This window comes from Mercenaria mercenaria, chromosome 17 (genome assembly GCF_021730395.1).
Source record: "Mercenaria mercenaria strain notata chromosome 17, MADL_Memer_1, whole genome shotgun sequence".
Lineage (NCBI taxonomy): Eukaryota > Metazoa > Mollusca > Bivalvia > Venerida > Veneridae > Mercenaria > Mercenaria mercenaria.
The window spans coordinates 10,617,637-10,743,243 of record NC_069377.1 but is presented as its reverse complement, the minus strand read 5'-3'; the positions used below and the strand labels follow the sequence as shown (position 1 = coordinate 10,743,243).

General features: G+C 35.1%; 4 protein-coding genes across 5 annotated transcripts; 2 read left to right on the top strand and 2 right to left on the bottom strand.

The window, feature by feature from the left end:
- Window positions 1-9,430: 9,430 nt before the first annotated feature.
- On the bottom strand, window positions 9,431-21,703 carry LOC128550276 (guanine nucleotide-binding protein G(I)/G(S)/G(O) subunit gamma-7-like). The gene is made up of 3 exons (XM_053529009.1): window positions 21,511-21,703; window positions 13,946-14,066; window positions 9,431-12,753 (listed from the first exon to the last, which is right to left on the bottom strand). Exons 1-2 carry the CDS (start codon window positions 21,603-21,605, stop codon window positions 13,961-13,963), a joined length of 201 nt encoding a protein of 66 aa, XP_053384984.1. The 5' UTR covers window positions 21,606-21,703; the 3' UTR covers window positions 9,431-12,753; window positions 13,946-13,960.
- Window positions 21,704-32,618: 10,915 nt separating this feature from the next.
- Window positions 32,619-55,657, top strand: LOC123537333 (ADP-ribosylation factor 6). Of its 2 annotated transcripts, none has more exons than XM_053529008.1 (5): window positions 32,619-32,817; window positions 41,610-41,720; window positions 45,191-45,294; window positions 46,685-46,883; window positions 47,570-55,657. In XM_053529008.1, exons 2-5 carry the CDS (start codon window positions 41,639-41,641, stop codon window positions 47,710-47,712), a joined length of 528 nt encoding a protein of 175 aa, XP_053384983.1. In that variant the 5' UTR covers window positions 32,619-32,817; window positions 41,610-41,638; the 3' UTR covers window positions 47,713-55,657. The 2 variants fall into 2 exon arrangements, with proteins under 2 accessions (XP_053384983.1, XP_045176951.1); XM_045321016.2 differs by having other exon boundaries at window positions 32,619-32,821.
- An 833-nt stretch (window positions 55,658-56,490) lies between these two features.
- Window positions 56,491-98,820, bottom strand: LOC123537331 (leucine-rich repeat protein SHOC-2-like). Its single transcript, XM_045321012.2, has 17 exons — window positions 98,789-98,820; window positions 97,666-98,620; window positions 93,510-93,650; window positions 89,741-89,809; window positions 85,967-86,182; window positions 82,649-82,744; window positions 77,575-77,695; window positions 74,424-74,532; window positions 73,164-73,257; window positions 72,510-72,614; window positions 69,734-69,848; window positions 68,544-68,668; window positions 67,348-67,435; window positions 66,484-66,553; window positions 65,707-65,774; window positions 65,072-65,241; window positions 56,491-64,865 (listed from the first exon to the last, which is right to left on the bottom strand). The coding sequence occupies exons 2-17, from the start codon at window positions 97,888-97,890 to the stop codon at window positions 64,830-64,832; spliced, it is 1,848 nt and encodes a 615-aa protein (XP_045176947.2). The 5' UTR covers window positions 97,891-98,620; window positions 98,789-98,820; the 3' UTR covers window positions 56,491-64,829.
- A 20,089-nt stretch (window positions 98,821-118,909) lies between these two features.
- LOC123536819 (60S ribosomal protein L32-like) lies at window positions 118,910-121,855 on the top strand. The gene is made up of 3 exons (XM_045320280.2): window positions 118,910-119,069; window positions 119,579-119,731; window positions 121,649-121,855. Exons 1-3 carry the CDS (start codon window positions 118,977-118,979, stop codon window positions 121,805-121,807), a joined length of 405 nt encoding a protein of 134 aa, XP_045176215.1. The 5' UTR covers window positions 118,910-118,976; the 3' UTR covers window positions 121,808-121,855.
- Window positions 121,856-125,607: the final 3,752 nt, after the last annotated feature.

Genomic DNA, 125,607 nt, shown 5'->3' with positions numbered 1-125,607 from the left:
CGAGGAGTGCCAAACATGTTTACACAGTAAATCAAAGTGTCACCGACTATTGTGTATTATACATGTTTGACACACATGTAGCTGGAGGAAAGAGTTGTTTTTCACAGGTGAATTAGTAATTGTTTGTTTTGATAAGGGATTAGATAAGCAGGGCCTTTTCCACCTGTCTCACAGGGACGAATATCGGTCCATTCTCAATGCCAGTTTGGCTCCATTTTTTTACCAATTTGAAGCAAAAAACTCCCAGTCATAAAAAATAATTCCCAACTGTATTCAAAGAAAAGTTTCGTTTGATAATAGAATGACATAAATAATTGTTGGAAAAACCAACCCACTGCTATTTTTAGATCAGGAGTGTTATTTCCCCTTATGCAGTTACGCCATTTTCTTCCAATTGATAAGGTCGGCGTGACGTCACATGCGGAGCAATCGATTATGCAAATTACCTTGGAGGTGAAAGCAGGACCTCGCAATTCGTAGCGAATTAACTAGCGGTGTGGGTTGTGATGTTTTAATTCTCAAATAAAACAGATCAAGAGTCATCTTTTTTATCATCTGCAGTCCTTACGCTATGGTACAATCTATATATTTTTCAAAAAAAAATAGGGTTTTTGTGATAATTGATTTTGTGGCATTTTAAAACGGTCTGGAAAAAGTGACAGATTATGTATTGTCTGCTCTTCGGCGCTACGGATCAGATATAATTAAAACAAGTTCCCAAGCTTATTCAACATTTTCTCAGTTTGCTATATATATATTAATCTAAACTAAATATCTGAGAACAAAACATTTTTTTTATTCAACTTCTTTGCTTGAAATCGTAGCAGTTGTTTCTTTCATCTCTTTCAAGTGTCTTGATTTTTTTTTTCTTTTTAAGAAAGAACAGATCAAACAAATAGTAAATTAATTTTCTGATATTTTTATGTCTTTTTTAAATAAGCTGATTTTCTAAATGTTTTAATGCTCTGAAATAATTATATTGTTGCCATTTTCTGAAATGTACTTTGTGCGATATATTTTATTTAGTTAATGTAAAATGCTATAATGTCGAAGTACATTAAGTATGAAAGTCATTTAAATAAAGTTGAAAACTTATACTTTATTCTATATGTCTTCTTATTGCAGACATTTTTTTTTTTTGAAGAAATGTCCTTCCAGCCAAAAAATAGTTTGGTGAATTAATTATAAAGTTTCAAATGAACTAAATGTTCGGGCATGTGTATTGGTTAAAGTTTTTTTATGTAGTAGCTCTATTAATCCCTTTGTCAACTGACACGCAAATAACAATAATGTGCATCTTCCAAAATATCATCAGACCCTGAATGCATACATCAAACGGATAAGACAGGAAATTACCATAAGGCCCCGAAGGGGTACATCAGAGGGATAAAACAAACAGGAAATCAATCTATTAATAAGCGATAGTCATTAGGAACTGGTCAAAACTGATTTTCATCAATATACCACATACTGATTGGTTTCCATAGTGATTTATGACTGGAATGAATGCTTTAATTTTGTGGTATGTGGAAGCAGTCAATTGTGACAGTCTAACAATTAACAAAAAAAAAAAAAAAAAATGGATATTGAAAACTACAAGATATGACTAACATTATTCTAGACAAAGCGTGCAAATTATCGTTCTCAGTTTTAAATAATTGACAAAACAGAGATCAGTATTTTTTTTTTAGTATTTTCGTAATTGGAAGTCATCAATTTATTGATACGTCCTGGCTTTTCGTAAAAAAGAAACTAGCATGCAGTTATTATATATATCATTTTATCTCCGCGTGTAACACAGTAGCTCTAGATGTCATATTACATTTAAAACAATTGTAACATATAAAAAACCGCTTTGTGTTATAAATGCTATTGTGATCCTGATACCCTTCGAGGGAGAAAAAAAAATCCCTTCTCCAATATTTACGCATAATGTGCTATTAAGCTTTAAATTATGACACCTCTCATTAAATTTCATACGAATGAGAATTTAGGTAAGAGGTGTTGATTTGATTAAATTTGGAGTGACTGAATCACTTTTGACACCACAGTATTTTAATGGCAGGCTACTAAATAGAACGAGAAAAGTGAAACGAATGGAGAAACCTAATTAGATGAAATAGATTTTCTGTTTTATTTACTTTAAAAAGACCTCCGATTTTTTAAATTATAATTTTCATCCAGTCCGTCACAAATATGAGACCTTGCAACTTACACGGAACAATGATGAATATCACGTCTGAAACCTAAAAAAGAAAGGTTTCTTTCTCGGGAGTGATTTCTGGAACATCATGCTACATTATAAATTCACTAACTTATTAATATTGCCCAAAATTTTACTTTAAGCAAAGAAAAACAACCAGCACTAGTGAAACATGAAACGCTTTTCAGTTACAATTTAGCGTTTGCTGTCACCTCCGCTTGTTGCTATGCAACGCGATACGCTGAAGTGCCCGGATATCCTACCTGATCAATATTTACCACATTAATTTGCTACGAAAATTGGACTTATTGCATTGAAACTGGATGAAAACACACACTCATTTATTTGATAACATCAATCTACATTATTTTGGTAAGGGTAAATACATTTTGATGCATATCTGTTTTCTGTTTTTCATGTCAAAATCATCATTTAAACGAAAGTGGGTAGGGTAAGGAATTTACATAATTTATGATTTTTTTTCAGTCCTCGAGTAGGATAATGTTAATGCATGTTCACCACTATTTCAGACCTAAACTGAGACTGAAGAATCTGTTAAGAAAATTTAAAGTTAGAACAAGAGGGAGCTTATGTAAGACAGCATGCTCGACTTTTCTCTGTGATTGACTTTGAATTAAAGCTTTGCCAGTAAAAGGTGCAATTAAAGCTTGGCCAATGAGAAAAGCTTACTAATTTATTTGATAACATCAATCTACATATTTTGGTAAGGGTAAATACTTATTGATGCATGTCACTTATCTGTTTTCTGTTTTTCCTGTCCAAATGATCAGCATTTGCATACGAAAGTTGGTGGGGTAAGGAATTTACATTATGAGTTGTTTTCAGAACCGTTTCGATTTTCAAATTTTTGCAATCATTTAGTTGACTAATGTTAATGCTAATGCACGTTAATCTTCATTTCAGACTTTAATTGAGACTTTGTTTCACCAAATTTAATATGTTATGAAAGTTTAAAGTTAGAAAAAGAGCTGTACAATAAGACATCATGCTCGACTTTTCTGAATTTGAGCTTTGCCAGTAAAAGGGGCATGATAGTCAGAAGCTTTGAAAGTACAGAGCTATTGGTCATTGTATAAAACTTAATATGTGATGTATCAAAAACTTTGTAAAGTCAGCTAAGAATGCTACATTTTCATAGCAGTAAATATTCAAGTCACATATGTATGTGATAAGTATGGTGTAAGGTTACGCATTGTTGTTTATTACATATTTTCTAACAGCATCTTCCAAAGCATGCATTATTTGATTACAGTGTACTGTATGACACTGTTAATACATTTTTTTCACCAGTTCACTTTGTTGTGCATCTGCAGGTCAGATTTTCTCAATCCCTGGGGACTTACTTTTTAATTTAAAAGGGCTATGCATTCTATTTTAAGGTTTTTATTAGTCAGCCGAGAGCCAAATGAAGATAAATATATTTCTTCGCTCTTCGCTCGCTCCTGATTTTCTCAAAAACCTAAACAAATATTTAAATTATTTTTTCGCTCGCCGCCTCAATTTTTTCAGAAAAAAATCCGATGAACAACTTATCAATTTGGTGTGGCCTTACCTAGATATCATCAAGGTGAACATTCTCACTAATTTTCATGAAAATCTCATGAAAAATATGGCCTCTAGAGAGGTCACAAGGTTTTTCTATTTTTATACCTACTGGCCTAGCTTTTGACCGCACGTGACCCTGTTTTGAACTTTACCTAGATATCATCAAGGTGAACATTCTCACTAATTTTCATGAAGATCTCTTGAAAAATATGGCCTCTAGAGAGGTCACAAGGTTTTTCTATTTTTATACCTACTGGCCTAGCTTTTGACCGCACGTGACCCAGTTTCGAAACTGACCTAGATATCATCAAGGTGAACATTCAGATCAATTTTCATGAAGATCCATTGAAAAATATGGCCTCTAGAGAGGTCAAAAGATTTTAATAATTTTAGACCTACTGACCTAGTTTTTGACCGCAGTTGACCCAGTTTCAAACTTGACCTAGATATCATCAAGGTGAACATTCTGACCAATTTTTATGGAGATCCATTCAAAAGTATGGCCTCTAGAGAGGTCACAAGGTTTTTCTATTTTTAGACCTACTGACCTAGTTTTTGACCGCACATGACCCTGTTTCAAACTTGACCTAGATATCATCAAGATGAACATTCAGACCAACTTTCATACAGATCCCATGAAAAATATGGCCTTTAGAGAGGTCACAAGGTTTTTCTATTATTTGACCTACTGACCTAGTTTTTGATGGCACGTGACCCACTTTCGAACTTGACCTAGATATCATCAAGATGAACATTCAGACCAACTTTCATACAGATCCCATGAAAAATATGGCCTCTAGAGAGGTCACAAGGTTTTTCTGTTATTTGACCTACTGACCTAGTTTTTCAAGACATGTGACCCACTTTCGAACCTGACCTAGATATCATCAAGGTGAACATTCTGACCAATTTTCATGAAGATCTCATGAAATATATGGCCTCTAGAGAGGTCACAAGGTTTTTCTATTTTTAGACCTACTGACCTAGTTTTTGACTGCACGTGACCCAGTTTCGAACTTGACCTAGATATCATCAAGATGAACATTCAGACCAACTTTCATACAGATCCCATGAAAAATATGGCCTTTAGAGAGGTCACAAGGTTTTTCTATTATTTGACCTACTGACCTAGTTTTTGACGGCACGTGACCCAGTTTCGAACATGACCTAGATATCATCAAGGTGAACGTTCTGACCAATTTTCATGAAGATTTTGTGAAATATATGGCCTCTAGAGAGGTCACAAGGTTTTTCTATTTTTAGACCTACTGACCTAGTTTTTGAAGGCACGTGATCCAGTTTTGAACTTGACCTAGATATCATCAAGGTGAACATTCTGACCAATTTTCATGAAGATCTTGTGAAATATATGGCCTCTAGAGAGGTCACAAGGTTTTTCTATTTTTAGACCTACTGACCTAGTTTTTTAAAGGCACGTGACCCAGTTTCGAACCTGACCTAGATATCATCAAGATGAACATTCTGACCAATTTTCATGAAGATCTTGTGAAATATATGGCCTCTAGAGAGGTCACAAGGTTTTTCTATTTTTAGACCTACTGACCTAGTTTTTGAAGGCACGTGACCCAGTTTCGAACTTGACCTAGATATCATCAAGGTGAACATTCTGACCAATTTCCATGAAGATCTTGTGAAATATATGGCCTCTAGAGAGGTCACAAGGTTTTTCTATTTTTAGACCTACTGACCTAGTTTTTGATGGCACGTGACCCAGTTTCGAACTTGACCTAGATATCATCAAGATGAACATTCTGACCAACTTTCATAAAGATCCCATAAAAAATGTGACCTCTAGAGTGGTCACAAGCAAAAGTTTACGGACGCACGGACGCACGGACGGACGACGGACGACGGACACCGCGCGATCACAAAAGCTCACCTTGTCACTTTGTGACAGGTGAGCTAAAAAGGCGACTTGACCGTTCCAAGGCGGTGCCCCACTGTGTTTCTGTTTTTGTTTGTTTTGTCCTTGCATGTTTGTTTTGTTGTTGTTGTTGTGTGTGGTGGGGTGTGTTGATCGTGTGTGCCTTTTGGCGATCCAGACCCGGAAATTATTCAAACATAAATGATTATTTGGTAAGTTCAGCTATATTGCATGTCCAGGCATTTTAAGAAGATTCATGTAGGTATGTACATAGTTACAGTGTGATATAGTAATTTCCGATTAAGGTTTTGTTGTCTCCAATTAATTGAATAACAACGACTTATAAATCCAGGCTCAACCATTATTGTACATGCAAGCAATAAACGATAAATAGTTATGAATTCCTGAAATATTTCATGTAAATATATTAAAAATTTCTCGTTCCGTTTCGTTTCGCAAAGTACCAATACCTGTGTGGGTATTGGTATTTTGCGAAACGGAACGAAACGAGATCGGAAAAGCTAATTTGGTTTTATATGTATTATGTAATTTAAGATGCGGACAAGTAAGAATTAAAAAAATAAATAGAAGGAGAAGCAAATTTCATTACAAGCAGTAACATGCAAGGAAATGTGCAAAAGGTATTCCCTTCACGAACAAACAAATTCTGTAATTTTCACAAGTAAAAGGATAATTTGCAGATCAAGGCTCGACAGTTAAACATACATACACACATAAATGATTATCCGAAAGTTCTGAAATATTCGTTTCGTTCCGTTTCGCAAAGTACCAATACCTGTGTGGGTATTGGTACTTTGCGAAACGGAACGAAACGAGAGAGGAAAGGCTAAGTTTGTTATAGACATGTATAATTTATGTAACGAAAGATGCTTACAACTACTGTAAAAACTGAAAAGATAAAAGGAGAAACAAATTTTATTACACGCAGTTACATGCAAGACAATATGCAAAAAGTATTTCCTTCACAAACATACAAATTCTCGTATATCAAATCTAAAAACAAATTCTCGTATATCAAATCTAAAAACATAAAAAGGCGACTTGCAGATCCAGGCTCGGCAATTATACATACATACAAATATGAATAATTATTCGGTATGTCCGGCTATATTGCAAGTCCATGTATTTTATGAAGGTATATGTGTAGGTATGTACATAGTTACAGTGTGTTGCATGAACCAGTAATTTCAGATTATAGCTTTGTTAAGTCGTCGCCAATTATTTGAAAAACAACGACCTACAAATCCAGGCTCAACCATTATTGTACATGCAAGCAATAAACGATAAATAGATATGAATTCCTGAAATATTCCATGTAAATATATCAAAAATTTCTCGTTCCGTTTCGTTTCGCAAAGTACCAATACCTGTGTGGGTATTGGTATTTTGCGAAACGGAACGAAACGAGATCGGAAAAGCTAATTTGGTTATATATGCATTATGTAATTCAAGATGCTGACAATTAAGAATTAAAAAATAAATAGAAGGAGAACCAAATTTCATTAAAAGCAGTTACATGCAAGGAAATGTGCAAAAGGTATTCCATTCACGAACAAATTCTGTAATTTTCACAAGTACAAGGATAATTTGCAGATAAAGGCTTGAAAGTTAAACATACATACACACATAAATGATTATCTGATATTTCTAGTCAGTTTCACTGATCTGTCTTATCGAATAGCAGTCGTTAATATGTAGTATCTAACGCGTGGAAGAGTCTACCGATATTTCTGAAATACTTCATGTAAATGAATTAAAACTTTCTCGTTTCGTTCCGTTTCGCAAAGTACCAATACCTGTGTGGGAATTGGTACTTTGCGAAACGGAACGAAACGAGAGAGGAAAGGCTAAGTTTGTTATAGACATGTATAATCTATGTAATTAAAGATGCTGACAACTACTTTAACAAATAAAAAGATAAAAAGAAAATCCAATTTTATTACACGCAGTTACATGCAAGACAATATGCAAAAAATATTTCCTTCACAAACATAAAAATTCTCGTATAATCTCAAAACATAAAAAGGCGACTTGCAGATCCAGACTCGGCAATTATACATACATACAAATATGAATAATTATTCGGTATGTCCGGCTATATTGCATGTCCATGTATTTTATGAAGGTATATGTGTAGGTATGTACATAGTTACAGTGTGTTGCATGAAACCAGTAATTTCAGATTATAGCTTTGTTAAGTCGTCGCCAATTATTTGAAAAACAATGACCTACAAATCCAGGCTCAACCATTATTGTACATGCAAGCAATAAACGATAAATAGATATGAATTCCTGAAATATTCCATGTAAATATATCAAAAATTTCTCGTTCCGTTTCGTTTCGCAAAGTACCAATACCTGTGTGGGTATTGGTATTTTGCGAAACGGAACGAAACGAGATCGGAAAAGTTAATTTGGTTATATATGCATTATGTAATTCAAGATGCTGAAAAGTAAGAATTGAAAAAATAAATAGGAGAACCAAATTTCATTACAAGCAGTTACATGCATGGATCGAATATGCAAAAGGTATTCCCTTCACAAACAAACAAATCCTGTAATTTTTCACAAGTAAAAGGCTAATTTGCAAATCAAGGCTGGACAGTTCAACATACATTCACACATAAATGATTATCTTTGGAAGAGTCTACCGATATTTCTGAAATACTTTATGTGAATGAATTAATTTTTTCTCGTTTCGTTTCGTTTCGCAAAGTACCAATACCTGTGTGGGTATTGGTACTTTGCGAAACGGAACGAAACGAGAGAGGAAAGGCTAAGTTTGTTATAGACATGTATAATTTATGTAATTAAAGATGCTAACAACTACTGTAACAAATATAAAGATAAAGTTTGTTATAACTTGTATAATTTATTTTATAAAGATGTTGACAACTACAACTAAAAGATAAAAGGAGAATCAAACACGCAGTTACATGCAAGACAATATGCAAAAAGTATTTCCTTCACAAACATACAAATACTCGTACAATCTCAATACATAAAAAGGCGACTTGCAGATCCAGACTCGGCAATTATATAAACATACAAACATAAATGATTATTCGGTATGTCCAGCTATATTGCATGCCTATGTACTTCACGAAAGTTCATATATATGTGTGTGTGCAGGTATGTACATAGTTACAGTGTGATGCAGTAATTTCCGATTATTGCTTTGTTAAGTTGTCGCTAATGGGAACCAAATTTCATTACAAGCAGTTACTTGCAAGACAATATGCAAAAAATATTCCCTTCTCGAACATACAAATTCTCCTGTAATCTTCATACATAAAAGGATAACTTGCAGATCCAGGATCGACATTTATACATACATACACAAATAAACGATTATTAGATATGAATTCCTGAAATATTTCATGCAAGTAGATTAAAATTTTCTCGTTTCGTTCCGTTTCGCAAAGTACCAATACCTGTGTGGGTAATGGTATTTTGCGTAACGGAACGAAACAAGACAAAACCTGTTTAATACTTTATGTTTTTTTGCGTATCAGGAGTTTCATTTGATATTATACATCATTCCAAAACTGATGTTTATACAAGGTTCATGTAATTAAATATTATATATTGATTTTTATTATTTAAATTTGATTTTTTAATTCCCCCCATATAGTGCCCCTCGTTCCGTTTCGTTTCGTTCCGTTTCGTTTCGCAAAGTACCAATAGCCTCTTTGGCATAATGCCAAGTAAATAGCAAAAACGGATTACAATTACAGAAGTTAAAAGAACACAAATTGAAAGGCAAGTTTTATTAAAACTGAATACTACACAATTTGTTACTAATAATACATAAAAATTAATCTGAAAATGGAATCACTATATAAACTGTACAGGCACATCGCTAAGATATGACGAAACTATAAATAATTATACCAGCATTCCATCCCATACATACAGTAACATTCATATAGTAATATACTTGCATCTATAGTAAAATAAGTTGTAGACTCCAAAACGACAATCAGCAATTTTCACGCTGTCATCTATTCCTGTAAACTATTTTGACTTTTTTTCACGACGGCTCATACGAGCCCATTTCTTTAGTCAGAAATCGCATACAGAAAGTACATTAGTACTTAACTGAACAGAAATTGCAGATTGTTGTTACAGGTTCATTACCTAAAATTGAAAAAAAAACTGATCTAAATAATGTAAAAGAAAACAAAAATTCATAAGATTTGAAAATTTGTTGTTTCGTTTGGTTTAACGTCGCACTGACACAATTATAGGTCATACGGCGACTTTACAGCTTTGACAGTTGAGGAACACCCCAGGTTCCCCTCCGTGCATTATTTCATCAAAAGCAGGCACCTGGGTAGAACCACCTACTTCCCGTAAGGCAGATGAATGGCTTCCTCACATGAAGAATTCAAAGCCCCGAGTGAGGCTCGAACCCACATTGGTGAGAGGCAAGTGTTTTAAAGTCAGCAACTTTAACCACTCGGCTACAAGGGTTTGAAAAGGAAAAGATTAGGTTATTATATAATGTTCAATTTAATGCAGAGTGAGTACGTCTACTAAAACATTGTGATGAATTTACTGCCGTTAAGCACTATTACAGTTAAGCTTTGATGGCACAATGATATTAACTACTCGTATCTCAAAGACTATACAGGGCTGATGAAAATATAAGAAAATTTAAATACATTGAAATATGATGATTGCGTCAAACAGCAGTACATCTACAAAGCATATAAAGGGTATTAAATTCCTGGCATAAAGTATGTGAAAAAAACAAACTGACAAGGAATCCTTTGCTTAAAGTATGCTTACTAGACACTAAACTGCTACAAGAAATCCATACTTTTAAAGCAAAAATTTCAATCACTGTCGTACATGTAAAGCTTCAAACAGGTTAATATAGTGCAATACTGATACGAAAAGTGAGATAACTTCAAAGGCAACAGCGAGAGTGGTAGATTTATATCTGCTGTGAAACCTTTTCCAAAAATAAAATTTATGGGACACAGCTAGCTAGTGTCTATTTAAATATCATTCAACTACTTTAGTAGTCTATCAACTTGGGAAATGGCACATCAACAGTGAGTATTTCAGCATATAAACATCATAACCTAACGGCTTTGCAGCCTTTGTCAAAATAATGGCATACGTAAGGCGAGCGTTTTTGTGCTGAAAACTTGATTCAAAAACTTCACAATTCCGAAGTGTGTCAGTACAAATCAATATACAAAATAAACTACAAAAAGTAAAGTATTGACAATGATAAATAAAAAATTCCTTAAAAATATTTCCCAATATTTCCTTTAACAAATCATTTGAAACTGAACAAAATATATGTACCACTAAAGGGAAAAACTGATGCAAAATAGTTTCGGCTGGATTACTTGGTAAAATCTATCAACTTCAAATGTACCCCTATACAGATTTCATGTTATGTGATATTATTGCAGTTATATTGCACAAATAAAAACAATCTCGGACAAAAATGAAAGCAAGGCGTTGGCAATATCCAGAGATAGATACATAGATAAGATATATGAGCCGTGCCATGGGAAAACCAACATAGTGGGTGTGCGACCAGCATGGATCCAGACCAGCCTGCGCATCCGCGCAGTCTGGTCAGGATCCATGCTGTTCGCTAACAGTTTCTCCAATTCCAATAGGCTTTAAAAGCGAACAGCATGGAGCCTGACCAGACTGCGCGGATGCGCAGGCTGGTCTGGATCCATGCTGGTCGCAAAGCCACTATGTTGGTTTTCCCATGGTGCGGCTCATATCAATTTTATGTGATATGACTGTATATGCAATTCTTTGGTCAAAAAGTATTGTTTGTGTAAAAGTAGAGATTGTCTTAAAAGCAGCATAAAAGATACAGCTTTCACAGCAGCTAATTTTATAAAACAGACATAAACAAAATATACTAGTAGCTAGCAATGTGCATGTAATATGTATGATAAATGATTATGTATTTTATGAATCTGTGTTATCAAAGAAACAAATTCTGTTTTAAATACCATAAATCTTATTTCTTTTTAAAAACTTAGAAGCCTCATTTGCTTTAAATATTCTCAAAAGTGAAATGACTTTGTTCAAATACGAAAACCCTTTTAATCTCTGTGCATCTTTCAGGTAAGCTAGACAGTACTAAAGATTTCACAAACAGTGAGCCTGTCAGTTAAAACAAAAATCTGTTTTAACAAGTCTTTGTTTGCTTATAATATTTTTGTTTAAACATTGCACTTAGACAATAAAGTAGCAGTATTGTATGAACACAAGCAAACCTTTTTTTCATATTTTTCAAAATTCGATTTTGATTCAAACTATATATATATATCTTCTGTATTGCACATGAAAAAATTTAGGATATAAATGCAAAAACATAAATAACATACTGAAAATTCCTTCAACTGTAGAAAACAAAATGCTGAACATCCGACAATCTGATATGAAAGTAAAGAGAGGTAAATCATTCACCCTGCAGTATTGTTAAACATTTGACTCCGCGTGTTGCAACAGATTAAAAGATAATTACTTGCTGTCAAACAACTTTTTATCCCCGTTATCTTTTGACTACTACAAAATTGTAACAGAAAGTAACTTTTTTTTCGTTTAAAATTCCATAAACATTTCCCCCAAGGGCCCTGGACCCTTACCCCCACCCCCCTCTCCTCAACCTGTACCCCCTCTAGCGAAAACTAGTCCAGATCTTTCATAATTTTCATAATTTGGTAAGCAAAGAATGTTCACTGTGAATTTGTAATTAAAATATAGGATTAAAAATATTTCTCTCTTTTTGTGAATATGAAAAAAAATCTGAAATTCTTAGTATGACATGATGCCAAAGGTACAGTAATATCAAGAGAAAGTACTACTAACATATTTTTATAGTCATTCATTACCAAACAAAATGGCGTCAATTACAAATGTACACTGGCACTAAATTTCACAATAACAAGCTTGCAGAAATTTTTCTTGAAATTATCTCTTATCCATCATATTGCGTAGATAACATTCTGAGATTCAATACACACAGGCTGACATATATCCACTGGTCCTGGATCCACAATAAATTTTCTACTGCTAAGACATAATTTACCTGAAAATTATAAAGAAAGAATATTAAGTACCTGAGCTAATCAATGGTGGTACTAGTTCTAATTCCCAGGTCAATAGTCGTAAGTTGAAGGACGAGGACAGTCTGTATTAGACAGGGGCTACTGTGCGTGGTTAGGGTTGCAAACTTTAACACACAGGCTTCTCACTGTTTAGGGTAAAAGCCTCTCTATTAGGTTCTAAAGATTTTATCTTGGGAAGTCATCAAGCCAGTCTGCAGTAAACCTAAATAAATGAAATATCATCAGAACTCCACTACAGCTATCACTAATATGAATAATACCCATCCCCCTCCAAAACTCCTTAAATACCGCCTTATAGGAGGACAAATGTGTCCAGTTGGTAATATATTGACATTTTTTTCAAAAATTGACAATAAAGTCTAAACAGTTTGGGTGAATAATAATTACCACTGTGATATCTTTATTGTGATGATATTTATGAAGTTTTGAACATTGGAATCTGTTAAAGTTTAGGAAATTGTTTGCTCCAAGTATATGAGGGAAGAATTGGGTTACATTGTCTACCACAGAAAAATATATTTCAAGCACATCTACACCTCATGGTGATCAAGCAAGCATTTGTATGAAGTTTTATTGGAGTCACCTCAGAACTTTCAAAAGCTTGTGGTAGATGATGTGAACAACTATAAGTTCTCCCTTCTATAACAACAGACAAAGAGAAAAGTGAAAATGCATCAAAATTTAATTTAAAACCTAAAGTTCTAAGTGAAAAAGGAGCATAATTCATTGGTGCAAGCTAGATGTGTCATATCATATGAGATGTGGGTGAGGGTGTGAAGCAACTGTTTAAAGTCTGAATCAAAGCCATTTAGCAATAACAGAGATCCATTTAGTAAACTAATAACAAGATTGAGTGAAAGCAAGACAAAGCTTTAACCTGAAATTCTAAGTAAAAGGTAGGGATAATTCATAAAATATTGGTGTGAGAGTTATGACCTTCATGTCATACGATGTGGGAAATGAGGAATAATTAGTTTAAGTTTGAATCAAATTCGTTAAGTACATGTTAACAGTTATATAACAGGGATTAAGTGAAAGTGCATCAAAACTTTAACCAAAGTGTGACACAAACCCCAACGAAAGTAGGATGGCTTTAGTTTATACTTCATAATTATAGTCATGGTAAAAATCAAATATAACATAAGTACTTACATTTACAACATATAATCAGAGTATAAGGCATCCCTTAGGATCTTTAAATGGGTTTTCTGACTGTGGGACTCCAACAACCAAAGCATCATCATGTGCGTGTTGAGTAGTGTACTTCAAAATCCTGAAAAGGCAACATGAACATAAGCTGTTTGTAAAACACTTATGCATCCCATAATTGGTTGTCCCATTTTCAGTCCCATGATCACTATGACCTTGATTGTTGACTTACTAACCCCCAAAAACATTAGGCGTCATCAACTTCATAACCCAATCATGCTTTCAAGTTTGAAGATACTGGGTCAAGTGGTTCTCAAGTCATAGAGCAGAAACTGTTTTCAAGGTTCGGGCCCCTGTGACCTTGACCTCTGACTCATACTGACCCCAAAAACAATAGGGGCCTTTAACTTCATTAAGCCCCATCATACTATCAAGTTTGAAGGTTCTTGATCAAGTGATTCTCAAGTTACTGAGAGAAAACTGTTTTCAAGGTTCAAGCCCCAATGACCTTGACCTTTGACCCAAAAAACAATACAGGTCATCTACTTCATAAGCCCAATCAAGCTACTAAGTTTGATGGTTCTGGGTCAGGTGGTTCTCAATTTATTGGGCAGAAACCCTTTGCTCTCCTGACAGAACTAGGACAGACTGACATACCGACCCACAGGTGCAAAGCAATATAGTGCCGCGTCTTTGGAGGCGGAATAATAATAATTAATGTAGTATAAACCAATCTGACATCTTAAAAAACAATTTACTTAATAAAAGGCAATTTAAAAAATAAAGAGACTAATTTTAGATATGCACTACTTTCTTTTCTTTTATCTATCTCTATATGTTCCATTAATATCTACCCATAAAGCTATGGAAAGGTATGTTAAATACTGCTAACAGCTACATTAAGCTGCCCACAGGTTGAGAGTAAAGGGATATGAGGATGGCAGGCTTCACAAACTGCTGGACAGACTGCGTGACCTTTGGTCAGAGAAACAATTATTGTCTGACCAATAAAATATTTGTCAGACCGACATTTTCAGGTTTCATGAAAAAGCTTTTCCAAATGAAGTATTATACAAACTAGCTTCAGACTGGATGCTAAACAGCAACTCACAACTGTCAAAACAGTTTTTACATATTCTGGTCAAAGAAAACCATTCACCAATTTTGGAATGTATGGTAATTTGTGTTAGTGTCTGACACCCATTCCGGGACCTTGTAAAGCTGTAAATTTGCCAGACATGTCCAATGGTCTGGAACTTTCTTATTTAAAATCCTGGGAAGATGACTATTCGATGTACAAATTATCACCTCAATTCAACACGTTCTAATTTACATTTATACAAAAATGAAGTTGCACATATCATTACAAATGTTTTGTAGTGATCTACATTATGATGATAAGACATAGAACATTCTGACTTTGATATTTAATTGTTTGAGATTAATCTGTAGTACATTGGTTGATAATCGTGGGATTCTTTCCGTCTACTGACTGATACTAAGTTGCTTTTAAGATTCAATGAGAATTACAATCACTTAATTTGTAATTTTGTAGATAAATGACAACCTGGAGCTAATATGCAGGAGAGCAAGCCTTTAGAATCTACTTCAGGCCTCAGAGCCTTTCAAGGATACTAGAACTGATCTGCGGCCAAAGTCAGCACGTAAGAAATTAGTGCAGCAGACCAAACCTCTAATCAAAGGCCTGAATGGCCTGAGTCGGCTAATGATTTATGTACTGACAGTATAGTCTACCAGTTTCAGTTTGTTTTTAGTTTTTTTCTTAAAATTTCATAACACAGCTCGATATTTACCCAAAATATTATATCCGGATACGATTACACTTTTCTCCAGTTTCAACAATATATTTTACAAATTGTGATGATACGAAGACATTTAGCAGCAATTGGCAGTATCTGACATTGAAGTTTACAGTTAAATTACCTCTTATTTAAATCTTTTCATAAAAAAGTTGTTTCGTTTCGTGAAAGCAGCCAAACATAGACGATCTACTTTCGATTTCAATAACTACAAGAAAATACAATTTAATGTTTCGTCTATTTGTTTATTTCTCGAAAAATAAGAATTAAAATCATTTTTAATATCAGTAGTAACTAAACAAACCAGTAAGAGCTTCTTCTTCCGATAATTTATCAGTTTACTGACTGCAAAATTCAACCCACGCAAAGTTTATAGAAATCATACGATGCGTGTTTACGTTCAATGTGGGAGAATTAAGGCTGATCGGCTATGTTACCTAACGCATCCAGACGATTCAGATTTTGTTTTTAAACAAGAGGACCATGATGGTCCTGAATCGCTCACCTGCCCCCACATGAACTGAGTATGACATCGTTTTTTTTCTCTATTATTTGACATAGTGACCTAGTTTTTGAGCTCATGTGACCTACTTCTGAACTTGACCTAGATATCATCAAGATAAAAATTCTGACCAATTTTCATGAAGATCCATTGAAAAATATGGCCTCTAGAGAGGTCAAAAGGTCTTTCTATGTTGAAACCTAGTGACCTAGTTTTTGACTGCAGCTGACCCGGTTTCAAACTTGACCTAGATATCATCAAGATGAACATTCTGACCAACTTTCATGCAGATCCCATGAAAACTATGGCCTCTAGAGTGGTCACAAGGTTTTTCTATTATCTGACCTACTGACCTAGTTTTTGACCGCATGCGACCCAGTTTACAACTTGGCCTAGATATTATCAAGATGAACATTCTGGCCAATTTTCATGCAGATCCCATGAAAAATATGGCCTCTACAGAGGTCACAAGGTTTTTCTATTATTTGACTTACTGACCTAGTTTTTGACCGCACGTGACCCAGTTTCAAACTTGACCTACATATCATCAAGATGAACATTCTGACCAATTTTCATACAGATCCCTTGAAAAATATGACCTCCAGGGAGGTCACAAGAATTTTCTATTTTTAGATCTACTGACCTAGTTTTGGAATGCAGTTGACCCAGTTTCCAACTTGACCTAGATATCATCAAGATGAACAATCAGACCAACTTTTATGCAGATCCCATGAAAACTATGGCCTCTAGAGTGGTCACAAGGTTTTTCTATTATTTGACCTACTGACCTAGTTTTGGATCGGACGTCACCCAGTTTCGAACTCGACCTAAATATCATCAAGATGAACATTCTGACCAATTTTCATGCAGATCCCATAAAAAATATGACCTCTAGAGAGGTCACAAGGATTTTCTATTATTTGACCTACTGACCTAGTTTTTGACCACAGTTTACACGGTTTCAAACTTGACCTAGATATCATCAAGATGAACATTCTGATCAATTTTCATGCAGATCCAATGAAAAATACGGCCTCTACAGAGGTCACAAGGTTGTTCTATTATTTGACCTACTGACCTAGTTTTGGACCGGACGTGACCCAGTTTCGAACTTGACCTAGATATCATCAAGATGAACATTCTGACCAATTATCATGCAGATCCCATCAAAAATATGACCTCCAGAGAGGTCACAAGGATTTTTTTTATTTGACCTACTGACCTAGTTTTTGACGGCATGTGACCCAGTTTCGAACTTGACCTAGATATCACCAAAGTGAACATTCAGACCAACTTTCATGAAGATCTTATGAAAAATGTGGCCTCTAGAGAGGTCACAAGGTTTTTCTATTTTTAGACCTACTGACCCAGTTTTTGACCGCACGTGACCCAGTTTCGAACTTTACTTAGATATCATCAAGATGAACAATCAGACCAACTCTTATGCAGATCCCATGAAAACTATGGCCTCTAGAGTGGTCACAAGGTTTTTCTATTACTTGACCTACTGACCTAGTTTTGGATCGGACATCACCCAGTTTCCTAAATATCATCAAGATGAACATTCTGACCAATTTTCATGCAGATCCCATAAAAAATATGACCTCTAGAGAGGTCACAAGGATTTTCTATTATTTAACCTACTGACCTAGTTTTTGACCACAGTTTACACGGTTTCAAACTTGACCTAGATATCATCAAGATGAACATTCTGATCAATTTTCATGCAGATCCAATGAAAAATACGGCCTCTACAGAGGTCACAAGGTTTTTCTATTATTTGACCTACTGACCTAGTTTTGGACCGGACATGACCCAGTTTCGAACTTGACCTAGATATCATCAAGATGAACATTCTGACAAATTATCATGCAGATCCCATCAAAAATATGACCTCCAGAGAGGTCACAAGGATTTTTTTTATTTGACCTACTGACCTAGTTTTTGACGGCATGTGACCCAGTTTCGAACTTGACCTAGATATCACCAAAGTGAACATTCAGACCAACTTTCATGAAGATCTTATGAAAAATGTGGCCTCTAGAGAGGTCACAAGGTTTTTCTATTTTTAGACCTACTGACCTAGTTTTTGACCGCATGTGACCCAGTTTCGAACTTGACCTAGATATCATCAAGGTGAACATTCTGACCAATTTTCATAAAGATCCCATGAAAAATGTGTCCTCTAGAGTGGTCACAAGCAAAAGTTTACAGACAGCGGACGGACGGACGCACAGACGGACGCTGCGCGTTCACAAAAGCTCACCTTGTCACTTTGTGACAGGTGTGCTAAAAAGCATTGTGTGCGTTTCTGTAATTTTATATATGTTTTTATACTCTTAGAAATTATTAGACATGCATTATTTCTATATGTAATTTACGCTAATACGCATCTTATCTGGAGCCCTGTGGAACTATTTTTTGTCTTTCGCTGGATATTACCCAAGCTTTGTAAGCCTGCGCAATTCTTAAAATGCACATTTATGCTTAATAAGTTACATTCGAGTATTGCACAATTACAAGTCATAAATATGACAGATTACATTGTATCAGGGTTTCAGAAATCCCATGTCCGGAGCCCGGGGCTACCAGAAAATTCTGTCGGGCTACTAAATTTTTTCAGAGCGTGCCTGCCGGACTACCTTGAAACTCCGTATCGGGTACCCCGGGAAATCAATAATTTAGTCTTCAAATATAATTTTGATATTTGTCTATAATTCCCTTGTTTATCAAGAGATACACGCCCGAGGCTTTAATTATCTTACCTGTCACAATCGGCAAACAATTAACCGTTTAATCGTACCCGCAGGCAAATGTTTACAAAAACATGTGCACGAGTGATTTTAGACTGATCCAATAACATCAAAATCGCTGATCGGTATTGTTTAAAACAATATGCAAACCAGTCTTAAAATTACATCATTTTAGCGCCACCTGCCAAAGTGTACTTTCGGTTTCGCTGACCTCAATATTTATCGAGCGATCAGAAAGAATAGATGTTTGATTTTGAGGCAGTTAAGTGCCTACACTGACTGTTTATGCTTTTCAATTTAAAAACTTGCCTAACATGCAAAAAAATCGACCATGATTTATCAAAATATCAGAAAGTATACAGAATTTTGGACAAACATAATTTCGGATAAGTGAATAACTGAGAGACTTTATATACGCGGTTCTAGTCCGTTTATTAAACCAGACAGATGCTTAGAATCAGACAGAATTATTATATCAACTTTAAATAATTTTGAGATAAATCACAATTCATACAGCTCTAAAAAAATGCAAGTTCATAAAAACTGATTTGCGTTCCTTTTACATTGCCATGTTGCAATAATTTAACTATCAGGAGTACTCCTTGTAATATTTCTCAGTTTAAATACATCTAGTTTTATCTTTTAAAATGATAAAAAGGAGTAATGATAATTGCTATTTAAGAGAACAAAATTTATAACAATGTGCGTATAGCTAAAATTATGAAATTTAATCATTCCATCCACTGAAGTATAGAAGCACATAGTAAATTAACCGAAATGACCATTGCCAAATAAACTTAAATGTTCGGGCTACCAGATTAAAATTTTGGTAGCCCAATTGGCTACCAATAAATTTGCAGATTTCTGAAACCCTGCGTATATTGGTCATAGCAAAGGGAATTGACACAACATTACTTCATTCATGCAGTGAACTGTTTGAAGTTTGAGAAATCTAATGAAACTACATCCCTTCACTGTGTTATTTGGTCCATTTAGAGAATCGTTGGATAGCAAGGACTCGTCAAAAGGCTTTCAGCCTTTAGCCGACTAAAAAATAATACCGGTCTGAAATTCTCATTAGTACAGAGTGAAGTCTCCCAAACCAGTGAAACCACATGACAAGCAAATGAGTTCTTGTATATCAATGAAGGTAATTCCTTTACACTTTAATTTGGTAGGGATTGTCTAGGAGTACAGACTTCCTTTTATCCATATATATTGTGGATATCTTAAATTTTCAATTTTGTTGCAAGAGAATGCCGGTTCTGTAAACCATTTAGATTCAAGTTTTAGGTGAATATTGCATCTTATTTGATATTTCATTCACAGTAAATAACCCTTATTCAGTTATTATCTAGAAAAAGGAGTTGTGTAACTGGGTGTGGGAGTATCGATTCGTACCTCTAAAATCTTATTCTATTCTAAAGGTATGGTCATTCGACCCGTACCTCTAGACACTTCCTATAAGAGCTGTATAAATGCAGATCATAATTAATCATAATAATAAATGTTAGGTTCACTCAGAGTTTGACAATAAACATAAATGAGCCAAAAATTTGAGAAGCACCGACTTGTAAGAAAATCGGCCGAGTCTATCCCACAGTCATGCCGGTAATTTTCCTTATCCACACGACCATAATGCCAATTATTTTCCTTATTTGCAGGACGGTTGTGCAGATTATTTTCATTATTCGTACGATGATCATGCCTGGAAAGTCATGTCAGTTATTTTTGTTTTTGATACAACTAAAAATACTGTATAATACAGATATAATTTATTTTTAAATCTTTTCTGAAGTTTTCCCTGCTTATCAGCTCTCCAAAAAATACTGATTATTTGACAATTTTAGCATGCACATACCCGCATTATGTTAAATCATTTACCCACGATTTATTGAATTAAAAAACATACTACGAAAAGTAATATCACAGCAAAAAGTTATGATAACGTAACTATTATCAATGTATGCAAGAATATGTTTACTGCGCATTATTTTGATTTATTTGCAATTGATGATTTATTCAATTAATTTTACTATAAATCGTATGTAATGGTTTTTGTTGCAGTGTTGTTTTAATATCTAATTAAAGTCTTTTTTCCCCAGTCCATGTCGACAGAGGCGCTGGAGGGTACATCGTTGAAGTTTAATATCTTAAAACAATGAACATGATGCTATAATAGCTAGTTTTACCATACGCCAAAAATAAAAATGCTACCTAAACACCCATCATGTGGATAAGAATACTAAACGGCACGACCACCGCACGAATAAGAAAAATAATCGACACGATAGACACTTCCAAGAAAATCTGTCCTTGAACTAAAGATAAAGCTGAAGCTCAAATTACCAGCACTAAACAGGCACCTATTCTAATGGCAAAATTAAAATCCCCTGGTTAGTAACTAACTATATATTTTCAACTACAAAACAAAAGATTAACAAAGTTGTGGCCAAATGTCGGGTGGGGTCGGGAACATAAAAATTCATTTACTCTTCAATAGCTTGTGAGACTGGAATCCTTTGCACATTTGCCTCCTGTCGAAGCTGCAAAAGCTGTTTTTGTAAATTCTGGATTTGTGAAGACATCTTTTAAGAGTAAAGGGTGTGAAATAGAACGTTTAGGAGGCGGATTCCTAATTTATGCTATTTGTTGTTGTTGTTGTTTGGAAAACAGACTGGTTCTCAATTACACTTTTCAGTCTGGTTTTTGAAACGTCTAAATGCCGTTCGCAAAAGGTTACCGTGACTCAAATCAAATCAAAATTTATTTATTGTCGGAGAGATTTCAAGAAGTTAACATAAGGTATGTATAACTTTTTACCGACATAATGAACACACATAACACTGTGTACATTTTGTGAAAAAAAATGGTAAAAGAAAAATATATTTATAAAATGTACAGTTACCTGAATCAGTGTATTTTGTTTAAGCATGTGCCTTGTTTGAACAGGGAGTCGTATGACATGGTAAGTTTTTGCACAGGTTGTGTAAACTTATTTTCTGGGCGGTTCGGCATACATACTCGAGCTAACCCGAGTCACTCTGGGTATTACTCGAGTATAACTCGTGTACCCGGGCGATAGTAGTTGTGTCACCCGAATTCTACCCACCTCCTGAAGCTGGGAAAGGCGGGTGATCGTATCCGAATACATTAACACTTTAAACATGCCGTCGTTGGTACACTAGTAAAATTTTGGGTGCAATTACTATCAAGGTTTTATCTCAATACCCACAGATGATATTGAAATGAAACTTCAAACAAGTCTTTCCACTCATCAGACCTACCAAAATAATCTAGTTAGATAGCTCTTGAACGAATCTTATGTAAATTATGGGTCTCATTTATAGACATTTGCTTTGAAACCAATTTTTACTTTTTAAGGTCATTAACTAACCGCAGATGATCAAGTCACATTACTCTAATATGTATTTTGACAAAATTATGCCCCTTTTGGACTTAGATAATGCAGTTTTAAGTTTTACATGAAAGTTAGTACATCTAAACTAATGCAGATGTTTGGTTAAAACTTCACACATTTCTACAGGTCTGTAAAATAAGGTCATATCAACATATCACAAGTCTCATAACTCTTACTTGAGTCAGACCCCTTTTAGGGGTTAAAGTTTTGCATGCAAGTTTTTTTTTAAAACTAATGCTGATACTGGGTTGAATCTTCACACATGTCTTCCATGTTGTATAGGACATGGCATCAACTTGCATAACTCTTACTTGAACTTCGGCCAAGTTATGCCCCACTGTTAAAACTTAGAAAAAGCTGGTTAAAGTTTTGCATGCAAGTTACTATCTCAGACACTAATGCAGATATTGAATTGAAACTTCCATACATGTCTCCAGTGATGTAAAGGAAGGTCAAAGAATCAATTCCCATAACTTTAATTTTGGACAAGTTATGCCCTTTTTCTTGTGCATAGATATTGTTGTGTTTGCATGCAAATTACTATCTCCAAAACTAATGGGGGCATTGGGTTAACATTTCTCGCCTGTCTTCAGGCTTGTAAAGCAGGGTTCCATCAATTTACTTTATTTTTGGCAAAGTTATGTCCCTTTTTAGTAAGAAAATGACGGTTAAAATTTAATTTAATTTTAAAAAATAAGGGCGTTCTTTTAAAACCTTTTACTTTCTTATAAATACAGAGTAACTTTGAAATGCTCTTTTGGCATTCATGCCCCCATCTAAATACTGCTGAATAGGACATATGTTGTGAAATCAGCTTCTTACAGCAACATCCATGTCAAGCATATTTCGAGGGTTCTCGATCTGATTCTTAAAGCTTGTAAGTTTTCTTTCTATGTTCACAAGGGAAAACATTGAGAAAAAAACATCTAGGCTTAAGAACACATAATGAGTGATAAGGACAAATAATCCACAACAGAAGCCAAACATTGATGTTGAAGTTATAAGTAAATAATTCAACCTCCCTACTTGCCGACAAACCATCTTTCCACAGACACATAATTATGGTACTGTTGTTTAGTTAGCTCAGTAGTTGATGTACTGTCCTGTCGGTCCAAAGGTCACGGGTTTAATCCGGTTAGCGATGAAATTCCTCCCATGGCCATTTGCAACCTACCTCAGTTCATATGAATGTAGAGTTGTCAGTTGCTTATGAAAGTGGACTGGTAAGCCACTTAGATTGCTAAGCTTGCCAGGGAGAGTGAACATTTGTTACCATTTGTGACTGGCAGTCATATATGGCAATAAGATTGTTGGAAATGGTGTTGAACCCAATTGACCAACACCAAGAACTGGTATTTGGTCTTTTAAAAGTCAAACTAGCATTTAGCACATTTCATGGCTGTACTACGTAAAAAGTTTGAAAAAAGCATACTGTTTGTTATGTACTATTTGTGAGCATGGTGAATTCAGTTATGTCATTTTAAACAAAAACATCTTTAAAAAAAAGGAAATTCATTAGCATGGGGGAATAGAGACAGTCAGCAGAGTTGAGCTTATTCATTTTCGTAATATATTTCTTCTTATAATTGGGTCTTGGCAAACTGTGCAGACTGAACACAGTAAAACAGATCGTGTGATCAAGGTCTCCACTGTTTCCTTAAATGAATTTCAGTCACAACAATAAAAAAAAAAAAGAAATAATTATACCAAACACCCTTTAATTTGAAATGACCCGGGTTAGTAGAGTCATATGTAGATATATAAGAGGACTAATATAAGTTGTAGCTCTTACTTCAGAAATAATTTAAAGTATAAATTAACATAAAGTAGAAATTTCTAGTCTATTAAACATTATGGGCTGAACATTTTTCAAAGTGTTACTTGATCCCAGAATCTGAAAAGTCGATTGATAATAACCCAGTCTGATTTTTCACTCTGACAGAAGTCGTACCAGTTCATCTCTAACAACGATACCAGACAGTCTGTCCTCATTATAGTTATCAAACATATCTTTATTAGGTTAGGTCCGGTTCTTCACAAAAATCATTTATTTCATTGTCATTAAAAATGTAAACATTATGTAAGATACACGCAACTAACAGCACTATATCGCATACATAAACATATAGTCCACTAACTCAACATAATTTCTGATACGAGGGATTCTGTCTCGTCTGATCAGCTGTTTATTTTGGAAAATGTTCAAAGTCATTTATGTGTCAAAAGTAGTAACCATTATTTGAACCCTTTGAACTTTTAGCAATACTGATATAGGTAACGTTCTCCATCATTTTAAGTTACTCGATAAAGCGTTCGAACTACAATTGTTACTCGTGTCACTCAGGGAAACTCGGGTGATCTAGTCAGAGTTACACGGGTTTGTATGCCGAATGCGCCCCTATATCACAGCTGTCAAATTTTGCAAAACGTGTCTTAAATAAAAAGTAATAATGATTTAAAATACCCATGTGTAAATTTTCATGAGTTTCTTATTACTTTTTAACACTTTTACAAAATCTCCTCCACTTTCCACACTTTTTAACCAATTGAAACAATGATTTGTAGGATGTAGTTTCAACATCCGCCGAAATTATAAATATATAGTAAAATAATATCCATTACCCTGAATTAGCATACAGGGTATTCCCAAAATTTCATCTTTTTATATATTTTCCTTGTAAAAATTACTGTTTTACATCCATTTGTTTTATCTGTGGATGTAAATAAATCTTGTTTTTCGGCCAGAAATATAAAGATTTCAGTTGAATAGTTGCATCTTATTTGTATTCACTCAACTAGGGCAATGTTACCACAAAGGATGTCACCATCATCCACCCCTTATACTGCTGCATGCAAATGGCGGTTAGACTGCATGATAGTTTTCATTGCCAGTGGTATGGTTAACCTTACTTGATACAAATATTACAAATACCAGTAAATATATTCATTTTCATGATAAAAACATATTGCTTTTATGATAACTTTAATGTTTTGGACATACTTCTCCATTTTGATATCACTTAACCATATGGACTGTGAGTACACTGATTCGGGTGACGGCATTTAGACAAAATGTTTGTCGGGGTCATGTTATTAAAATGGCTCTGATTTGAAAATGAAAGCTGGTTTTAAATAATTTTGATCTCTTTAGGATGCACAAATAAATGATGTATTAAATAAGTTCATTTTAATATATTTATCCCAAGTTTAGATAAATGCATAAGAGATTTATCCTTATCCCCACCAATACTGGTAACTAGAGGCTATATAGAGCTCTAATTAAGAAGATATATATATATATTTTTTAAGATATACTTATTTATAAGATATGCTGTTTTAGAACAAAAGCCATACTATTAGCATCATAGAATGTACACTTTTCAGTTGTAATTTTTAAGACAATCATTACTAATTGTTTTAGGGTGCTTCATACCTCAAGATGACCCACCGTTACTCTTATGACAGGTAATAAATCTGGTGTTGTTCAAAGAATAAAATGTCACATACCCGGTGTAATATAAGTGCACTGTATTGCATACATAACTGCTCTGAATGAAGAAAGCCGGGGATAGTTTTGTGTACCTTTTTAAGTTTTCAGAAAGTGTAAATGATTTACAGGGGCCTCCGTGGCAGACTGGTTAAGGTCGCTGACTTCAAATCACTTGCCCCTCATCGATGTGGGTTCGAGCCTCACTCAGGGCTTTGAATTCTTCATGTGAGGAAGCCATCCAGCTGGCTTACAGAATGTCAGTGGTTCTACCCAGGTGCCCGCTCGTGATGGAATTATGCACGTAGGGGCACATTGGGACTTCCTCCACCATCAAAGCTGTAAAGACGCCGTATGACCTATGTGTCATTGCGACGTTAAACCCAACAAAACATGATTTACAGGTACAATTACTTTGATTACTCAGTACTTCCTCCACCATCAAACCTGGAAAGTCGCCATATAACTTATGGCGAATTTGTGTCGGTGCGACATTAAACCTAACAAAATAATAAATATTTATATAAGACAATGTTTTGCCGATAGTACTACTACGTATATTAATTTGAAAGACTATATAAAATTAAGCTTTAAAACATTTGTTGATTTCTAACATGATAAGAAATGCACGGATAAGTTCGAAGTTCGCATCTATTATTTTGCAAGAAAAAACATCTAAAAAATATGTAACTTATAATCTTAAAAAAATTCTGAGTTGCTTACTGGGGAGGAAACTTGGGTTTATAAGTTTGAGTCCAAGCGACGCATGAATCACAATCAATAGCTGATAAAAAGAAAAGATCCTTTAAAAACATAGAAAGCAACCAAGCAACATAATAGCAGACTCGATTTGATTGAGTCTGTTCATGAAAGATAATTAAAAATGCATCACACCTCGTCCCCTCCCTTCCTTTAAAGCTGTCAAAAATTCTATCAAAATGAACCTCAAATAAAGGTTTTAAAGGCATGCAACTAAATGACAATGCGTCCGTCCACAAAAGTCAAACTGTATTGTATTTCTTAGAACAAGATATGGCTATTCAGGTTGAGCATCAACATTATTTTCCTGAATTAAGCCCCATGTGTTTTTTCGGCGACGCCGTCTAAATTCGTTTTCGTTACCTATGCCACGTGACTTCAGTTTGCAAATCAAACGACTTGATAACGCATTATAGATAATTTATCAAAATGGAAGATTTATGCAACACTCTGCCTGATTGGATGAGAGTGTCAATTTCTTTCACTCTGTTGATTGTGCTACGCTGAGTTAAATGTAGACAAAGCGTTTATCCTAAACGACGCTGTTCACAGTTTTAAAGCTAACTTTGGCTCAGTATATTTAGCAAGAATATTGATATATCTCAAAATGATAAGTAAGTTTAATAAATATGATAAAAACCTGTTCAAATACCAAAGTATATCAAATTAAAGAAAGAGCTGAATACGGTCTGCGTATCACATGAATAAGGGTGTGATAAGAGTCTTTTATGTAGAGAAGTGCTTTTTAAAAGATTTTCCTTGTTACAATTGTCGTCTGTGTATGAAAAAGTTTCTTGCTTTTGTGACTTATTCAGATTGCATATTAAAATGAGTACTTGTTTGCTTTGATATATTTGTTATAAATTATTTAACTGATTTATTATATATGAATATTGAACTCAGTTGAAATCTGTTTTATTATATATATGCTATATAATGACTGAATCTCATTACACGGAAATGAAGGTACGCTGCATACAGTTTATCTATGTGATATGACTACGGTCAAACTTTGCTTATGAAACAGAAATATTGAAATAATTACAATTGAATGTTTTGCTTGACCATCACTTTTTTACAGGTGTGACATCATTGTCCAAAGATTCATGAATAGCGAATATGCATTTGTTAAAGCGGGATCAGTTGGCCTATTTAAGAAATAAATAAAAATGATAAATAAAAAAATCCTTTAATTGATTTTTTCTCATGTCTTCTAATCAAACTTGATTTGTAGCATCTTTATTAAGCCCGCAGCCAACTCTTTATTAAGCCCGCAGCCAACTTTGTTCAGCTGGGACATTTAACCCCTTTTAGGGGCTGCTAAAGCTAAAACTAGAAATGCCTTTATACAGCGTCTCATGAACAGCTTGGTGGATCTTTGTCATATTTGGTCTGAAGCATCATTATAAGGTCCTCTTCCAAATTTATTTATATAGGAACTTGGGCCCTATTAGGGACCACTATAGCTAAAAGTAGATATGCCTTTCTTCGCATTAACCACTAAAATGTAATGGATTTTTATCAAACTCGGTGTGTAACAATATCGTAAGGTTTCCTGCTATTTTGTCACAAATGGGGATAGGAACCAATTTAGCTAAAAATATAAACACGTTTAATGACTTCTTCTCATGAACCGCTTCGTGAATCTTCATCAAACTACTGCTGTAATTATTCGTCTAAGGATAAACGAAACAAAATTGCAACCCTACGAAACCTTTGCGAAAAATTAAAAGAGAACCATTTAAATTGTTAAAGTGCGGTGTTTAGTTTTGCAATTTGAAAAATGTTAGATGAAAGATGAATGTTAGATGAAAAATTCATAAACTTCTTTCCTTATTACAATTCGCCGACCATCATTTTTAAAGATATTTCTTGTTTCCCCTATTTCCCTTGCTAAAGAAAATACTCACAGGTAAATGCTGTGCCGCTAGAAGTGCCCTTGGTTCTGCTATTTTAATGTATACCAAGGGGAGGCTGCTTTACAACATTTAGGTCACGGATACCAAGACTTTAAAAGTGTGTTTTGTGAAAGCAGAATACATTGAACGGATGACATGAAGATTCATAATTTAGGCACAAGACGACAAATGATAGACGGACGGCGATTTAGCAAACAAAAATAGTCGCGTAGGTTATATAAAAAGATGACTAATGTATGTTTCGGTTATGTAAAAGAGTGACTTCTGTACGTCCAGTCGGTCAACCTTCTTGTTGTACAAAATATGCGATGACTATGAAGACAAAATGTTGATCATTTAATGAATATTATATATTTATGTTTGCTATGCTTTCAGACTTGATTCTTTGACAGCCATGGTGGAAAGTGATTGAAAGTGTACCTACTATACGTAAGTAAGAGCTATGGTTGAATTAGTGCAGGAAATGAATGTAATAGAATGTCAATTGAGTAGAAACTCTATTAGCTTTGCTGTAGTTCTAATTAACCAAGTTATGCCTAGTTTGTTGGATGAACTCGCTCACAAGTGTTAACGTCAAGGTAAAACAAAATCTAAAAGAATGAAGGGCATGTGAGCACTTTAAGAGGTGGAGAGAAAACAAATGTTGTTAAATGATGTCTTTTTTAAAAAAATCACTGTTTCCTGTTCATATACTGGATAGCTGCCACAACCACATTGAAAGCATCAATATAGTGTCTATATGGCTAGGTTAGCATTCATAAGATAAGATGAGAAAGAATTAATTTTGAGTCAGCTATACATATACAAATAATATAAGTTCTAAAGATTTAAAAAATAAAATATCTAATTTTCATAGGAAAATTCCTATGTAAATAAATGGCCAGTAAAAAGTTTAGAAAAAATGTTTGCGTGTTTTCTGTGCCTACTTAAATGTTGAGTTCTGTTCAACCCGGGGTTAGAGGGCTGGGACGATAGCTTGCATTTCCACTACCGCCCATGACAGGCTCGATCAAACCGAGCCTGCAACATTTTCGTTCATGTCGTATTGGGCGACCTGTGGTTTTCCTTTATTTTATTTTGACTAAGATGTTCTGAGACAAAAATTCAAACGGAATAGCGGCACGATCCAAGAAAGCAGTCCCATTAAAGACAATCATGTAGTGTTATTTGTACAGCTGTGTTCATGAAGAGTATGTACACAAAACTACAAAGACATAGTAAAATAATGATTTGTTTAGAAAGTTCTTTATTTCAATAATTTCTAAAAGTACAATTGTCTTTTATCACGTAGTTCAAAAGATTCACCTCCATACTTGTATGAATGAATATTTCAATTTTTTTCTGTTTCTGTCTGACAGATACATCGTTATTTCATTTCAAATCAATATAAAGGTCTATTTTTAACCGTAGTCATTGAACAACATATATAACAACACCTTCCTAAGTTGCATGCAGTTCGTTGAAAATGCAGTCGATATCTAGTAATAATAATTTACGATGTGTTTTAATAAACATGTATTGAATTCTTCTAAGCTGAAGTAAAAAACGTTCACAATACTTTTTTTTTAATTTAAATTAAGATTACCTGATTAAATAAAACTTAAGATTCTACTATCTGGATGCATATCATTTGTGCAATGAGTCTTTAAAAATCGAGTCATGGGAATGATTTTATTATTTTGTTGATTAATTTTCTTTCCATTTATTAGCCTATGTTTTTGTCACACCTGCTTGTACTTGTAAATGTATTCATTTGAACAGAGATATAGAGACATGCTCTTCTGGTGGTGTTTTCATTCGCTAACGTATTTAACTACCACCTGCTTATAGGTATTATCCCATGTAAGCATGTTTCTTGCGCCTTTACTGCTTCTTGTGTTTGTTTTAAATGTTTATTGCCTTTTTTATCCATGAATGCTTTGTAACTTGTACCTCTGTGTGGGAGTTGCTGATCAGTTCTCCCCAAATCTGATTTGGGATGATTTAGGTCTTTTAAAACCATTTTCTAGCTATACACGATTGTGTCGTATTTCGTTTCAGTTTTTTTTTATACAAATCCTTTTATAGCAGTTTCTAGACCATTAATTGGGTCAAGATTAGTCCCAATCCGTGTCTCTAGTTACCTCCCCTGACGGTCCGTCCACAGAGTCACAAGCAACGACTATTTAAAATCGGCGTAATCTAGGTACTTCATGCAGACTTTCAGACATGATCGCAAGCATAATGATGATTTAATGGCGAAAATAAAAATATTTCTGAATAGCAAATTTATTCTTGTGCTTGTCTTGTGAAATACACTGTATGTCGTGTCATGAGCACTTCGTAGTACCTGAAGAAATCACCCACTTACCTACATTATCGATTTGTTTTACGCCATGGGTGAGGTCTCAGCTTTAATACGTCACTATTGGCGCATTTCATTCATAGTCAGGTACCGGATGAGCACAACGTCTCGGGCTAATTCTAAATGTATTAGCGCAGTATTATTTTTAAATTTACTACTATCTAAGGTTAAATTACAAAATTTGAAAAGAAAACAGATATTGGGAAATATATATTCATATATATTCTCATGTGCTTGTTCCTTCACGAACACTCGGAATAAACTTTGGTGAACAAATCGAGTACGACTTCACACTTTGCTAAATGTTGTACGTTTATTCATATATTTGATAGCTATTTTTCTATATAGTTTTTTATGCAGAACATTATGGCATGTCAAACGTTGCTAAATTATTGTTGTTGTATATTCATTATTGTTTTTGTAAGCTTGATATTGTATGTGCGATTTCCCGCGATATAAATAGCACAGCGACGCTATCCAAATACAATCACATAACATAGAATAAGAATGACACGTTTTGTAAATAGAATCGTCAGAACAACAATGATGACTTTTACCATAAGAATATCGAACATACAATAAGAATAACGACATATACAATAACAATGGTAATACTTAGAATATGAATGACACGGCATTGAATAGCAATATCAAAGATACAATAAGAATAACGAAATATAGAATAACAATAATGACTTTTACCATAAGAATATCGAACATACAATAAGAATAACGACATATACAATAACAATGGTAAGACTTAGAATATGAATGGCACGACATTGAATAACAATATCAAAGATACAATAACAATAACGAAATATAGATAATAATAACATACATATATAATTTAGCAACGTTTGACATGCCATAATGTTCTGCATAAAAAAAAACTATATAGAAAAATAGCTATCAAATATATGAATAAACGTACAGCACTGAAAGGGCGAGTTAAACTGTAAGGTGTAAGTGTGTGAGTAATAGCAGAATAACCTACGGCATACGCTTCGATTGGACGACAGCATAAGATAAGATAAATGCCGCATTCCCCGTATCAGTATACAATAATAATGGTAATACTTAGAATATGAATGACAAGACATTGAATAACAATATCAAAGATACAATAAGAATAACGAAATATAGAATAACAATAATGACGTTTACCGTAAGAATATCGAACATACAATAAGAATAACGACATATAGAAAAACAATGGTAAGACTTAATTAGAATATGAATGACACGACATTGAATAACAATATCAAAGATACAATAAGAATAACGAAATATAGAATAACAATAATGACTTTTAGAATATGAATGACAAAACATTGAATAACAAAAACAAACATACAATAATAATAACATACATATATAATTTAGCAACGTTTGACATGCCATAGTGCTACAGTGTATGTTTGAAAAATAAATTGGTGTCTGGAAATTTTGGCCTGCTCTGTACAATAACTGGACTACTTCCGTAAAATATATCAATCCGCACATGATATATGTATGTTAATATTTGAAATGCTTTTGACATTATATACTTTCTAAGTAATAGAATAATAATTTGAAATGATTTGTTTGTCTTTTGTGTCTGTTGGTCTGGGTATGTTACAAATATTTCGTATCTATTGGAACTAGTTTTATCCGCCATTTTTGCGGAACAATAGGCGAGGTCACGAACCGCCATAACATGGTCGAATATAAACTTACAGCGTGTAATTTATTAAAATGTCTGGTGTAGTTTGTCTTTTATGGCCATATTCTTTTATTTATTCAACTGATATTTAAACAAAGTGTGAAAACAAGTGTATTTGAATTGTACAGATCCAGAGACTGCCTGAGTAAGGCAATAATTATTTGGGAAGGTAGGTGGGGTGATTTTTCAGTTTTTAAAAGTTGGACGAGGGGTGTATTCAGTCTGCCCACATTTGTTTGGTTTGAACAGTGGGGGTTGTCAAGATTAGTTTAATTACTCTTGTCTTGTTGGATTTTAAACCAAAGTCTGCCTCCTTAACTACACCACAGACTAATGCCTGAGATTTTTCATTTTTAGTTTTTATAAAGGGAGGTAACACAGAGTCTGTGCCAGCTGTCAGTGAGTCTTCAGCTGATGTGTACATTCTTTAATTATTGTTCCACAGTACTTTGAACTCCAATTAAATTTGGTACTGCCATCACAGTTACTTAAATTGCATTCATACAGTGCTTTAGGGTATAGCGAATTTTAGGGTATAGAGGATATATTGACAAATTTTATATTGGAAGTGGCTATTCTTACGGTCCCGTAGGAATAGCCTCGGAGGCTATTCTTACGGCTCTCCTGTAAGAATAGTGAAAAGTCCGCTGATCGGATGGGCAGAAGCCATTTAACGTACATGTTTTTAGTAAACAGTGATGTTTTTCTAATGTCCTTAACTTTCTTAAAACACAAATTAGATCAATATTTTTTGATGAATGGAAAGGTTATAAAACAAGCAATTTATTAATTGTTTTTAATTATTATTTCGAAATAAGATGGATTAGTTATGAACGCTTAACTTAACTTTCTAAGAAGTTTTGAACATCACTATGCCGCTGTTAAAATTATATGTCATTTAAAACGGTTATTCATTTAAAAAAGATATTTTAATACAAAAAAACACAAAACTGCCGTAGGAATAACCACTTGGGGCTTTTCAGTAATCGTACAGGAGAGCCGTAGGAATAGACACCTGTGGACTTTTCACTATTCTTACGGGAGAGCCGTAAGAATAGCCTGCGAGGCTATTCCTACGGGACCGTAAGAATAGCCACTTCCTTTTATATTTAGACTTGAATTATTATATAAATTTTCATATCATTCTTTTACTGGCATGCAAACAGATATTCTGACATACATTTTAAATATTTGCTTGTTGTGTTATTTTTTATAAGTCATCAAATGTAAAATAAAGCTATCCCCTATAGACTAAATTGGTGTATATGTGAAAATCGTCAGTGAATGAAAGGAAACAGGCTGATTCGGACCGTGGCTGATTCGGACCACATACTTTGAATAAAAGTAGATAATGACCGTATATTTTGGCTGATTCAGATCACAAACTTTTATTTAACAGTCAATAACGACATAAATTTGGATGATTCAGCAATTTTCAGAAATAATGTTGATTATAGCTTATATAGAGGTTTAACTTGAAGTAAAGAATAAAATATACACCATACAAACAGGTATGAAGTTTGACAAACTAAAATGCATCATTTATGGCATTTAAATAAGGACTTTAATTTTTCTTTGCATCAACATTAAACTTAATACTCAAATATATATTTACTCATGACATTAGTTTCAGGAAAACTTAAACAATTTGGGCCGAATAAGCCAAGTAAATTTGGTCCGAATCAGCCATGGTCCGAGTCAGCCTGTATTCGAATGAAAGTATTTGATAGAAATTTAAAAAGCTGAATGTTTTTGAAAAGAGAATACATTATTATTCTGAATTATATTAAAGAAATCTTGGAAAGTTTGTTAAGATGTGGATTTTAAACTAATAATGTAAAAAATGACCAAAGCTATCCTGTACACCCTGAATCATCACATATGTAAACAATGGCGTGGAGAGAAAAAACATATGAATTTCTATGAAAAGCTGACTGTTTTAAGAAGAATAAATGTTTTCTGTCTGATGTACTGAATAAAAACTACAAAAGTTCATTTCTTTGAATTGGAATGCAGGAAAAATTAGTTAGCTATCCGCTATACCCTAAAGCACTGTATTGCTGATGTGTTGTATCTAAAAAATTCATCTTGAGTGGTTAGAATGTGCACCTACGAATCATGAGATTCGGGGTTCGAGCCCTAGTAGTAGGGACCTTGGTATTTTCTCTCCCAGGGTTTACTTTAATGACCTCCCTTTTATATCGAATCTATGATTTTTGTGAATGTGCTAATGCTTTTAACTAGAATCATATGCTTATGATTATTGCTTTCTTATGATCCTAGACAGTCCGGACCAGTACGCGGACACTATCAGTACGCGGACACTTTTTATCTTAGGCTGTGCTTATACTCTGAAAAATTATTGTATGGCCTCCGCTCTTCTACACATTATTCTAGCAATAGTTTCTCATCTTTGAGAATAATAAACATAAACCAACTATTCTCAGCTTTCAAGTGTCAAGTAGACAAAACAGTAAAAACATGGTAATTACAGCCCTTATCAAAATCTACCATTTGAACCTTTTTGCTGATATTTATTCCTTTTAGTTATTCTCAATGAATAAAATGATCATCAACCAAACTTATCTTAGACTTTTTCATAATTTCTTTAATCCATCAGAAAATTACAGATGTCCACGTACTGGTCAAAACGGCCACTTTCATATACCCCTAAAGGTGCCCCAATTTAAGTACGGTAACCAGATAAGTGATCTGTTGTTTTCAGTAACAAATGTGTTTAAACTTAAGAAAAGATGTTTATTATAAATAAAATGGAAAAAAAATCTGCAGGGCAATAAATTCTCTAGAAAATAATTCAGTAAAACAAGTGTCTGCCTACTGGTCCGGTCTGTCTATATAGATTGTTTGTATGTTAGCTGAGTTGAGGTCATAGTTAAAGTTTAGTCTTGTTTTGTCAGAAAATAGCTTATATTAGCTAGTGTAAAACCGACGTTAAATAAAGATGATCCGATCTTAATGACGACGAGGATGTTTGACGAACTCGTGCTGTGATCATAGAGGGTCAATCTGGAGAGCTAGTTAGCAGTGTGCGACATTAACGGTAACCCGTTGGGTTATGAAAAATTCTGAGGAATAAATTTACCAAAAAAATCATTGCAAATGTGGTCTCGCGACGGAGCAAAATAGTCCATCAGCACTCGCTAATCTTTTGACAATTTGCACCATGTCATAATGTGTGTTCAATACACACACACACACACGCTGATAGCATAATTTAAGCTCTGCCTATTTCAGGTATTTGTGAGATTTTCGTGAGAAGTGTGAAAGCGAATCAGATTATCCGTTTCACCAGAGGCATTTGTAATCGGCCAATCAGCGTCTCGGTTACGTCTTTGACACTTTTAATTGTCAGTGTGTGCTAGTCGTTTCCTAAAGAAATTGTTGATTAACCATGCGATTAATTGGAATTATAGACACAATTATTTAGTATCCATGGTAAAAGAACAACATGTAAAGTAATAATTTCGTAAAACAGACATTGATGGATGAATTGATTTGAATATGTATTTCGATGTTAATGACACGGTTTACTTTCAGTTTTATTCGAATGAGAGACTGCATGTACACAAAAGTTGTGACTCTGTATTAATAATAAACCCCTTTCATCCTGCATTTATATTTTACGCGGTATGACACCAAAAAATCGGCGGGTTAGATACAGCACCGTCTTGAACTGAAAACAACTTTTTTCAGAATTTTGTAATGAAACAATAGTCACTGTATGGAAAATGATGTAACTAAGAAAATGAATGGTCATCGAATCACTTCACAGTGTTGAGGTAGAAATATAAAAAATCGATGGAGTCTTCCCAGTTCTCTCTGAAGTCTACCCACTTCTCCCTAAATCATCTTGAGGGAGAAGTGACTTCTCCCAAAAAATTGAGCGTAGCAAGACCCAAGTCAGTCTACTGTATAAAAAAAATCAAATCCATTATATATTTTGCCAAGCTATTTCTAGTCTACAAAGCTGTTTTGATCTCATTTCATGACTCTGTGTCTTTCACTTTCTGCACAATTTTGTGAACACTGTTTCAGATTTCGAAAAACAGTTCTGAAAAACTCGTACAATATTCCAAATAATATGAAATATATCAATATAGACCAACCAACAGTATATTAAAAGAAATTTAATAAAACATTATTGGAATGAAAGTCTTATTCATTATTGTGCGAAAATTTTTTGGGGCTATGAAAAATTCTGTCGGGCTACAGAAAATTGGAAGTCCGTAGCCCCATTGGCTACGATGCTAAAAAGTTAATGTCTCACATTGAGTTAGCTCTGAAAAGTAAAAGAAGTGTAGCGATAGTAGGTTTATAGGCCACTTCCAACAGCCTTGTTGTTGGGTTAACCCTTTAGCAACATGGTTAGAGGTCTGGGGTTTGAGCCCCAGTAAGGACCTTGGTATTTTCTGTCCCAGGGTATATTTTAATGGTGACAAGGATGTTTGACGGACTCATGCGGTGAGCATGGATGGTCATTATGGAGAGCTAGTGAGCTCCGAAAAGTAAAGGGGAGAAGTGTAGTGATAGTTGGTTTATACTTCCAACATTCTTGCTGTTGGGTTAACCCTTTAGCGATGTGGTTAGAGTGTTTGCTACCGATCACGAGGTCTGGGGTTCGAGCCCCAGTATGGACCTTGGTATTTTCTCTCCCAGGGTTTATTTTTAGACCAGAAAATTGCAGGAATAGTGAACTTAGTTGCATGATAAGTAACAAAATGTAAGTCACTAGTCCTGTATGGCCCTGAAAAAAATTTGTCCACTGAAAGGGTTAGGTATTTTTACAGGGTGTAAACTTGGATAGTAACATCAAAACACATTTCTTAAGTTCTACCGATGCATTGAAGAATTTTGCAAGATTTTTTAGCTTGACTGTTCACAGAATAGGTAGAGCTACACTGGACTCTCCCTTGTGTCAGATTCTGCGCCGGTGTCCCAGATTGGTTAAGTTCTTGTATGTAAGCACTAAGCAGGTATCTCAGTAACCACTTGTGGGAATGGATTGAAACTTTACACACTTGTTCACTGTGATAAACTGACTTCAATTGCACATGTTCCATAACTTTATTATTATTTTTTTTTTTACAAAATTATGATGATTTTTTGAATTTTTGGTTTAGTTTTCGTATGTAAGTTGATATCTCAGTACCCTCTAATGGGAATGGATTGAAACATGACAGTTTTCACACACTTGTTCACTATGATGATCTGACGTGCTGTGCACAGGTTCCATAACTCTAGTTTGCATTTTTACAAAATTATGCCCCCTTTTCAACTTAGCAGGTTTTGGTTAACAGGGTTCGCACAGATCTGGAAAAGTCATGGAAAACGAGTATTGTCTGGAAAAATCATGGAATCTTTATTATTTGGATTTCAACATGGAAAAATCATAGAATATTAAAAAATTGTCATGGAAAGTTGGAAGTATTCTGGAATTAGTCTGTAAGTGCTTAAAAATGATTAAATCTATTGGAATTTAATCTTAAAATCCAAATTTAAATGCCTAATAGTGAAATTACATCGCTACGAACAATTCTGTTAGAGAACTGTTCTATTCAATATCGAGTGCGAATCTGTTTGGGTACGAAACGAACATTAAAAGTTTACTACTGCACCGATTCTGTTTTTTTATGTGCCTTTCGATGTGTAAAAAGATAAAAAAAAATTAGAAAAGTGGGACACAAATGAACAATACATCTACAATTTTACAAACACTTGTTGAAGCCATTAAGTCCAATAACCAAAAGCTGTTGTGCACTGTGTGTGACAGACTTACTGATCTGTCAAATATTGGTGAAGGTGCTATTAAATTGCACATGAAGGATGGAAAACATGTCTACAGGAAGCATTGCACTACATAAACAAGGCAGTCTGAAAGACAGCTAAATCCCCCGCCACTGCTATGGATAGTGAAAGGGTAAACCTTTTATTTTAGCTGTGACCTTGACCTTGAACTGATATGGCTGACTCATGAATTCTGAACAACGTCTTGATGAGGTGATCATTTAACCAAAGTTTCATGAAAATCCTTCAAGGGGTTTAGGAGATACAGAGCTGAAACCTTTGACCTTCAGTTGTGACCTTGACCTTGAGTTGACATGGCTGACTCATGAGTTCTTGATGAGGTGATCATTTGACCCAAGTTTGATGAAAATCCTTCAAGGGGTTAAGGAGATACAGAGTGGACACCAGACGGAAGGCTCAAACCTTCGACCCTTAGTTGTGACCTTGAGCTGGCATGTTTGACTCATAATTTCTGCACATTGTTCTGATGAGGTAATCTTTATAAAATTCCTTCAAGGGGTTTAGGAGATATAGAGCGGACACGAAATGGAAGGCTCAAACCTTTGACCTTCAGTTGTGACCTTGACCTTGAGCCGACATGGCTGACTCATAAGTTCTGCACATCGCCTTGATGAGGTGATCGTTTGACCCAAGTTTGATGAAAATCCTTCAAGAGGTTTAGGAGATAAAGAGCGGACACAAAATGGAAGGCTCAAACCTTTGACCCTAAGTTGTGACCTTGACCTTGAGCCGGCATGACTGACTCATGGGTTCTGCACATCGTCTTGATGAGGTGATCATTTGACCCAAGTTTTATAAAATTCCTTCAAGGGGTTTAAGAGATATAGAGCGGACACAAAATGGAAGGCTCTAACCTTTGACCTTGAGTTGTGACCTTGACCTTGAGCCGGCATGGCTGACTCATGGGTTCTGCACATCGTCTTGATGAGGTGATCATTTGACCCAAGTTTTATAAAATTCCTTCAAGGGGTTTAGGAGATATAGTGCGGACACAAAATGGCAGGCTCAAACCTTTGACCTTGAGTTGTGACCTTGACCTTGAACCAACAAGGCTGACTCATGGGTTCTGCTCATCGTCTTGATGAGGTGATCATTTGACCCAAGTTTCATGAAAATCCTTCAAGGGGTTTAGGAGATATGGACTGGACACGATTTTGTTATGGACAGAAGGACGGACGCAGACCATTCCTATAATCCCTCCTCCACGGCGGGGGATTAAAAAGCAACATAAACATGTTACCTGTTAAAATCTTTTTTCAAACCAGTGGAAACAAATAGTGAGGAAACTGTCCAGTCGGATATGTGTATTCCCCCGCCCACTCAAGAACAATGTGCCAAACCAAATGGAAAACTGAGCAATATCGTGGAAAATTCATGGAATTCTGGTATCCAAGATCTGTATAAACCCAGGTTAAGTTTTTGTATGTAAGCTGGTATCTCAGTACCCACTAATGGGAATGGATTGAAACTTCACACACTTGTCCATTGTCATGAGCTGATATGTATTGTACATGTTCATAGAGTGAGATCTAGGTCACATGTGAAATGAGTCAGGGACAGTTTACCATGTACCAGCAAGCTAATAAAAACATGGAGAAATCAGCCTGATAGTTCAACACCGTTTTTAATGCAGACAAAAAAAATATTTTTTTAGAAAATAAAAAAGTGTCTAGGTCAGCATTCATGATAATGGAAGTTGGAAACATAGAACTTCGAAATGCTAAAAATACCTTTTGCCCTATATTCATAAATCTTGTACAGATTTTGATGAAACATGGCATAAATATGGCATATGATACAACAAGAAGCTAAGTCTTAGCTGTGTAAAGGTCAGCAATGTAGATTTGTTACAAGGGAAGTTATGGCGATTTGTATTTTTAGAGATTTCAAATTTCAGACTAAATTTCAGACTTAGAACATTGATGAATACGGGCACAAGGCAGCATAAAAAATAGGGGATGATGATCAAACAATTAATTTATTTTGCCATTCTAGAGTCAAACATATGAGCCGTGCCATGAGAAAACCAACATAGTGGCTTTGCGACCAGCATGGATCCAGACCAGCCTGCGCATCTGCGCAGTCTGGTCAGGATCCATGCTGTTCGCTAGTTAACAGTTTCTGTTATTCCAGTAGGCTTTCAGAGTGAACAGCATGGTCTGGATCCATGCTGGTCGCAAAGCCACTATGTTGGTTTTCTCATGGCATGGCTCATATTAAGTAAAGCCAAATTTGACTTGCATTTTAGTAATCCAGTCTTGTCTCATGTGGCAGTGAAGAATTAGGTTTTGTTGCAAGAGACAGACTACAAAGTGAAGATAGGAAGCAAAAAAAATTTTTTTACTTGCATAATTTTGTTTCTGTCAGATGACATTTTGTTGTCATCGAAGAATTTTACTTTTTCATGTCATTTTTAAGAACCCCCTTTTTTCAAAGTCCTGAAACACATATTTCCTGGATGAACTTAAGGAATAATTCATGGCTTAAATATCATTTACTCAATTGTCAACATCATGAGCAATTTACTCCTTTAACCAGTGATGTAGAACATTCTTATTTTCATGGACATTTAAGCCTGTGTACCGACTCGTTCAATTTAGGGGTATAATCTAAGCAAATATGGTAGATGAGTTATAGATAAACTTAATTTTGTCAAATACTGTTATCCGTTTAAAATCTGAAGAATAACATTCAGTTAATTGAAATCTCTAATAGAATATAGATGTTTTTCACATGGCACAGATTACCTCCCCTGGCTGCTGTTTTGATTGTCATTTCGAACATAAAATCTGCTGTAGATTAGACAAGAATTTCTCACATTGCTGTAAAATTACGTTTACGGTACAGATAAAAATCTTTCCTTGCATTGTTCCTAAATTATGTAATCTTTACATGTGTGGAGGATTATAACTAGCATCCTTCTTTTATACCATTGCTAGTATTTTTATTTTGTATTAGATATTTAGATTTTTGACATGCATAATGGCTACCAGTTTTATCAAGAGATAGATATTGCTAAAATCCGAAACTATTCTGTAGCGGAACTATACTTTTTATGTGCCCATCTAGGCATTGTTTATCACTGCCAGGTTCTTTTATTTCTTAAAACCCCCATTTTTTTTCTCTTACAGAATAAACTGCTGTAGTTTGAACTGTGAGGATGGGGAAGCTGCTGTCAAAGATATTTGGGAACAAGGAGATGAGAATTCTCATGCTGGGACTCGATGCCGCAGGAAAAACCAGTATCCTTTTTATCTGCTGTATACACAGTATTACACTGTCTGAAGATTCTTGTCCTGTGTGCATTCAAAATCAATGCTGATAATTAGATGAAATGATTCAGACAGTGGTAAAGGGAATATTTTGCGACATGTAATTGTTGCATAGCATGAACATAGGCTTTTCATAGTTATTCCCAGTGTTAAAGTACTGTATTGTGTAATATTTCATGCTGTGGAAAATCAAAGGTTGTAAAGACAAGTTGGTGGTAGAAAGTTCTTGCACAGAGAAAAGTTGACAATGGGGTTGTGGGTTGAAGCTGGATTTTTAGCAACTTGTTTCAGAAAGATAATAGCGTACCAGTATTTAATACTTGTCTGTAAGTGGGTGGATATCTTCATCTCTGACATATAACAAAAAAAAATTGTAGAACGAATGACGAGTAGAGTTGTTGTCAAATTAACTTTCAGAACAGGACACTCTGAAGGGATTCTACTCTGAAGACCCTTGGTTGCCTGTTGACTGCAGGTGCTATGCCAGTATCGGGGGGGTCTCCTGTCAGTCGCCAATGTAGCCAAATGCTACAAATTCAAAAAACTGGCTACAGATTTTTTAAAATGGCTACAAGAATTTTATTAAAATGTGGCCAAATTTCAGCAATTCAGCTTGATATTGGCAGTTTCTCTCAAAATGTGGCTACAACTTTCTGAAGGCCCAGTGGAGGCCCAGAGTATGATTGACACAAGTTTTGTCAGCATTGGCCCTGCAATAGACATTCTGGTGGCCCAGTGGAGGCCCTGAGTATGATTGAGACAAGTTTTGTCAGCATTATCAGACCTTACGATAGACATTCTAGGCTAAAATTTCTAGCTATTTAGTATGCTAAAGTTACCATTGAGAATGATTTTAAGCACTACCATAGCTCTGGGCTAATTGACAATCAGTTTGATTACACTATCTGATGAGATAACGGGGTCACTGTTTTCTCTGTTTAAAATGTGCATTATTTATTCATAGTCATGCTGGAATGTATTGTATGTATTGGTCCATTATAAATATTGATACCCAGTGATTATTTGCTTCATGGTGTTATCTCACAGTGTAACCTGAAACGATTCAGGAAAATATATAGAAGGGATGAAATAACTTATTGTGTCCGAAAGTATGTATTTGCAATATAACATAAATGTTATTTTCTTTCCTGCTAAAAGCATCCCACTACAGGCTTTTATACTTTCTTGAACAGAGGTAGAAATTAGGTGATTTCTGTCTTGAAATTGAAACAGAAGGTACTATGCTCTGTTTAGTAATTGCTGAACCTTTTTATGGTGAAATGTAACATTTTCATCAAAGAGAACTTTTTTTGCCAAAACTCCCAATTGGAAATGATGCATAATAAAATTGCTAAAAACTTAAACTGGGGCCACTTTCCAGTTTTGAAAGGCCATGCACATGCCTGATTCTGAGGGGGGAGTGGGGGGTGGGGGTGCACTTGTCAGTCCCTTACAAAGACGTTTATACAAAAAAGTTTGAAACTTCATAAGTTATGAATATTCATTGTAATATTCAAAGCTGTTTAAATGTTAATTATGCTTTTGTAATTTTTTAAACCAGAAACTTTAATACTATTAAATTTCCACATTAAAACTCTATGCAGTATTAGATTATTGGAGATCTGTTTCATACTGTAATGAGAATCATAAAGGTATTTAATTCTAAAATTTGTTTTTGTGGTTTAAAAAAGTTGTAAAAAACAGGAAAGAAAGTTTTGATCTTGGCATGACTAATACATGTATGACTGACTCATACATCTTTTTTTTTCTGAGAAACAGTCTGATGTTTAGTTAAAAAATGTTGTGTTTCTCCAATTTTATCCTTTTATTGGTACAGTGTATTTCTAAATCTTCTTCAGGGGGGTAAAAAAACAATTTGGGTGGAGTAAGAATGTAATTGTTGGTCATTGATTCAATATGTCGACAAGTGTCAAACATGTCATGTTGTAACAAGACAGTAATTAGTATGCATCTATTTCCCAGGGTTAAGATTCGAAGGTGTCCTGAATATCACTATATTTGACGTATATAGTCAATAATCTTGACAAATGTCCGGTATATATATGGAGAAATCGCCAATTAGTAACAGGAATTAGGTGATACACAGATGTCATAGCGACCACAGTTTAAAGTTACAATGATTTACTGTTACAGTTACGGATGAATTTGGGTGCTTTCCTAACCATCAAACAAGTACAAATGACGTAGGGTAATGTGTCTGTTGAGAAGATTAATTAAAACTTGGTTATTATTTGATATAGAAGAACACGGTGTTTGTTTTGACACTGATTGTAGATAAAATGCTTATATTTTCTTTATAAGAAATTAGGCAATTTTAGTCTTTTTATTGCCAGAATATCCCCATATAAGTCTGTTGGAATAAAGATATACAGTCAAATTGTATTAACCCTTACCCTGCTCAATTTCTAAAATGAAATTGTACCTGTTAAAAGGGGTGCTTACCAAAAAGATACTGACTGAATGGCGAACAGTGCAGATCATGATCAGACTGCATGGATGTGCAGGCTGATCATGATCTACACCGGTCGCAAAGGCAGAGTCAGTCGTGTCCAACATGATAAGGAAGCAACACAATCTGGCTGCTTTAGACAGGCAACTACTTAAAAGTTGAAATTAAAACATATTCAGTTTGGGAAGTTAGCTTACTGACTGCTTAAGGCAAGTGACTTCTTAACAGAGGTGGTCACTGAGGCAGGTTCATCTGTATCAGGCTTTGAAAAGTAGATTTAAGGCTTTTGGTTTAAAGTACACATTTTTACATTGGTCTGCAAAACTGACACGTTATGATTTTCGTAAATAATCTGTAGCTATAAATGATATTTCCCAAACTCTTACATGAGATTAAATTTATAAATGCTGGTCTACTCACTAATTGAGAATTCAGTGATGTAATTTAGGTTGGTAATGGATTAGATCTTTTTGAGGTCATTACTACCAAATCAGTTATATGCAAAAATGTATATCAATTAACTTGAAAATTTATGTTTTGGGGCATGTTTAATATTGATAATGATAATTACATCAGTGAATGTAACATTACCAAATAAGGTGTAAAAAGGTTTGTCACATATTACATAATTGAAGAAATGTGACATAAACAAATGGCAAAGAGGGATATAAATATTATAAACCATTTACATAAGAAATTGATAAAAAAATATCCTCATGTTTGTTTAACAATCTATCTGTCCATTCTTTGTCCATCCAACCATCTGTCCAGCTAACATTGAAAAAAGTTAGAAAAAGTAGTGTCTTTCATGAGTTAAAGCAGTTTCTATTGAGCCTTCTTAAAGTTCATTATATATGACCATTTGTACAGCGTGTTTCACAGTGTAATGACCAATATACTTTAAATTTGTGTTATAAATTTTGCACTCTGATATTTACTAAGACTAAAATGCACCTTAACATACATTCAGCTATATTGTACAAATTGAAGCTCGGCCAGTCTGTAACCACTATACCTACTGTAGGATTCAACGTAGAAACTGTCAGCTATAAAAATGTAAAATTCAGTGTATGGGTAAGTTAAAAACACTGTTTATATATCATTTGCTTGCTGTGTTTACAAATTGTACATATTGATACATCAAAGAACTTCAGTTTTGGCAGTGGCAGTTAGTGGCTGAGTGGTTGAGTTCACTGAATTCGATGCTCCCTCATTGCTGGTTTTAAAATCCTTCAAGGTATGGTAGAATTATTTTATTGAGGCAGTTAGCTAATGAGATTATTCATGAGTTGTTCAAACAAGTAGCCCTCATGCACACAGGGCACTGGAGTCTTCCTCCACCAGTAAAGCTAAATTGTGTCTATGTGGCTTGAAGCAAATATGTTATCGACTGGTTATATCTTCACATGAACTTTGATGCTATGTCACTGTGTTCAACCATTGTAAATTGCGGGGACATTGCCTGAAAGTTTTGCAAAAACTGGGTGGTTCTATCCAGGTGCCTCTACATAAAATTGTTCTTGGAGCTATTAGCATTTTTTTTTTTTTAATTGTAAAAGCAGAGAAAGAAGCATGTTCACATGTACATTTTCTAAATGATACATATCTTTGATACAATTATTTCTTTACACTTCACTTGGGGTAATTGAGAGGCCGGAAATGAAAGTAGTCAAACGAGATATGTGTTATATGTAAGTACTTCCTGTTTGGTAAGAGTAATGACGCAGGCATGTTTTTATCACTAAGGTTTAAAATCTGATTACTAGTATAAAATGAAAGAAAATTTTCAAGGAAAACTGATAATTATCGTTTATAAGTTATGTGGAATGCAACACTTGTCATTTTTGGATGGTACATGTATCTGTGTTTAAAGTTGACTAAACATGGTGTGTTTGAACCATGCCATTGTTTGGATCCTATCTCTTTATTAGGCTGCTTCAGACCTTGGATCTGAGTTTACACAAATTAGTTTGTAGACCAGTCTGTGAACTGCAGCTTCTGATTGGCTGGTCCTAGCTCATTCTTGAAATTGACCAATGGCAAGACAGCATTCTGAGACTGGTCTCAAAACTCAGTCTTATAACCATAGCCCTGTTCTAAATTTAACTGCCAGCAGTAAAACAAACCTATTAAGCATGTATTGTAAAATTTTCTACTCGCATTATATTTGATGTTTGTGATCAGCGTAGTTTCTTGCATATGATGTTAGTTAACTGAATTGGAATGAGAAGACATTGCTTGCAGTATCTGTTTTGTAACTACCGATACTCATTTCTAAAGGCATTACATGTGCATTGATATAAAATTGTATATACCTTATACTCCTTATTCCAAGTTTGTTCAGTGTAAATATATGTCAATAAGTAAACATTTGTGCATGCCTGAGCATTCAAATACCATGTATTTGTTGAACTCTTTAAACAAAAACGAATCTTTATTTAATGTAAATCTTTTCTAACTATAGGATGTTGGAGGGCAAGACAAGATTAGGCCATTGTGGCGTCACTACTATACCGGAACACAGGGACTTATATTTGTTGTAGATTGTGCAGATCGGGACAGAATCGATGAAGCGCGACAAGAATTACATAGAATAATCAATGATAGAGAAATGAGAGAATCATTAGTACTTGTGTTCGCTAATAAACAAGATTTACCAGATGGTAAGTTTGAACTGAAGTCTCTGTCCGTCTTATGCTTATTTACATGTACTGAATTTAATTCTGATTATCTGGATTTCTGCTAGAACCTGCTTGGCAGGTAATGTTCAAGTCTTTGAACTGATGGGTTGCAAGTTAGATTGTTTGGTGCAGCTTATGTTCTCCAAGTCAGCATTAATTTGGTACTAATGTTAAAGAACAGCTGAAATTCCCATATATTTAATCCTTTGAACAAAATACTGTAGCTGTTTTGGTTGTTAGCGTATAATTTAAAGCCAGTTCACATTATTTTATTTATTAAGTTATAACACATTGAAGTAGTAAACTTCCACAATTAGAACTGCCTAACAGAAAACTATAAATTTGGAGATACTGGTACACATACAAACATTTTGATGTGTCTTTTAAAATTACCTGTCAAGGAGAACTTACTGATGCAAAAAGAAAAAAACGTAATTTTGTTTTGCAATTGATCAAGAAGAAAATCTCGAGGAAAAGGGTGGGAGGGGAGAACAACACGTACGAACACCAGAAAAGTTTGACTGTTACTCAATATAACTACCTGTTTCGGTATTTAGAATACCTTCATCAGAAGAAAATCTTGAGGGATTTGGAATAGAGACATTGTGAAGCATGAAAATGGCTTCAACAGATTGTTGTATTCAGTGAAAATTTGCTTCTATTTACAGCCATGAAACCCCACGAAATTCAGGAGAAACTAGGATTAACACGTATACGAGATAGAAATTGGTACGTTCAGCCAGCGTGTGCGACTACAGGAGACGGACTTTACGAAGGATTAACCTGGTTAACGTCAAACTGTAAATCTTGATCATACACGATGTGTAAATAGGATATAGTGTATATATACAGTAAACTTTTATACATTCTAGACAGCGAGAAAGGAACAAGGATGTTTGAATGTTTTTTTTTACAGAGCTTCAAAGAATAGAATACTTACAGTAGAATGCAACATATCTAATCAATTTTGAAGGGGCATTTTACGTGTGATACTTGGAGATAAAGTCTGTGACCGTGTCGCAGTCTGAGCTTTTTCTGCCATGGTGATGTATGCATTTATCACATAAATTCAGAAGGCGCTTTCTAGATAGATATGGCTACATTACATTATATTCATGAAGGCTTTGTGAAGGAGCTAACTTTTACAGAAGTATCTGGTGAGCTGTACCGTTTCAAGATTTGAAGTGGAGGATTCAGAGCACAGTTTTGGTCACAGACTCTTTGGGAAAAAAAGTAAAATGTTTGATAAAGTGTTTTAATGTCACAAACACTGAAAATAGAAATATGAGCCATGCCATGAGAAAACCAACATAGTGGCTATGTGACCAGCATGGATCCAGACTGGTCAGGATCCATGCTGTTCGCTTTTAAAGCCTATTGCAATTAGAGAAACAGCTAGCGAACAGCATGGATCCTGATCGCACAGGCTGGTCTGGATCTATGCTGGTCGCAAAGCCATTATGTTGGTTTTCTCATGGCGCGGCTCAATATACAAGCATTCCAAGTTAGGTATGTTTGAGTGTAAGTTTTAAATATTTGGACAGATGCAGATTTGCTGTATCTGCTAAGAAATTATAAGCTAAATACAATAGTTTAGCATAATTTCTAGAATAGGTTCTTTTCACAGCCTTTCTGTGATATTATTCTGTACTTGAAGACGATCACAATGTTTGATATTTTGCCTTCTGCGTTTTTTTCGGGTGTAAGATCTTGCTTGTAAGTAAATTTGTATGTATTTCATTAGAGCAGCTTGATAAAAAAACATTCTATTTGAATTGAATTTATTAGTATTCAAATTTCATGTACAATTTCATGGTTAAAAAATAAAGACGTATATGCAGCAATATGCTTCAAATTTTTGCCCTTTTTTTATGGCATTCGCGTTGACTTTTTACATGGGAAATATAAGTGCTTGGCCTTTAATATAGATATTCGTTTCTTGCCCTTAAGTATTGGCAGCGATATATCTAAACCAACTCGTGAAACATAATTATGTCTTTAAAATGAAGATTTAAGAGCTCTCTTCGGTTATCATATCTCTCTGTCCGTATGTAACAGAATGCTTTTTATAGAGAGTTACATTTCTGGACGTAAATTTTCTTCCTTTGGATATATGTTGTCCATACATCATCTAAGACCTGTATGAAGATTTTATCACTTTTTATAAAGTCTAGGTGGAATTCAGGGGTTAGGATTGTACATTCAGTTTAAAAAAGAAATTGTTCAGTTGTAAATAATGTTTTTCTTGACAAATAAATTTGGTCAGTACGATATGGTAGATGTAAGTGTGGGATGAGGATTAATTTATTATTTTAAATGCAACAAAAAAATAAAGCTAATTACAGTAATGTTTTATTATTAAGCAGGCACCCTGCTTTTATTAAATTGGGCAAGCTTGCTTTAGTGCTTTAGACATATTCTTTCTTTCTTTCTTAGATATCGAACTCAAAAACAGTAGTAATTTGTAAGAAATATTGTCAGACTGGTTTTGAAATTTGATTTTATTACATATATAAGGTTGCATTAGTTGGATTTGGGAACAGTATACATGATATATATTCATGCATGTTAATGCTTTTAGATAAAAGATCTAAATTTAGTAAGTTAAGTCTTAATAAAAATGGCAAAAAGCTAAATGGGTCTATATGCTTGTTGAGTGAGAAAATGGGGGAGATGAGTGTGAATTGTTTCTCTTCTGAAGTGCTCTCCAAATGTTACATCATGCCTTTGATTTGTAAGGTTAAGAGAGAAAGAGACGTGGTTGCTTGCATTATTATACACTACATATATTTAAGACATTTGTCTGTAAAAGTTCTAACTTTTTATTGCAAGTACAGAAAAGTTTCTAAAGTGTACTTTAGTCTGTCTGAAATGGTTTTTTTAAGCATTATACATACATCAAGTTGTAATCACACTTTGTGTTTTATATGGCTTATAAATGGATCACAAATATTATTAACTTGAAAGAAATTTTTGATGTTCTGCACTCAGTATGGATTTACATTAATAAATCAAGCAATTGGATTAGGCAGTTTTAGAGCAGTGTTTAGAATTGTCTAGAGTTGATTGCAAAACTCAAAATATACTGATAATTTTCATTTGAGCCATGCCATGAGAAAACCAACATAGTGGCTTTGCGACCAGCATGGATCCAGTCCAACCTGCACATCCGGGCAGTCTGGTCAGGATCCATGCTGTTTGCCTTCAAAGCTTAATGCATTTGAGAGGCCGTTAGCGAGCAGCATGGATCCTGACCAGACTGCGCGGATGCGCAGGCTGGACTGGATCCATGCTGGTCACAAAGCCACTATGTTGGTTTTCTCATGGCACGTTTCATTTCTTTTTGAAGTTCTTTTGTAGTAAATGTCTTTAATATTGATAGTTGAAAAATATTTGAATGTTGGATTTTGAATGTATATATATATATGTTGGTATAATTGTTATATGTGTATATTAAAAGAATCATTTTATTTAATTTTTATGTATTTACTGTAAACCAATGATGCATTTATTGTATGCATGTGTTCGTTAATGTCTGTTTTTGTTGAAGAACCTGTTAAATACTTCAAAATGCTTGTTTTTCTCTCGGTTTTTTTTTTACCAGTTTAATTTAGTTTGCAGTGAAATAACAAAACATTCAAACCATTTTCATTCAACGATTAAATATACTGCTCATGTCACATAAACTATCATTTATTATCGTAAGTTTTTAATCGGTCATGTTATTCACAAGTTTTCAAATTGTAATTGAATTTGAACATTGTATTGGTGTAACCCCATTATAACTACTGAAATATAAGGTTTTTGTTAAACAATGTGAAATACATTTAAGACTAGAGTGGACTTCCCCTTAAATCAGCTTGTATTTCATAGATGGGCCTCTTTGGCCGAGTGGTGTAGGTCAGACTTAAATTCACTCGCACTTTAACTCTATTGGTTTGAAATAATGTAAGAGGTATCACCTCAGGTCATCCTCCACAGTTAAAGCTAGAAAGTCACCATTTTTTAGTTCCAAATTAAAAATAATAACATTTTAGAGGACTTTTAGCTACCAGTATAAATTGTAAAATCTGGTTACACTTACCAGTCATATTTGAAATAGTGCTGCTGTTTCATTAAAGTTAACGGGTGACATTCAAGGGAAATAGTAACTATGAATTATTGTGATATGTGAAATATGTTTGGTCTATGACTTATTTCTTGTTGTCGTTTGCGCTATGACTTATTTCATCGACCGTGTAAATCTATTTAAGAGGAAACAATTGCACGAGCAGTTAATTTTTGCAATGAAAACCAGTTATCATTTTGTAGTTTACTATTTATAGATATGATAGAGAATTGATTTAGAAACAGTGTACTCAAGAAACTTGCATTAAGTAATTTAAACGCAACAAAGATGTTATAAGTGTTAAACCTTTTGTAATGTTAAAATTAATTAGAAAATCTATAATTATATATATGATTTCAGTTCAATTAGGTATGTAAGATAGGAACTCAAATAAGGTAGCACTTTGTGGTCCTTACAAATACCTTGACATCAGCCAAAGGGTGTGTTATTAAAAAATAATATGACTTTTTTGTTGAGAATATTGTAGAAAGTATAAAGATGAAATTTTAATTGTAAATTGATCATTTTCTCCAGAGGTGAGAAGAAATATTCTTATGAATTCTTTATTTTAGTAAGAATCCACTAATGGTCAGTCGAATCAATACACTTCATGTCTGTGTTATTCTTATTTATATTGCTTGTGTGAATGGCTTTTCATTTCACTGCTTGCTTATGTATTATTATGCTCCTAAAGGGGATAAAGAAACAGTACCATAGTCATACACATACTTAACTATGTACCTGTTAAGGGATATAAAAATGGCACATCTAGTATATGCAATAGATAGGCACTTGCTTGCTTCAGATACTTACTTGCTTCATTCAGTAGTATATGGGGCATGATTGTAGTAGTATATTTATTTTATTTTGAAAAAAAGGAACTGTTAACAAAAACAACTATGTGTTAACAAAAACAACTATGTATTAACAAAAATAATTTTATGATTTGTCATGCATTGTTCAGTGCATTTCTAAATTACTCACTACATAAGCATCAGTATGACTAGGATATATTTTTTCTAAGACTGATCATGTTCATATTTTTTTTAAACAGGCAAGAAGTATCTGAAAACTTCATCAGGATGTTCATTGTTTTCTTATTTTCAGAGATAAGTTAACTTTCTTTAACATGCTTTATTCATGTGTGGTGGAAGTGCCATTGAGGTGATTAAACACCTTTCTAAAATGAAGCAACAATGAGTTATTTAGGTCAGTAAGGTGTCACAAAGAAAACTTGAGAATTGTAGTCCAATTGTATTCATGTTAACCATCAAAGTGTTTGTTTTAGGTCCTAAACTTTTAGTTTTTATGTAAAAGGGAAGGGACATTGATATTTTCAGTCCTGAAAATGGTATTTCAAGACTATCTGTAAATTCGCAGGATATTTCTTTTATTATGTGTTTAAATAATTGTTGCCTTGGTGTAAATTTCTTTCTTATTGATATTTTTCGTAAATACTAGTATTTAGCATAGATTTAAAAATTCTGCTTGAATATAAGTGCAAATTTTTGGTGTATTTTTACGTTTTGTTGAACTTGAAAAGTGTTTGTATATTTTCTGAACTTTTTAAGGGTATTTAATGAATTGTAGTCCTTTTTGTAGCTGTTATTGTTGTATTACATAAGTTTTGATATATGAGCCGCGCCATGAGAAAACCAACATAGTGGGTTTGCGACCAGCATGGATCCAGACCAGCCTGCGCATCCGCGCAGTCTGGTCAGGATCCATGCTGTTCGCTTTCAAAGTCTATTGCAATTAGAGAAACTGTTAGCGAACAGCATGGATCCTGACCAGACTGCGCGGATGCGCAGGCTGGTCTGGATCCATGCTGGTCCCAAACCTACTATGTTGGTTTTCTCATGGCACGGCTCATATGGAGGCATCGGACATCAAAGAAATCTCATACACTGTTTAATAATATAAATAATAGGCATATTTGTCAGTTCTCTGTGTTGCACCTACTCTTTGTTGATCCAATTAGAGGACTTATTGCTGTTCCAAATAATTGGTGAAAATTTAATACACATTTCAGATAAAAGATGTTTTTGGTAATCACTGTATTTTGTCGAAAATATAGAAACTGCAGTAAATAAAGAAGGAAAGTAAGGACTTTATGTGTGTAAATTTCATGATATATAAGATATTTCTGTTTTTTTTATCTGTGTTGTTTCAGAGTGTTAACACTGACGTTCATGTACCATTTTGTAAATTATACCCAGAAGTTCAAGTTTAAATTATTACACATTAATCATTTTACATTGTGTGAAATGAACAAACGTTTGCTTTGGGTTGTATGATAACTTTGAGGAATTGTGCTCACTTTGTCGTATTCTTCACAAGTTTTTACCTTACAGGGATACCTCATAAATTTGATGTATGCTAGAGGTTTTTTTTAACCCTTACCCTGTTAAATTTCTATAATAAACTTTTCCGTCTTTCAGTTTGGATGGTACCATTAACTGTTAAAAGGGGTGTATACCAAAAAAGATACCGACTGAATGGCGAACAGTGCAGATCATGATCAGACTGCATGCATGTACAGGCTGATCATGATCTACACTTGTCGCAAAGGCAGTATTAATCGTGTCCAGCATGATAAGGGTTAAACCCCCAGATACAAAAGTATATTGGGACTAGATTGGAGTAAAGCAAGTCAATTGGTCAGTCCAATTGTAATTCTTTTCCTTCTTTTATGGATTTTCAAATAATTCCACATTAAAGTAAACTTACCATAAAGCAACAATGTACAAACATGACCCTGATTATCACTAGGTCCAAATTCACACTTGGAAGTAAAAAGTGGAAAAGTTATCCTTTGTGTCCAATCCATATCTTTTAAACTGCAATAAGGGTTTTCCCAAAAAAACAACAACAACAAAACTAGCAGCAATTGTTTCCATCACCAGTATGCAGAACGCACAACCCAGGTTACTAGGTCCAGGTCAGTGTGACACTTGAGGTAAAAGTCAGTGGGTCCATCAGTCAGTCCTTCCTTTCATCAGAGCGTTGTCAGGGGGTATTAATCACCTTTAGTGATAGCTCTAGTATGTTTAAAAATTGAAGAACTGATAGTTCAGGCTTGATTAATACATATTTTGCAGTTCTTGATTTTCAAAACACAATAGATTTATGTTGCTCTTTGAGCAAAGTATTTGTGTCACAGTATATTATTGAATTCAAATTCTTTTCTTTCCCAAGTAAGTTACTCATTGTAAAGCAGACTAAACCATTCTTTCATGCACAATGAACTGATCAGATAATGAATTCATGTTGCAAATTATTTTTAATAATCTGTGAAATCACTAATCATAATCATAATCTGTGAAATTAACATGGAAACATATCAGTGGCACAGTAGTTAACAGGTAAACTACAACACTGATGATATTTGTTTGACTTTCGGTCATAGCTGATATCGTAGCTAGCGTTCAGTACTGGATAGTTTGCTTAAATTGATACCATTTTCCAGTAGTATCGGCCTAGACGGGATGCTTGGGAGATAATCACGACACCTGACTGGAAATAAGTTGTTCCATCCATTCCAGTTAGAGACATCTGTTGACTACTTGCACTAAATAAGAAACCAACTGCTGTAAAAATGACTGAAATAATTAACAAGTCTCTCTTCAGAAGTTATAGGGGTTTAGGTAAATACTTTCTCAGAAAGCTGTATAGAGTCGGAATATGCTGCCAATAAATACATTTATTTTAAAAGCATAGAGACATTTACCTTCGAGAAAAAAAAAAAAGCTAGCTTAGCATTTTTTAAGCATTATAAAGTACCAGTGCTTACAACAACTTACATGGATCTAGAGCATGGCAAAATTTCCGAAGAAAAACAAAGGATTGAAGTTTCTGAAGTACAACAAGTTAAGACTAGGAAATGTCAGGCCGAGGTTGTCATATAGCATACCTATGTTCAGAGACTGAATCTTTTGAGGGACAGTTCTGTATAAACTGTTTCATACTCTGTGAACGTTTTTAGTGCACACTGATTCCAAATGTGACTGTATCTAGACAGATAAGACTTTATACTGCAAAAAAACCAAACATATTCTTTCGAATTTTTGGTCTTGCGCCAATATTTAATTGTAAGAGGGAGTCTGATGTTTAACTAGACTTTGTCATCTTTGTGAGTCGAAAGGGGTGTGTTTTCAATTTTAACTGTATATATGGTATATACAGGGTCCTTTCAAATCCAAATACATGTTCTTAAAACCTTTCAAAGATTTTTTTTCAAGTAAGTAATTTTTTTAGGTGAATACATTTGATATGTGTCATAATCGGCCGTTAGTTCGTCATAATTAGACATGCATTTATATAAACTCTGTAACATTTATTTATTTCACTCATTTAATCAGTTTTATTGATAATTATAGAAAACAGTAGGGTTTTCTGTTTCTAGATGATTTTTTAAAATTATTCTCTTCTATTTGGATAAATCAGCTTGTGCAAGTCTGTTTCACGTGAATGCCAAAGTTGATATTTCGCCAATTTTCAAGTACTTTTTTTTATATGTTAATGATTACCGTCTTGTTTTTAGAAAACTGGTGCAAAAAAAATCTTGTCATGTAAGTTGTACCATCAATATGAATCTGTACTCTTCTATTGTTAATATATGCAAATAAAGAACCAGATATAAAATTTATGCATTGGTTTTCATTTCGTTCAAGAATACTTGTCCAAGGTTTCATCAAGGATAATACATTTTTATGCCCCTTCATTTATGTGTGGGGCATATAGCATTGCTGCTGTCCATACGTTCGGAAATCTTGTGTGTCCCAACTTCTCCCACAATATTAGCCACATTTGCTTCAAACTTTCACAGATGACTATAAAGGAAGGAACTTTTGCTGTTACTATTTCTACCACAGTTATGGTCCTTTGGTAGTTTATAGAGAACAATTTTGTGTTCGACTCCTCAAACACTATAGAAAGATTATTCTTTCTCAACTCAAAATTTTTGTTCAAGGTTTGCAGGCAACTATCAAGCTGGTTCCCAGTTAACAACTTTACGTATTTGATTGAAACTTCACACAAAGTTTCCCAGACATCAGACCTACTGAAATTACCAAGTCTGATAACTCTTGGTTTAGGTTCACATTTATGTCAGATAATCTAGCAATTAACTCGTACTGGCCTGGCTCAGGTGCTGGTACACTGGAACAAATATCCAAGCATGAAACCTGGTCAAATGACATATATTTACCACTCCATAACATTACTGTCCATAAGCAGGCTATGAAATATTCATGCGTTCAGCCTGCTAAATTTCTCAAATGGACTGGTCCATCATTCAATTTGGGCAATACCATTAATTATTCGAAGGGGTGTTCACTGAAAATTTACTGACTTTATAGCGAACAGTGCAGACCATGACTGCACATCTGTGCAAGCTGATCTTGGTCGGCACTGGTCACAACGGCAGAATCACTTGCCACCAGCAGGCTAAAGGTTAAAGAATAAGAAATGAACACAATATAAAAGGCATTTCTTTATTGAATCAATCTGTGACCAGACACCAGTCCAGATGTGACAACAACAACAACGTGATAGAAACATTGTAAAATATCTACCACATTTAACCTAATATGTGTAACACCATTTATTATAAACATATTAGTAAAAGCTGACATTTTATTTCAAACACATTAATATACTATTCTATCAATAATATCAAGAATTGTAAGAAATATTAAAATTATTCAACATCTATATATTTTTTTTAAAGATGCACATATTAGGTTAAGTATGGTAAATAGTCAATTAAAAATATGCTATGGTCAATTATATATAGCGAATGTATATATGCTCCATTCAGTTCAACGCCTCTAGGAGCATTTGTAATGAACTGCACCAATTGTACAAAAAAAACCTGTACAAAACTGACTTCCTTGTACATTCCTAATACACATTAAAATTATATACTGATCCAAGAAAAATTTGGAGAAAACTGTAATTTCTAATTAATTTTCCTCCCTAATCTTTAAGAGTATAAAATGTTAAATATATATCATGCCCAAATTTCATATATGAAAGTTTGTGAACAGTAAGTACACAATATCTATATAGACATACGGTAAAATAACTTTTTTTTTTGCTTGAATAATCCGTACTATATGTCTGATTATCGATTAATAAAGACCATCATATTGTTTACTGTCTGTGATTAACCATGGTTCAGAGTTCAGATGTGCAGAAGTAGAACCACAAGGGGGTTAGCCTAAGTGGTTAAATATCCACGTATTTGAAAGATATACTGTGGTAAATTATATGATAAACCACAAGAAGGTAATGGTTATTTTCATTCTAACATTTTCATTAAAACATTATGGTAAAAAATATTCAGCACTTGATTCATCCGAGAAGTAATGCATTGGATGTCATGAGGCTACCTGACATCATACTGTAAAAGAATATATTTTCGCTGGGTCAAAATTTCGCAAATTTTAAATTTTGAGTATGTTCGGGAGGTTTAATATTCACGCAGTTGCAAAAATAGTATACTTGAATTTGGATTATACAAATGGTAAATATTTATGCAAAGATTAATTTTCGAGAGATGTAGTGCCTTAAGAATATAGCGAAAATTAAAAACTTGCGAAAATTTCTTCTTTTTCAGTAACTGAAGTCTATTACTGTTCTCCCACCAGTCTGTATATCAGATACTGCTTATCACAAAATTTACATTCTCTTTGTTAAACTAACCAAAGAAAAAACAAAGGGCCATGTTAGAATTTATAATACATACTAAAAATTGTTATGCCAAAATGGCATTTATTATGTTTTACATTAATTGCATTGCAGCTTTACATATAGTTAGTTTATATATTTTGCTACATTAAATCCATCTCAAAAGGATTTTTCAGACTTTAATCAATATTAAATGGCAAAACATTTTAGTGAGAAATGGGCATTGTACATATTCAACATCAAAAATCAAAACTTCAAAAATGTCCAAAATTGACTCAGTAATACCTGCATTCCATTCTCTTTTTTTCAGTATTAAGGGAACAGAGTTAATCTGACAGTTACCTGGGAACTATTTCAATTTGACAGTTCCCTGTAAATAGTACCAATTAGACAGTTGCATTTGAACAGTGTAAATTTGACAGTTCCTGAACAGTGTCAATTTGTTAGTCCCCAGGGAACAATACTTAGTTTACATTTACAAGGACATAGTATCAATTTTACAGTTCCCAGGAAAATTAACTGATTTCACAATTATATGCAAGAACTGCCTATCTGACAATTCCCATGGGAACAGTACCAATCCGACAGTTGACATTTTACACAATATTTACAAACAACAAACTGTGTAGAATACAGCTTTGTCAACAAATTTAGCACAGAAATGTAACAATTTATATTATTCTTTTCTACAACTTGTACACTTTGACCATTAAAAACTCATGAAAAGGATATTTATATGAACACTTTTTGTCAAAACTATAAAAACAATTCCAACAATAAAAAGCAAAACAAAATGAGCCGCGCCATGAGAAAATCAACATAGTGGGTTTGCGACCAGCATGGATCCAGACCAGCCTGCGCATCTGCGCAGTCTGGTCAGGATCCATGCTGTTTGCTTTTAAAGCCTACAGCAATTAGAGAAATTGTTAGCGAACAGCATGGATCCTGACCAGGTCTGGATCCATGCTGGTCGCAAACCCACTATGTTGATTTTCTCATGACGCGGCTCAAATAGTATATTTTAACCTTGTAAAAATAATAAATAACGACACTAAAACACAAGCTAAAATTAAAGCCAATCCTATACAACAATCACGTATACAAACACTGACACTACCGTTTCTAGGCAACTGTTTTCATTCAAGGATTCTAGCAATCACACTGATTTAACAACTCCTTTCAGTAAATATAATGTATTACAGCTTTGTGGCTAGTTTCAAAGAATTAAACAAATTACTGTATACTGATTCAAGGCTATTTTCATGGAATTACTTGGCTACATTGATTCAGGAAATATAAGAAAATACACTGATTTATGACAAATTACACCAATTCACAGCTTTTCGTTTGAGAATTTAAAAAAAAGTTAAACAGATTCTTGACTACATTAATTACAATGATTCATGGCTACTTTAACAATGTTGCCAAATTACAATCATGTATGACTACTTTTTGGTAATATCAAGAAAAATGTTCGTTGAATTCATGGCTATTTCCAAAAAATTTAACCAATTACATAGATCTGTGATTACCGTCCTAAAATTACACTTATTTATGGGTTATTTAAGAGAAAGTTACCTTACACTGATTTATAGCTAATTTACAGAAAGTTACCAAATTACATCGATTTAAAGGTTGTCAAATATGGCTACTTTTAGGATATATAACGATATGCTATATACAGCAGAGATTCTGAAGGTCACTGTGATATCATCATTTTGCTAATTTCAACATGGGACTGTCTATAAACAACCAGATGCAAACAATGCAAAAGAAAATGATAGATTTATGAGTTGCTGAAAAATAACCTTTTACACAATTTTGTGAAAAAATGTACGAGTACTGACGGAATAACAAGAAATATCAGTAAAACCAATGGATGCTTCCCGAAATATGATTATTGCATGTGAAGATAATAAGAATAAGAACAAAAGTGGAATTTGCTGACTGGGCACATGCAGTTCACTAAAGTTCAAAAAGCAAAGGGCAATAATTATATCATTGAACAATCATCCAACCAGAACATTAAATTTGGAAGCGCATTCTTCTCTTAGGAGCGAAGCTTCCTATGAAGTTTCAGTGAATTCCAGTCAGTGGTTGCTGAGGAATATTCTGGACAAGACATTGTACAATAGTATATTAATGTTGAATAATCATACGGCAATAACTCAAAGACAATATGCATATCTCCTCTTCAGTTTCCTATTAAGTTTCACTATATTCCAAACCGTGGTTGTGGAGAAATACTCCGAACAAAGAATTGCGAGACAGACAAACACAGCAGCGACTACATGCTGCCCCTTTGGGGAGCATAAGAAATGTCTCTTAAACTCTTCTGATTTGTTTGTAGGTATAATAAATCTTTCAACATTAAGGACTACATACTGTCTTTTATCAAGAAAGCACTTGCAAATCACAACAACATTTAAGACAAAACACACATCTCAACAGAGTAACAACTTTTGCATAAATAATAAACAAAAATATAAAGCAGTATGTTAAACCAGTTTAGATAGCATGAAAGTGTATCATTTTAATACTTTACTAGATTTAGAAAACAGCTCACAAAGTTAACAAACAATGCAATGAAAGGGAATCACATTCAAACCTGATCTTCGGAGCCATTTACTTGAATGTTTAACAAGTGATTCATCTTAATCCTTACCATGCTAAATTTCTATAATGAACTTGTCCATCTTTTAATTTGGACAATACCATTAGCTGTTAAAAGGGGGGCTTACCAAAAAGATACTGACATAATGGCAAACAGTGCAGATCATGATCTACACTGGTCGCAAAGGCAGAATCACTCATGTCAAGCATGATAAGGGTTTTTTTTCTTTAATTCTGGTAGTACCAGCCATTCTGTTTGATAAAGTAAAACTAGATAGCAGAGATTCCATCAAAATGAAAGCATACATGTTGCATTGTTTGAAAATATATTCATCACAAAATCTCTGTCAACCAAAATCATTTTGTCTTTGCTTTTCTGAAAGAAAACACAAATATGTTCACAATTATTTCTTTCATTTTCTTTCTCATCCTTTGCGGGGATTATGCAACATTTCGCAATATTTCTATTTAGAAAGTGTTGTGGAAAAAATCATGAAATCATATACGAAAAAAAGACATAGCCATTTAGATATTATCTGTGTATTTAAATGGCTGCCATTTCCGGCACAGAGATGTTATCATTTCTTCCTTTTAGTATATATGGGCATGGCCAAATATAGTATTTGGGGTAAAATTATGTCACATGTAATAATCGAGAATTGTAATTTAAGGTATACAGTTTTTCACCGAAACTAACATTTATATATTTTATAGCACTGCAAAGGCCAACAAAATATGAAAATCTTAGTTGTTATTCACAGATTCACCATATATGGTCATGCCCATCTACCGAAAGTAGGACAACACTATGCCCAGAATGGCTGATGATTCATTAACTGTCTAGTGTTTTTCTTGTTTGTAGTCCATTATTCATAAAAAAATATGCCAGTTTTAACGTTTTACCAATTTACTCCTCATTAAATCGAGAATGTCAAATATGTATGATACAAGCCCTCTGAAAATGCAAGATGGTAATCGATGTAATAGCCGAGTACACAATGTTCTGAAAAAGTTGTAGTAGTACAACCTCCACAAAAGGGCCATTACTCAAAAATGATTGGTTAAGAAATTCCTTAAAATATACAAATGCCCTCTTCATGGGGATGATATCAACCATGTTCCATTTGATTTGGATGAAAACTGTAGGAACAGTTGAGTACTTAAAATTTCTCACATCACTGTTACATTTCAAATTAAAAGGAAGGGCAAAGAAGGGCAATAACTCCAGAAAAAACATAAAGCTTCTAAGTTCCAAGATATTCTCATGTCCCCTTCATGCTGATAATATATATCAAGTGTCATTTGATTTGGATGGAAACCTTAAGAAGAGTTGAATACAATGTTCTAACATGGTTAGTTATAATATTTCAAAGTCCCAGAAAGGGCTATGACACAAGAAACAACAAAAGGTCATAAAGTCCCTACAATATGCTCATGTCCACTTCATGTTGATGATGTTATTTACCAAGTTCCATTTGAACTTGAAGGAAATTGATTTAGTTGAGAAGAGTACACAAATGAGTGTAATGGATGGGTGGACAGAGAGTTCAAACACTATATGTCCACGGGTCTTCTGACAACAATTGGATAAAATAGTTTTCAAATATAGCATATTCCCCTTTAATAACAATATGGCACAATGAAATGGAATCAGGACAATGTTATATACAAGTTCTCAAATTTGAGCTGCAGTTACAGGTATGATGTTCTTCTGATCCAGACTAAAGTGTGTCTAACATATGCAAATAAAGCATGTTATTTATAACTAGACTGACATCAATCTAGGCCACTTGCAATCATCAGCCCTGTATCAGCTCCGCAAAAAAACCAGATTCTGCCCCAGAATTCTTCCTTCTAGCATAAAATCTCAAATTCTGTTTATAACTTTGACATCAACATTTTATTGCATCAAAAAATCAAAAACATTATAGACAAATAAAGAATGCCTTTCCAATAACCTTTAACCTGCTCAATTTTCTAAAATGGACTCCGCTGTCATTCAGTTTCGGCAGTACCATTTATTATTTGAAGGGGTGTTCACTGAAAATTTACTGACCGAACAGTGAACAGTGCAGACCATGATCAGCCTGCATGGATGTGCAGGCTGCAAAGGCAGATCCCTTGCAGCCAGCAGGCTAAAGGTTAAGCAGAAAACAAGAATTATCAGAGCAAGAGCTGTCTTCAAGACAGCATGCTAGCTTATTCGAAAGTTTCTAAGTCGAAGGAGAGACATAACTTGGCAAAACTTATTAACAGAGCTCTTCTATTACAATTTATAACAAATTTAAATTTTATTATAGCCAGTGTTCATTTCAGGCTGTGCCAGGGGCCATTGGCTTGGGGGCATAAATGTTTGCCCTATAGCTCCCATCGGCACACACATTTTCAGAAAACAAAATACTCAATCCGTTTACAATTAGTCGTAAGTGTCTTGCTAGAATTGTCCTTTAACTAACTGAATCACTTGCTACAGATAACACTAAACATTTTAAAGTGCATGTTTGCTTTTACAGGGCCAGATGAATATATTTGGATGTATTTCGAGAAAAGCTTGCAATGTTCTAAACTCACACAACACTTGTATGATATAACAACCTCTCCATTTATGTTTCTCCATACTTTTCAGCTGATTATCATATAAATCTAACATTTAAATATTCAATACAGTTTTCAATGCAATATTTAATGTGTTATGTGCATTATGGGTAGAATAAACCAAACTAAAGCGGAAATGAAGAAATGCTGACCATTACCATTGGATTACCTAAACTAAAAGGTAAACATTCTGCAAAAATGTATAAAAGTTTTTTTTTTTTATAATGTTATTCCATTTTTCTTTAACCTTTACCCTACTAAATTTCTATAATGGACTTGTCCATCATTCAATTTGGGCAGTACCATTCATCATTTGAAGGGGTGTTTACTGAAAATTTACTGACTAAATAGCGAACAGTGCAGACCATGTTCAGCCTGCACGGATGTGCAAGCTGATCTTGGTCTGCACTAGTCGCAAAGGCAGAATCACTTGCTGCCTGCAGGCTAAAGGTTAATTTACTTACATTTGGAACAAAAAACTTTAATCAAACAGTATATATCTGCAGGCTTTAACAAAAATATATAAATGCTATTTCAGTGATACCCCACTTTTTCTATTAATCTTAACCCTTATCATGCCGGGCACGATAGTTTGTTTCTGCCTTCGCGACCAGTGTTAATAGTACTGTCCAAATTGAAAGATGGACAAGTTCATTATAGAAATTTAGCAGCATAAGGGTTAAGAAAACAGAAACATAAACTTTTTGCCAGTCCCTTTAACCTGATTATGAATACGCCAAACAGGATCATCCTGTTCCAATATCAAACAAATCTGCCTAAATATTTACAGCATATTTCACAAAATACTTCTCTCACAATGGAATTTCAAAATTATTTCAAGAATATTTCAAAACTAATGAGAAAACTAAGATGGCATATTTTTGTATAATACCTATACTCTCTATACAGGGAAAGTAGGATTCGCACAGACTTACGCTGCCAAAAGTCCATGATATTTTTCAGGAAGAAAGCTAAAAGTAAGTGCTTTGAATTACTGGAAACAGTGCATTGTTCAATTCATTACCCTCGAAAATTATCTCAAAAATAAATTTGTACACATCCTATTTTGTATCGCATTGAAAATTGCATAATCAGCATTTTTTGAAGAAATAGTTCAAGATGCTGCTTGTTTATTTTTACCATCTACAATAATTTTGAAGGAGGTATTTTCAAATTTAAGGCTAATCAGACTATTTCCCTGACAATTTTCCGTGACAAAATCGGCAGTTTTCTTGTCACTTTTTTCTCGAAAATTTGTTTTCCAAGTCTGTGCGCACCCTGGAAAATCTCATAAGTTTCAAATAACATATTTCTAACACAGATTTACAACATACATTGTAATACACCCCTGTAATACCATTATCAATAAACATAACACTACTATGTAGCTTTTTTTCACATTAAAGAAAAGGAATATCAATTTATTGAAACAGACTATAAATACCCATTTCCGCAGCTAAAGTCTGTTTCAATTTTCTGTTCTGTCTAAAAATGACATATCTGCATTTAAAAACTCCCCGAGCTGTGGGTAGTCAAAGAATATATCAATATATCACCAACATTGCACTTTTAATTGAAGCATTGTCTGTTTGATGTTGCTAAAGCAATATCTACGATCTTCAATCGGGTAGCACTATTTGGCACACACGCACACAGAATGTAGCTTCGCCCATAATGGACATCACATTTCAGAAAAACTGTTCCATTTTCAAAGTACGAAAACAAAAATACCCCATGAATCTCTTTCTTAAAATCACCGGATACCAGCATACTTCCACAAAACAACTATGCTGGTCTGAATGCTGAATGGACATCACTACAAAACCCCATGATATCACAAACTTGTATCTTAGCAACAATGTTTATAGTTGCTATAGCAACAATCATGTCCTTTCACCCCTCCTGAATATATACTTCTTTCACATGTTGCAGTACTGGCCATTCATTTTTAAGAACTGAAAATGAAGAACACTTTAGACTTAGTAAATTCATGGAATACTATACACACTTTGTGTGACATTTTTCAAATAATCTGAACTTGAAACTATTAATATTGAAATTTGCCTTACTTAGGCATGTGGTAAAGACTAATAAAACTTTTACTACAAAAAAACGGGCCCTTGCATAAAGTATTAAAAAGTTAAAAGTCATATAAGATTACCTGTATCACTAATGATGGGCCTCGTGCCACTATTTCTGGGGGTAGCTGACTGAGAGGACAGTTTTCAATACTCATAATTTGCAGATTGTAACACAGTGCTAGCTCATACGGTAGCGAATGTAACTCGGCATTGTCATTTATATACAAGGATTCTAAACTTTCTAGAGCACCTGTAGACAAAAAATAAAATATTCAGTTTTTGTTACATTATGTATCATCCACATGAAAATACATTATCAAGGCTTTTTCAAGGGTTTTATGGGAAAAGGCCCCTGATCAAATTGGGAATCTTTTATGTAGAAAGCTGTCAAAATTGGAAAAAAGCATCGGCTAATCAAGAAAACTGGGAATTTTTAACATTTAGTTATACTAGTTTAAAACTTAAAAGGTATCCCTTTGTGAAATATTATTAATTTGTTTTTCAAGATTTTCTTTATAAATCTAAGTTGTTGGTTCTTGTCAGACAGCGCAGATATAGTCCAACTCTTCAAACTTTTGTTTACATATAATAAGTTTTTTTCAGGACTGTTTTCTTTACAACCACAATTGAGTTGTCAACAAACTAGGAAAGTTTAGGTCGCGAAAATACATGGCATTTGTTCTAACAATTAAAAAATTTCTGGTCTTAAACATACCTATTTCTGTTGGTATGGAAGTGAGATGATTTTCTCCAGCACCTAAATATTGTAAATTACTTAAACACCTGTAATAGAAAATACAGATTAGTCAGTCAGACAGAAACAATTCTTGTTCTTGTTGTTTTTAAACATATTGTATTTACCTAACCTATCTTGACAACTTAGAGCCACAATGTGTAACTGGTTAATATCAATGACTTCATGCTACTGTGACATCTAGCATCACAAATTTAGTTTACTCGTTTCAGGTCGGTGGTTTTATCATTAAGTACTTGTGCAAAAAATAATGACTCAAAGGGCACCTTAGTTTATATTAATTTATTGTTTTAGCTTGATTGTGATGAAAGCCTGAAGCTTATCTGAATCACTACTGAGTATGTTTCCTGGAAAAACCAGTACTAACGTCATACGAGACGGCCTGGTTGTCATCCAGTGAGGCCCAAACCAGCGACCTGTAGGACAGGTCAATGATACCTTAACAACCTGACCAGCATGGGTTCCTCCTGTACCTAAAAGCTGTGTAGTAAATATATTACCTAATCCAAAGTCAGTGTAACTTAAAGCCCAACAAAACCAAATAATTTCTTTAGCTACAAGTTGCCCTACTCTCAATCCAACTATTCTCTTGGTCATGAACAAATGGAAATTGTTGCAACAGAATGCAACTTTAATAGCTAACTGAGCCGCGCCATGAGAAAACCAACATAGTGGGTTTGCTACCAGCATGGATCCAGACCAAGTATACCTTAAAAGGAAAACACAAGTAACACATACCCTATAGCTCTTGGTAATGACGTAAGTTGATTTGTTTGTACCACTAGACGCCGTAATTCTCGTAACTGACCTGTCAATGTCAATGAAATAATTATTTACATGCAAGGTATAAAGCAAAGAATCTAAATATTCCGTATATTGGGTAATATTTACCAAAGCTTTATTTTTTGCTACTACTTTTTAACCGAGTCACATGCAAATTCAGCATACATGTGAATATTATAAATCCAAAAATTATAACAAAACTCGGAAATGGGAATTCTTAACATCAAATTTATGTATCATATCGCAAAATGACATAAGGCAAAACAAATTAACTAATCACATCACAATCTACAGTATCACAATCTTTGTTTAAAGACCAAATTTTGAAGTTGTAGGCCTGCAGAGAAGATTTCTCTAGGTGTCTCGGACATTCTCTCCACATCTACTTTCGAAATTGAACGTTAAATGGTTCATTCTAGCGACTTCCGGAGGTATTTTTGCTCTCAACCTCCACAGCTCACATCCCTTATGATTTTATTGCATTTTTAGCATTTATACTATTTTCAATTTAGCTGGAACAGTTTAGGCCCAGGCCTTTTTTGCCTGAAGACTGCTAAATACAAAAGCTGTGTAATGAAAGTAGCCCTTATATATATATCAAGTATATACATTTACATCACCCCTTGCATTTCATGAGGACAGGAATGTCAACACCAATATCTTTTCATGTATGTATGTGTATGTATGTGTTCTTTATGTTTTTGTAAAGCACTTTTGAACGTACATATTTTGTATGAAAAGAGTACTATATAAGTTAGGTATAATAAGAATAATAATAATAATAATAATAATAACACATAACAATGAAGAACTGCCTACCTATTTCTTGTGGGAGGGATTCTAATTTGTTTTCTTCTAAATCTAGCACTTGTAGTTTTTTCAAGTTTCCTATGCTTGCAGGTAATCTCTGAAATACAGTTAAACTTGCTGTAGTGGTCACCTGTATTAACCTCTAGCCTGCTAAATTTCTAAAATGGTCCGGTCCATCGTTTAATTTGGGCAGTACCATTTATTATTCGAAAGGGCGCTCAATGAAAGTTTACTGACTGAACAGTGAACAGTGCAGAGACCATGATCAGCCTTCACAGACATGCAGGCTGATCTTGGTCTGCGCTGGTTGCAAAGGCAGAATCACTTGCTGCCAGCAGGCTAAAGGTTAAGCTTTCCTGACTTATTACATGGCCATACCAACTCTAGCCTTTCTTTAAAAAATAAAATTTTAATAATATTTACAACACCAGTCTAGAGTTTACTTTTCTAACTTATCACACAGCATCTACTTTTCTGTTTTATTTTGACATCAATTGATGTGTTAACTTTTTACAGTTACCGGTATTACTATTTATTTTATACTCTACTGTGAAATACTAACATTTATCAGTGAAAAAAAAAATTGATATTTTCACTGTTTCAAACAGTGAAAATGTCATTTTTATTTTTCACTAGTATAGAACTACATTTGAATGTGAAATGTTATGAATTATAAATGATAGGAAATTCCTTGCAGAATATTCTTCAGTAAAGGTAAAGATGTATGAAAATAATAAAAGGATCAATAAATATTTACATTGTATCATAATTAAATGTCAGAGAAATCAGAAAACGTAATAAAATTATTTATAGATTTTCTACAAAGACATCCTGACGTCTCGACATTATCACGTTATGATGCGATGCACGTGACGTTGCGCGGGCAAACTGAATATAATTTGGTTAAAACCATTAAAATGCATAAAATAAATAGAAAATTTGTTTGTTTCAGTGTAAGACTGAAATATATTTCACTCGTGAACACCATAATTTACATTTCTCGTGGCTGCGCCACTCGTGAAAATATTGCATTATAGTGTTCACTCGGTGAAATATATTTCGATCTTACACTAAAACAAACAAATATCCTCTATACAATACACTATTTTGATTTACCCAGCTTTAAATGTGGCAAGTTTTTAACTTCAGTCTCAACCTTCAGACGCAATTTCACATGCAATAATGAATTATGTCTTACACCTTACCTTTAATGAGTTATTACTAAGTATAAGGTTTTCTAATTTTTCTAAATTCTGGATATCATCAGGTATACGAGTGAGCTGATTGGTTCCTAGATTAAGTTCCACCATGTTCGTCCACTGGCCAATATCTGAAATATAATCATTTAGACTTTTACCTGTACATTACAGCAACAACCTGCATAAAACTGTTGTTTTTAACATGTAAAACACACTTCATCCCATCTTTGTGGCATCATTTATTTTGTAGTAACAAATCCATGTTACTAATTTTTGTGGATTTCCAGGTTGGGTCAATCCAAAAAAATCAAATCAAATCCCAACATTTTTTATTCATGTAATGTTTAAACATCGAAATCTAATCATATCCAAAGAAAAGTTTTGGAAAATTCTGTGTACCCTCAATTGAATGATTTACCCACTTAATTAAATGATTTCGGAGTATGCTTCTTATTATATATATAATAACATTTTAAGGTAGTTCTGCACGTTTGAAAAACCGGAAGTGATGGCGTAACGTCACTTATCCGGTAAACGTAGAATAATGCCTGGATTCAGCGTACGGAAACGAAAATCAGTTTATGAATTAAGGGCAACCTGTGAATAAATGTATTAAAATGGCACTGTTACTATCTTTCTAAAGTTAAAATATGATATTAAAACATCTTAAACGTTAAATAATTCAAAATAATGTCTTAAAATTAGCTTAAATAGGCGGTTCACTTTAATCATAGCCAAATATCTCAAAAATAAGCACACGGACCTATACATTTTATTTCACCATATTATAGGCCATATATTTATTTATGACTGTGAGAAGTTTCATTAAAATCTACATTGTAGAAAGATTTCTATTCGCGAAAATGTTTTGAAAATTGCGTTTTTTCCATAGACTCCCATTACGAAAACTTGCGTGAGGTCGAAATTTTTCAAATCAGTCTAGCAAAAAATCAAGCACACGACCCTATCTTTTTTATTTGCTGAATTTTCTTAGTATATTCCGATGTTTTGAAAAATCAGAGTTTAATCAAATTCTACATTGTAGAAAAAATTTCGATCCTGACGTGCAGAACTACCTTAAGCAAAATTTTTTATGTTTTTTTCAACAGGATGAAGACACGAGGTATCTAAAGGAGCAGACTTTTTCTGTCATTTCCTTACATTTAGTATACCAAAGGGAGATTACTCTAACTTACCTAGAGGTAGTGAGGTGAGCTGATTATCTTTCATGTTTAACTTGGAGAGACATTTAGCTGCAGAAAATATCCCATATGGAACCTTGTTTATCTGGTTGTGCTCCATGTTGATTGACTGAAAATATTCAGGCAGTAGAAAATATTACATGTATCTTAACATAGCAAGAATTAGAATACTTCTCTAAAATGTTCACGTCTCAGAAATTAGTCGTGACACATTGTTCCAAACTTAAATAGTGTTATCCTGAAATGGTACACTTACCGTATGGAGTATTTACAAACTTGGTTAAAATCTAACCTACATTTATGTTTTCTGTAACAAAGCTGTATGACATTTGCATCTTAAAAACCTATTTTTCTTGTCTAAATCAACTGAAGTACTGATATAATCTCAACCCAAGTGTTGTTGCAGTTCACCTTGACTGCTGAGGTATGAACCAGAGTCTTGAGCAAGGCAAACTTTCTCCTCATGTTCAGTTTCAGTATTGTTTAAAAGCTATGGGCAGGTATGTTTACCCTTGCCTTTGACCTTGGCCTTTAAGGTACAAATCAAATTCTTTTCAATATATTCAGTTTCAGTTGTTTAACTGTTATAGATAGGTATGATAACCCTTACTCTAACCAAGTGCTGTTGTCTGTGTTGTCCATACAAACTGGACTTGTGCAAATGACAAATTTCACCATGTTTAAACTATGTTCAAAGTTTCATTAAGTCCGCAGAATAGTTTAAAAGAAATATGCGGGACATATTTACACTAAGATATTAATCAACAAGAGCAGCTGCTGTCATTAATGGTGACAAATGCCCCCCGCAGTGCCTTGACCTTTGACCTGGTGACCTTCACCTTTGACCCCAAAATCAGTAGGGGTCGTGTACTCAATAAGTACTATCAGCATGTAAAGTTTGAAGGTCATGGGTGCAGTGGTTCGCGAGTAAAGTGCCTTCATGCAAAAAAGTTAACGTTGTTATGAACGAACGAACGAACGAACAAACGGACGTACAGTTGAAAACTAATATGCCTCCCTTCGGGGGCATAAAGAGCTTCACACTGGATGTACCGCCCTGACTTGTGTATGACACACAATTGTTTTCATTGTATATTTATTGGATTTAACATCACACCAAGTCAATTACAGGTCATAGAATGAATTTTCTGCTTTTAATTGTATAGGTAGACCCCAGATGTCTCTTCATGCATTATTTCAAGCTCAGACGGGCATCTGCGTAGATCCGCCACTTTCCATAAGCTAACTGTATGACTTCTTCACATTAAAGAACTCTACACCCAAAGCAAGATTACGAACACAAAAATGGGGAGTCTAGCCACTAAACCACTTGACTACGGAGGCCCAGAAGTATCATTCTTAAAATTATTGTCAAGTTCCAATGAAATCCTTTAATTTGTTTAATAATAACAGCCAAGGCACACTAGCCGATACCTTATCTATTTTTAATTTGACCTTGCCTGTGAACTTGCTGTATGGACCAGATTACTTACAATCAGTACAACAAATATATTGATGCTTAACATCTGTGCAAAGTTTCATTGCAATCCCCCAAATCATTTCAAATTTATAGCTGAAAAACCAAGCCTTTCATATGGACAGACAAACAGATGAACAGGGTCATAAAGACAATAGATAAACTGGTATTTATTAGGGATGGGAACGAATACTGAAATCAATATTCGAATATTCGGTTTGCCTTATTCGAATATATTCGAATATTCGGTTTATTTTAATGGAAGCTTTAAATTCTTATTAAGTGATTGGCATATACACAACGTATTCATTTGTTTAAAGAGTGGATCATCGTACGTAATAAGACCAACAAATGTTTGTTTCGGGTAACCCGATCCTACCTAGCAAAACCCGCCGATCCTAGCGTTTTATTTCACGATTCTGTCAGTATAATCATGAACATATTTAACTAATTCGGTGTTTTAGCTTCAAAATGATACAAAAATATCAAAACGGTTATAATTTAGACCGTCGCAATTTTATTTAAAAATAGCAGGTCGTCCCATTTAAACACGTGACGCACTGTTGTATTACCGCCGCCATTTTGAAATTTTTCAATCGGCGTGTAAAAATCGTCGTGTAAAAAGCAAGTAAGGCAGACTTAAACCTCCTTCAACATGAACTTATGCATCAATCATATGCTATGTCTTGATTTTATTATAAAGTACTTCAAAATTTAATTCGAATACGGCCGATTGCGGATGAAAACCGATTCTGCGGATGGTCTGAAACGTCGTACAAAATATTGTGAAAAGATCGGCAATATCTACAAGTTTGGTATTGTTTTCGAAAAAAAAAATTCTACAACTTGTTACATAAAACAGGCGCCAATAAAAATGAACAAAAGATAAAAAAGATATCACATTCACGCCTAATACAAACTGTTAATCTGTAGCGATGAACCCAGGTAATTGTCTTGTTAACTGGACATCTTTTGACATGCATCTGACACATTGACGCCTGTTGTAAACTGTTAATCCGTAACGATGGCCCTGCCAACTATTTTCTTCTTAATTGGACATCTTTTGATACTCGATAAACAAACATGACATGGTTTTATTCTGTAGAATTAGCATGCTCATATTGCCCAAAATCAATGATACTTTTTTTGGAAAAAAAAAATACAATAATTTACGAATATTCGAATCTGATTTTCATATTCGAATATTCGACCGATTTTCGAATATTCGAATATTCGTTCCCATCCCTAGTATTTATTGAGTTAACAAATTTCAGCCAGACTGTAAAACCTTACCTCAACTGAGACAAACTGTGACGGTCCTCCAGTAGGATATGACTGAAATGCATTCCTTGGTACAGTGAATGACTTCAAACTTGTTAAACTCGACAACAAACCCTCCTGTAACATATATATTTATTTTATAAAAAGCTACATAAAACTTTTTTTTTTAAAGACACATTGACACAGCAAAGATAATGTGGCTACTTTTCAACATTGATATCGGAGGGAGAACCAGGTGTCCCTCCAGTCACCATTTCAGGTATGGACGCTGCTGAACGCACCTGGGTCTAACCACCAACCTGTAAGCCAGCTGGACAGATTCCTTCCCTAAAGAGATCAATACTCTAAGCAAAAACAACAAACATAATACACAGTCTACCCAGCATTTGCGGTTACATGTATTTAGCCTGGCTCAGCAGAGAAAGATCACTTCCTAGTTCAACCACTGAAATCCTGGTTTGACAGTTGAATCACCCTTAATATAGTGTGACCTTGACTAACATGATTCAGTGGCCAGTAGCATTTTTACTATTTTATGCCAGAAAGATGTAACCTTCAGATCTACACTATCCAATCCATTTATGCAATATTATTATCATGCTTTGCATTTTTAAACTTTTATATGACAGAAATATATATATAATCTTCCAGGCTAAAATGACTTACAGGCAATGTTGATATATTATTTCCTTCTACGTTGAATTCATCCATCAGTGTACAGTTAGCTAATGATGCTGGAACACACGTCAATCTATTATACCTGCAAAGATATGGAGAAATTACTCAAATTCCTTAAATGTATGGTTAATTTAGCAACACCATTTCTTAAAAGGAGGACAAGCTAAAATTAGTCAGTTATTTTTGCATTGCATTAACACCATTTCAACTTTTTTTCTTTCTAAAAACAGACTGTTCATCAATTTTTTAAACACTTAAATTATGTTGGGATACACGAAGACAGGAGCTGCTGTAATAAATAACAAGACTGAGAATGAAGTACTGTTGTGAAATATACAGTCCCAGACTGGAAATTGACGTATTATCTCGCCTGCAGCTTAGTCAATGATGTACAGTCAACCTTTGTTCACACGAACGCGACTGGACTGATAAAATTTATTTAGAGTTACCAGTTGTTCCAGCCATTCAACAATTAAGAAATGCCAATGAACGACAGAATAGGATTTGCAAATCCATGAATTACACTAGCCAGATGTTTAATAGGGAGAATGTAAATATTTTATAAATTATAAAGAGACTTGGCTGCAACCTCACGAGTTTGAGCAAAGGGCAGTATTGTGGGTATCCAAGTTGGGCTGTATATACAATACTGTGCTACACAAATGTTATAAAGCAAAATGTTCAGATTTAAAGCTGCATATCTGAAAATCTATAGCTTTTAACTGCTAATGTAAAAGGGAGGTAATTCTGCAGAAACTACATGATTTTTCATCGTAGACATATGGCATACCAGCTTGTTAAATTGAAGGTTTATGCCAACTTTTTTCAACATAATGCACAGCTGAAAGTAACAAGTGCCAGATGAATTTAGACCCTAGAGGCATGATTGAACAAATATGGTAGAGGACGACCAAATGCTACATACCAAATGCCACAGCTCTGGCTCTTGTAACTTCAGGCAAGAAGATTTTTTAAGGATTTTCTTACACCAAATGTCTACACTTTGGCTCTTGTAGCTTCAGACAAGAAGATCAATACAGATTTTCTTATACAAGTCCACGTAAAACAAGTTAACCCTAGGGTGAGGCCAACTTTGTCCCAGGGAGAGAACTGCTAGTGATCATGTCAGCTCATTCTGAGCACTACATACTCAGGTGAGCTAAAAATTCAGTTTGGTATGGGACAAGAGCTGTCAGAGGAGACAGCGCACTCGACTACTTGGTATGGGAAAAAGTATAGTGCTCTTACCTTAGACCTAACCTTGTCAAGGATCGGAGATTGCCTATAGAGTCAGGAATATCTAAAAGCTCATTATGCTGGAGATCTAAAGAACTTAACATCACACAATTTCCTATCTCTGAAATGTAAAAAAGACATGTGAAACTTTTAAACAGCATTATTTCTATCTCTATGAGTACTGTAAATTCCAAGAATATGTGAAAATTTCCTTTGAAATGTGTTTAATACATAAATTCCGGACATGGCAATTTCAGTATACAAATAACAAACAGGAGGACCATGATGGTCCTGAATCGCTCACCTCTTCCCACATGACCCAGTTTTGAGTATGACGTCGTTTTTTCTATTATTTGACATTGTGACCTAGTTTTGAACATGACCTAGGTATTATCAAGATAAAAATTCTGACCAATTTTCATGAAGATCCATTGAAAAATATGGCCTCTAGAGAGGTCACAAGGTTTTTCTATTATTTGACCTATTGACCTAGTTTTCGAAGGTACGTGACCCTGTTTTGAACTTTACCTAGATATCATCAAGTTTTTTAAGGCACGTGACCCAGTTTCAAAACTGACCGAGATATCATCAATGTGAACATTCTGACCAATTTTTGTGAAGATCCATTCACAAGTATGGCCTCTAGAGAGGTCACAAGGTTTTTCTATTTTTAGACCTAATGACCTAGTTTTTGACCGCAGTTGACCCAGTTTCGAACTTGACCTAGATATCATCAAGATGAACATTCAGACCAACTTTCATACAGATCCCATGAAAAATATGGCCTTTAGAGAGGTCACAAGGTTTTTCTATTATTTGACCTACTGACCTAGTTTTTGAAGGTATGTGACCCACTTTCGAACTCGACCTAGATATCATTAAGATGAACATTCAGACTACTTTCATACAGATCCCATGAAAAATATGGCCTCTAGAGAGGTCACAAGGTTTTTCTATTACTTGACCTACTGACCTAGTTTTTGATGGCACGTGACCCACTTTCGAACTTGACCTAGATATCATCAAGATGAACATTCTGACCAATTTTCATGAAGATCTCATGAAATATATGGCCTCTAGAGAGGTCACAAGGTTTTTCTATTTTAAGACCTTATGACCTAGTTTTTGACCGCACGTGACCCACTTTCGAACCTGACCTAGGTATCATCAAGATGAACACTCGGACCAACTTTCATACAGATCCTATGAAAAATATGGCCTTTAGAGAGGTCACAAAGTTTTTCTATTATTTGACCTACTGACCTAGTTTTTGAAGGCACGTGACCCAGTTTCGAACTTGACCTAGATATCATCAAGGTAAACGTTCTGACCAATTTTCATGAAGATCTTGTGAAATATATGGCCTCTAGAGAGGTCACAAGGTTTTTCTATTTTTAGACCTACTGACCTAGTTTTTGAAGGCATGTGACCCAGTTTCGAACTTGACCTAGATATCATCAATATAAACATTCTGACCAATTTTCATGAAGATCTTGTGAAATATATGGCCTCTAGCGAGGTCACAAGGTTTTTTTATTTTTAGACCTACTGACCTAGTTTTTGAAGGCACGTGACCCAGTTTCGAACTTGACCTAGATATCATCAAGATGAACAGTCTGACCAACTTTCATAAAGATCCCATGAAAAATGTGACCTCTAGAGTGGTCACAAGCAAAAGTTACGGACGCACGGACGACGGACACCGCGCGATCACAAAAGCTCACCTTGTCACTTTGTGACAGGTGAGCTAAAAATAATAGGCAGGGTTAAGTTAAAGTGGGAAGTAAAACAAATTACCAAGGAGGAAATGATAAATGGGGCCAAATTTTGATCAGCATTTTATGTAACTAGCACCAAGGGCAACACGTCGAGCCCGCCAGCTGTCGAAAGGACTGGGACTTGCACACGATACACTGTCTCACTGAAACAAACGTGTGCCAAATAAAACAATTGCCAGGTTATTTTATAATCCCACATTCAATGACAAAGTTATTGTCCGGACAATGTCAATTATAGCCATATTTGACCTTTAAACTCCAAGTGTGACCTTAACCTTTAAGATATTGACACATGTGTTATTGTCCAGACAAGATCAATTATAGCCATATTTGACCTTTCAACTCCAAGTGTGACCTTGACCTTTAAGATATTGACTCCAGAGTTGCACGCGACACACCACCTCATGGTGGTAAACAATTGTGCCAGGTTATTTTATAATCCCACATTCAATGACGAAGTTATTGTCCAGACAAGGTCAATTATAGCCATATTTGACCTTTTAACTCCAAGTGTGACCTTGACCTTTAAGATATTGACACGGGTGTTGTGCGCGACACGCCGTCTCATGGTGGTGAACAATTGTGCCAAGTTATTTTAAAATACCACAATCAATGAATGACAAACTTATGGTCCAGACAAAGAAATCCAGACGGACGCACTGATGCACACACATTGAACAGCCATTTGGACAACTATGTCTTTGCTCCCTTACGGGCTCGACAACAACTAACTGGGAATTATCCTATCCAGTTAAGCAGTCACAGTTATTTATTCAAAACTATATTCCCTCCAGAGGTCAATGTCACCGTGACCATTAACCTCTGTATCCTTTAAGTTAAAAAGTGACCATATGACCATAGACAATATTGCTATGAAGTAAGATGGCATCAGGTCAAAGCTTTCTCCACTTATTAATCATAATACATTTTTAATCTTATATCGTTGTCGCCTTGACCTAAGACAAATCACCAAAACAACAAGGGTCACCTAGTGAGCATTGACAATCGTCCTATGAAGTATGGAAGCAAAAAGCTTGCTCCAATGCCATGATTTAGTAACTAAAGAATCATCCTACAAAATTAAAACAATCAAGGCCAAATCTTTTTCCAATTCTTAGCCTCAAAGTCACTGTCACAATGACCTTTGACTTACTAAATAATATGCATTCAACTGCTACTGACCAGGGGCAATCAGTCAAGGACTGACCAATGTAGGCCAAAATGTTCTTCAGTTATTGATCAGAATCAAAGTGTCTACCAAGAAATAGATGGATGGACCAAACTAAAGGCAGACTGTGATAAAGACAAACAAAACATTATATTCCCACTTCTGCAAAGGCAGACACAATATTATCCAATCTTAAGTACACCAAATGTTTCCATACCTGTAGGTAAATGCTCCAAATGATTGTGAGAGACATCAAATGTACTTAGATGCACTAAGCAGCCAATGCCCTTTGGTAATTCACGTATCTTGTTCTCTCTTAATGTGAACATTGTTAAATTCTGAAAACACAAAAAAATTCATAATTATGTCTGGAGCACATAATATTTTACATGAGATTCTTCAATACATTGTGAAACTATTAATTTTGTTAACAGAAATTTTTGTGGTTCTGTCCAAGAAAAAAAAAGCCATTTTGTTGGGAAATGAATTTTCTTCAAATGTGTTATTTAAAATACTAAATATTTGTCAGGCTCTAATTTTGTGTATAGCTGTAACCACACACTCCACTAGGAATACATGTGAGCCGTGTCATGAGAAAACCAACATAGTGGCTTTGCGACCAGCATGGATCCAGACCAGCCTGCGCATCAGCGCAGTCTGGTCAGGATCCATGCTGTTCGCTTTTAAAGCCTATAGCAATTAGAGAAACCGTTAGCGAACAACATGGATCCTAACCAGACTGCGTGGCTGCGCAGGCTGGTCTGGATCCATGCTGGTGGCAAAGCCACTATGTTGGTTTTCTCATGGCACGGCTCATGTAATACAGACAGTGAGTACAAACCTACTGTCAGGAACCTTTCTAATGTGGACAAGAAACAATGTCAATCAAAATTATTTTAAAGTGTTGTTTTGTTTCCTTTGAGCTTGTTAGGACCACAAGCCAATGAAAGGTCCCATTTGACACACATACCTGCAGAAGGACAAGGACTAATCTATATTCCCCCACACACAACTTAAAAGGGGGTGCCACTCGATCATCCAACAGTCATGATACTGCTATGATGTCAAAGATTCAAACACAAGCAATGGAAATAAATGTCAAATTGTCTTTTTTAAATTTAATGACTCACTAAATGAATCACAGAGTGAAATCCTTGAAAGTTGAAGTTGACTGTGTGTGTGCATAACACACGGGACTGGATTCTAGACAAACATTTCTAGAGCACCCAATTTTGAGGACAATGACATTTTACTCTGCTTAACAGTCTTGTCTTGTTTACATCATTCTTGTTGAGTATGAGATTGTAGGTTGAAATATGAGATTTGTGGATTTGTTAACTATAAAAAATGAATATTCATCGTATCCTTGGACAAGAATCTTGAATCATGTAAACTTAGAAACAAATGGGCCTAAGTCATTTACCTGACGAGGACCTTAACCATCTGACTCTAAAGTGGCCAAACACCCTAAACTGAACAAATTTATGAGAGGGCTTATATTGATGCCACAGACCAGGTCTAATGAAGATTAATTGAGTGGTTCACAATAAGTAGTCATTAAAATGTATTTTTACTTGTAGCCTAGCAACCCCTAAAAGGAGCCAACTGCCCCCATTTGAACAAATTTGAGAGAGGACCTTATAATGATCCTACAAACCAAGTCTGATGAAAATCCATCAAGCCATTCATTAGTAGAAGTTGTTTAAAGGTATTTCTAGCTTTAGCTCTTGCAGCCCCTAAAAGGGGCCAGGTGTACCCCCAATTGAAAAAATTTGGTAAAGGGCATTATAATAATGCTACAAATAAAGTTTGATGAAGATCCATCAAGCAGTTCATGAGGTCTTTTGAAGGCATTTACATTTTTGTTCTAGTGGCCCCTAAAAGGGGGACCGACTGCCCCTATTTGAACAAACTTGGGACAAGACCTTATATGATGCTACAGAACAATTTTGATGAAGATCCATCAAGCAGTTCATGAGAAGGTATTTCTAATTTTGGCTCTAGTGGCCCCTAAAAGGGACCAAGAGCCCCCAATTTAAACAAACTTGCGACAGGACCTTATAATGATGCTTGCTTCAGAACAAGTTTGATGAAGATCCATCAAGCGGTTCATGAGAAGAGTCGTTTAAAGGTTTTTCTATTTTCAGCTCTAGCGACAAGATTCATCATACTGAAAATAACTTTATGTACAGACGCACTAAAAGCAGAATTTTCTTCTTTTTTTCTATGTTACCAAAAATAAGAAGGACAGAAATAAGAGCACACAGACAATAAACCTGTAATCCTTTTATTTTTAGTGAAAGGTCCTGACAAATTATCAAATGTTACATGACATTTAATGTTTACAGTTGGCAAGGTGGCCTACATCTACAGCACAAAGCCTGTTACCGCCACACATGAGTGACATCTTCAATGACTGTGGCTTTTCAGCAAAAGAACTTTTCTACAATTATCAATGTCACATTTAATCAGGGCACAAAAAAGCTGAATATTATCTTTCATCAACCTTGTCAGACCAATTAGAACATGGACTATGCAAAATGCTCCAGATGACAGACTAGTCTAAAACAGCAGGTTACATTCAATGGATAGTCTTGGAAATATATCAGTTTCAAAATGGAATAAATAAAAAAACATTCACAACTTAAAAACTTTATTTGCCCCTGAAATTTAACTAATACTTTTTTTCTTCTCTGCACCAATCTTCCTTTTTTTTCTCAAACTTGTGTATCCAAATATCATCAATTCTTAATAACAGAGATACAAAACGTAAAACAACCAAAATACTCTCAGTTACAGGGTCATGTTTCTTATTAACAGATTACAAAAACTTTGAAAATTCTGCTAATTTACCATTTTCACATTCTACTCAAATCTGCTAATAAAACTGAAGCCATGTACATACGTAGCCAATATGATACTGTCACAGCAGGAGGTTTCATACAAAGGAGGTAAAAGTTTTAAACAAAACCAAAGAATGACGGAGATTTAACAGTAAGAGAAAATGACTGACTGCAGAGATGAGCATTGTCTTGACTACCTTTTAGGGAGAGTATTAAATTATCCACTCTAAAGCCAGGAATAGTTCCATAGGAAAATACCTTGACTAAAATAATGCGTTCTTCAGCGGAAGCACAAATACTACCAAGTCGTATTAACCAATAGAAATTATGCTAGAAATACCCAAATTTATTTGTTATTTTACAATACCTTTAACAGGACAGGCAATAAAAATCATCTAACACATCCATCTATGAAGAACAGGCATTTTAATAGCAATTGTGAAAACAGTATGGATAAGAAAACTTGCTACTGCTCTCATTCCAAACTTGATAAGAGAAAACCCTGCATTACACTGGAAGGCAGTACTAATAACAATGTCTTATTGGTGACATGATCTCTCTCAGCTCACTGGCATGATGACATGGGCAGTGCCTTCAATTGTCAATGTTCATCAGACAGCAGTTTGACATCAGGCAACATCAGCAATATATTCAAGGCAAAGTTATGCATCCTGACATTTACAATAAACAAGAGCAAATTGTTTCAGTTCATGCATTTTCAAGACACGTGGGCATTAACAAAATCTTAACACACACCAATGTCAACACCTAAGACCAAGTAACAGATAAACTGTCTTGACTTGTCAAATCAAATAAGCTACCATAAATACCCATGTAAAATGTGTACCCCTGATTCAAGCCAAAATCTTGGGGATGAAGACTTGGTGGTCAATTTTGAAATAAAACAAAACTGACTAACAAGCAGAAATGTAAGCATCCAATAATCAACTTCACCTCCTTGGTGGAGTCTTTAGGAGCACTAACTGACTTGAGCTAAGAGAGCATTATACATCAATACCGCTCAGCTAATAACACTACCCATGCAGACCTCTAAGAATTTTAGCTAATTTGTATTGTTGAAACAAACATTTGACATGGGCTTTTCAATTCAAACCGAAAACAAAGGTGTGTTTTGTTGTTACTTGTTGAACAGTCAATAAGCAGGAAGACCTACTGTATGAGAGCATGTCTGTTTTTTTTGTCCAGTTAGACCTCAGTTCAATATATTATCTTGGTGAAAAAAAAAACCACTTGATATAAAACAGGGTTATTATAACAGTACATTGATTTGGGATGCTGTATTCAGCTCGAGCAGATTTTGCCAGGTCAGATCTTAAAAGGCACGCAAGCACAGAGTGTGATCCAAATACAAAATTCCAGATCTAGCTAATGTTATATTAACCATTTTTTTATACCGTAGATACCCGTGTAAAATACACATCCCCAAATTTTTGACCGAAATTCCGGAAAAAAAAAAACACTTTTGGTCAATTGTGAGGTGGGTTGAAAAACGAAAGTAGGATTTACATTGACACCAGTAATAAATAACCTCCACAGCAGAAAACGGAATCAGTCTCATTGTGCTATGGATTTTTGTTTTCTTGAAAATAACCAATAAGACGTTGTTGTAATTGTTGTTTCTTTTTTAAAATTCAAATATTTTTATGAATAAATATAGAAAGTGCTATAAAACATCTAAATCCAATCTTCATTTTCAAGGTTATTTATGTTAACCATAGGCAGCAGGGCTTGATGTTAATGACTACCAGATTACCTGGGGCAGGTAAAAGTTGAGTCAGGGCAAGCAAAAGTCATATATGATTACCTGTTGGGCAAGTCAAAAATTATCATGTTGGTCATATCTGGAAATGATGTTATTTACTGTTGTTAAACTTTCCATTCTATTTCAAATCAAAAACATCCTTTTTGAAAGTTGATATTTCTTTCAATGCCATTTTTGTTTTGGCCCAGTTTTCAAATTACTGGGAATCCCGTGATGTCACTGAATCAGATTTTGGCACGGCAACCCGCAAAAATTTATTGTCAACGTCTGTTTGTGAGGCACTGATTTTGGCCATTTTTGTAAGAGTTTTAGTGAGTAAACGTGTTCATCATATTCAAATTTATGTACTCATTTCAATTATAAGTATTTTTGCAACCTGAGTGTACTTCTGCTGAGCTATTTTTATCACCTTTTTCCAGATCAAATGACTATTATCTTACCACCTACCAGTATTGTCACAATCGGCAAACAACCATTTAATCAAACCCACAGTTTTGATTGTAATACTTCAGCCTCAATATTTCTCCAGTTTTGAGAGGAAATACACTGGGTAAGAGACGCTTAATTATAAGGCAGTTTAGTGCTTAAATCGAGTTTCCTGCTTTAAAGAACAGTCTGCTATGCATGTTTTCTATAGTAAGTATTCAAGGAGAAAGAAAACTCACTGTAAGATTCCTAATGCCATCGCCGACCGTTCTAATCCTGTTAAACCTAATCAACAGTGTAGTCAGAGATCTCAGCTGGTACACCACTTCAGGAATCTGTAAATATTTATACAAATATTTCAATAAAACCAAAGAACTGATAAAATAGACATATCATGACAAACGGGCTAACATTTTCAAGTCCAAATATTAAGCCCATACTGATCTCTCTTTGCTTTTAATCTTAAGACAATTTTAATTCACACTGCAGAGTCAGCATTAGGATTTCCAGACCAGTGCTCTTGCTAAGATTCAAGAAGGGCAGGGTGCTGGCACTGAAATTAGGACACTTCTAGGGGCAACAGGGCGGAACGAATTTCGGAACAAGTGATGTGCCCTGCTGTAAATAGCTAGCTGGAGCACTGTAAACCCTAGGCAAATTGCTACATATTTATGTGAACAACAAAAAATCTCACATGCTGGAGTCTAAAAGCATATATCAACAGAAATTCCACCAGCCAAATTTTACTACGTTCTCACCTTTGGGCTAGCGCTAATTTTGATCATTGATATTGCACACACATGTGACGAGTAAATTTCACAACCTGATGAAAATCTGAAGTGAACGGGGTGAGGTTATTTACTGTTCATTAATGCGAATAGCAACAAATAGTTTTACATTTATTAGCACTTTATGAACTACACATAAATGGCAACTAGCTAGTCCACAGTATGAATTACTGTTGGCTTTTTTCTAAGAAGAATTTTCAAGGTGGCTAGTACTACATACGTAGCCAATTTTTTTTCTCCAGTCAATACAGAGCTCATAAAAATACTAAAATAGCAAACTGAAGTCACAGTAATGAAGAAATGCTTACAGTTTAAATGACACAGATATTAAATCTCTACTACAAAGGACTTTGTTATTGTGACTTTCGGAATGAACAAGAAGCTGCGTTCAATAAACGCTTGATGCCCCCGGTGGCATCCTTGTCGATACAAAGCAACCTAAGTCCAAAACAAGGTCAAGTTTAAGGTCAAGGTCAAACTGAGGTCAGGCAATGTCTGAAGATGAGGAATGGTCACAGGTAACATCTGCATTAGTATCAAGTCATTCTAGTAAGGGGTATTGATGCTAGACAAAACGGTCCCACTTGGTTAACCTCATACAGACGAACGAACGGACAGGACAATCACTATATGCCTCCCGCATCAGTAGATGCCAGGGGCATAAAAATGATATTTGAATTTGCTTTGACAAAAACCAGTATTGATGCTGAACAAGAATACGTTATCCCGACCCCAATACTAAGGATATTCAATTTTGACCTTTGTACAAAAAGAAAGTCTCTCATTATCACAGGAAAAACCAGAGCACCGCCTATGGGTGCCATCACTCATCTGCAAGTGCTGGACAATATGTAAGAAAAGAGTTATAGTTCAGATTTTCTAAGTACAAAAACGGCCATATTTCTGACAAAATGCAGGTTAGAGCTATGGCTCTTGACACACATTGTCCCCTTACGATGATAACAAGAATGCAGTTTCAAAGCTCTTCAGTTTTTGAGAAAAGGAGACCTTAACAAAAATTATAACCAAGAAACTTTCCCCAAGTACAAAAAAGGCCATAATTTTGACACAAGAGATCACAGAGTGATCCTGGCGCCCACCATTGAGCCATTTTTGAATGTTCCAAATTTCAAGACTAGATAAAGGTCAAAATCAAGGTCAAAGTTCATTTTGGTACATAAAACTGTGCATATGGTCCAAATTTGAAGCTGTACCTTGAGAAATGTGAAAGTAGGTCACTAGATCAATTTCAAAGTCAAAGTTCATTTCTGTACACAAAACTGCACACATGTGCTTGAAATTTGAAGGCTGTAACTTGAGAAATGTAGGTACTAGGTAAAAATCAAGGTCAAATTTCAATTCAGAACACAAAACTAAGCATGGGGTCCAAATTTGAAGCATGTAGCTTTAAAAATGTGAAAGTAGTTCACTAGGTCAATCTCGAGATCAAAGTTCATTTCGGTACACAAAACTATGCATGTGTTCCAAATTTGAAGGCTGTACTTAAGAATTGTAAAAGTAGGTCACTAAAGGTCAAATTTCAGTTGGGAACAAAAAAACTATACATGTGGTCCAAATTTGAAGCCTGTACCTTCAAAAATGTGAATGTAGGTCATTAGGTCAATGTCAAGGTCAAACTTTATTTCTGTACACAAACCTATACATGTGGTCCAAATTCGAAGGCTGTAGCTACAGAAATGTGAAAGTAGGTCAATCTCAAGGTCAAAGTTCATTTCGGTACACAAAACTATGCACATGGTCCAAATTTGAAGACTGTAGCTTGAGAAATGTGAAAGTAGGTCATTAGGTCAAAATCAAGGTTAAATTTCATTTCGGAACACAAAACTATGCATGTGGTCCAATTTAAATGTGAAAGTAGGTCACTAGGTCAATGTCAAGGTCAAAGTTTAATTCTGTACACAAACCTATGCATGTGGTCCAAATTTGAAGGCTGTAGCTACAGAAATGTGAAAGTAAGTCACTAGGTCAATATCAAGGTCAAATCATTTCAAGGTTCATCTAGCCACTCAATACTATACATAAGGTGTCAATTTGAATGTTGTAGGTCATGACAAGAAGATTTTTAAAGTTTTTCCCTATATAAGTCTATATAATTAAACTCTGTGACCCCCGGGGCGGGGCCATATTTGACCCTAGGGAAATAATTTGGACAATCTTGGTAGATGACTGCTAGATGATGCTACATACCAAATATCAAAGCCCTAGGCCCTGTGGTTTTGGATAAGAAGTGTTTCAAAGTTTTTCCCTATATAAATCTATGTAAATTATAAAAGTAAACAAAGGGCCATAACTCACTCAAAAATTGCTGAACCAGTCTGATTTTCTGGGGGATATAACTAGGGTACCAATACATCATTCTGACAAAGTTTGGTCAAAATCCCCCAAGTAGTTTCTGAGGAGATGCGATAACGAAAAATTGTTAACGGACGGAAGGACGACGGACCACGATGCAGAGTGATTTGAATAGCCTACCATCTGATGATAGTCTGCTAAAAATGCAAATCAGTGTTAAGGTTCTTTGCCTACATAGTTCCCTAATGACAGTAAACAAGTGTGCAATGTTTAAGCTGTAGCTCTTACTGTGTTTGACAAAAGGTAGACCTAAACAAAAATTTTAACCAACGCCGACAGAAAAAAAGTAACAACAATACCTCGTAGACTTTTTTCGAAATCAGACGAGCTAAACAATTTTGGTCGAGGCAATATTTTAGGTCAGTCAGAATATGTCCAAATCAATTACAAGCATACCTCTGTGAGTCTATTATGCCTCAGATCCAGCAATCTCAGCTTCTTCAAATCTTCCATTGTATCTGGTAGATTTGTGAGAGAGTTTTCATTCAATGCAAATGTCTCTAGGTTTACCAGGCAGCCGATCTCTATTGGCAACTGGACAATCTTGTTGCCGTAGAGATATAACTCCTTCAGGTGAACCAGTTCTTTCACAGTTGGTAGTATCACAGTAATCTGAAAGAAAAATAAAAGTACTTTTTACCTGCTTAAAGTGATTAAGCAGATCTTTTTAGAGCAATTTGTCCAATGGATTTTCACAAATACTGTAAATCACTTTATATTCGCGTGATATTTATTTCGCGAATTCCCGCACACTGAATTATTTCGCGGACTTATGAATTCACAAGGGGAGGGTCAGAAATTTAAATTCGCGAAGGTTCTTATCTTATATTTAAACAAGGCAGTCTGAAAGACAGCTAAATCCCCCGCCACTGCTATGGATAGTGAAAGGGTAAAACCTTTGATTTTAGCTGTGACCTTGACCTTGAACTGACATGGCTGACTCATGAATTCTGCACAACGTCTTGATGAGGTGATCATTTGACCAAAGTTACATGGAAATCCTTCAAGGGGTTTAGGAGATACAGAGCTGAAACCTTTGACCTTCAGTTGTGACCTTGACCTTCAGTTGACATGGCTGACTCATGAGTTCTTGATGAGGTGATCATTTGACCCAAGTTTGATGAAAATCCTTCAAGGGGTTAAGGAGATACAGAGTGGACACCAAATGGAAGGCTCAAACCTTCGACCCTTATTTGTGACCTTGACCTTGAGCTGGCATGGTTGACTCATAATTTCTGCACATCGTTCTGATGAGGTAATCATTTGACCCAAGTTTTATAAAATTCCTTCAAGGGGTTTAGGAGATATAGAGCGGACACGAAATGGAAGGCTCAAACCTTTGACCTTCAGTTGTGACCTTGACCTTGAGCCGACATGGCTGACTTATAAGTTCTGCACATCGCCTTGATGAGGTGATCGTTTGACCCAAGTTTGATGAAAATCCTTCAAGGGGTTTAGGAGATATAGAGCGGACACAAAATGGAAGGTTCAACCTTTGACCCTAAGTTGTGACCTTGACCTTGAGCCGGCATGACTGACTCATGGGTTCTGCACATCGTCTTGATGAGGTGATCATTTGACCCAAGTTTTATAAAATTCCTTCAAGGGGTTTAAGAGATATAGAGCGGACACAAAATGGAAGGCTCAAACCTTTGACCTTGAGTTGTGACCTTGACCTTGAGCCGGCATGGCTGACTCATGGGTTCTGCACATTGTCTTGATGAGGTGATCATTTGATCCAAGTTTTATAAAATTCCTTCAAGGGGTTTAGGAGATATAGAGCGGACACAAAATGGCAGGCTCAAACCTTTGACCTTGAGTTGTGACCTTGACCTTGAACCGACAAGGCTGTCTCATGGGTTCTGCACATCGTCTTGATGAGGTGATCATTTGACCCAAGTTTCATGAAAATCCTTCAAGGGGTTTAGGAGATATGGACCGGACACGATTTAGTTACGGACGGAAGGACGGACGGAAAGACGGACGGAAGGACGGACGGAAGGACGGACGGCCGCAAACCATTCCTATAATCCCTCCGCCACGGCGGGGGATTAAATAAGTCAGTGAAATTCCAATTCCAGAAGTTGTGATTACATAAATGTCCATTATTCTGTACCGTAACGATTTTATGCACGCCAAAGACTTGTTAAATGCATGGTCTGTAACGGCTATTTCGTGTTAGTAATCGACAAATTGTTTTTGTTCGACTGAAATTGAGAGCCTTGTAACCCTTTATTCAATTTACGGGTTATTATTCTTATTACATTAAAATAGCTGATAACAGGTAATGTTTATGAACTATTTGCATCATGCAAGGTTTGATTTTTTTAATGAACTAACTGGTTTTATTGATTCGTCTCTGTTAGTAACGCCACCTATTATCTAGTTGGCCATTTTTATTTGATATTTCTAAGTAGAAGTAATAAACATTGTAGTTTATGAACGTATGGTGACTACTATTATAAACGTATCCCCCTACTTTATACAAAACGAGACACGTTCATTATATATTTCAATATGTATATATGTTTTAGCTCATATTGTCATGGACTACATGAATTGAGTATTGAATAAACTTGAAACTTGATAAAATGTTTAAAGTTTGTTACAGTCATTTCATAAATATTAATTGTACTGTACAAAGTATATAATACAATGGTGTGACACATTGTTGCTAATACCTTTGTTATCTAAATATGAGTAAAAAATCACGAGCTCTGCTTGTTTGACACAAAGTGCATCAAGGAGATGCTCTCCGTAACCTGTTAAAAACAAAGTTATTATTATTGGTATTATTATTATTATACCAGGTTTATATAGCGCCCTTTTCATGATAGACACTTTCAAAGGCGCTTTACATATAGGAAACACAGCCACACAGGGCGCGAAATTCATCCTCTACTAGTACAGACACAGAGCGATCAGACCAGAGGGACAGAGTGAGATAAAGCCCCCACCCCCTCAGAACAGATAGAGAGAAATCCTTTAAGACACAAGCCTGTCCGGCTAACTTAGCCTATCTCTTTGTGAATAGACAGTCTGGTTCTTTAAAGTATCATGTGTATAGCACCGATACACGCGAAGCCGTCTTTCCAGTACAGGCCTCTTGGTTAGGTGGGAGACACTCAAGAGCATCTCAGAAATTTCCAGTGCCTTGACCAGGATATTGTGTTATATATATATCCCTGCCAGCTGCATGTAAATCCAACTTCTAGGCCTTAGCATTTATTCTGTCTTTAAGCAGTATATTCTACATGAAATGTAATTTCGATGATTTTTATTATACTTATTCATAACATTTCGAAATAAATTGAAGTTCTTTTAATAAACATCGTGTATAGGCTGCTAGTATTCATTGCTGAAATTAACTATATTTCAGACATTTTTTTCCGGGTATGTCTGTATGTTATTGAAAAAAATCTATGCGGATTTATAAATTCGCGATGCACCCATTTCGCGAAAAATAGCGAAAATTAAAACACTGCGAACAATACCGGATTTACAGTAATCATTTTCCAAACTACATTGCAATGGTAAAGGTATCGTACACAGTTTGCTCAAAATAATAAATTATAAAAGTCATCATCTATTAAAACAATCAACCTCAAGTCGAAAGCTATAGAAATATTTGCTCTATCTCTGTTTATTGCACAACAAAGGAGTATCATTCTAGAGGCAAACTCCTTGAGAACTGATATATTAAACAGACAACTATCATGCTATTTTAGTATGCTATAGTTACCAGTCTGTGGAATTAGGACTATTGTCCTTGAATCAGACTGTAAGCAAATTTCTATTCCAGGTCATGAAAAATCACTTTCTTTTAAGTATTTGATATTTTAAAATTAAGTGCTATATTACAATATAACACAATAAGGAATCATCACAATTCACCCTCCATCTTGAATTCGTATTTTAAAAATTTTCTACAAGCCATCACAATACAATATACAAATGTATCAAGTTACCTTAGTAAACATACATGCAGCACTGGACAAGAAAGACTGGCCTTTCTTAACCGACCCAAAGGAAAATCTTTCCAGAATGTGGGAACTAGGTTTAAAATTAAGCAATTAAATTTTTCAATATTGCAATGCATTGTGATCTATAGGGAATTCCGCTTCAGAGAATTTTTCAGAAATGTTAAGTCAAGTCAAAAAAATAGTTTACCTGTGATTTACTCAGATCTAACCTAGTGGATTGATCTTCTTTACATTTCTTAAACACTTTCCCAACATCCTGTAAAAAAAATTCAAAACTTATTCCTTACATTTCTTAAACACCTTCCCAACATCCTGTAAAAGAATTTCAAAAGTTATCAACAGATTTTTAACATGAGGAGATTGTATTTTTGATGATGAAAATATTGAAGTGAATTATAACTAGATGTTAAATTAGTCCAAATTTTACTAATTTATTTCAAACATTAATTACAGGGAAAGTTTGTCTAAAATACATGTTTGTTAGGCCATAATTAAGAAATTGTCTGTTTGCAGTGCTCCGACCAACCCATCAAAATAGTCACGACCCAAAATTTTTTTTAGGCAGTTCGGGGGGGGGGGCAATCACAGTTTTTATCACTGCACCTTAATTAATTTTTTTTTTTATATATGTTTTGATCCTTTCTGATGAAAATTTTCAGCAGACATTTTCCTTTTCGTATTTTGATATTCAGCAGATCATTCAAGGTTTAGTGGACACGACCATATTGCCGTCTTCGCGCGTGTTTCGGAAGTCACAAGTTTCGATCTGAGTGAGAAAGTTGCTCAGACATCTTTACTTAGTCTTTCTCACATGGTTTTACGGTGACCTATGTATATTTGATAAACAATTTTCCAATAAACAAATGTCTCGGCGATATATGACCTTTTTGTGTCGGTTCGCCGTAAATCCCAACTCATTCTTTTAATAAACAATGTCGTCTGACACAACGCCATGGACCCGACCAATGAGTCAGTCAACATGACCACGGTCTAAAAATTTATTCTGATTTTCTGTTGATTAGTTTCAACATTTAAAAGTTTATAAATTAAACAAACATCTGAATTTTTGATCATGCACCAGAATAATTGGCAACCTGAATGATAACTATTCACATTTTTATGTATTAATTGAGACCTTGTTCGGACACGTAATAAAGCCACATACCTTGATTTTTTTTGTAAATCCTAAGTTTCCTATCCTTGCAAACATGATTTAACTTTTAAATCCCAGTTTTATCCGACACATTTGGTGACAAAATTGCATAAACATCCTGAAAAATACACTGGCACTTGTCGGCTAAGTTCAAAATAAAGATGTGAATCTGCCTTTGACCTTTGATGTAAGATGAAAGGAAGCAGTTTGACAGCTAAATGTTGTGATGTGTGTGATGTATTTTGACCTAATTCTACAAGTACAATTTGTGTATTACCTAATACACTTTGATTTAAAAGGACTGAGATGATTTATGGATATGCAATTTAAGTGCTGTGAACTTCGTTTCTTGTTCCTTGCTGAAAGGAACTAAATCATAATTTGACATACTTCAGCTTGTGTTTAAAAGTGAAGCCTTTCAATTTTTAAGCCTTAATTTTCACTAAAACAGAGACTAAAAATTAAGCATGAGAAGCTCCACAGCTGGTCACAATCACCCTCTTATACACAGACCTATATTCAAAGGGTTGGGAGGCCTATGCTGCTCCCCTGCCCCAAGCTGACCAAGAAGTTACCTTTATTTAACAAAGTTGAACATGTATCAGAACCCACCATTTCAAACTTGTATTTAAAAAAAATTCTGGAATTCGATCTTCTATACCTACCGCCAAATTTTGGACTGTAATGTGACTTTCATATGCAACAACACTTCCTGTGTCCAGATTAATAGTATCAGGGCACTCAGAATTTAGACAAAAAATGTAACAGTTGCCATCATTTCATTCCTAAGAAAGATGTAACACATGCCATCAAAAAATGTAACAGATGCCACCATTATTTTCATTCCTACCAAAAGATGTAACAGAGGGCACCATTTCATTTCTATCATCAAAAAAGGTTAAAAAGGCCACTATTTCATTCATAGAGGTAGCATAGGCCGCCCCTTCATTACTGTCGAAAGATGTAACAGAGGCCACTATTTCATTCCTGTCAAAAGCTGTAACTAAGGCCACTATTTCATTCCTGTCAAGAGATGTAACAGAAGCCACCATTTCATTAATTTATTTTTAACATTTTCAGGGGGATGGCAGCAAACATTCTTCTTTGCCTACCCTTCCCAACCCCCATCTTGCCAAAAACAGGTTGAACAGCTTAGGTCTGCAGTGAGGTCATTATAAACCTTCTGTCTCTTCCTGTATCCAGATTGATGACAAATATTTGAGTACTCAAAACTTAGACCAAAATGCAACAAAGGCCATCATTTCATACAATAAGGGTCTGACAGCATCTGCATGAAGTCAGAACAACTGTCCTGTAAAAGGTTTAAGGGAATGAGGGTTTGGAGTGTCCAGATTGTTCGTTGCATTCTTGGTCTATATCCAAAGTAGTGTCATTCAGTTTCACGAAAATTTTGATTTAAATTATAAAATGAAAGATCTGGTTTAATAAATTGTGCTCTATGAATTTCCTGGTAGAATTTGTCTTCCATGTATGTTCTTATTCTCTGAAATTAATGAATATGTTTCAATGTCTGCTGAGAAAATTTGTGTACACTGACTTTACAAAAAAAAAATCCCTACCTACCTACCTATCCACTCCTAAAAATCTGGGACGGAGCACTGCAAACAAACATTTTTTTAATTATGGCCTTCACTATGCTTGATGGCTGCTTTCTAGCTTTCTGACCACTACTGGCGACCAGGTAAGGGACTGCGATCACAATCAAAATTCATAATCTGACCCTTAAATAAGGAGTCAGACTTTTAACACCTGAACCAACATGTCTACAAGGCTATATTTCAAATATCACAAAAAAAAATAGAAAGCAAGCTGCCAGACTTTAATTAGGTAAAAAAATCTAATTTCTAAATATTAATCAAATCTGACTTCTTGACATTGATCAACAGCACACTTCAAGTGGCATAAGGCTTTAAATTTTATGTTTATATAAATGGAACAGAAGTTTGAAAAGTTCTTTTTTTTTTTATTACTGCACCTTATATAATACAGCCATAAAGGGAGATAAATAACAAGAGGGTCATGATGACCCAGGATCACTCACCTGAGTAATATGAGCTACATGTTTCAAATCTCAAACTGATGATTTTTAGAATTTTTTTTTGAAGATTTTCCAATGTACAATCAAGTAACCCCTGATTTTTGCGAAGAAGATTTTTAAAGTTTTTCCTTTCGGTTGCCATAGCAACCAGAGTTCTGCATGGAATTCAATTCTTTAAACAATTTTTGTAGAGCTTCACCCAAGGAACATTCCTGTGAAGTTTGGATGAAATTGGCCAAGCGGTTTATGAGGAGATGTCGTTTAAAGTAAAAGTTTACGGACGACGGACAGTGACTGATCAGAGTAGCTCACCCTGAGCCTTTGGCTCTGGTGAGCTAAAAATAATGTACATTTTGTATTCAATAAAACTTTCTACTGTGTCTATCCATATTCTAACCTTTGACAAATATTAGCTAAGACAATTATTGAAAACAGGATTTCACAAGAAATTAACACAAGTTATGTTCGTAACAAAAGATGTGGCAGTCACATTATAAACAACGTCATTCTGAGACTCAACAAAATACTGAAATCCTCTGATCAAGGAACTTTCTACTATAACCTACAGTAGAAGTCGCTCTTACAGTGCTTCATAAACGTGTACTTTTTCTCTTTTTTTCCCCCCCCAAGATTTTTGGTCATCTTTTGCCATTATCAAAAAAAAATCTACTACAGAAAATATGTATAATATGTCAACGATATAAAAAAAATCAGATAAAAAAATCTATGCAGGAAACAACTTACGAGATCAGCTTTGAGTGGGTTTCTACGACTAATCTGTTTTGGTTGCCTCTGTCCTGGCATCTGCAGGTAAACCGTCTTGACAAGATTGCTTGGCTGTTGGCTGGCTGCCGGATTTGCACAAGCCCCGCCACTCTTTTTATCCTGGAAATGAATAATATAACAAGGTTGTTTCTAAAGTTTATGTCAGTCACATCTGGAAAAATCTAATTTCAATGACAGGAAAAAATAGAGACTCGCACATTCCAAGGGTAACTAATCACACTATGATGATATGATGCCATCTTAGTAATGCAGAAAGTACAAATGTGTTCAGGTTTAACATCTTTTTCTACATTTTTTACTACTTGTAATAGTGAGCACACAACCCAGCTTTACAGTGTTCTCTCAATGGAATATGAAGCCTAAAACAGATGCCATGAATTTATACCCTACCCAGTCTCATTTTATACTGGCACCTGGCTGACCAGTTCTTGAACTATCCTCTGAATGCTGAATGCCAAGAGAGGAAGCTACTAGTACCATTTTTCATGGCTTTGATACGACAAAGCCAGGCAGCAGACCCATGACCTCTTGCAATCAAAGCAGGAGCTCTACCACTATGCTAATGTAGTGGTATTGATAGTATAAAATCATTTTTGTAACTGGATGCAACTTTTTATTAATCTCAAATCTGTTAGAGACCTACATGTACTTGACGAAATTTTTCACAAAATGACAAATCTGAGTAAGAAATTGACATAAAAAAGATTAAATGAGAGAGAGACTAGTAAAACACATTTTGAGTTGTGTAGTTGTTAAATTTTATGTAAGACTTGAAACTATAATCAATGTATAGACAAACAACACAAACAACTTCCTGGTGCATTTCAATCTGTAACAGCATCGCATTACAATTTTACCTTTGTTGAAGAAAAGTATAGTGTGACATGTCAGGATGATATTTTGATTTTGTAATACAATGATTTTAACATTTACCTTGCTAAGTTTCTAAAATGGACAGGTCTACCTTTCAATTTGGACAATACCATTTATCATTTGAAGGTGTTTTCACTGAAAATTTAGTGACTGAATAGCGAACAGTGCATACAATTATCAGCCTGCACAGATGTGCAGGCTGATCTTGGTCTGCACTGGTCGCAAAGGCAGAATCACTCGATGCCAGCAGGCTAAAGGTTAAGTAACACAGTCAATGGTTTTAACATAACATAAGACCAATTTATACAAGCAATGATTTAATAAGGTCAATTTCTTATAATCTGTCATCATTAAAGGAATGTAACAACATTAGTTACCAAAGACGTCTGTTATTTTAAACATAAGCAGAATATTTACATTACAATATTTTATTGAAAAATGGAAGTATAATTGGAAATTAAGTCACCCAAAATTATACTTTTTACAAATTCTATAAAGAATAAAATGCAATTTAATTCTAAACAAGAATGGAAAACTCACAAAATACACACATCACAGCAAATTATTTTTTACTTTAAAAATATTTGTCTTATTGAGTAGACAAGTTGTAAATTTTCTCAATTCCAACTAATTCAAGGACCATAACTCAAGCCTGACATATCTGGATGGTTATCAAACTTGGTCGAAGAGAATATGCAAATAACCATTCTGACTTAATTTGGTGAAAGCTGGACAAAAACTGCTTTTATTTACAGAGTTTTAAAAGTTAATAAGCAGACACTGTCAGTTTTAGCAATTGCAAGTAATTTAAGAGCCTTTACTCAAATAGTTACAGTATCTATCTGGTTATAAAAGTTGTCCAAGCTTCTGTATTAAATCCATTAACATTTACTGTGAAAAGTTTGGTGATCACTGAATACGAACTGCTCAAGGTAGGTAGTGTATACTGTCAATTTCCACAATTTTGATTAATTCAATGGCCATAACTCTAGAAAGACTCAAAACATTCTGGTGGTTACCAAACTTTCCCATAAATATTGTGACCATTTGGGAACATTGGATAAGAACTGCTAAAGTTAGATTTCCACAACTTTAAGTAATTAAAGGATCATAACTCCAGAAAGACTGAGAGGATCAAGCTGTTTTTCGAATTTGACCGAGGTATTATGCCCATAAACATTGTGACAAAATGCCAAAATTTTTTTTAACTGTATTTACAAAATGTATGTGTCCTCATTTAAAACTAGCTTGCTTTACATGATCAGTACATATGACACATGAAGAAATATGTCCTGCATCCACCAGGTGAACCGACACACTTTCAAGCATTTTAACACTTGTGCTTGATCGATATAAAAAGCCTGTGTTACACTAATTGAAGTATCAGACCAGATGCAGTGGTCCATTGATAACTGTCTGGCAACGAAACCATTGGATATAAGTTTAAGCCCCTACTCACTATACTAAAATTACCAACATTGGGTCAAAGTCTCCTGAATGGGTGTTTTACAACTGGCATATAAAAGATTCAGGGAATGGAAGCATCTTTTGTTTCTGTAACTATCCTCCCAATAAAATGGATAATAGTCTTCTGGTGGAGCCATATAAATAAGTTCACAAAATGCAGAACATGTTAAATGTGTAGTCAGTTATATATATGCTGATGACTATTTGTCCTATTAAATAATTTTATGAAGGAAATACTGTTTTAATAGACCATGTTTACTACTGGAATGCTGAAAAAAAATATCATGAAGTTTGTATCACAATTTACCATTAAAATCTTAACAACTTCAGCCAAAAACAAGAAAGAACTTCTGCATGAATTCAAACATTACAAAAAAATGTTTAGAATTAAACGACACCTTATGATTTACAAACATAAACATGTACGCTGAAACATCTACAAACAAAGGTATGGTTTTAACAGTGCTCCAGCTAGCTATTTACAGCAGGGCGCATCGCCCGTCCCGAAATTCGTTCCGCCCTGTTGCCCCGCCAGGCACCCTGCCCGTTTTACAACCATTCATTTCTTTGTTTTTAGCCAAACTTCCCCTTTTTGCCTCAGTGATTATAATACACTGCTTTACTGGCCCCTTTTTATCGAGGGATACATGCCGGGGGGGGGCACTGACATTATTAGCAAACAATTAAACAATTACCTGCTGTAATCGTGCCCGAGGCAGACCATAATATTTTAGACTGCTCCACTAGCATTAAAATCACTGAACCTTAGTGTTAAAACAGTTTGCAAACCAGTCTGAAATCATTATCATTTCGCGCCACCTGTCGAAGTGTACTTGCGTTTTCGGTAATATAGCCGTAAATACCCCTTTATACACAACTGAAACTTAAGTCCAGACAACAGACATTTAAATCTAATTAATAAAAATCGATCACAATCAAATTTAAATAGGAAAATATTTTGATTTTATCGTTTTACAAGTTTTTGAAATCGAAAGTAGGTTGTCGTCTGCTTTGTGAAATTGCTGATTTTTCATGAAGATTTCTTTGAAATTAGTTTACTAAGATGTAATGACAGGGTACACTTTAATGTCAAATACTGTAAAATGCTGTTAAACTGTCTGCATCATAATAATTTTTCAAAAATATTGTTTAAACTGGACATTCGACGACTTTTAGAAAAAAGTGTAACCATATTCTGATATAAAATTTTGGATATCCGGAATATGTCTATTACAAGTGCTAAACTTGCTTTTAGACTGTTGTAAGTTAAAAATTTTGCCTGATTTCATTTATTTAAGTGGAAGTTTAAACTTTTTTTTCTGTATATACCCGGTAATATCTTGCACCTATAAATTTATAAATATCAAGTAGCCTACATGGAGAAGATGTGTACTGAAATTGTAACAAGTAAAATAGGCCTAAATACATAGATATTGTTATTCAGTATGCAATTACAAAGAAATGTTACAAGTTGAAAATCAATGCCAAGTAAAATACAAACAATAGAATTTTCAGTTAATAAGTAGGTGCATTAGAGATGACAGACATAGCCTATTAAAAGACTATACCTAAAGTGTGCCAAAAACATGCCTAAATTATGCCAAATTCTATGCTTAAAGTATGTTAAAATGCACTGTATGCATGGACCAGTTATATTTTTTCCCGAGGGAGCATGGTCCCGGACCGTCCACCACCCCAGAAGTGCCCTTTTCAGTGCCAGCACCCTGCCCTTTTTTAATCCCAGCTGGAGCACTGTTTTAATATATATAGATACCTTTCCAGTTTCTCGAGAGTAGATCAAAGAAGAAGATTCCAGTGAATTTGCAAGGTCATTTACACTAGGGTCACATTCTGGGCCTGAATTTGCATCCTCCTGTTCTAATGACGACATTTTGCTATGACCAGCGATAGGGATTTCTTTTTCTCCAGTAAAGTCTGCAAGTCTTGAAGCTACAGCATCATTTCCTTTTCCTTTATTGCCCTTTTTAGATATTGACATGGCCGGTCATACATTTATGCTGTTTATTCTGTCCCACCAACAGTCAAATTTACAGTAAAAATAATTCACTTTTTTAACTCCTTCTATCTGCCTTTTCACCAACTTTTCCTACTATCTAATTTTTTATTGAAGTCAGACACATAAATTATTCAGATTGATATCTGTTTCGAAACTCTTAGGTTGTGTCACATTCCTTTTCGAAAGAATGTAACTTGAATAGAGTACCAAATATTTGGGTGATGATACTGTAATTATACCGTGACCTTCTACCTACACACTTAAAGCGTTGCTTTTCAAGTGTAATTGTGTAACCCACTATAGTAAATTAATATCAGCACTTAAAACTTTGTCAAGCCTCCAACTTTGACAAAGGCTTTCTCATTTGATTAGGTGATAAAAACATCTGCATAACTGTTATTGTATTGAAAGTTTAAATCACTTAATCTTTTAACAAACTAGTTTAAACCAATGAGAATCAGTCTCGTTTATGTTTACCCAATTAAGAATCAATTAACTTGACATAACCCACTTTTTTGACAAGTAGTCATTGTCATGAATGTTATGAGAGCTAGCATGTACGCAACTTTTCTGTGTCACTGGCTGAAATGATTCTAAAAACAGATAATCAGCTGATATTTCACACAGACCTAACTAGACACATCACATTACATGATTTTCTAGTAGAATCCAAAACGAGGCTGAAACACAAATCAGGAATTTTCTGACCGCCCTGAAAAAGAAACAGCGATTTTAATAAAATGCAGTACTTGACAGACCAGGGAATTTAAATTTGCATTCAATGATAAACGAGTATTATGCAACCGGTACTAGTGATATGGAAACTTCTACTTGATTTGCACACTTTGACAAATAATTCCAGTGACATCGATTTACTTACTATTACTGTTTGTAGTTGCGCATAAGACTGCGCATGGAAATTAAGGAAGTGACGTAAAATTAAGCTTTTCCTGATACAGATCACTACAGACACGAGGCAAAATTATCAGCAGGCATAACTTATTCTACGTCAGCTGACGCAAGTTTTAACTTACTAATTAATTGAAAAGCTGCATTTTCAGGTACATGTAAAAAAAAGCACGTCCAACGTTTGACAGTAAGAAAGAAATGCCATCCTCAGTCACGTGTGATATGAGGGTATATTTGTACAGGTGATGTTTAAAATATCTGTTTCATAGTGCTTTTAAAATTGAAGCTGTCTGGCGTTTGGCAGCTTATCACTGTTTGAGGAAGGCTGTTCCATAACTTAATGGTATCGGGGATTAAGGACTTTTAGAATAGGAGAGTCCGAGTAAAAGGCAGCAGGTATCTGTGGTCATGACCTCTAGCTTGTTGTATTCGAGTGGTAAGGACGCTGGCTTTGAATCACTTGCCCCTGATGCAAGTTCGAAACCTTGCTTAATTGGGGTAAGGAATTCTTCATATGAGTATCCATCCAGCTGGCTTGAGAAAGTCGGTGGCTCTGACTGTGATGATATGATAAATGCTGGAAGTGGGCTCGAACCAACATCGATAAGAGACTAGTAAAAAAAAAAAGCCATTGACACTCGGCCACGGGTTTGTGTTATTTTCCTAATATTGTTTTATAGATATGAAACAATTTTCTAAATTAGAAGTGTCAACTTGTAAAACTTTTCAAGAAGATAATGTATCACATATAAAAATATTGATAATTTTTCTTCTATTAAATTTACAAGTGCTTATACAATTTCTAACCATATTCTTATCTAATTAATTTATAATCTAGTATATTGAAACCATTACTGCGAAAATATCTGCTTCCTTGTGCTTCAACAAAGTCAGAATTTCCTTGACCCATTGTCACGATCGAGACCTTTAATATAGATCTTGGCAATGGGCCAAGGGATTTCTGTCTTGACCCAAACTGTGCTAATGACTCTCACAGGATGGGGTCATTGTTTATTGGAAAGTCAGTCTACCATATACCTATATCAATAAGTGAGAAGTGGAAACAGTGTATTTATTATCAAACTCTAATTTATTTATAAATTAATCACGTGATAACTTTAAAAATTATATCTATCTTTTGACATTTCTTTGTTAAAAGAAAAATGTTCTTTGTTCAATAATAAGAAACTTATTTATGAATATATCATAAATTTCACCATGCTTTTAGGAAGAAAAGCAAGTTTTTAGTTTTTTAGAGATGAGCACAAATTCAAATTTGATATTTAAGAAAAATGTGAAATTCACTCATCTAAAGTTTTATTTTACTGCCTTCTGAATATTGTAAAGGACATTTGTATACGAATGAAAATCCAATGTGCATTTCAGTGTTTTAACTAAAGCATGATTAAAGGGAACACTTTAAGCAACTTTTTATAAAAACTTAACACAACAATATCATTTTATCCTGTTATATTATATACCAATATAAATGGTGATTATGTATAAGAGGAAATCATTTTCCCATGCTTTTTGTAAGTCTCCCCATACTTGGATTCAGTGTTGATATATTTCCTGGTCCTTTGGGATCATGGGGTCCATTCAATGTGTAATAGAGTTCCGCTTAAGCTGGTGCTAGGGGGATGTGAGAGGTGTTGCACATTTCATTACCTCTCATGGACATACTCATTCAAACCGAGTCTGCTATTATTCTTCTTGGCTGCATTCTTGCTTCCAAAGGATCTTTTTACAGATTTTATTAACTAACACAACAGAAATCTTTATGTGTCGTGTGGCAACTGTAAAAGTCTCCCCGTACTTGGATTCAGTGTTGTTATATTTTCTGGTCCTTTGGAATCATGGAGTCCTTTCAACAAAATTAGGTGTAATGGAGTTCCGCTTAAGCACGAGAGGTGTTGCACATTTCATTACCTCTCATGAGCAGACTCAATCAAACCGAGTCTGTATTGTTCTTCTTGGTGCATTACAAAGGATCTTTTTACAGATTTTATTTACTATCACAACATTAATTTTTAAGTGCCGTGTGGCGGCTGTAAAAAGTTTCCCCGAACTTGGATTCAGTGTTGTAATATTTTCTGGTCCTTTGGGATCATAGAGTCCATTCAACATATGTGTAATAGAGTTCCACGGTGCTAAGGGCTTGAGAGGTGTTGCACATTTCATTACTTCTCATGAACATACTCATTCAAACCGAGTCTGCTATTATTCATCTTGGCTGCATTCTTTGCTTCCAAAGGATCTTTTTACAGATTTTATTAACTATCACAACAGAAATCTTTAAGTGTCGTGTGGCAACTGTAAAAAGTCTCCCCGTACTTGGATTCAGTGTTGTTATATTTTCTGGTCCTTTGGAATCATGGAGTCCTTTCAACAAAATTAGGTGTAATGGAGTTCCGCTTAAGCACGAGAGGTGTTGCACATTTCATTACCTTTCATGAGCAGACTCAATCAAACCGAGTCTGTATTGTTCTTCTTGGTGCATTCCAAAGGATCTTTTTACAGATTTTATTAACTATCACAACATTAATTTTTAAGTGCCGTGTGGCGGCTGTAAAAAGTTTCCCCGAACTTGGATTCAGTGTTGTAATATTTTCTGGTCCTTTGGGATCATCCATTCAACATATGTGTAATAGAGTTCCACGGTGCTAAGGGCTTGAGAGGTGTTGCACATTTCATTACTTCTCATGAACAGACTCAATCAAACCGAGTCTGCTATTATTCTTCTTGGTTGCACCTTTGCTTCTAAAGGATCTTTTTATATTTTATTGTATATAAGTATGATGGTAAGATCAATTTCGCAGGTATTACCTTTTTCATTATTATGATATTGGCAGATATTATTTTCCAATACAAAGATATTATTGAGCTTTCACTATACCTGTATCTTATTATCATCATTTTTATAATTTATTATTATTATTATTATTAATAAAAGGGGACCCCTGCTGTACTAATTGCCCTCTAAATAACTACTGTTACATAATCGCTATGCAGCAGATAAGACGGGAGTTGTACATTCGATGGAGGGGGCGGGGGGGGCGCTGGAGGGACACATATATAGTAGTGGATCTAGGCCTTTAAGATAACAAGAATTTCATTAGTCGCCAGCCCACGGCTATATTTGATAGGCTCTAGGATTCTGCTCATGGAAGTATAATCCAAAAACAAGGAAGATGTGAAACTGTGTGCAGTGAAACAAGTTACAGGATTATATCGCGAAGTATAATTATTTTCATGATACAATAAAGTTATTTTTTTATAAAACATTAAACAAGAGCTGTCACTAATGGTGACAAATGCCCCCGCAGCACCTTGACCTTTTACCTGGTGACTTTCACCTTTGACCTGGTGACCCCAAAGTCAGTAGTGGTGGTGTACTCAATAAATGCTATCAGCATGTGAAGTTTGAAGGTCCTGGGTGAAGTGGTTCGTGAGTAAAGTGCCTTCATGCAAAAATTTAACGTTGGCCCCTGTGACCTTGACCTTTGAACTGGTGACCCCAAAGTCAGTATGAATGGTGTACTCAATATGTACTATCAGCATGTAATGTTTGAAGGTCCTGGGTGAAGTGGTTCGCGAGTAAGGTGCCTTCATGCAAAAATTTGACGTTGGCCCCTGTGACCTTGACCTTTGACCTGGTGACCCCAAAGTCAGTATGAATGGTGTACTCAATATGTACTATCAGCATGTGAAGTTTGAAGGTCCTGGGTCAGTGGTTCACGAGTAAAGTGCCTTCATGCAAAAAGTTAACCTTGGCCCCTGTGACCTTGACCTTTGACCTGGTGACCACAAAGTCAGTACGGTGTACTCAATATGTACTATCAGCATGTGAAGTTTTAAGGTCCTGGGTGCAGTGGTTCGCGAGTAAAGAGCCTTTATGCAAAAAGTTAACGTTGGCCCCTGTGGCCTTGACCTTTGTACTGGTGACCCCAAAGTCAGCAGGATTAGTGTACTCAATAAGTACTATCAGCCTGTGAAGCTTGAAGGTCCTGGGTGCAGTGGTTCACGAGTAAAGTGCCTTCATGCAAAATGTTAACGTTGCCCCCTGTGGCCTTGACCTTTATTCTGGTGATCCCAAAGTCAGTAGAGATTGTGTACTCAATATGTACTATCAGTATGTGATGTTTGAAGGTCCTGGGTGCAGTAGTTCGCGAGAAAAGTGCCTTTATGCAAAAAGTTAACATTGGCCCCTGTGACCTTGACCTTTGACCCGGTGAGCCCAAAGTCAATAGGGGTGGTATACTCAATAAGTACTATCAGCATGTGAAGTTTGAAGGTCCTGGGTGCAGTGTTTCCTGAGTAAAGTGCCTTCATGCAAAAAGTTAACATTGTGACGAACTAACTAACGAACGAACGGACGGGCAGTTGAAAACTAATATGCCTTCGGGGCATAAAAATAAGCTCGACAGATATGTACCACAGTGATACGAACCCCGTTACCACCCACGTTCCAGATTTCTTACTTAATTATGCTCTAGCTCATAAGAACATCTGTTCATTTAAATCCAAACGTACATGTTAAACAGCGACACTTGGTGCCAAACTGCTCGAGTACATTTTTTCGTTCTAGTTACACTTCAAGCTCACATTATGAAATAACTCTATATAATTCTAAAAGCTAAGCTTATTACTGTAAACATATTCAAGTCAAAATAATTTCATTAGTCAGGATCAATGTAACATACATTTATTCTTTACACTTAAAACATCCGTTTTCTGTTAAATTGATCCTGAATAATGAAATTATTTGCTTCTTAGTAACATCCTTAACTTTTTAGCCGGATATTTTTCTTTGCCATTCCTCACCACAAACCCATTCGGCGGGGGATTCCAATTCATCGAATTTGCTTGATGGTACTTGAACATGTGCAAATGTTTAGTACTGCTCGTGAAAGCATGTATTTCCACTACCGTCCATGAACAGACTCAACCAAACCGAGTTTGCAACATTGTTATTTTTGTCCTGTTGGCGACCTGTGGAGTTTCCACTTTTCCTTCTCTTTTTTATCTACTCATTTTTTTTATCAGATGACCTCACAGAGCATGTCAACACATTGAAAAATGAAGTCATTTGAAATTATGTCTGTCAAAGCGCATAAGCTCTCAAGCCCTTTTTTGTCTCGAGGCTCATGGCTAACTCTCTAGATACAACATTTTCGCTTCAAATATCTCGGATACCACGAACAATTATATTTGTGTTTGACAGAATGACGATGTTTTTTTCTGCTTTATTTGAATTATTTTGAGTTCTTTCGAAGAAATTCGCTCGTTTAAATGATGAATAAATAACTACTATTATGACTTTCCGATTATAGGTGGAGGTCGTAAAAATGATCAAAATTTTATGATTCCCAGTTTTGATTTTCAGAACATTCTGACCTGACAGAAACAAAATGTTTTTTCTAAAAGTATGCCCCATTTCAAAATTTTTTGATTGCTCGTTGTAAAAATATCCACAATTCATTAAGTGTTCTGCTAGGACATTTGTTAAGTGTGGTTTAAGCCATCAGATAAGTGTGAATGTGCTATATCAAAGACAACGAGTTTTAAACAAATGAAGGTCATATTTTGTCTGCCTGATCAGTTGTTTGGAAAGTTCTGTTTAGTTTATCTCCCTCTCTTTTGATTTTGTTTGTTTGTTTTGGGTTTAATGCCGTTTTTCAACAGCATTTCAGTTATGTAACGGCGAGCCGTTAACCTAACCAGTGTTCCTGGATTCTGTACAAGTACAAACCTGTTCTCCGCACGTAACTGCCAAATTCCCCACACGAATCAGAGGTGGAGGACGAATGTTTTCAGACTCGATGTCTTTTATCAAATCGTCCCGGAGAACATACGCCCCGTGATCCGTAGACCGACGCTCTCCCTATTGAGCTAAGCGGGCGGTCCCCTCTCTTTTGAGCATTGATTTTATGTTGGCTTTGGTTTATTGGTCATTTAAGAGTTTTCCTCCCTGATTTTGTTCGGCTAGATACCATTTCTACACTAACACCCTTCTGTAATTAAATTTAATAACAAAGAGAATGGTAACGTTCCTATTTTCTCTAGGTACAAGAAAGACATAGATAGGAACAAACTCAAATTTTATTTTATGTAAATGTCTGATGTTTTCTTATCAACACTGATAATAAAATGTATATATCTATAGAAACAAGAATAACAGTTAAATATAGAACATCAAAATATATAACTTATATTAAGATATCTATTTTTATGATAAAAGATTACAGAGATCCAATAGGTATACCTTCGTTACAAGAACACAGCTTCGCGAATTCAAAACCCTAGAAAAGGTTGTGTATGGATATGTAGACGATACTATATACTTACAATGTAATATACTAATCGAATCTTCTTATGACACTTTGTTACATTTGACAGTATCATTCATAATTCTAATAGAACATTTATCAATTTAGACAAATTTATTTTAACAAAGTATTCTTACTTCAACAAAATCAATCTGTGCATTCATTTGTAAAAAGTCACAAAAATACGCAAACAAAATGTGTTTTATGTGTATTTATTTTTGTTTTGTTTTTTTATCCAAATAGAACAAGAAATCATTTAAAAGTCGAAATTTAAATATCTATGGAGGTATAGATATTGACTTTTCACTGATATATGGTGAAATATCAAACCGAATTCTGAACAGATAACAGGATAAAGAAGTTATTTTGTTCTTGTTACATTTTCCTCGCCCGATAACGAAATTCTCTCGTTTGTAACTTTTAGACATTTATCGGTATTTTCGTGACTTGGTATTTGGAGGGAGCCTGTACAGTAACTAAAATGATATCACAGCATCACTCGATTTTGCTGAACTTTACGTATATTCTTTATCATATTTTTCTAAATATGAGGAAAAAAATCAAAATTATATTGTTAGTAACATACATCACATGACAAAGATATCGAGGGTGAGTTAGATTTATTCTATCCTCATCTGTGAGGAGCAAGTGATTTGAAGGCGGTGAGTCTAACCACTCGGCCACAGAAGCCCCCTGAGGTTGAGTTAGACATTTCGAAGTGGACGTAGACGAAGTAAAACAAATAAAAAAGGACACATAAACAAATCTATGGTCCCAGTGGCAAACAACAGTGATGATATTACAATGGTTAATTACGTGCAAACCCCACCACAGTTACAGACCAGTGTAAAATAAAGTTATCTCTGCCAGGTTAATTCTTTAACATGATATAAACACAAAAATGTTCGTGTGAAATATGATTCGAAGCAATACGCATGTACTTAATTCTTTGCAGAAAGTCAAGCAAAAAGCACAAACACCATTAAAGGCTCGTCAAAGTAGTTCAGATGACAAATACCAAACCATTTAGTTCCAGTGTGCTTTTAAATCTGTCTATCATGGAGTCTTTTTCCATTTCCGTCAGACACAATCATAACGAAAAGTGTAGCATCAAAAGAGTCTGTCATGTCCCCTTTTAATTAAAAGTTTTATAATCTTACTAAAACAATTGGGAGGTTAACATGACTTTGATATGAAATGTAAATAACATGCGCATAAAAATCAGGTTTTGATAAACCTTGTCATCAGATAACTACGAAATTTTAAAACCAAATCTACAAACAAAATGAATATGACAAAGTATTTTCAATTCAGTGAAAATGTTGCCATTTCGGACTAAGTGATGACATCATTCTTTTCTTTTGATTTTTATTCAGCACTGACAATGTTCTTCTTTGGAAATATGTCAATTTTTATAGTATAGCTTTTTAGTGTGTTGTAACCTAAAGAACATTTGGATTTGGTGGTTTTACACCTAATCTAAACAAGAAAGACAACTGTAATTGACCAGAATTACCTACCGTGCCAGATAACTTCCTTTTCCGGTTAAATCTTGTAAGTTCAGTCAACAATATTTAGTGTCGATACTTATCGACGTACATCATAACTTTCCATATTGTACTCTTGTGAAATAGAGTTGTTTCATATTACTAAATCATTTTCCTAAAATTTCTCATGATGATTTGTAGCAGAAGCGCCACTGATAAAACGCAATTTTCATTTTATTGCACGCATGTATATAATGTATTTGATAAGACTAGATACACAGAAAAAATGCACCTTTGCTGGCAATTACGTCCACTGCTTGTGAAGACTTAACTACTTTTAACTAGGTTTAAATAGTTGGCGCTACATCATGTAATAGTTATTCATGATGTGGACGCATTGGTCGAGAGGGCTATGAAGGTTTCCTAAGGTGAAGGCCTCTGGTTCGATTCCTGGCAACTGCCAAGAGTCCCATTGCGGTGTGTCCTTGGGCAAGGCACTCTATCATGATTGCCTCAGTTGACCCATCAGTAAACAGGTAGAGCACACCATGGAGGTAATACAGAGATGGAGTGCGGACGAAGGCACTTCAAAGGTACACTGTGCGGCACCGTGGCTTTGTTATTCTTTGATAAATACCTAGTAGTAACTAGGTGTTAATCGCATATCATGTTGTTCCTTACGGAGTTTATCGAGTGAGACCCTATGAACAGCCGGAATAGTCCGATGATGGGATCGGGATGTTCCGATATTTTCTGTTTAGTAACTACCTGACGTTTCAGATACACGTTTTGACGTCGTTTTGGAAATATTGACATCTTGGCAATTAAAATTGACGAAATACACGCATTTTCATGTCATCCATGGTCATGCAATTATAATTGATTTACATCGAATTTGTTCTTTTTGGAAAGACTTTATTGTAGGTGTTACTTATGGCATATAATGATTACGGAAATTAAGATTTGGAAGGGATTTTCTTTTCCAATGAATTAATTCAAGTAACAGGGATGTGGAGTGATTCTGATAATGACTGGCCATATTGTCCACGTGAACACCCAACGATAGAGAAATAGCGAACATGTAAAATGCGAACTTGATAAGTGGCACTATTCGTGTGCAAAGCTGAAACTATACCGGAGGGTCCCTGGATATGTCCAGAATGTAAAGACAAGAAAGATATGAATACGAAATTTCACTTTATAATAAATGAGATTATACGTAATATTTCTGACTTACAAATCCAATTTTAGCAGTACAGAGTGTATATGGATATTAAACATGTCTTGTCAATATGCTTGTACACTCTAGGCGAATAAGTGAAATGCAAGGCACATTTTTTTCCCCCAAAAATAAAAAATCATTTGCAGGCACTGACCTACAGATCGTGCCACAAAATTGTAGAAAAATGTTCCACTTCAGCAGTGAGATTTTACACCAGCTTCAAATCTGCGAAATTAATAAAAAAAAATGAATAGATATATAGATAAATACACGAAGAAGGGGTTTGCTAACTGAATAACTGCTTAAATAAATAAGGTACATGAACGACTTACATAAACCTGTAATCAAGACCAATTATGTAAAATATGCAGTCTAAAACATGGTCATTATTTGAAATGCTCACAACTGCTCACGTTTTTAATACCCAGTAAATGAAAATTTGATACCTTAACTTTAATTTAGCGTGTCTACATTTTTTAGGAAATTTTAGGAAATCTAAAAGAATTACATAGAAAACGGTGAACGCTTACTTTAATGAGTCACTGTTATCTGAAGAGTTGCAATATCACAGAAACGCATGCTTTAAGAAGTAGTACATTTATTCTGCCGATGAATACCCCGCAGTGGGCATTGTTTGTATTAACCCTTTACCACACAGAACAGAAGCCAAAGTAACCTCTTTTACATAACACTGATAAGTGATAATCAATAATCAATAATCGGTATATGGCTGATAAAGGTGACTGTCTTATCTGAACAGAGGTGTTGGCATTATTTTGTGATTACACACACACGTGTTAAAAATGTCATTATTTTAATATTTTCTGTAAGTTTGACATTTTTTTTGTCAATATAAAGTTTATAGCAATTTAAATTCTCTTTCCGATGATACAAAATTTATTGTAGTTTCTCTTTGAGTTTCGAAGATATAAAGTGTTAAAGTACGGGAATATATATTTTTAGGCATAAAATTCTGTTTTGGATTAGATCTACTTTCACATTGAAATTCATATACAGTTTCATTTTGATGTTTGAAAGTTTGATTTATAGTTAATAGACTTATCTTCCGAATCGGAATCGGTAAGTATTTATATAAAAAAACAACCATCAAACTGAATAACACTACAAAAATAACGGATCGTAAAATTTCTGAAAGTGCAAAAAGATCGTGGAGATCGAGACTCGTAACCGACTACAGTATTCTTGTGCTAAAAATTAAATATTTTTAAGATAATATTACGTAATATTTTGATGATCAAACGTCGGTACATCACGGGTGACTTCCGCAGCAATTAACTCTTGGGGTGTCATAAAATATTTGAAAGCCGCGGTCCTGTTTTGATTAACACTTCCCGTTATGTAAGGCCATAAATTCCAAGCCATCGTATACACAAATTGTTGTTTTGGGGAAATCTGCATGTATCACGCGTGACCTTCATGACCTAACACATTTAAAAATACTTTGATGTTAAATGGTTGTTATTTTTAGAACGAGGAAAGCCCCGCGAAACGGCTAGTTGCAAGCAGTTTCTCAGTAATTTTCCATGACGTAGCGTCGTGCACATGTAGGAAAAAACCCCGGTGTCTTTCTTTGCAAAGTACTTGATAAATTTAAATAGTAACCACATGATCTTTTACGTAAATGATGATGACGAAATCCCATATTTTGAGTTAGTAAACATCCGGAATTTGTTTCTTTAGGAAAAGAACGAAAATAAAGCGATTGATTATGAGACACGGGATAAAACGATTCTGTTCAAATGGCCGTTAATCGGTATAATACGTTTCTATCGGGGAACCGATAGACACGGGTCAATACGTTTCTGTTTGGTAATCGATAGATACGGTGATAAACGTATCCATGTGGGAAAGGGTTAATTAGTTTCAAAATATGACATGTGCGCATATGTCACCCACAGCTTCCGTTTTGTTCAAATTTTGATGCATCTGCTGATTTACGATAAAACCGTGGTGCCGCACAGTGTGTTCAAAGGATCATCTTAATTACATGTAAAATAGTGATAATTAGGTGTCTGTGGCGATATCTCTCGTAGGATCTTGAAAGGAGCTCAGCAACGAACAACATGTGGTATAATAAATAATTATCACCAATTATCTCGTCGGCACTCCATCTCTATATTACCTCCATTAGCACACACAGATATTAACGAATCATAATTATATAAATAAATATATCACCTGAAAATTTGTATGTCAACACATCTTTAATCAATATATCAGTACTGTAAGTAAAATTGTTTTTAAAAAATTTCACAGTCAAATCTGCACCATTAAACACACATGCGGGGTTTATTTTTAGCTCGACTATTCATAGAATAGTGAGCTATTGCACTCGCCCATGCGTCGGCGTCCGCGTCCCGATTTTGGTTAAGGTTTTGTATGTAAGCTGGTATCTCAGTAACCACTTGTGGGAATGGATTGAAACTACACACACTTATTCACTGTGACAAACTGACTTACATTGCACAGGTTCCATAACTCTATTTTGCTTTTTTACAAAATTATGCCCCTTTTTTGACTTGGAAATTTTTGGTTAAGGTTTGTATGTAAGCTGGTAACTCAGTAACCACTTGTGGGAATGGATTGAAACTTCACACACTTATTCACTGTGATGAACTGATCTACATTGCACAGGTTCCATAACTCTATTTTGCTTTTTTACAAAATTATCCCCCTTTTTCGACTTAGAAATTTTTGGTGAAGGTTTTGTATGTAAGCTGGTATCTCAGTACTTACTAATGGGAATGGATTGAAACTTCACATACTTGTTCACTATCATGATCTGACATGCACTAAGCAAGTCCCATAACTCTACTCTCTTTTTTTTTCAAAATTATGCCCCTTTTTCGACTTAGCAGTTTTTGGTTAAATTTTTGTATGTAATCTGATATCTCAGTATCCACTAATTGGAATGGATTGAAACTTCACACACTTGTTCACTGTCATGATCTAACATGCACTGTGAAGGTCCCATAACTCTACTTGGCATTTTTACAAAATTATGCCCCTTTGACTTAGCACTTTTTTGTTAAGTTTTTGTATGTAAGCTGGTATCTCAGTATCCACAAATTGGAAAGGATTGAAACTTCACACACTTGTTCACTGTCATGATATGACATGCAGTACAGAGATTCAATACCTCTACTTTGCATTTTACAAAATTATGCCCCTTTTTCAACTTTTGTATTCATTCAATTGACAAGGCTGTTGAATAGTCGAGCGTTGCTGTCCTCTGACAGCTCTTGTTGTTTACTCCAGCACATTTGTGAATGTAATTTTAACTTCGAACGCTGCGAATTTTGCCTTTGGGGACATATTTTCAAAGAACTATACAAGTGAAGGACTTCAGGATTACAATATACTCCAGAAAATGCAAAAATAAGTCGACAATTCGTTTCTCTGCCTTTCAATTCAAGGGAAGCGTTTTGATGATGACTGGTACTTTTCCTTCATTTATTTTAACAAGCGCCGTGATTGATGCTGACAAAGAGATGCTATTTATTACTAAGAAGCTGCTAATGAAACTGAATGACGATGTTGTAAACCAGTCAGTCGTGACCTTCACCTCGGAAAAGAAAGGAGAAGAATTTCGACATTATTAGTTGAATAAGTGATATTTTGACGTATTTATAGCTTTGAAACTGTTAAACATGCGTATGTGGTTTAAGGTAGTTCTGCACATTTGGATCCAAATTTTTTCTACAAAGTAGAATTTGATTAAACTCTGATTTTTGAAAACTTCAGAATTAGCAAATAAAAAAGATATGGTCGTGGCTTGATTTTTTGCCAGACTGATTTGAAACACTTGGACCTCATGCAATATCTTATAATGGGAGTCTATGGGGAAAAACATAACTTTCATAACATTTTCGCGAATAGAAATTTTTCTACAATGTAGATTTTGATAAAACTTCTCACAGTTGTAAATAAACGTATGGCCTATAATTTGGTGAAATAAGATGTATAGGTCCATGTGCTTATTTTTGATATATTCGACCATGATTGAACCGGACATTTCACGCTAAATACAGACATTATTTTGAAATTTGTAACATGTCATATGTTTTAATATCAAATTATGACTTTAGAAATATAGCAAATGTGTCGTTGCAATAAATTTACACACAGGTTTCCAGTGATTCATTTTGCCGTGCGTCCTGCGTCAAAGACGCGTATTTTTCATGGGGGACGCGTTAATTTAAAATGTGTGCAGCCGCGGGACGCAAACAAAATTTACTTTATCACTGTTCGATTTGTAAAGCATAGGGCTTGAGCTAGGGAGAAACTTGAGCGAAATAGTCGCTTTGTAGCTCCCCACTTCGCTCTAATCTAACATCAAAGCAAAATTCAAGTCGCCCGATTTTTTTTATCCACACTCCACCAGCTATCCGCTATCAGCCTGTTGACACTTGACTGGAATATACGATGGCATAATTTAAGCTCCGCCTACTTCAGATTACCGAGAAGTGCGAAGGTGACACTTGTTTTGTAAACTGACTGTTGATAAACAAAGCAGTAGAGATTTATATTACCCGTACATTAGCTTACACATGCTTTTTTGACCTTTAGAAAGTATCTTACCTTGACTGGCTCGAATAATTTCCTTAAATCCACAAGACTTTAAAAACATAATTTTAATCACTGACACGTTCTGAGATTAAAATAACAACTGAAATTTACCCAAATTTTTGACACTCGCATCAAATTTAGAAATTGGGTTAAACATGTTTGACAACTGTTTCTTTTGATGTGAGCCGACACCAGCAGATCAAAGAAGACAGTATTCGAGTGATGTCATTGTGATGTCACTGCTATTGACATGTATTTAATTCACATACTTGTTATTTAAAGTGACTGACTTTGGGTGCATTAGCACTGGGAGCTTTATTTATTTTCTGCTGATATGGAATTAACATTTTTAATTAATTGTATTCTTATATTTAAGGGGTTTTCTTGGTTTGGGCAATCATTGCAAGAGTGAAAAAAAAACTTTAATTTGCAGTTTAATCACATCAGATTCACAAGGTTTACAAAGATTAGAAAACAGAATCACTGACATTTTCAGTGAATTTATTTACTTTAAATTAATAGACTTAAACAAAGACAGGAAATAATAAAATTAGTTACGTTATAATAATTATATATTAAGCATATTTAGTTCCTTTTTCAACTTGAATGACTCATTACTCACTGGCTGGGACTCATTGTTTCAAAATATGCGAGTCCCATGGACTCGTATCTTCAGATTTCAAAATGAATCACTGGGTTTCGATTAATTCAGAAAATGATTTTCATTTCCGTACGCCGAATCCAGGCTTTGTTCTATGTTTTCGGGATAAATGACGTTACGCCACCACTTCCGGTTTATCAAACATGCAGAACTACCTTAATAAATACAGATAGGCTTATGCTGTTTATTTTACAAACGCGTCATGACAAACATTTTTTTTTATCATAAAATGAACATTTACAGTTTTTTGTTCTGTCTCCATCGTTGAAATCTTTGCAGAAATGATTTGCATTAGAAAATAATGGTTATGAAGCGACTGATATATTGATTAAAAGATGTGTTGATATATAAATTTACTGGTGATATATTGATTTATATAATTATGATCTGTTAATTACTGTGTGTGCTCTACCTGGTAAATGAGTACAGTCTACTTGGGTGTAAGTTGGTATTACATATATACACAACACTAGTCCAACTAATTTGACGTGATCTTAGGAAACATGGAGATATTTTTTCATATCAGGGCACTAGTTTGGCCGTTTTTGGGGCCGATAATGGGCCCCAGTCCCCTCATAAAATATTATGTTTTTTTTCCCCTTTCTCAGAAGAAAATTCCCCTGATAATAGGTTGTTTGACACAACTAGATATGAACTCTTTTCAAGTCATATTATAGTGCCTCTAAGGAAGGTTACTGCTGCAAGATAGTTATAGTAGTTAGAAATCATTGAAAACAGTATTAATAAGTGTGAAAAGTAGTAACATATATATGGCTCAAAACTTCCCCTTTTTGTTCTAAAACGATGAAAAATTCCCTCTCAGAGGGTATGGGTACCTGTCCCTAAAAGTTGTCTAGTGCCCTGCATATGGGCAATATACCCACTCACGTCATACACTCGAATGACCAAAATGGTTGAAGCAACTTCCTATGAAATTTTCATCGCTGCCGACGCTTTACATGCTATAGGTTTAAATGCTGATTTTTTCATGAATTTGCCATAAATTAAAATATAACTTAATGTATCGAAAGGAGATTCAAATCCGCATTAATCTATGTTAAAATTACCAAATAATATCCAAAACTACCAATTTTCTGGTGATTGAAACCTTTGTATGTACTGTACACAATCAACATTTACGGTGTGTTTACATGCCATGTAAAACCAATAACTTTACATGACTGTGTACTGTGATTTAACTTCATTATTTTGGTCCTTCAAAGTTTTGACGTTTAGATTGCCTGTCACACATCTAAAACAATCTGAACGTCGAATTATTTTGACTATACACAACATAAGATATGTATAGCAATTGACCGACAAATATCTAAAAAATTCTCTTCTTTGTTCAAATATCTAAGGGGAGTTACTCTAACATATCGGCGATTTGCAAAGCGTAAGTGAATTAGATTTGAAACAAATTAAATCATATTTGTTAAAAGGTGTGCAAGTAAGAGAAGCTTTTGTAAAAAAAATGATTCTAGTTGGAGCATTAGGACATGTTATAACTGAGACTAGTTCAATAACATTAAACTTGCACAGGGCGCCTATTAATATTTGGACGTTCAGCATGTCCCTGTGTCAAGTTTAATCGAATGACAGCCGTTTGCATTGCACAGATTTTGACCTTATTTCATTGAAGTGTAATGTAACACGTGATACATTGGTTTACCGTAACTAAAACTGTACCACCAATCACTTCCCCGACGCATTACACAAATTCTTTTAGCGTAATTTAATGAAATATCATGAAAAATACAACACTGAATAAATATATAGAATTAATTATACAGGCATAGACGAAAACAAATACGTTTAGCATGCGGCACTAGTAAAAAATCTGCGGTCATTATTTAACGCATGGGTACTGCCGGATGCATGTGGACTACCCGTTTAAACTGCTTTGATATGAACTTATAACTTACTTTAATAACTTGGTTAAATTACAACCAACAAAGGCTGGTTTATATAATACACCAATCGATTATAAACATATGCATACTACATAGACAATACGTTAGTAACAGGCCGCATTATTTTCAAATCCGACCGTGAGAATATTTTTTTGTCTAAAATCATTCTTTATTATATTTTCGTGTTGTGTTGCGAAAGTGAATGGATGTAAATTTCACGTTCAGAGTGCAGACAGATCTTCAATATTTTCAGTAAGGCAGTATGTTCAGTAGATGTGTAAAATAGGTTTCTTTGTCTGTTGTTGGTATTTAGCTGTCACTTTTTACTCACTTCCACCGTGAAATTGTAAAACCTTCCGCAAGAATTTTTGCGGAAAGGTCTACCGGGAAATTCATAACTTCGATAAAACTTAGGACTAGATGAAATGTCAAAATGGTAAAATATTGAAGTCTGACATTTATTTATAGAACTAAACTGAGACCACTCAAATGAATTCAGTTGTAGGTTTAAATATATTGACCATAATCCATATCGACATTATAGGATAAATTCCCTTTTCCGGTATTTCCGTAAATAGGCTCATGGGGGCTGGCGGTATTAGCCGATATAAGGACCGTGTAAAATATTAGTGATTATTTTTGCCAAAAGATAAAGATTAAGGAAAGTTCTTACTTTCCCACTGTGAAAATATTATTTTACGAGTTCGGTAACAAAATCTTTGCACAAAAGTTTGTTTACCCTGAAAAAATGCGAATAATTTCACACCATCGGTATTGCGCTACGGAAGCTGCAGTTTAAAGTAAACAATAAAATTTCAAAAATAATGTAAATTTTGGGAATATTTTTGCTACATCTTAATTACAACAATGTTTTATGATAATCTGCAATATTTTTTACCACATTTTCTTTGTTTAAACCTTGAAAAAAGAATATTAATCTTAAACACTACTGCTATACAGCATTACAGAATAATGGCCAATAAACCCCCCCCCCCCCCCCCCCCCCCCCCCCCCCCCCCCACACCCACACCCACACCCGGGATTGGGTATTTATTGGTGGCTTATACAGAAAAACCGGACTTACCCTATAATATCAATATGGAGAATGGGTGCCAAACACAGCAGCAGGCCAAACTTAATCTTGCTCTAATATAGAGTCGAGATGCTAATTTATATCATGAACAACTAAAAAGTACAAAACTTTCAGTAACAATTTAAAAAAAAAAACCCAACCATTTTGGTCATTTGAAGTAGTATTTTTGCAATTAAATATAGCGTCACCTCGGTGCAAAAAGTAGATCACTGCATTGATTTAAAGAAGGACTTATTGACCTTGCGCTAAGGTGACGATAGGTCCAGAGTTACTATAGAATTAAGCCAGATTTCTGCTTGCAAAAATGTTCTGTATAATTTTGTCTTTACTCCCATGATGTACTGAACATCATGCATTTTGATGTAGTGTATAAACACACAGATAACTAAAAAGCTGATGTTTGTGTTAAGGATCTTGAAGTATTGACTGCAAGTTTTTTGAACAAATTCAGAAAATGCCAAAAATAAAGTGCACAGCGTTAACTAACTGCCAGATTGAAGTGCAGATCATTGAGCTCAGTTTTCACTTGCAAGAAAATCTTGGTACATTGAGTAACAAAGTTGCAGCAATTTCAATTTTCTGTTGAAATTTGGCGAGTATGCAAGCTTAAATGTAAATGCTGAGAGAAAGGATGCGTCAGAGTTCATAATAACATAAATTAGGAGGCCGGGCAAAAGTATTTCAGCAGCTTATCATCCTGCGGGATGACTTTCACTCAATTTTTCCATACCTCATGTTTTTAGCTCACCTGTCACAAAGTGACAAGGTGAGCTTTTGTGATCGCGCGGTGTCCGTCGTCCGTGCGTGCGTGCGTAAACTTTTGCTTGTGACCACTCTAGAGGTCACATTTTTCATGGGATCTTTATGAAAATTGGTCAGAATGTTCATCTTGATGATATCTAGGTCAGGTTCGAAACTGGGTCACGTGCCTTCAGAAACTAGGTCAGTAGGTCTAAAAATAGAAAAACCTTGTGACCTCTCTAGAGGCCATATATTTCACAAGATCTTCATGAAAATTGGTCAGAATGTTCACCTTGATGATATCTAGATCAAGTTCGAAACTGGGTCACGTACCTTCAAAAACTAGGTCAGTAGGTCTAAAAATAGAAAAACCTTGTGACCTCTCTAGAGGCCATATATTTCATAAGATCTTCATGAAAATTGGTCAGAATGTTCACCTTGATGATATCTAGATCAAGTTTGAAACTGGGTCACGTGCCATCAAAAACTAGGTCAGTAGGTCAAATAATAGAAAAACCTTGTGACCTCTCTAAAGGCCATATTTTTCATGGGATCTGTATGAAAGTTAGTCTGAATGTTCATCTTGATGATATCTAGGTCAAGTTCGAAACTGGGTCACATGCGGTCAAAAACTAGGTCAGTAGGTCTAAAAATAGAAAAACCTTGTGGCCTCTCTAGAGGCCATATATTTCAAGAGATCTTCATGAAAATTGGTCAGAATGTTCACCATGATGATATCTAGGTCAAGTTTGAAAGTGGGTTACATGCCATCAAAAACTAGGTCAATAGGTCAAATAATAGAAAAACCTTGTGACCTCTCTAGAGGCCATATTTTTCATGCGATCTGTATGAAAATGGTCTGAATGTTCATCTTAATGATATCTAGGTCAAGTTCGAAAGTGGATCACGTGCCATCAAAAACTAGGTCAGTAGGTCAATAAAAGAAAAACCTTGTGACCTCTCTAAAGGCCATATTTTTCATGGGATCTGTATGAAAGTTGGTCTGAATGTTCATCTTGATGATATCCAGATCAAGTTTGAAAGTGGGTCACGTGCCTTAAAAAACTAGGTCAGTAGGTCTAAAAATAGAAAAACCTTGTGACCTCTCTAGAGGCCATACTTGTGAATGGATCTCCATAAAAATTGGTCAGAATGTTCACCTTGATGATATCCAGGTCAAGTTTGAAACTGGGTCACGTGCCTTAAAAAGCTAGGTCAGTAGGTCAAATAATAAAAAAACCTTGTGACCTCTCTAGAGGCCATACTTTTCATGGGATCTGTATGAAAGTTGGTCTGAATGTTCATCTTGATGATATCTAGGTCAAGTTTGAAACTGGGTCAACTGCGGTCAAAAACTAGGTCAGTAGGCCTAAAAATTATTAAAATCTTTTGACCTCTCTCAAGGCCATATTTTTCAATGGATCTTCATGAAAATTGATCTGAATGTTCACCTTGATGATATCTAGGTCAGTTTCGAAACTGGGTCACGTGCGGTCAAAAACTAGGCCAGTAGGTATAAAAATAGAAAAACCTTGTGACCTCTTTAGAGGCTATATTTTTCATGAGATCGTCATGAAAATTAGTGAGAATGTTCACCTTGATGATATCTAGTTAAAATTCAAAACAGGGTCACGTACCTTCGAAAACTAGGTCAATAGGTCAAATAATAGAAAAACCTTGTGACCTCTCTAGAGACCATATTTTTCAATGGATCTTCATGAAAATTGGTCAGAATTTTTATCTTGATAATATCTAGGTCAAGTTCAAAACTGGGTCACATGAGCTCAAAAACTAGGTCACTATGTCAAATAATAGAAAAAAACGACGTCATACTCAAAACTGGGTCATGTGGGAAGAGGTGAGCGATTTAGGACCATCATGGTCCTCTTGTTATTTCGATGTAAATGAGATATGAAACCAAAATTTGTAGTCCTGTTTGGCGCCATATAACCTATACTGTGTTGGTGCGCCGTAAAACCCAAATAAAATAAATTCACTCAGTTTATTTGGCCTTAGGCAGACGTCTGTTGCATGTACTTCTCTGCAGCAAGTTTGAATTTCCTGTCAAATAAGTATACTGCCTGTTAAAATGTTTGTATCTCATTTCAGATAAGGCCTTAAAAATGGCCATCAGACCTTTGAACAAGGACAAGAAAATTGTCAAAAGGACAAAGAAATTTATCCGTCATCAGTCAGACAGATATGTTAAACTGAAGGTATGGGAATTACTTTTAAGCATTTAAATAAAAGATGGAACTTAGTCACTGTTAAAGGCTCTGTTTGTGTACCTGTCCAATCCTGAGGTACAAGATGGCACCTCTAAAGATATTTCTTCATTCAAGGGATGGGAAACTGCTGTTACACCATGAGATGGTAGTGTCTCATAATACATACTAAATACATCTTAAATGTTGAAGATTTGGAATTGGGACATTTAACATAATGCAATTGTCTTGCCAAAAACCAAATAATTTTCATTTTAAGCATATAAAAGATTTAGAAATGTATGACCAAATAAACTGTTACATGCTTGCAAGGTTTTGCCAGATTCATTTTCTGAGTTGGCTAAATTCAAGGTGTGCAGTAATTTAATCTCAAAATTGCCTATGATTATTTACCCAAAGATCATTTCTTTCGCTGTCATTTGCATCAAAAGTAGAAGTTGTGTGCAGGCAGAAACTTAGTTCCAATTATCTAAACATGTAACTGTAATTTACTTTTTTAGCAAAACTGGCGTAAGCCAAAAGGTATTGACAACAGAGTGAGGAGGCGTTTCAAGGGCCAGTATTTGATGCCAAATATTGGTTATGGTACAGCCAAGAAACACAGACATGTCATGCCAGATGGATTCAAGAAATTTCTGGTCCATAATGTTGCAGTAGGTTTTTTACTGTATTTATATAATCTGAAATTCCTATTCTGCTGAAATTGAACTTGTGACTGCTAAAATTAACCAGATTGACTGCACCAGAGGTTCCACCTTTACTTTTGTCCCACAAAATCGCAGTAATCAGGGCCTCCCCTGGGCCTTGTGAAGTTGCAGTCACTGTTTGAAAGAATGTGCCAAATTGAATCTGAATTGCTGAAATTTGGCCACATTTTAATTAAATTCTTGTCGCCACTTTCAAAAATCTGTAGCAAGTTGTTTGACTTTGTAGTATTTTGCTACATTGGCGAATGGCAGAGAGGGCCCTGAGTTATGTAAATCTGTCATCAGTTTGTGCAGAACAGAGGTTTTTGAATGTAGTTTGCCTAGTACAGTTGTGTTACAGCAAAACGTTTCTAGTATTGCCACTATTTTTAGTGAGCATTTGAGTCTGGTTAGCACTTTAATATCGTAGTTTAAGTTTGTAACAGTTTAAAAATCGGAGATATTTGTGTGTAATTTTGTTGCACGAGTTAAGAACTTCTTTCTAAATTTCAAGTTTGTTAGGAATTGGTAAAAAAATAAATCCCATGTTATAGAGAGAGTTTATGAAGTGAGTTCTTCGTGAAAAAGAAACCGACAGGGAGTGACCAACCGAGGTTTCTATTTCTCGAAGAATTCTCTTCATGGACTCTATCTGACATAGTGTGAAATCTACGTTTGACCAGTCAGAATTGTTGAGTCAGTCGTGTCGACGCTCTTCAGCCTGTAGAGCTGTTCTTTAAAAATTATTGCTACAGTCACATTGGTCTTCAGGGATAAGAAGCCGCATAGCCACATTTTTATGCCCCCGAAGGGAGGCATATAGTTTTTGAACCGTCTGTCAGTCTGTCGGTCTGTCGGTCTGTCCGCAATTTTCGTGTCCGGTCCATATCTTTGTCATCGATGGATGGATTTTCAAATAACTTGGCATGAATGTGTACCACAGTAAGACGACGTGTCGCGCGAAAGACCCAGGTCCGTAGCTCAAAGGTCAAGGTCACACTTAGACGTTAAAGGTCATTTTTCATGATAGTTGGGCGTGTCCGGTCCATATCTTTGTCATCCATGGATGGATTTTCAAATAACTTGGCATGAATGTGTACCACAGTAAGACGACGTGTCGCGTGCAAGACCCAGGTCCGTAGCTCAAAGGTCAAGGTCACACTTAGACGTTAAAGGTCATTTTTCATGATAGTGCATTCGTGTCCGGTCCATATCTTTGTCATCCATGGATGGATTTTCAAATAACTTGGCATAAATGTGTACCACAGTAAGACGACGTGTCGTGCGCAAGACCCAGGTCCGTAGCTCAAAGGTCAAGGTCACACTTAGACGTTAAAGGTCATATTTCAACATAGTGCATTGATGGGCGTGTCCGGTCCATATCTTTGTCATTCATGCTTGGATTTTAAAAATATTGGGCATGGATGTGTACCACAGTAAGACGACATGTCGCGCGCAAGACCCAGGTCCGTAGGTCAAAGGTCCTAAACTCTAACATTGGCCATAACTATTCATTCAAAGTGCCATCGGGGGCATGTGTCATCCTATGGAGACAGCTCTTGTTTCAAAAATAACTTACTCTGGTCAAAAAGTAGGTTGCACAATATTGAATGGTTATGATTTATAAGCAAAGTAATTTAGGCTACTGACTTTGAACCATTTGCATGGTATGAACCCAGATTGAGTGGTCATGGTAAGAAGTGGTCGTGCTGGCTTGTTGAAAGTTTATGGTTCTACCAAGAGCTCACATGTAAGTGATATAGTGCCCCAAGAAGCACTTACGGTCTCTCTTCCCCATTTAAAGCTGGGAAGTTGTGTTGGTGCGACTTAAATATTTAAGTCATTTGTTCAAGCAGGTTCAATACTTTGATTGCTAAATTTCAGGAACTTGAAGTACTTTTGATGCAGAACAGAACATTCGCTGCTGAGATCGCACACAATGTATCAAGCAAAAAAAGAAAAGTCATTGTGGAACGTGCACAACAGTTGGCCATCAAAGTGACCAATCCAAATGCCAGGCTGCGTTCTGAAGACGACGAGTAAACTGGCTTTTTGTGTACATAAAAAGAAAAATAAAAGAAAAAAATCCAGGTGTCTTTGTTTGTCTGTAGTTGTTACGCTTAAAAGAAGCCGATAGTGTTGAAATTGTTGATATCAGGGCTTCAGTAAATATTGTACAGTCAATTTGCAAAAGCAATTCTTGTTCTGCACAAGGTGAGCTAAAGTGATCGGCCCAGTCTGTCATCGTCAACAGTTCTATTTTTAACACTACAGGTTATAATTTTGTTTTTGTCCTTAATGAAACTAGATCAGAATGTTTGCTTCAATATTATCAGGACTAATAACTGGTTGTAATTGCTCTAATAGGCTGTATTTTCTGCATGAACTCAGAAACTGTCAAGATGTTTTTTTGTCAAAGTAAGACGGTGTTAAAGGTAAAAAACAAGACAAATTGCAGATAAACCTTCAGCCTTGTTCCTTGCTTCATTTGCATAAATTTTTAGCTCACCTGAGTACATAGTGCATGAGGTGAGCTATTGTGATCACTCGGCGTCCCTGTCTGTCTGTCCACACTTTCCTTTAAACAACATCTCTGCATTTGGTGGAAGTTGATGAAACTTCGCCGGGGTGGTCCCCTTTCAAAGTTGTTCAAAAAATTAAATTCCACACAACTGGTTGTGGCAACCAAAAGGGAAAACTAAAAAAATCTTGTCCATTTACATAGACTTGTATAGGAAAAATCTTAAAAAATTTTCTTGTCTGAAATCACAAGACCTAGGCCTTTGATATTTGGTATGTAGCATTACCTTGTGGTCCTCTACCAAGATTGTTCAAATTACTACCCTGGGGTGAAAAGAGGCCTGTGCCAGGGGTCCCAAGTTTTACATAGACATAGAATTTTTTTTTAAATCTTGTTTGAAACCACAAGATTGCTCAAATTATTGCCCTTGGTGAAAGGCCCCGCCCCGGGGGTCCCAAGTTTTACATAGACTTGTATAGGAAAAAAAAAACTTTAAAAATCTTGTCTGAAACTGCAATGCCTAGCTTTTGATATTTTGTTTGTTGCATTGCCTAGTGGTCCTCTACCAAGATTATTAAAATTACGCCCCTGAGGTGAAAAGAGGCTCCACCCAGGGGGTCCCAAGTTTTACGTAGACTTCAGTTATATAGGAAAAACATTTAAAAATCTTCCTGTCTGAAAGTTGAAGGCCAGACCTTTGATATTTGGTATATAGCATTGCCTAGTGGTACTCTACCATTCAAATTATGCCCCTTGGATGAAAAGAAGCCCTGCCCTGCGGGTCCATAGTTTTATATAGACTTTTAAATGTAGGAAAAACTTTAAAAATCTTGTCTGGAAGTTCAAGGCCTAGGCCTTTGATATTTGGTATGTAGCATTTCCTAGTGGTACTCTTTACAAAATTGTTCAAATTATGCACCTGGGGTGAAAAAGAGGCCGTTCCCTAGGCCAAGGGTCACTTGTATATGAGTTATTTAGGAAAAATACTTGGAAAAATTATCTGATCATAATTATTTCCTAGACTCTTTCATTATAATTACCTGATAACCCCCAAGTAATTAGGGGTCACTTGACATACTGATGTACTCGTTTTTATGCCCCCGAAGGTGGCATATTAAAATCGCACAGTGCGTGCGTGAGTCCATGCGTCCAGTTAATTCTTGTCCGGGCTGTAACTCTTCCATCCATAAAGGGATTTTGAAATCGCTTGGCATAAATGTTCACCATAACGAGATGTGTCATGTGCAAGACCCAGTCCCCTAGCTCCAAGGTCACGGTCACACTTAGAGGTCAAAGGTTATCATAGTCTGTTTCGTGTCTGATCCATAACTCTGCCATCCATGAAGGGATTTTCAAATAACATGGCATAAATGTTTACCATAATGAGGTGACGTGTCATGCGCAAGATCCAGATCCCTAGCTCCAAGGTCAAGGTCACACTTAGAAGTCAAAGGTTAACGGGGTCTGTTTCGTGTCCGGTCCATAAGTCTGCCATTCATCAAGGGATTTTGAAATTACTAGGCATAAATGTTCCTCATAATGAGACGACGTGTCTTGCGCAAGATCCAGACCCCTAGCTCTAAGATCAAGGTCACACTGAAGTTAAAGGTTAAGAGGGTCTGTTTCTTGTACAGTCCATAACTCTGCCATTGATGAAGGGATTTTGAAATTACTTGGCATATATGTTCCCTATAATGAGATGAGGTGTCATGCACAAGACCCAGACCCCTAGCTCCAAGGTCAAGGTCACACTGAAAAGTCAAAGGTTTTTCTTGTCTGGTTCATAACTCTGCCATTTATCAGGGGATTTGAAAATAATTTGAAACAAATGTTAACCATATTGAGAATGTGTGTCACGTTTATGACCTGGGCCTCTTAGGTCAAGGTCACGAAATGATGTGTGATTTTTCTACGCATACAGCTGTAGCATTCTTGGGCACGCTTGGGGGGCATTTGTCACCAATAGTGACAGCTCTTGTTTAAGATACAGCCTTGAAATTTGGATGACATATTATACAAGTTTGCACACTGATCTTGACACTGACTTTCAGTGACCTACTTTCTTAATATTTTAGCATCCGTTTGACATTTGAATCATGCAGCTCATATTACTCCGGTGAGCGATCCAGGGTCATGACCCTTGTGTTGAAAATATAATCTAAGTCTGTTATTTTGACATCTTGTGTGTAACAATAGGTTACAAGGTCAAATGTTAGTAGAACTTTGTTTACACATCAGAGGCTATGTATTATACCAAACCTTCATGAAGCTTGGTCAGAATGACTAGATTACTGTGTGAATGAAAGTAGGGAAAATACCAAAGTCAATGCTATGCTCCCACTCGTCATAACCACAATCTGACTGTGTTTTGATATGCAATTCTAAATACATTGTATGTCTTGGCCTCTTAACTTGTAAGGCTAATATATACTACTAAACACTAATAACTTTTGGAAAATAGTGGTGAAATTGTAAATAAATAAAACATTTTCTTCCCAGTTGTATTGGCTTTAGAGACAAGCAGAGAGGTTGCACTTGACCAGTGTGTTGTGCACTCTTATATAAAATGAGTCAAATTTCCAGTCCACTTGTTATGCCCCCCTTCGAAGAAGGGGGGTAATTGTTTTGCAGATGTCGGGCGGTCTGTCCGTCTGTAGACCAATTGGTTTCCGGATGATAACTCGAGAACGCTTTGGCTTAGGACCATGAAAGTTGAAAGGGAGGTTGTTCATGACCAGCAGATGACCCCTATTGATTTTGAGGTCAGTAGATCAAGTTCACAATGACCAGTTTCCAGAAGGTAACTCGACCTTTGGTCTTGGATCATGAAAGTTGATCTGGAGGTTGGTCATGACCAGCAGATGACCCTATTGATTTTGAGGTTAATAAGTCGAAGGTAAAGGTCACAGTGACACTGAACATGTGAACCGTTTCCAGACAATAAATTGAGAACCCTTGGTCATAGGATTACGAAACTTAATAGGGAAGTTGATGATGACACCAATTGATTTTGAGGTCAAGGGTCATGGATGACGAAACTCAATAAGGAGGTTGATCATAACCAGCAGATGACCCTTTTTTTATTTTGAGGTCAGTAGGTCAAGGTCACTGTGACCCGGAACAGTTGAACCGTTTTCGGACGATAACTTGAGAACGCTTTGGCCTAGGATCTTAAAACTTTAGGGAGGTTGATCATGACCAGCAGATGACCCCTATTGATTTTGATGTCAAGGGTCAAGGTCACAATGACCCGGAACAGTTCAACTATTTCTGAATATTTCAGAACGCTTGGGCCTAGGATCATGAAAATAAGGCGGTTGAT

What these genes read in the sequence shown, in the direction of transcription:
- LOC123537333 (XM_053529008.1), top strand. Translation starts at nt 41,639, where the DNA reads ATGGGGAAGCTGCTGTCAAAGATATTTGGGAACAAGGAGATGAGAATT. An exon ending in CGATGCCGCAGGAAAAACCA is followed by an intron (nt 41,721 to 45,190) that starts GTATCCTTTTTA and finishes ACATACATTCAG; the next exon opens with CTATATTGTACAAATTGAAG. An exon ending in TAAACAAGATTTACCAGATG is followed by an intron (nt 46,884 to 47,569) that starts GTAAGTTTGAAC and finishes TTCTATTTACAG; the next exon opens with CCATGAAACCCCACGAAATT.
- LOC123536819 (XM_045320280.2), top strand. Translation starts at nt 118,977, where the DNA reads ATGGCCATCAGACCTTTGAACAAGGACAAGAAAATTGTCAAAAGGACA. An exon ending in ACAGATATGTTAAACTGAAG is followed by an intron (nt 119,070 to 119,578) that starts GTATGGGAATTA and finishes TTACTTTTTTAG; the next exon opens with CAAAACTGGCGTAAGCCAAA. An exon ending in TTCTGGTCCATAATGTTGCA is followed by an intron (nt 119,732 to 121,648) that starts GTAGGTTTTTTA and finishes GCTAAATTTCAG; the next exon opens with GAACTTGAAGTACTTTTGAT.
- LOC128550276 (XM_053529009.1), bottom strand. Translation starts at nt 21,605, where the DNA reads ATGTCTTCACAAATCCAGAATTTACAAAAACAGCTTTTGCAGCTTCGA. An exon ending in GTCTCACAAGCTATTGAAGA is followed by an intron (nt 14,067 to 21,510) that starts GTAAATGAATTT and finishes TTGCCTTTTCAG; the next exon opens with GATTTTGAAGTACACTACTC.
- LOC123537331 (XM_045321012.2), bottom strand. Translation starts at nt 97,890, where the DNA reads ATGTCAATATCTAAAAAGGGCAATAAAGGAAAAGGAAATGATGCTGTA. An exon ending in TTCCATACCAACAGAAATAG is followed by an intron (nt 65,242 to 65,706) that starts GTATGTTTAAGA and finishes TTTTGTCTACAG; the next exon opens with GTGCTCTAGAAAGTTTAGAA. An exon ending in GCCCATCATTAGTGATACAG is followed by an intron (nt 64,866 to 65,071) that starts GTAATCTTATAT and finishes CTTCATTTTCAG; the next exon opens with TTCTTAAAAATGAATGGCCA.